Consider the following 144,179-nt stretch of genomic DNA (forward strand, 5'->3'; position numbering starts at 1 on the left):
AATATACAGTTCAATATGTATCCTTTCCCTATTAATATGCTATTCACTGGAAGCCAGTGAATGCAATGACACAGGCTTAACGATCAAGTTTGGTTTGCTTGTTGTAGTGAACCACCCAGAGGCCATCCGAGCTCCCATAGCAGCTTCCATGGGTGCCATACCGGCTCCAACGCCAGCACAATCATTCCTAAAAGAAGACGAAAGCCAGGAAGATTCTATGTTTGCACTACCATACGTGAAGGAAGACGAGAGAAGTGCGAAGGGTGGCTGCTGTCCCTGTTTGAAAACTGCATTTCGTAGGCTTCGTCGTCTTTTCAGACGTAAGTATATCTAAGAGCCAGTTTCAGATAGATTGACCTCGCGTGTTTCCTTCCCCACTTGTTCATAGTTAAGCAATTCTGTTACAATACTAGTGCATTATGTGCAGTCCTTAATGGTACCAACTCTAAAAACTTTCGTTTTGTTTGGTGGCCTTTTTCTTTATGTGCTAAAAATATGTCTGAATCTCACGCTCCGTGCCTTGGCTCCACTGAATGAGGCGATAATTAAGTGCGTGTGGTCGCATTTTCCATTTAATTCTTTTGTATCCCGATAGACACATCACGCTTAGAAATGTTTGGAGATGTACGAGTACATTATGAATTAATCATTTTTATGGCCATGCAACAGGAAAGGAGTGTATGTTTTTTTTGGGGGGGGGGGGTTCGTATTTCTTTCACACTTCCGTCCCGAGAAATCTCTTTCCATCCAACTGGCACTAGAGTGTACTGAAATTAAAGTGTGAACGGAAAAGGACTTACTGCAAGATAAGCTCATGCATTTGCTTTGTTTTCTTCAATGTAGTTAGTAAATACAAGTGTTCTAGAATGTTTAAAAATTATGTGGCACTTTGTCTGAAACTAGATTAACAACTCCAAATGGTGCTTCTATATATTCATAAGCTTGCAGAACGGTGAAATAAATTCGTCCTAGCTTGCCGTTTAATTAGGAAACATGATAAAAAGTTCGAAATATTTTTTTCTCAACTCAATGTTCGGCTGTAAAATCATTACCAGTTAACCAAGCCGAAGTAAAATGAAAATGGAAAAGATTTTGAATGATCACTCTGCTCTGTTAGCTTCGTGATGACTTGTTTGTTATTCGGGAACCTAAAATGTCCGGAATAATATTATTTTATATTGTACTGAGTTGAAGGCTAGAAGTGCGTTAGAAATAACTTTACTACGCGCTTAACTTTTGATTCCTTTTCAAACTTCACATTTATGATTTAGTTATTGTTAATAGTTTGATGACGTACATATTGTCTACTTACTTAATATAGGCCTACTCCTATTTATCATGTTCATTACATTAGCTAACAATCAGTTTATTAGGACGATTTAACTCAGAATTATATTGCATTTTAGGTGGACACGAAGACAGCCAGACGCCAAGCTGTGACGACAAGGACAAGAGAAAACGAAGGATAATCTCAGTTTGGAGCGAGACCACTCGCTATGCAGGTACAGTAAATGTTTACATCCTGAAGTGGTGGCGCTATATTCTACGAACAAGTTCGATTTTTACTGTAAATAAAAGAATAAGGATAAATAACTTTCATTTTTTAAATGAAATAAAAATAAAAATATTCGTACCTTTATTTCACTTCATTTAATTTGTTTTCTTTAAGGCTATAATTATGTGCGTTAGAAGTAACTTTACTACCCGCTTCAACTTTTGATTCCTTTTCAAGTTTCACTTTTATGATTTACTTAATGATAATAATTAGATGACTTACAAATTGTCTACTTAATATGCTACCTATTTTTCCTGTTTATTACGTTAGCTAACAATCATTTCATTACGACGATTTAAAATCAGAATTATGTTGCATTTCAGATATGTCCAAACAGATACACCAGGTGATGATGTATGAAGTCAACCCGACGTCGAGCGGTCACCATTTGGGCAGAAAAGCACGCACGATCAATTTCGGCAGTGAAGAAGGTAGGCTACAGTAATTATAAAGTTTACATCCTGAAGTGGTGGCGCTTTCAGCTGCGCACAAGATCCATTGCTGGTAGCGAAGAGCAGATTTATGGAGTAGTGCTATTTAGCCAGTTGGCCCAAACCGCTTGTTAAATTTTGTCGCAATTCGTAGAACCTGCTGTTAAATATTTGAATCAAGTTCCTTACAGTAAGGAAGAACATTAATTTAACACGCAATTCTCTACCTTTTAATATGATAATAAATAGAATGCTAAAATAAACGACAAAATGCAACAAGAAACGAATGATATTTATTATTACATTTCCTATTCAAGTGTGCAGGCAGTCAGGACGGAAATATGATAGCCAATTATGCCTGTAGCCTTGAAACGTACTTGCGCTTATCTTGGCTGTCGGTTAACCCTATACTTTCAATGATAATACCGCATAAACAACAATGAAACGTAGTAAGACATTAAAAAAAATAAAATAAAATAAAATAAAAGGACTTCCAACTACAAAATGTACTATTAAGCACATTATAGGAGCCGGATTTGTAGATTTTTACCTTTTTATTTTCCTTGCTTCTGAACTAATTTCTCCAATACTTTTCCGAATCGTGATCGTAGGAGTCGTATATGTGAATTCTGTTGAATCTAAAAAAAAAAACCCAATCGGACCTTAGTACCTAAGAAAACCTAAATCATTTTTGATAAGCATTATCTTGCATTTACTGCGTTATATGTTGTTTTTTTTTTCAATTTTGAGACAAATATTAATACATTGAGAGCGAGAGAGAGAGCAGACCCTGGACTTGGAGGAGGCTGCGTCAATCCCTAAGGCAAAATCAGTACTTAGCAGCGACAACATGTATGGCTCCCTTGCTTTCCTCAAGGCACATTTCAGTGACCTTTCAAAATATACTGAGTACTTGGAATCTTCGTCGCCACAACTGAAAGACGTGATTGGTGTCACTGACTTGTTTCTACAGAAACTAGTACCGTGGGTGAAGCCATGACTTTAACACTGAAGAAACTATTGCATAGGAATCCAGTTTATATAGAAGAGCGCCTGAAATGTTTAAACATATGTACGAGTAACTTTAAGTATTCGTCACTGTAGACTTTCAGACATGTACAGCAGTCAAAAAAAAAAAGTGGCCGCACTCGTGAACAGCGAATATTTTCAAAGTCCACTTCGGGTCGCGGCGATGTTACACGATGCATGTGCTTGTACAAGCAGTTCCGGAACTATGGAAGTGGTCCATATCTGCTCCTCGTAGACCAGCGGTAGAGTGCTTGTTTAATGATTCAAAGGTTGTGGGTTCGCGCCTTCTTCAAGTTTTCATTTTATTTTTTAATCGTTCTTTAGCGATGTAAATGATATTCAAATTATCATTTATATCCAGTTATCGTTCTTGATGGATATCACGTTATTTATATTTTGTTATCGTTCTTTAGGGATATGAATAAAATTCAAGTCATCATTTGTATTCTGTTATCGTTTTATAACGATATGAATAATAATAATAATAATAATAATTATTATTATTATTATTGTATCTCCAGTGGGGGTTAGCCCTATTTTACATATGTATGTTAGGGCTATAGTTTTATACACAAAACAGATACTGTAAGCATAAAGAGAAATGGAAAAGAAAATTAAATTAGCTTACGCGATGTAAACAAAACATAAACAATCCGTAAATTAGGCATTACGATTGCAAAACAAATATCAGTTATCAATTTGAAACATACAAAAACATTAACAACACACATACGTAACACTTCTATAACACAAATATGCAGCTTTCCATACCATACATCATAAATTAATACACAATAGTCACACAAACACAATCAAACTATAATTACGACATTGCGACGACATCAAGCATCCCATAACTGACTCACATACATAACAAATCAAGCATCCGTTGCAACACATACACTTCAACATAGTAACCATACATTTAAAAGTTACAAATTTGGCTCCAAGAAGAATAAATAGGACACTGTTACTAATTACTATTCTTCTACAATTTCTTAAATACATCTGTAATAAATCTGTGAAATTCCGATATGAATAATATTCACGTTTTTTATATTGTTATCGTTCTTTAGCGATATAAATAATATTCAAGTTATCATTTACCCTATATTATGTTTTCCTTCATTAGCATTATAAAATAATATTCAAGATATTTATATTGTAATTGTTCTTTCGCAATATAAATAATCTGTATTTTTTGTAGGTAATTATTATAACACAAATAAACATCTTTCTTTGTAAAATAGGTTACTTTATTTAGATAATTAAACGCGTATTATATAATATCTTATTTTAATTAAACAAACCGATATTTATCATTTATATTGTGTTATCGTTCTTTAGTGATACTGTATAAATAATATTCAAGTTATTTATATTGTAATCGTTCTTTAGCGATATAAATAACATAAATTTAATTTTAGGTTTGGAAAAATCCAGTTGCATAATACTGCTATTAGTTTTTCTTTTTGTATTATTACATTATACTATCTTGAACCACAATAAAATGAAAAGGAGTAACGAGGAATTGAACCTGAGACGTTGACATCTAAATTCCGACGTTCGTCCGCTGAGCTACGAGGCAAAAGTGTGCAAACATTTTCGGAAAAATTGGCCCAATCACACTCTAAGATTTTCTGATGATTCGTAGAAGCTAGTCCAGGATGCGGGGGGCAAAGGCTAATTGAGATTTTCCGATCTCTGATAGGGTCAAACATCCTGATAGAATTAATATTTAACCCTTGCCGTGACTTTCGGTGAAGTCCGGAGGGCCCAATTAGTCAAATCCACTCTCCTCATCTCCACGCTTGGGCCCCCTGGAATTTAATAAGATGCGAAAGAGATAGTGGTGTGCGGAAAGCAACGGGATGTTACCGCATTTAGACCTATCCTTCCCAAGAAAAACTGCAAACATGAACAAAGGAAGCTTTAAATAGAAGAAGCATCTTCTGCGGACCTCTGGAAAAAGAACTAAGGAAGAGACTAGTGAAGTGCTTTGTGTGGAGTGTGGCATTGTATGGGGAAGGAACATGGGCATTACGACGAAATGAAGAGAAACGAATTGAAGCATTTGAAATGTGGATGTGGAGAAGAACGGTGCGTGTGAAGTGGACAGATAGAATAAGAAATAAAATTGTGTTTGAAAAAGTGAGTGAAGAAAGAATGATGCTGAAACTGATTAGAAAGATAAAAAGTAACTGGTTGGGTCTCTGGTTGAAAAGAATAATAGACGACATTAGGATATGTGGATCATATGCGGAGACTAAGAGGAAGGCAGAAAATAGGAAATATTGGAGATTGCTGGGTTTGCAATGAAAGACCTGCCCATGGACAGAACACTTATGTATGTATGTTCAGAATGCCTGGAATATCGTGTTTAAAAACAGTCGCTATTTGCATAGACTAGTCAATTCCATGCCCACTCGACTGCAAGATGATCGAGATAATAGGAAGATAGACTAAATATTGAATTATGGCTTTTTGTTTTGTTTTTTGAACGCTTAATTGTTTGAATGTTTTAAGGTCGACGCCAGTAAATTTGTTTTGTTTATGCCACGAAAGATATTTTTATTGAGAATAAAATCTTTTTTCTTTCCATTTGCAGCCACAATATCATAATGATAAAGTCATGGCATAATATATTAATGAACCTGATGTTAATTACTAAAATAATCGTAAAAGAAAAAGGAGCCATTATGTATAGTTTGTCTCTCTCAAAAACAGAACATAAAAAGCACGTGGTTGTAGTCGAACGCAGGACCTCATGAATAAGAGGCGTGAACGCTACCATTATGCTATCGATAACACACAGAATACTTCAATTATAACTGTAGATATCAGGCAACGTGGTCCAACAACATGTAACATCGCCTGTCTCCGAATTGTAGCGAAGATACCCGAAAGGAACTTTGTTCCAGGAGAGCGGCCACTTTTTCTTTTGACAGCTGTACAAAATGTTATTGCATGACTAGGTGACGAATCCTCTGCCTATTAATACGACATTCAATGCAAGCTAATGAATGCATGCTTCACGATCAAGTTCATCTTACTCTTTGCAGAAATACAGATTGTGGACTACGAAGCAGAAGAGGAACTCAGAGCAGAGAAGAAGGAGGAGAAGAAGACTAATAAGAAGAAAAAGTGTGGTATTTTCTTTAACCTATTTAGTAGTTGTTTGTGTTTGAGGCGTAGAAGTAGTGATTTTCAAGTATAAGAGGTGTAGCAATGATAAATAACGATATTCGCATCTGCTATCGCGCAACCATATGGCAGGTGGTTGGTACTGGGATGTACAGTCCATGAGGATTTACTTGTCTAGTCCCTTTTAGAAAGAGAAAGAATACTCACCATCTCTCTCTACCCTCATTTATGGTGACGGCGGTATGGTCGACACTCCTTCCAGCGACCAGGAGTTAGCAGCGGCGGCACTCTCTTCCTCTTCAAATTCTGATTCCTCTCCGCCAGAAAGTTCCTCGTCCGTGTCCGTGTCGTCCAAATTTATTACGAATCGATCGCTAATTTCGTCTACTAGTCCGTCCTTCTCCCAATAAAATTGTTCGACTTTTTCCACGTGTTCACAGGCCTTTCTCCAATTATCTTCCGTCACTTTTGCAAGAGCGCTCTCAAACAACAATTTGACATCTTTACTTTTGAACGAAATATTACGCTTCGCAACGTCATTTTTAACCTGCCCCCATATTAATTCGATCGCGTTTAAATCGCAATGGTATGGTGGCTGTCTCACTACAGTATGGGAGTGCATTGTCGCAATTTGGTCGATTTCGTATGTTTTGAAATTATCTTTTTTAGTTTTTACAAGTTCATATAATACAGGTTTCGTGGATCGTAAATCAAATTCAATGTTATTGTTACGAAGCCAGGACTGCATTTCAGATTTCGGTGTTGATGAAATTGGTGCCTTATTGAGTTCTGTTGAATGATAGGGGGCATTGTCCATTACAATGATGCTATTGAGAGGAATGTTTGGTAATAATTGATTAATGAACCAGTTCTTAAATACAGTGCTGTCCATCTCCTCGTGGTAGTCTTTAGTTGATTTAGATTTGAAAGTTAGAAGCGCGTTTGGAATGAAACCTGTCGAACATCCGGCGTGTAAAATAATAAACCGTTGACCTTTTCCTATTGGGGTTTGAAGTGGGAAGTCAATTTCTTGATCATCGCTTTTCCAAACTTTGCTTTTCGTATGGTTCACATTAACTCAAGTTTCGTCTAGATAAACAACGGCGCGTCCAGTGGCGCGTAATTCTTTAATTTTTCTTAAGAATTTAAATCTCTTTAAAATAACATCTGACCTTTCCATTAAAAATTTTCTGCCTTGAGTATTTTTAACATATCTAAATTCATTTTTTTAAGAATTTCTCTCAAACTCCATATGCTTCCAGTGAATAAGCTTTCCTTAATTAATGCGTCATTTATATCCTTCAAACTAGGCAAAAAATCAGTCCGATACAAAGAATAAATTACTCGTCTTATAGCGGCGGCAGAAAATGAGTCAATTGCAGTTTTCTGAGGGGTCCTGTTTGGGCGTTTCTTTCCTGGAGTTCGCAGAACACTTCCACTTTCTAGTGCCTCCCTTTGTTTTTTTAAAATCCTGCTAACACTACGAGACGATATACCTGTCGCTGCAGCAGTTCTTTCGATAACACTCGGACACAGATATTGTTTGCTTTCCGCATTTCAGTGCCTCATATTCTTCAGTAAAGAATTTGTGTACATTAACAACCATGTTCATACTGTCCGACTTCAAGGCTTTCCCGCGTTTTCCCATATTGCCTACCATGATTATTAAAAACAAGAGCACAACACTCATTACAATGTTTAAGATAACAGGGAAACCATGCAATTCCGAAAACATTTTGTTTAAATTGTGAATTACTGTATATTATATTATATTATATTATATTATATTATATTAAATTGACACAACGAGACACACACTTACTTCACTATTCACAAAATACTACTGAATAAATGAACTCGAACAACGCCAAGACGCCACTGAGAGACCCACTAATTGGGTTTGCAAAAGTGTGTTCTAGAAGGACCAAGGGAGAAGGAGGGAAGGGAATTCCAAGAATTCTACAAAAGAAAACCTTTCCCCCCTTACATCTGTTGACAGTCGATAGACAAGGACCGCAGACCAGGATAGTAGAAATCACGCCAACTTAACCCTCATGCACTGTAGTTGACCACGATCCTTTCGGAGCCACCATCTTTCGTTTCGTTGTTCTGTGTGTTGCCAATTCAGCAGTTTTCCCGCTAGATGTAGCGTTTGTGTTAGCGTAGCCGGTAACATATGAAATTTGTATTGTTCATATAGGGATTTAGCGTTTTTTAACACTCACAGCCGTAAAATAATCTTATTTTTACACTGATAGTATAGCAATTTAACGGTCTGTGTACTGTATCTCAGCGGGTTTGTAAGAATCGAGTTGGCAACATTGGTTCTACCTCCATTAGTTTGCTTTGAGCTTTGATTGAAGAGCACGCTGTTTCATCGTAGTGCCGCGATCATGGTTAGCGTTAAATTCGAGCAGCGAATTCCCCAAATTCTCCTTGCATTTCCCCTTTTGTCCTTGTATTAGTCTTGTTCTCCTTGCATCCTCCTATTCTCCTTATATCTCCCCTGTTCTCCTTGTATTTTAACTATTCCCCTCGCATCCCACTATTCTTCTTTTGAAATTCCCCATGTTCTCCTAGTATTTCCCTTGTTCTCCTTGTATCTCCCGTGTTCTCCTCATATTCCCCGTATTCTCTCGTTTTTACCATATTCTTCCCCAATTCGCCCTATTCTTCCCGTCATCTCCTTCTTCGCCTCGTAATCCACTTTTTCTCTTCGAATTCCTCATACTCTCCTTATATTTCCTACATCCTCCTTTTATTTTCCTTGTTCCACTTCTGTTCCCTTCTTTACTTGCTTTCCACATGTTGTTCTTGTATTTCTTTTGTTCTCCTAGTTCCCATGTTCTCCTTGTATTTCCATTGTTCTCCTTGTATTTCTCTTCCTCTTGTATTACCCTGGTTCTACTTGCATTATCCATGTTTTTCTTTTATTTCACTTGTTCTCCTTGTATTCCCAATGTTATCCTTGTATTTTCCTTGTTCTCCTTGTTTTCACCTATCTTTCCTTACACCTCCCATGTTCTCCTTGCATTGCCTTTGATCTCATTCTAATCCCCTTATTCTTCACATATTCCGTTTTACTCATTTTATTCCCTTTCTTCCATCCTATTTCTTGTCTTGGAATGTCGGATGCCTTCTTGAATTCCACTTGTTGTCTTTGTATACATTCTTTTCTCAATGTATTGCCCTGTTTCTGAATTTCTCCTTGCATTCTCTTTGTTTCCTTTTCATTCCCGTTTCTCTACCTCGAATTTCCCTTGTTTTACCTGAATTTTCCTCGTTATTCTCGCATTCTCTTTGTTTCAATTGGATTCTCCTTGTTCTCTATGGATTACCCTTATTTTCGTTGTACTGCCATTGTTTTCCTTTTATTAAAGCTATACCACCTGTATTCAACCTGTTCTCCATGTATTCATTTGGTTCTGCTTACATTTTCCTTGTATTTTCTTTTTTTGTTCTTGCATTTCCTTTCTTATCCAGATATTTCGCCTGTTCCCCAGGTATTCCTTCTTGTTCTGCATGTGTTGGCCTTATTCCCTTGATATTACAATTGTCCAGCAGCTATTACTTTGTTGTTTAGGTATTCCGCTTGTATCTCCGTTGTTTTCCTCTTATCCTCCCCTATTTTCCAAGTATTCCCCTTGTTCTCCTTGTATTATATCCCTGTTCTCTACGTATCCCTCTGTTGTTTTAGTATCCTCCTTGCTATTATTGCTTACTCTCAAACCCCACGCCCGTTTTCTTCCAATTCTCCTTCTTCTCCTCGTTTTCCCCTGTTCTCTACGTTTCTCCATGTTTTCTCCTCATAGGCCTATCTCCCACCTTCTATTCCTAACCCGTCGTTCTTCTCGTATCCCCCTGTTGTAATTATAAGCCCCCTAATCTCCTCGTATCGTCCTGTTCTCCTCTTATCCGAAATTTTACCCTCGTATCCCGTTATTCTCGTCGCTTCCCACTGTTCTTCTTGTGTCTTGCTGATCTCGCATTCCCCTATTCTCCTCGTATATCTTGTGTTCCCTACATATCCCCCACCCCTGTGTTATTGTTATTACCCTGTTGTCTTCGTAGTTTCCTTCTTCTCCTGCTATTCCCTTTTCCTGCTTGTATCTCTCCTTTTCTCCCGCTTGTTCTGCTCCTATTGCTCTCGATATCCTTATACGTCGATTGTCCTCATTCTATTCTCCTTGTTCTGCTTGGTATGCTCGTATTCTCCTTGTGTGCTCTTTTTTAAACCCTTTCTTTTTATATTCCACTTTCCTGCTCGTACTCCTTCCTTGTCTTCCTCTTTCTCTCCTTGTACTTCCAAGGTTATGCCTGTATTCCAACTCTTCTGCTTGAATTTTTGTTCCCCTTCTGCTTCTCACCCTGTTAACTGTGTCAATTTTATTTTATTCACATTTTTTTCTTGTATCTCCTTGTTGTCAATGTTGGCTATGTCCTTTTCCTCTTTCAATTCATCTTTTCCTCTACTTCACCTTTTCTACTCGTCTTCCCCTCGTTCTGCTTTTATTCCTCTTGCTTTTCTTCCCTTCCATTTGTTTTCCTTGCAGTCTCCTTTGTGTCCTTATATTCGCTTTGGTCGCTTTGTATTTATGTTTCTGTTGCAGTCTCTCCCTTTTATCCTTCCCTTTTCCTTTATTCCTTTTCACTTGTCTTGTTCTCCTTCTTGTATTCCTCTTATTCTCTACGTATTCCATTTTTCTCATATTTGCCGTGTTACCCGTCATCTACATTTACATTTTCCTTCTACTGGCTTTCCCTTATTTTCTTTGCATTCTCCTTGTTTTCATTGTCTTCCCTTGTATTGCTAATATTCCCTTTGCTGTCCTTTGAACGAATTCCTCTCCTTCTATTGCTCTTGTTATTCTTGTATTTCCCTTCTTCACCTTTTATTACATATCCCCGTCTTCTCCTGGAATTCCTGCAATTCGCCCGATATTCCAGCAGTTTTCTTGTAGGGTATTCCTATTACATTATTATCCCTGACTATTTGTATTTCCATTGTTTTCCTTCCATTTCCTTCTTATCACTGTAAGCTCTATGTTCTTATATTGCTCGTTTTCTCCATGAATTCCATTTTTCTGTTTGCATTCACTTTCTTCTCCTTCTAGTTCCTTCTTCGCTTAGATTTCAACTTGTTCTCCTTGTACTCCACTTAATCTCCTTCAATTGCCTGTATTCTCTTGCATTCCCTCTGTTCGACCTGTATTCCTATAGTTATCTTTGTATACCGCTTGCTTTCCCTGCATTCCCCTTTTTCTTTTTGCAGTTCCCATGTTATCCTTGTATCCAGGTTGCTCTCCTAGCATTCCGATTATTTCGTTGTTTTCCGTCTATTATTCCTGAATGCGCTTTTTCTCATTGTATGTCCCTTGTTATTCCTATATTCTCCTGGTATTTATCTCGTCGTCCTTGTTTGTACTGCTTGTATTCCCCTTGTTCTCTCTGGACTCTCCTATTTCTCTTTTTCTCCTTGCACTCCCATTGTTCTGTTTGTATTTTACGTGTTCTACATGAATTCATTCCGGTCTGTCTCATTCTATTGCTCTTCTTCACATTCTATTCTTCGTTTACTAGACTCTTTGCATTTCTCTCCCCCTATTCCCATCTTTCTTCTTTTATTCATCTCATTCACCTTGGATCTCCAAGTTATTGCATGTATTTCTCCTCCTTGCATTTTAAATTTTTTCAATAACTTCCCAATTTTTTCATCGTCATCACTTCCTTCTGCTTGTATTACTTTTCTTCTTCTTGTATTGCTCTTGTTTTGCTTTTTCTTTCATTTGCTCTCTTTGAATTCTGTTTGCCGTCATTAGATTCGAGTTGTTCACCATGTATTCTATTTGTTCTTTCCTTATTTTCATTGCTCTCATTACACGGTCTCTACTCTCCTTGTATCTCCCATTTTCTCCTCGTAATTCAGTATTCTTTTCGTATTTTATCTGTTATACTCGTATCCACGTATTCTCCTCGTATTTTTTCTGTACTCTTCGTATACCCCATAATCTCCTCGTATTTCTCTTGTTCTCCTCGTATCCCCGTATTCTCCTTGTATTTTCTCTGTACTCTTCGTATACCCCTATTCTCCTCGTATTTCCCTCGTTCTCCTCGTATCCCCGTATTCATCTCATATTTTCTCTGTACTCTTCGTATACCCCTATTCTCCTCGTGTTTCCCCTGTTCTCCTCGTATCCACGTATTCTCCTCGTATTTTCTCTGTAATCTTCGGATACCATTATTCTCCTCGTATTTCCCTTGTTCTCCTCATAACCCCGTATTCTCCTCACAATTTCTCTGTACTCTTCGTATACCCCTTATTCTCCTCGTATTTCCCCTGTTCTCTTCGTATCCCAGTATTCTCCTCGTATTTTCTCTGTACTCTTCGTATATACCTATTCTTCTCGTATTTCCCTTGTTCTCCTCGTATCTCCGTATTCTCCTCGTATTTTCTCTGTACTCTTCGTATACCTCTATTCTCCTCGTTTTTCCCCTATTCTCCTCGTATCCCCGTATTCTTCTCGTATGTTCTCTGTACTCTTCGTATACCCCTATTCTCCTCGTGTTTCCCCTGCTCTCCTCGTATCTCCGTATTCTCCTCGTATTTTCTCTGTACTCTTCGTATACACCTATTCTCCTCGTATTTCCCTTGTTGTCCTCGTATCCCCATATTCTACTCATATTTTCCCTGTACTCTTCGTATACCCCGTATTCTCCTCGTATTTCCATTGTTCTCCTAGTATCCCCGTATTCTCCTCATGTTTTCTCTATATTCTTCGTATACCCCTATTCTCCTCGTGTTTCCCCTGTTCTCCTCGTATCTCCGTATTTTCCTCGTATTTTCTCTGTACTCTTCGTATACACCTATTCTCCTCGTATTTACCTTGTTGTCCTCGTATCCCCATATTCTACTCATATTTTCTCTGTACTCTTCGTATACCCCGTATTCTGCTCATATTTCCCTTGTTCTCCTAGTATCCCCGTATTCTCCTCATATTTTCTCTGTACTCTTCGTATACCCCTATTCTCCTTGTGTTTCCCCTGTTCTCCTCGTATCACCGTAATCTCCTCGTATTTTCTCTGTACTCTTCGTATACCCCGTATTCTCCTCGTATTTCCCCTGTTTTCTTCGTATCCCAGTATTCTCCTCGTATTTTCTCTGTACTCTTCGTATATACCTACTCTCCTCGTATTTCCCTTGTTATCCTCGTATCCCCGTATTCTCCTCGTATTTTCTCTGTACTCTTCGTATACCTCTATTCTCCTCGTTTTTCCCCTGTTCTCCTCGTATCCCCGTATTCGTCTCGTATTTTCTCTGTACACTTCGTATACCACTATTCTCAACGTGTTTCCCCTGTTCTCCTCGTATCTCCGTATTCTCCTCGTATTTTCTCTGTACTTTTCGTATACACCTATTCTCCTCGTATTTTCTCTGTACTCTTCGTACACCCCTATTCTCATCGTGTTTCCCCTGTTCTCCTCGTATCTCCGTATTCTCCTCGTATTATCTCTGTACTCTTCGTATACACCTATTCTCCTCGTATTTCCCTTCTTGTCCTCGTATCCCCATATTCTACTCACACTTTCTCTGTACTCTTCGTATACCCCGTATTCTCCTCGTATTTCCCTTCTTCTCCTAGTATCCCCGTATTCTCCTCGTATTTTCTCTGTACTCTTCGTATACCCCAATTCTCCTCGTATGCCCGTAATCTCCTCGTATTTTCTCTGTACTCTTCGTATACCCCTATTCTCCTCGTTTTCCTCGTTCTCCTCGTATCCCCTTATTCGTCTCGTATTTTCTCTGTACTCTTCGTATACCCCTATTCTCCTCGTGTTTCTCCTGTTCTGGTATCCCCGTATTCTCCTCGTATTTTCTCTGTACTCCTCGTATACCCCTATTCTCCTCGTTTTTCCCCGTATCCCCGTATTCTTCTCGTATTTTCTCTGTACTCTTCGTATACCCCTATTCTCCTCGTGTTTCCCCTGTTCTTCTCGTTTCCCCGTATTCTCCTCGTATTTTCTCTGTACTTTTCGTATACCCCTATTCTCCTCGTATTTCCATTATTCTTCTCGTATCCCAGTATTCTCCCCGTATTTTCTCTGTACTCTTCGTATAACCCTATTCTTCTCATTTTTTCCCTCTTCTCCTCGTATCCCCGTATTCTTCTCGTATTTTCTCTGTACTCTTCGTATACCCCTATTCCACTCTTGTTTCCCCTGTTCTCCTCGTATCACCGTATTCTCCTCACATTTTCTCTGTACTCTTCGTATACCCCTTATTCTCCTCGTATTTCCCCTGTTCTCTTCGTATCCCAGTATTCTCCTCGTATTTTCTCTGTACTCTTCGTATATACCTATTCTTCTCGTATTTCCCTTGTTCTCCTCGTATCTCCGTATTCTCCTCGTATTTTCTCTGTACTCTTCGTATACCTCTATTCTCCTCGTTTTTCCCCTATTCTCCTCGTATCCCCGTATTCTTCTCGTATGTTCTCTGTACTCTTCGTATACCCCTATTCTCCTTGTGTTTCCCCTGTTCTCCTCGTATCCCCATATTCTCCTCGTATTTTCTCTGTACTCTTCGTATATGCCTATTCTCCTCGTGTTTCCCCTGTTCTCCTCGTATCCCCGTATTCTCCTCGTATTTTCTCTCTACTCTTCGCATACCCCTATTCTCCTCGTATTTCCCTTGTTCTCCTCGTATCCCCGTATTCTCCTCGTATTTTCTCTGTACTCTTCGTATACACCTATTCTTCTTGTATTTCCCTTGTTCTCCTCGTATCCCCGTATTCTCCTCATATTTTCTCTGTACTCTTCGTATACCCCGTATTCTCCTCGTATTTCCCCTGTTCTCCTCGTATCCCAGTATTCTCCTCGTATTTTCTCTGTACTCTTCGTATAGCCAGTATTCTCCTCGTATTTCGCTTGTTCTCCTCGTATATTCCGAATTCTCCTCGTATTTCCTCTGTTCCGTTCGTATCCTCTTGTTCCCTCTCCTCTTCCTGTTCTCATTTTACGCTATGTCCTTTATCTCCTTCAATCCCTCTTTTCATCCACTTATCCTTTTCTCCCCATATTTTGCTTATACTCGCCTTGGCCGGTTTGCATTTCTGTTCCTATTCCAGTCTCTTCTTTTTTTTCCTTCCCTTTCCCTTTATTTCCCTTCACTTGTCTTGTTCTCCTCGCATTCCCTTCGTTCTTCTTCTTGTATAACTCATATTCTCTACGTATTCCATTTTTCTCATATTTGCCCTCTTATCTGTCATCCAACTTATATTTACTTCTACTCGGCTTTCCCTTGTTCTCTTTGCGTTCTCCTTGTTTTCGTTGTCTTCCCTTGTATTCCTAGTATTCCCTTTGCTGTCCTTTGAAAGAATTCTTCTACATGTTTTCCGCATTGTTTCATTGTATTCCTCTTGTTATTCTTTTATTTGCCTTCTTCCCCTTATATTCCATATCCCCATGTTCTCCTAGTATTCCTGCAATTCGCCTGTCATTCCCGCATTTGTTATTGTATACCCATACCTAATTCATTATTATCCCTGACTATTTGTATTTCCATTGTTTTCCTTCCATTTCCCTTCTTATCACTGTGTGTTCTATGTTCTTATATTGTTCGTTTTCTCCATGTATTTCATTGATCTGTTTGCATGCACTTTCTTCTCCTTCTAATTCCTTCTCCGCTAAGGTTTCAACTTTTCTCCTTGTACTCCACTTAATCTCCTTGAAGTGCTCGTATTCTCTTGTATTCCCTCTGTTCGACCTCCATTCCCATAGATATCTCTGCATTTCCCTTGTTGTTCTTGCGGTTTCCAAGTTATCCATGTATCCAGGTTGCTCTCATAGCATTCTGATTGTTTCCTTGTTTTCTCATTATAAATCTTGTATGCTGCTTCTTCTCATTGTATGCCCTTTGTTTTCCCTGTATTCTACTGGTATTTATCTCGTTCTCCTTGTATTCCAGTTGCTCTTTTTGGACTCTATTTTTCGTGTTCCCCTTTTTCTCTTTGTACTCCCATGGTTCTGCTTGTATTGATTCCCGTCGTTCTCCTATTTCTCTTCTTCACCCCCTATTTTGTCTTTTACTCATCTAGTCCCTTTTCTCTCCTCCTATTCACATCTTTCTTCCTTTATTCATCTTAATCGCCTTGCATCCCCGAGTTATCATTGCATGTCTTTCTCCTCCTCGTATTATAATTTCTCTCGATATCTTCCCCATGTTTTCTTCGTCTTCCCCCCTTCTGCTTATATTACTGCTCTTATTCTTGTATCGTTTTGTTTGTTTCTCTTTCAGTTGTTCTCCTTGCATTCCCCTTGCTGTCATCATATTTGCCTTGTTCGCCTGATTTTCCTGGTATTCTCCCGTTCTCCTAATATCCCGCTTCACTCCTTTTATCCCCCCTGTTCTTCCCTTATTCTCCTTGTTCTCATTACATCGTCCCTATGTCCCCTGTATCCCCTATTTTCTAATCGTATCCCCGTGTTATCCTTGTATTTTCTCTGCACTCCTCGCATACCCCGTATTCTTCCCATATTTCCCCAGTTCTCCTCGTATCACAGTATTCTCCTCGTATTCCTCTGTTCTCTTTGTATCCTCTCCTGTTCTCCTCCCGTTCCCCCGTTCTTCTAATAATACATTTATTCACCTCGAATTCCTCAAATTCTCCTTGTATTTCCCTTTTCTTCTTGTATTATTCTTCTTCTCCTTGCATCCTCCGATTCTCCTTATATCTCCCGTATTCTCCTCATATTTTTCCTAATCTCCTCGCATTCCCCCTACTGTTCCGGTAAAGAAGTTCTTCTCTTAAAATTCCACATGTTCTCTTCGAATTCTCCATGTTCTCCTATTTTCCTTGGTCTCCTAGTATCCCCCGTATTTTCTCTTATTTTCCCCATGTTCCTCGCATTTATCCTATGCTTCCCGTTATCTCCTTCTTCGCCTTGTAATCCTTTTGTTCTCTTCGAATTCCTCATGTTCTCCTTGAATTTCCTATGTTCTCCTTTTATTTTCCTTGTCCCCCTTCTATTCCCCTGGTTCTAGTTGCTTTACCCATGTTGTTCTTGCTTTTCCGCTTGTTCTTCTTGTACTCTCCGTGTTCTGCTTGTACTCCCCGTCTTCTCCTTGTATTTCCTTTGTTGTCCTTGTATTTCTCTTCTTCTCCCTGTATTTTTCTTCTTCTCCTTGTATTCCCCTGGTTCTATTTGCATTCCCCATGTTGTCCTTGTATTCCTCATGTTCTCCTTGCACTTCCCTTGTTGTCCTATTATTTCTCTTCTTCTCACTGAATTTCCCCCTTCACCTTGTATTCCCCTGGTTCTAGTTGCTTTCCCCATATTTCTCTTGTATTTCCCTTGTTCTCCTTGTATTCCCCATGTCGTCCTTGTATTTCAGTTGTTGTCGCTGTATTTCTCTTCTTCTCCCTGTATTTACTTTTTCTCCTTGTATTCCCCTGGTTCTATCTGCATTCCCCATGTTCTTGTTTTATTTCCCTTCTCTCCTTCTATTCCCCATATTCTCCTTTTATTTCACATGCTCTCTTTGTATTTCGTATGTTCTCCTTATATTTTGTTTGTTTCCCTTTTATAACCCAGGATCTACTTGCTTTCCCCATGTATTTCGTGTATTTCCTATGTTCTCCTTGTATTCCTTATGTTCTCCTTGTATTCTCCATGTCCTCCTTCTGTTTCCCTTGTTGTCCTTGTATTTCTTTTCTTCTCTCTGTATTTCCCTTCTTCTCCTTGTATTCCCCTGGTTCTACTTGCATTCCCCATATTTCTCTTGTATTTCCCTTGTTCTCCTTGTATTCCCCATGTCATTGTATTTCCGTTGTTATCCCTGTATTTCTTTTCTTCCCCTGTATTTCCCTTCTTCTCCTTGTATTCCCCTGGTTCTACTTGCATTCCTCATGTCGTTCTTATATTTCCCGTTTTATCCTTGTATTCCCCATGTTATCCTTGTATTTCCCGTTTTCCTTGTAATCAGTTTTATCGATTTCAAAATAAATTGGGGTCTTAATTCACAATTACAAGATACCAATAAATGGATCTTTAATCAATATTTTTTATTACACTACATATTTTCTATATTAAAATAGTAATCTTTTCAAGTTATGGCAGCAAAGTTTGCATCTGTTCTACTCGTAAGTTCTTTCAGTTCAAGTTGATTTTATCACAGCGGTCATTGAGTGGACAAACATGGAGACAGATTGCTGGTCGTGCAAGAGCGATAATCAGATAATGCCAAATCATGTTAATACAACGCCATGAAGATACTTCAGAGACATGGAGGAAGATCATGCCGTCCTAATCGCGACACTAGAACGAGGTGGTATGGTCGGCACCACACTCCGATTGCCTTTTGGACCCGGTATTCATCTAGAATGATTACCCATGCAAAACCTGGACCAGTTATTGAAAAGATGAAAAGGAATATGAAGTGTATTCGAGACAAAAATACTAGTTTCTCGATCATATATAGTGTCGATAATGTGCTTGTTAAACAAGCAAAATTCCACTCTAACAGAAGAAATGCAGAAAAATTATCAGTCATATTATTCTTATGATTCTATCATTTTTCGGCACATGGAAAGAATTTTTTTTACAGTAAATTATTGTTTAAGTCACCATTTCACTTCAATTTAGGCTATTTTCAAATGATAAACGCAGGTGACTTCATAAATAGAAGACCATGTGTATTATTTATTATTGCCTTAATATATTAAATTTAAATAAAAGAAGAAGTTATGAATGAATTGAAGACACTAGGAAATCGAACTTATGACAGAAAAGAATAACGAAAAACGAGAGACGGGAAAGTAAGAAATAAAGAGCATAATAATACCATAGTCTGGTATATACAGTCACGAAGATCAACTCGTAGTAAATATGCATCCATAGATAGCTGCTAACCACTAGGATCGCTATTATCGCCTCATTACAGACAATGCAAAATAGTACCGACACAGTCCATAGTTCCTACTACCCTGACAACTCAAGCTTCGTGACTGTATATACTAGACTGTGATAATACTATGAATGCCACAATAAATTCTTACCTCGTGTTATAGAATAATGCAATAATTGCGAGTGAAAGGGAAAAAGTTAATGGCCAACTTATGTTTTGTTATGGTAAGAGACTACCAACGAAATAATAAGAAGAGAAACTGAAGAAAAGAAATGAAGGAAATAAAGAGAGAAAGAATAAACATGCAAAGAGATATTGAAAAAGAAAATTTAAATGGAGAAAAATATAAGAAGAGTCGCAGAAGTACTGAAGGACAGAAATTCAATAGCCTACAATACAAAAGAAATGTACAAAGAAAGGAGCATTATTTTATATCGATGGCTAAGAGGTGATAAGTCGCATCTACAAAAATGGTTATTTAGTTTAACTCTATTATATTATTTAGAATAACTACTTGATCATTATGTTTACAAAACTACACAGTTAACTAACATCTTGCAAAGCGGAAGCATATATAAAACGTTTGTCTATTTTGAGGAAAACTAATTATTGAAGACCTCCGGGGTAAATAATGATAACCTTCAAAATTGTGGTCGAGAGTTTTCTGGTTATTAACACGCTCTAAGTCACAGAATATTTGATTTGGTTGAATAATTTCGTAAATATGTTAAATTATTGGAATATGCTGCTTGAAAACTATTAAAATTCTCTTGTGTTTGCAGTAAAAATTTAAATGTATGCACTTTGTGAATGTGGGTTATCATTATTTATCCCCGAAGCCTTCAATTTTTAAAACAATTTTCTGAATCGTCTCCAAATTCACAGATACCAGGTATTACTTCTTAGCCATCGATGTTATGTGAACTCAATGTTAAGATACTGCCTAATTCTTACTAAAGACAAATGGTCTTTGGAAGCAAAGAACAAATGATATAGAAGCAAACAATTGTAATTAAGAATGTGATATATTTGACTAGTATAATATTATTATTATGTATTGTAGTACAAGAAGATCATGGATCCCTTCAAAGCTTCACGTAGAGAGTTCTAAAATGTAACGTTAATATAAATATAAGACTGACATTCTTTGACTTGAAACATTCTGAAGTTATTTAACTGAAAATCATACATGAGTAAATAACAATGAAGAGGCCTTGTCCAGAAGGTAGGGAGGTTGGGTTGGGCAGGGCGGAACTCGACATGCAGCCACCTCCTCGTGGTGAGTTCTGGGTTGTTTCAGTACATAGTGAAAGAAACAAGCTAAGAGCTGCATTTTTACTAGAAATATATACTTGCCGTCGTGTGGTGTGAGGAAACAATTGCAATCACATTTAATACCAGAACTAAATAAGTTTTTTTGCTGCGTGTGAGCACTGTGAATCGCAAGATCATTGAACAATTCTAGCAAGTGGCGTGTGTAAATACTTTTTGCATACAGTGTTAAAACGTGTGGCATTTGTTCAAACTGAAGCTTTTGGAAGACCAAAATATTTAAACTCAAAACCTCTTGGTCGCAAGGTGTTACGTTTATAGCAGCAGGCCGCGAGGAGGAACAGTCGGTGATCAGCGCCACAGCGGAGAAAGAAGAAACTACGTACTACAACACAGAGAGGTATGTATTGCCAAAGCTTGTAGAGTATAATAATACTGTATGGACAGACAGACTACTGGGTGTTCATTTCAAAGTGTGTCATGACGTCATTGTTGTGAGTCAGCGATTTGAAGCGAGTTTCAGCTTTTATGTCAGAGAAGTTGCCTATTAATCAAGGCGTTCAATCTGAACTTGAGAACGTGTACGGTATAACTTGAATGTCGTAACAACAGATGGCGGTCTGTACGGTCTGTGTGCTACCATAACCTCTTTCGAACTGTGTTTTGCGCGGGCAAGTTGCCGCAGGGTATTTGTTATCATCGATTGCGTACGGCAGCATTCCACAGTACAAATCAAATGCTCCGTGTCATGTTGACCTTCGAAGTTAATGTCAACAAATACTGTACGTAAGTAATCGTCTTAACCCTCTCCCTATATCCCGACAGTAAGAAAAAACTCACCTCAGTACATGTTTCCAAACAATTCACATTCCTGCCACTACCCGGCGTTACCGTACGTATCGGTAAGTACTCTTCAGAATGAACGCCGTACTTGCTAGGCAAATTCTCTGGCATATAGGTAATACACCTCTGCGGAAGTGTAGGAAGATTGAATTCTCTAGGCTCATCGGCTAGCCACATGACGACATACAGCGAGCCAAGACACATTTTGAACTGAACACCCAGTACAGTGTGTTCATAATGCATGTGTTCGATTTATTTGCAACGTCCGCAGATCTGGCCGTATCTCACCTTCAATATATACGCTGTCCTGGGTCCGTCTCAAAGAGCGAAGAACTATCCACTCTCTCACGTTACTCTACAATATTCTTCAGAACTCAACTCTATCTACTTAGTTCCTCGTTTTCGACATTTGTCCTTATATCACAAACTGGTTGGCGAGTTGGTATCGCGGTGGCCTTCTATCCCCTAGGTTGCGGGTTCGATCCCGAGCCAGGTCGATGGCATTTAAGTGTGCTTAAATGCGACAGGCTCATGTCAGTAGATTTACTGTCATGTAAAAGAACTCCTGCGGGACAAAATTCCGGCACATCCGGCGACGCTGATATAACCTCTGCAGGTGCGAGGACCGTTAAATAAAACATAATATTTAATATATCACAAAATAGATACTTGCTCACAACACCATATCATACTGTCCATTCCTAAACACAGAACATTCTCCTACACCTCAGCTTTCACCGTCCCTGCAGCTCCCTCCTGTAAGTATTCGCTCTCTAGTCATAACATCAAAACTCTCCTCCCCATGCAGTAAGTATCTGCAGCTTTCGCCTGTAGAGTATGTCTCAATATACACCCGATGCAGAGAATTTGCCAGCACATCAGGGGTTTAGAATGTAATATTTCTTCGTCCAGATTATGTTAAAATATTGTGTGAAAGAAGACACCTTTGACCATCTCTGTGGTGTATAGTTCAGCATGCTGGTCTCTTACACAGAGCTTCCGGGTTCGATTCTCTGTCCGGTTGAATTTCCTGCTTGAGGTTTTCCAGGGTTTTTCCCTCAACCGTATTGCAAATGCCATGAAATTCAGACCATAACATCCCTGAATATCAGTGGTTTCATTATTCCCCAAAATCATATTCGTAACAAATTAGTAATACATCTACAGACGCCATCTAGTTCACAACAATAGAACCAGACTCAACAAAAATACACAGCCTTCGGATTTTATCCAAAAGATTAACTCGCAGTTTGATCAGAGATGCTAAAGCGAGTATAAAAAAAACTTTAATCCAATTCGCTTTTTTTATTTCTATATATCACATTTACCATAGAGAATTGTAACTAGTGTTTCATTGTTTTACTATAGGCTCTATATAACATTGGCATGGGATCCCACAATTTATGGCTATTTTCCATAATATATGTTATGATCAACTTTATCATCAAACGCCTTGTTACAATTTATAAAAGCGAAATAAATTGGTCAATTAAATCCTCGTCAGTTCAGTCAATTGTGTGATGGTGAAAATACAATCTGAGCTTGATTCCATCTTCCTGGTTACATCATCAGCTTCTATTACTACTACTGGTTGCCAGACTAAGGAAACGTAAGCACCATATCAATTTATGAAAATTGTCGTACTTAAGCATACAATTGAAGGATGCCCTGCAAAAAGGGTGTGGCTTCACTTTTTGGTCAAATTAATGTTTTGCTTGTCTCATACGTTAAAAAAATATGCCCAATTTTTAGTGCAAGAAGGGTGTGATTCCGAGCATTTAGCAGTAAGTTACAATAGAACTGGAGCTGAGTTCCCAATAGTTTCGTTAAAAAAAAGGTGGTAGCTCCTGGAGCTATAGTTTATATACAGAGTGTAAAAATGGCCAACCTGACTTCACAAGGCATGATAGACCATTTAAATACAAATCGTTCTAACATACGAACCATGGGTCAATCTTGAAATTCTAATGGATCAAATGCTAAAATTTGAAGTAAGTCAAACATTTATGCAGCATTTACAACCGTACTCTTAATCCCTATTGTCATAGAACACCTACTGTACAGTACGAACATAACAGCCCTCTAAATATACTCTAATAAGGAGATTTATCATTAACAAGGGCCTGCCTCGAACCATGGGACATGCTTTCATAATCCTAGTAATGCGTGTTGCCTATGGAAACGGCGTAATCATCGAGAACACGTTCTAACCTTAGCGGTTTTTATAAGCTGCAAAATACTTATTACAACTGCGACACTAGCGCTGTGTAGACAAGAACAAACGTGTCTTTAGTGGCTTATTTGACGACGCTGTATCAATTACTAGGTTATATAGGGTCGATGTGTTTGATGATAGTGGGATGGAATTTTTCGAGGTGAGGGCGAGAATTTTCCATAGATTACTTGACATTTGCCTTACGATTGGGGAAAATCTCGGTAAAACCTAACCAGGTAATCAGTCCAAACACAGTCCGAGCGCAACTTCAGATCGAGAAGCAAACTCCGTTTATTATTGCAGATAGTGAAAAATGAAAAGAGGAGAAACTTGTTGGAAATAGTTTTTGAATCTAATATGCTTGAATTTTCAACGTAGAATGCACCATCGAGGTTGTACATTAGTATGACACAGTTGATAGTGCCAATGCTGGATTATTGGTGGTCTTACGGCTAGTTCTACCGGATATTAGGTGATGTATGTATGATTTACAACATCGTGATGCACTTAGGGAGCTACGATATGTAGTGAAATTCGATTGCGAATTCCAGCTATAATAGCTGGGGGGGTCATCGTGCTAATCACAGGATACCTCCATTTTGGTTGTATGATCGTCCACTTCCTCTTCGGCATGTGGGTGTGAGACCAGCGGCCGGCTGGTCGGTCTCGGCCCCTCACGGGCTGTATTATTATTATTATTATTATTATTATTATTATTATTATTATTATGTATCACTTAACGGAGACGAATAGTTGACATGAAGAGTTTAGCTATTAAATAACTACTCACAGTGCAAAGAAGCATTTCTTTACATTGATAGCATAAGAATTCAGACGAACTTCATTCTTGCCTGGCGGTTTTCCCTGAACTTGTATTGGTAACAGTGCTAGTCATCGTCATTTCGTAAATTACCCGATACACCACGTATCCAAAAACCGATGAAACTAGTGGAAAATCCACTAATTTCACAACATATGGACTGGCGGGTGTATTTTACGCTGAAATCCAAGCATATTAGACTAAACTAACAAGATTCACCTATTTCCATTTTTCCCTATCTCCACTAAAACGGAGTTTGTCTATGTTGCGTGATTTTTTAATCACCCTGTATTTCTGAATAAATCCATATATCTACTCTACATTTTCTCCTAACATAATTCACTTGAAAACACCTTGAAGGGGGAGGGTGAACATTTAAATCTACGTCATAGTGAACTATTACGCCAGACCCTGGCGAGAGGCATTTTCAACATCACCAGTTGCCAACGCTAAGGTAAGCTGCATATAGACATATTGGTTTCATGTCCGCAGTCCAGCAGGCCTTCTCTATAGTCAGTGATCAGGGATGTGTGATGAATATGATAACGGAATAGAGGGCGGCCAGAAAAATATTAATGCCTAACACGGAAGAAACGAAATAATATCGAGAAGAACCCTAATTGCGATCTTGTCCGCCTCAAGTGTCACTATGAATTTTTTAATGGAATATCTCGCAATTACCGAGACTCAAACCACTGCCGACTGATGGTCTATATTACGCAGCCATCGCAGCAAGCAAGGGAGATCTAACCTTCTAAAAGACGTGTTGTATATTTTGGTCAGCATTCGAAAATATCCAATCTGTGTTCATTTGTAAATAGCATAATGCACTGTTTAACTTGGCCTGGTATATAAACTGTAGATACTGAGTAACTGTATTCGTTGAATAACATGCACGAATTGCCTATTCGCAAAGACGAACGCAGAATGAAAGAGATACTGTTCGTTCAAACGCCACTGCTTTCTGTCAAGTATGCAAAAATATTATACAGTTTAGTCAAACTGGAAATCTGTATTTCTGTAGTAATGGAGTTTCAGTTGCAGTTATAAACATCCATTCGAATTGTCCAATACCGAATTAACCTATTTGAATTACAATAATAATTGAAAAAGTTCTAACTTCTACAGACGTTTCTAATTTATATTTTCTATCAGTACGGTACGGTAATTACCACATGACTGACAAAATGTAGTAAGTTAAAAAACGGTGAAATTTCAATTGTCTACTTTCACTTATTGCAGAGAAGATGGGGTCAGATGCAAGGAAATGTATCTTTTTGAAAAAGCACATACACCCATGGTCGTGGGAGGATCTAAGTTTCCTTAACTGCACAGTCGCAACATTAAGGTTCATCTCGTAACTATTACGAAAACGCAGCCAACATAGTATAGAATGAAGTTTCAACAAAAAATCAATAAAAGAAGAAGAAGATCTCTAAGCCAAAGAATTTTGTGTATTTAATATTCTCAGAAAAAAGTAGAGATTTTTTAATTTTATACAGATAAAAATGTGCGTAACATCAATTTTTTCAGAAAAGTTAAAAAATACGATTTAAATATAACAAATGAAAACGACAATATTTAAATTCTCTTGCGCCGGTTGACTACATTTGAAATCAGAACGAAAGTTCTCAACTCAAGTAGTATAAATTTTCTTATCTACAGCTTCTACTCATTGAGTCTAGTTCAATTTTTTCATTCTCTATGGAATTCGCGTTCATTTGTCCACGCGTAACAACGCCGTCTTCAACAATGCAAATGTCATATTGGACCGCCATTATGAGTTTCGATTTCAGTTAAAGCAAGCAAAGATAGCGCCTTACGGAGAGTACGTGCATTGAGGAGCTCGGTTCGATTCCCATGGGACAACTAGGATAAACTTCATCCAACTGTGGTAAGGTATCTTACTTATATTACGAATTATGCTTGAAAATTGCAACAATAAGTAGGGAATAAAAACATTTACCTACGTTTTGTGGCGTCAATGGCGATTCTAAGATTAAATGTGTTTATTGGGGGCTGATAATTAAGCCTCGATTGGACAGGCATAGTAGTTCGGAATTCTGTGAATCGTAAATTGTATTTAAATAGTGTTTGAAATTGAGAGAATACTGTAAATGTGTACAAAGTCACGAAAATACGAATCAATGAAAACCTGAAACATCACCTATCTCGACAGAACAATTAAGTACTACATTTTAAATAATTACGTGTATTAGGTATTAAATAATATAAAAGTATATTAACATTCGCATCGTGAGAATTATTTTGTTATGTCTTTATTCTTTTAAAGATCGGAACGACTTCAGCATACCGCATTGGCCTAAGTACATAGCTATGTCGGTTTTGCTTATTGAATTATTTATTTTTGGTCCAGGGACTTATTTTTATGTATTTATTTATTTATCTACACTTGTGCCATCAATAAAAAACATGTGTTTCAACTATTTATAACTTGCACAGTCCTTGTACATAAGTACTTACGCGGTATTCCGAAGTATAGCGTAAAGGTGTTATAAAAGTTCATAGTAGGCCGATAGCGAATGTGCACTTTGAACTAAATTCAAATTGCAAGTTTATGACAATGTATGTGCATTATTAACATATTTTCACTTCTACAGTTACACTCATTGCAATAAATGTGTAATAATAATAATAATAATTATAATAATAATAGTAATTTTGCGAGTATTGTGAAGGATGAGTATTTTCCATGAACCAAAATATAAAATACAAATTAATAAAAAATGAGCATTTTACGGAGGACCAATTAGAGCTGTACATTTTCATTCTCTGGGTCACACAGTGTGCAATTTTCCCAACCTACGGAGTCAGTGGTCGTCAGCACTCGCTGAAATGGATAACGAGTATGCAGTGCATCATAACATGCCTCTTCGTGCATCAGGAAGAGGGAGAGGGCATACTTGCGAGCAGCCACGAATGCACCATGGTGCAGTCTCTTATCCGCGAGTAAGAGACGCTAGCCCGATGTGCACTGTGCTGATGACCGCTGCTATAGATTATCCTAATAGTTAAGAAAAGGAAGTGCCACGAAATGGCGTTTCCGTCAAATGTGATCTCTGCTAGACGTATTTTCACTCAGGGACACCAAGACCCAAGGGGCTTTCATAGCACAATCAAAATTACCCCATGCCTACCTGTGTGTCCCCCACTCAACATGAACATAAAAATTGAAGTTAAAACTTTGTTTTTAATTGTATCAATCATATAATTATTAGTTTAATAATTTATGTTAAGGTCACTATTTTTCCTTTGTATTTTTTCACAAATTTTCTTATCACTGCATATAAATTCAGATATAGAACTGCTAGTTTGGTTAATCTTTACAGAAGTTTAACTTCGTCTTGTTCTTGTTTCGCATCTAGGTATTGCGCAAACTGAATATTAATTAATGGTATACAAGAATTAAAAATGATGTCGTTCTAGCAATCTCATTATTAATGTAAACAGAACGTCATGTTTATTCTCTAGTAATAATGCTAATGTTACATATAGAGTATTTCAATAACATGACTTCAATCTTAAATCATCCTTACATAGGTACTTACTTACAAAAGGCTTTTAAGGAACCCGCACGTTCATTGCCGCGCTCATATAAGCCCGCCATCGGTCCCTATCCTGTGCAAGACTTTCCTGTGATCGTGGCAGAGAATCAGTCCCATTCCGTCGTCCAACCCACAATCTGGAGGACCACTTCTTAACGGTTGTCCACGACTGCTTAGTCAATATATTTGCAGCTACCCTCCATATGTGGAGGCCCTCTCCTCTATTCGCAACCTGAGTACGCGCCATGCCGTGGTAATAGGGACCCACAATACACGTTTTAAATCATCCTGGAAGACTAAATTTCTTGGTGTCATGTTCGATCAGGATCTTAGCTGGTCTTTTCACATTGATGATCTTTATAATGTGTTATACTCATAAAGGGGGGCAAAGGCTAATTGGGATTTCTCGGTCTCTGATCGGGTCAAAAACCCTGATGGAACTGATATTCAACTCATGCGGTGAATTTCGGTGAAGTCTGGAGGGCCCAATTAGTCAAATCCACTCTCCTCACCTCCACGCTGGGGCCCCCTGGGATCTTTTAAGATGCGAAAGAGAGAGTGGTGTGCGGACAGCAATGGGAAGCTGCCGCATTTTTATATCCCAAGAAAATTTTATTTAAAAAATGGCATGATAAGTCTTTCCCTGGTAAAAAATTCCGGACGTAAACTATCCCCCCACTCGGATGTCCGGGAGGGGGATACTGGGGAAGGACATATCATTGCCCAAGCCAACGTACAGGAAGAAAGAAGATGGACGGACGCGGCCACACAAGCTCCCGAAGTGATCCAGAAAATCTACGCAGCCACACAGACAGGAGAATCCTGCATTTCTGAAGGTACTGTAATGGTTTACATCAATGGCTGTAGTAATATTTCAAAGTAGGGAAGCAGTAACTAAATACAATAGATATTTAGAAAATAAATTACCTACTCATCTGTCATTTGAACTGCAGAACAATTCTCCCGTTTTATTTGTCAAACTGGTCTATGATGACATCGTAAAATCGAAATTATTGTTACAGTTCCTTAATAAAAGATTTTTCAGTTTCATAACTGCCGACTCTGATATTCGCTCTTGGCCTATGGAGTTTCTCACAAATGTTTTTACCCTCTTTAGAATTGAGAGGAAGTGGTTGTAGGAATTTAGTGTAAATTCACACACTTTAAAAACTGCAAAGTAGGCCGCCTCTAGTTTATCTTCCTTAATAAATTTCAACAACTCACTCAATCACCCAAAGATAATAGAATATCATGGATCTTGAAACTTTTAACTTGCTGCCCTGTGAAAACAGTAAAACGTGACTTGTCACGTTTTTCACCTTTATTATTCATATGAACCATAACATGAGATGACACGATATACATGATATGATACGATTCATCCAGTTCACTTTTTATCTTTCAATGTCCTATGTTTTTCTTGCATTGCATTTGTTCTCTTTCCAGACCCCGTTTTCTCCACGTATTGCCCTTTTTCTGTTTGTATACACGCTGTTCTCCTTGTATTCAATAAGTATCCTTTGCTTTCAACTTGTTCCGCTTGTACTCATGGATTTTACAATGTTAAATTAGAACATAGTAATGCGAACAAAATAAAATATTTGAGGAGAGTAAACTTCAAGTTTGCAATTTTGTTATATTGTTCAATGTTATGTTGATTTTGCTTTACTTAACAGATTCGATGCAGACCAAGAGCCCGATTGCCATCCGGACGGCTCCAGAGGAAGCGACGACCAACTACAGCAGTACCGGTACCAGCTTAAATGAAGACGATGGAGGCTCTTCAGCTGGACCGAAAGAGAGAATGACAGAAGCAGCCACTCAGACCAGCTGCCAGAACTTGTACGTGGAGCCTGTAGTCATTGTGTTGACACAGGCGTCCACACATACCATGGAATCTAGTATTTCTGGAGGTACAGTAATTGTTTACATCAGTAGTATTTCAAAGTAGGTAAGCAGTAACTAAATACAGCCCATGAAGGACAAAAGCTTGGGTTTGTATCTATATTCGAAGTAATCGTGACTACGTGCTTCATCTTTTGATTTATTTTCAGACTTTACTTTTATGATTCAGTTATTGTTAATAGTTTGGTGACGTACATGTTGTCATGCTACTGTCCATACTTGTTTTTATATTGCAGGGAAATCACATGACAGTTACTTACTTAAGGCGGACCTTCTGTTTCAATTATTTAAAACAGTTGCATAATACTACGCAAATTTCCAATTCCGTACAGCAAATATTTGCAGAGAAGAGCATAACAGCTGATCCACTAGCCCTTACAGAGAGGAGTGGGCAAAGCGGGATGCGACATAACCATTCGGCGGAGCAGTACCTATTTATCCTGTATTAATCCTATGCATTACAAAGATTTCAACTCAGAATTACACTGCCTTTTAGGTGGACATGGAACAACTCATAAGAAGCTGGCTAAGCCGATGATAGTGTACCAGACCTCGAGCAGCGACCACTTGGCGGAGTCCGACAGCCGGCACGCCGAGTGGGAGGAGCCCATCAGTGACGCGGAGCAGCGGAAGCTGAAGGAGCTGCAGGGTTATCTTAATTACTTATAAATCGGCCGTCAGGAAGGTATAGTAACTGTTTACTTCCTGGGGACTGTTTCTAAAAAATATTTGTTTAGTAATTCACCAGTTACTAGTGACCGGAGTATATTTCACCAGCTCTAGTAGAATCTGTTTCTCAAACTATTTTACCAGTGTAGCAGCTTGTGATAATTTTTCATTAGTCACATGATCTCTTTCACTGGTCAGCTGATTGAGTTCATTTGTTTATAGTCATTGGTAGGTATTGCTATTTGGGGTTAGAAGGCTAAGTTGTTTGTATTTTCGTTCTGAGTTCTCTTTTTGGCTGAAATGCCATCAATTGAAGGCAAATTAACCATACTAAATATGATTAATGAATCAAAGGATATATTACTCTGTGATTTTCTAAGTATATCAACAAAGTAAACGAATAGACTAAAATTCGTAATATGTGGGGTTGTGGAACTGATACCTCAGAACTAAGATTATGCATGCGTTAGGAACACTTACTGGCCCAACTTTGAGAAAGCAACTTTAATAAGTACCAATTCAAGTTCACAGTTAGTATCATAATATGGACATATTATGTAGCTAATGGGTGTACCGCCGACATGAATGCCACTTATGACTTGATAAAGAATTCACTACATTTTTTTTTTTCATATTTACATTTGATCTATTCATACGTTAGTGTAGTTTTATATTTAATTTGTAGGCTGAAGTTGAGAATGTCAGAAGGACTGGCAGTGGCGGAGTAAAGCCAGCAAAAATTATTGCAGTTGATGAATTGGTATTAGGTTATTAGATAAAAATTCTGCAAGTGTTGCTGGTGTAGGACAGAAAGACCTGATGGCTTTGGAAAATAATCAATGTCCCAATTTGTAAGTTATTTGTAGCCTTTCTGATAATGCATGACTCTATTCGTTTGTCTTCTTATGGGAGGTCCCACTACGTGTAACAACACTTCCAGCTTGTTAGCACTTTATCTAAACCTTTCTTTAAAATACTTATTCAGTGCTCCAATAAAGGAATACTTGTTCCTTCTGGATATAGTTTTAGCTCTTCTCATAACAACTTCTTCATTCCTTCAATCGGAATCACTAAATCACATATTAAAAACGAACTAAATTTTTTGTTTTGATTATCTGAGAAATGTTGTCACTAGTAGGCCTAACGAATAGGGTGTTTATTCAGTGACGTCATTCAGCCAGTTCTCACCAGTCGCGAGTCTCACTTCTATTTGTCACAGATCGTAGAACCTGTTCTTAAATGCTTGAAGTTAAAACAAATTAGGTTCTTGACAGAAAGGAAGAACACTAATTTAATATTTTAACACGAAATTTTCTAGCATTTTAATATGACAGTAAACATAATAACATCATATCATTAAATAGTTGTTTCTTATCCAAGTGTGCAGACAATCAGAACAGGAATGCAATATCGACGGCCCAGTTCGAAAGAAAAAAAAATAACAATTTAAATTTCGGTGTAACCTGCATTTTGAAGCTTTATGTAGCAGTGAAAATTCAAACGATCGTTGAACTTAATCCAAATTTAAATTATATTTTATATACGTCGTAAGTTTCAAATTGGAGTATGTTAATTGGAATTTTCACACCAACATGAAGGTTTAATTTCAGATGTACATAGTATTCTTACTGATTATTGTCATTTTCAGTGGTTCAAATAGATACGTTACGTATAATAATAATATTAATAATAATAATAATAATAATAGTAATAATAATAATAATAGTAATAATAATAATAATAATAATTTTATGTCTCTCCTGAAATTTTTGGAAATATCAAATAAGTGATACTAAATCTAAGGCCATCGAAAAGCTAATTGCGGCTTTATGACACAAACACAGAACATATGCTACATTAGATGGTCAATAGTCTATTATATACAGGAACGGTTGAAATATGCATAAATAAATACTATTAATTTTGACTATTCCTTGTTACAGTCGTTCAAATCGTTAAAAAAAAAGTATGACTTTGCAAATGGAAAGCAAAAATATACAGTTGTATACGAATCCTTCCCCTATTAATATGCCATTCACTAAAAGCCAGTGAATGAAATGGCACACGCTTAACGATCAAGTTTGTTTTGCTTCTTGCAGCCTACACCCCAGCGGCCTTTCGACCTTCCATGACAACGTCCATGGGTCCCATAGCAGCTCCAACGCCAGTACAATCATTCGCAAAATAAAAAGAAGATAACGAGGAAGATTCAATGTTTGGACTGTCATTCGTCAAAGAAGAAGATAAGGAAAGTGCGAATGGTGGCTGCTGTCCCCGTTTAAAAAATGTATTTCTTAGGCTTCGTCGTCGTTTTAAACGTAAGCATTTACAAATTGTGTGTCTAAGAGCCAGGTTCAGATAGATCGCCCTCGCGTGTTTCTGTGTTTCCTTCCCCACTTAAGCAATTCTGTTACAGCAATAGTAAATTATGTGCTCTCCTTAATGTTACCAACCCTTAAAACTTTCGTTTTGTTTGGCGGCCTTTTTCGTTATGTTAATAACCTATACAGTAAAAATAAACTGTAATTAAAAAAATTAATCAACAACATATACAAAAACAATTAATCAAGTTTAACATAAAAAATAAAATAAATTTATGTACACTGTTCAAAAAAGTTAAGCATATTTCCAGTTTACCCAATAATTCCTGATATTTATGTTTCTTTTGGTTTTATGTGGCACGTATTATGTTTACCAATTCAAACTCTTTCATTTGTTTTATTCTGCATCACTAGGTAACCAGCGAATAGGGATTATAAAGAATGGACACTGAGCGAATTTTCCTGTGTTTTGTTTTTCTGTGCGCCAGCGTATAGTTCCACTTTCAAGCGCTAGAGGTTAGTGTAATCGAGCATACGCTAAGATCAACTCCGGGCTATAAGCTTGAAACCGTGGAACCGAAAAGGTGTACTAGTATGGCCGCCAAATTACCCATAGTTCACATCTTTTTCCGGTGTGTTAAACAGCTGTTATGTTCGTAGTATTATGATTACCAGACCCCGGAGAAAGTATTGCTTACAGGTAAACGCGCGATGTACTATAGATAAGGTTTATGAACCGAGGACTCTTGCACGCATCACTGTGCAGGTAGGAGTAGTGCCGGCGTAGCTTAGTACAACACAGTCAAAAGCTATCGACACGTGTCTTCAGAATGCCGAGACCAAAAGTACGCAAAATAGAAGCACTAAGGAAATATGTTCGTCAATAAAGTGTGTTTTCCATCCATGGTAATGAACTGTTTTGTGAATTGTGTCACGTGAAATTGGCAGCCTACATGGCATGCAACGTTAAGAAGCTTATAAATACGAATAAGCATAAACGCGCATGTAAAAGACAACAGAATTTAAGGGAGGTACAGCAGGAATCTCCTTCACAACTACACTTGGACGAAAATTTTACGAAGATATGTGTGACGCATTTATTGCTTCAAATATTCCGTTAAACAAATTAGAAAACGCGAAACTCCGTGGCTTTTCAGAAAAGTACACTGGAAGACAAATTCCTATAGAAGCAACACTGCGGAAGAAGTATGTGCAACATGCATATGAGAAATGTCTGCGTGAAGTGAAGTGTAAATTACAAAATGAGAAGATATGGGTTTCTTTCTATAGATGAAAGCATGGACTCCGTTGGGCATCATGTTGCAAAAGTTGTTGTTGGTGCCCTTAGTGCGGAATGTTGCTGTAGACCCTATCTCTTAATGAGTGAAGTGTTAGAGAGTGTTAATTATTCCACCATATGTGAACTTTTTGATAGTGCTATAGAGTTGCTATGGCCATCATGTGTACAATTCGAAAATGTGTTACTATATGTTACAAATGCTGCAAGCTATATGAAGAAATCTGCTAAGTTTCTTTAAACACGTTATCCGAATATGATACACGTTACATGTCTTGCACATGCATATCATAGTTCATTGCAACGCATCAATACGTAAATAATATTATTACTAGCATGTCAAGTACAATGAAATATTTAGGTCTCTTAATGAGAATACAGAATTGCACTTTGTAAGATTCATAGCTAATCACTGGAAACTAGTCAAAAGGACGCACAAATAGACTTTCATGTATTACTTCATTTCTCATGAACCAAACTCCACTACTGCCAACGTCACGCTGTCTATCGTTATTTACCCCATCCCTCTCAAAGCAGGTATGCTATGTTGCATACTAAGCTGATAGCAATACTTTTCCCGGGGCCTAATGATTACGACTTCTATTTTGTGTTGTGATTATTTTGAAAGTCTAGTAAAATTAAGCGGGTGTTATTTTTATAAAAGCTAATATTCTTTTCTGTTGGTGAATATAGTGAACAGCTGTAAAAGAAAGTAGAAATGAAGTGTTCAGTCCATGTAACAACCATAATACGTTTAATAAAGCTACAGTGAAATGTAATTGATATAATAATCTACTAATTTACTCCTGTTCTCTCCACATCCATTCTAAGTTATTTACGTGAGACAAAATATAATTTTTGAAGCTTCATATGTTAGAGCATAGGTGGACATATTGTGCTGTTAAGTCTAATTTTTTAAATACTTGGCTTTATAAAATACCACAAGTTACTATGCAGAAAAGTACATTTTTTATAGTACAAGGTGAAGGTCAACCATGTCAAATATAATTACGTAAGGCTGTTCGACAATAAAATATCATTATAGGCTGCAGTATTTTCAAAGAGTGTAGGCTTTTATTTTTATTATATAGTTGCCACATGGCCTAATACTGGTAAATTACATTATTTTTTAAATATAGGCTATAAAATATTTTACATTTTTATATACAGTACATAGAATATATACAGTCCTATTATAATGCTAAATTACATCTTTAATGATCAATTGTTTTATTAATAAATGTTCAGAAAAGTGTAGGCCACATTTTTATATAGGTTATGTAGTAGGCCTATCTTGTATATAGATGGACCATTATACGGCCTAACACAATACTAAGTTATATAGCTATACTTTATCATATCTAAATTTACAGAAAAATGAGAAAAGTGTGCATTTGTTGCATAGGCTATAGCCAGTGCTTTTCTTCTGCAGAAAAGTGCTGGAATTCTGTGTAGAATTATAACAGACTGGGAGGTGATTACTATCCAGTGTCGTTTTTATCCTCCTTTTCGCCCAACTTTCTTGGTGTGTCAGAGTTTGATGGCAGTTCTGATGATGTTGAAATTATGTAAGAAACTTCTTTTAGAGTCTCTGGATTATGATGCGGAACCTCAAAGGGAAGAGAAAAAAACTAGGCTAATTTGTATATGAAATCTTATAGACTATAATTAAATGCACTGTACTTCATCATTGTTAAATTCTAAATATATATAGGTGGATGATATGCTTACATATTTAAGTCTTTCCACATGCAAAGTTGGAACTGCATATGATTTCAGTCTAACACTAGAGCAGGAGGAGGACCTGTCAAAACATTCTTCCAGGAAATGTTGCGAACAAATAACGCTTCTTGCCGTTGGCTGCCAATTTGGCTTATTGATAAATTTTAGCCAATCATTTTTACGACTTAAATCTTTCGGAAATCTGTAAAGAACGTAAGCCATAATGGTTAGGCCTACATACTATTATATCAATTCCATTCATTATACATAAATATGTTGTTGTTGTTGTTTTCTAATGCCAGGCGTTTGACAATAAAGTCATTTGACCTCTTGCACTCCAATATTTTTCAAAGATATTATCATGACCAGCCACTGAAGCACAGATTTTGAGGTGTTCCGAATCCATTTCTTGGTTTGAGTTGCACAATGGGCAGTTAGGGGACTGATATATTCCAATTCTATGCAGGTGTTTGGCCAAACAATCATGGCCTGTTGCCAATCTAAATGCAGCTACAGACGATTTTCGTGGTAAATCGGGAATTAACTGTGGATTTTGATGCAGAGAGTTCCATAAATATAACAATATAGGTAATGCTTAGATATGAAAGGTCACGGCATTTCCTGAAGATTTTGGTTTAGCTGTTACACCACAAACGCAACAACTAACCATTATTAAAATGTGAGTTAGGCATTTAAATTTCACCATGTGACATAACAGCCTGTAGCAAAATTAAATACTTGGCGGTATTTCGCGGAGAATTATGGGACAAAAGGTGTAGTGTGACGTCACATCCGTCCCATCGCTTGCAAGCATTTTCCCTTGGGTAGCTCTCTCCTTTCTTTTTATCCTCTCAGGCTAAGATAATAATTGAGAACATAGTTAAGACACAGGATCCAAACATCGCCTACCTTATTGCATAACCCAGTAACGCTTTGCTTCAAATAAATTCAAGTTAACGGTTTTTCCTTATTTCTCAGTGACAAACTAGTTGTAATTATAATTGTTTATATTTCAGACTAGCCGTACCCGTGCGCTCCGCTGCACCCGTTAGAAATAAATATAAAGTAATTACATAATTAAAATAGGACATTTGATCCTGGGAACTTTCGTGTTTGATAGAAGGATAAATCGTTTAATATGTTACTTAATTTAAATTGCATCCAAATAATTAAAATACAATCATTTTGGTCCAGAGACACTCATTTGTTGCAATGACAATTCCTTTAACACGTTTCTTAATTTTTATTACATGCAACCATAGTTTAATGAAGATTGACATCATTTAGATTTAATGTATATATTTTATTTTACTTGTTATAGGTTTCCATTGAATTATGGTAATGACTTAATTTTAACCCTTGTTTTCTACGTATTCAGTAAATAGCGCTTGGCCCACTATGGTTCTGAACCCTTCAAATAACTTAAATTATATTATATTGTATTATACTATATTATATTATATTATACTATACTATACTATATTATGTTGTTGTTGTTTTCTAATGCTAGGCGTTTGACAATAAAGTCATTTTACCTCTTGCACTCCAATATTTTTCAAAGATATTATCATGACTAACCACTGAAGCACAGATTTTGAGGTGTTCCGAATCCATTTCTTGGTTTGAGTTGCACAATGGGCAGTTAGGGGACTGATATATTCCAATTCTATGCAGGTGTTTGGCCAAACAATCATGGCCTGTTGCCAATCTAAATGCAGCCACAGACGATTTTCGTGGTAAATCGGGAATTAACTGTGGATTTTGATGCAGAGAGTTCCATTTTTTCCCTTGGGATTGAGTTATCAAATTTTGTTTGTTGAAGTCTAAGTATGTAGATTTAATAAATCTCTTCACAGAGTAATACGTAGATTTAGTAACAGGTCTGTAAGTAGCAGTGCTGCCCTTCTTTGCTAAAGCATCTGCATTCTCGTTTCCCAGGATTCCATAATGGGATGGTATCCATTGGAATACAGTTCTTTTATTGAGTGATAATAATTGAGAGAGCATTTTAGTTATTTATGCTGTTTGAGATGAAGGTGTGTGTTTAGAGACGATTGATAGAATAGCTGCTTTGGAGTCTGACAATATAGCTGCATTCCTAAATTTATTGATGTGGCATAGAAGATTCTTGAGACTTTCACTTATTGCAATGATTTCACCATCAAAACTTGTTGTTCCATATCCAAGAGATCTATAAAGTGAGTAGAGACAGCACGTAACACCTGCACCGGCACCTTGTTCTCTGGAGATCAAGGATCCGTCGGTGTATAAATGAAGCCAGTTTTGTGGAGGGTACCTAATATTAATTGTCTCTAAAGACAATTGTTTCAGTATTTCATTGTTTACTTCTGATTTCAGTATTTCTTCTGTTAGATTTAGATTATATTCTATATTTAATAGAGTTAAAGGGTTTGGTTTAATTTGTAAGTTTTCTTTTAAATTCGGGATATTGATTTTCTGTTTTAATTCTTGAAGAATGGATATGAAACTTTTTTGAGTTTTCAATCTACAAAGAGGACTGTACGAATGCCAATTGTTACCTGGTAATCTGATAAGTTTTTCATATTGAATCAGTGCTTTTTCTTCTATTGTCATTTTGATGCTGTTAATATTAGTGAGGAATCTCATAGAATCATAGAATAATGAGTCTGAGAGCTTGGTTTTGACCATATTCTATGTCGTTTATGAAAGGTGAAGTAATTAAAATTTCTCCGCAGTATGTCTGCACTGGCTGCATAAACATTTTGTATGTAGTGTTCAAAGTATTCCTAGGGCATCCCCATTTCTTTCCTGCTAGTCTTTTTAGAAGGGAAAACCTTTTACGAGCTTTTTCAGAAATGTATTTCAAATGGTTGCTCCATGTTAATTTACTATCGAAAATAACTCCAAGATATTTGGATTCATAAGTCCTAGGAAGGTGTTTGCCATTGTATTGGATATTGAATTCTCTTTCTTTTTTACCGAGTGAAAATATTTGGTAGTTACTTTTGCTTAAATTGAGTGTCATCAAATTTGATGTATTCCATTCATGTAGTTGATTTAGAGCTTTAAGAGCAGAATTTTGAATTTTGTCTCTATGTCTGTAAGCTCCGGAAGTCCACAAAACTATATCATCTGCAAATAGTGCTGTTTTCATGTTTGATTCCTCTAATAGGGAAGGTAAGTCATTTATATAAATATTGAATAAAGTTGTGCTGAGGACAGCGCCCTGAGGTAGACGTCGATATGTTTGTCTGTAACTAGAAAGTGAGTTATTGAATTTAGTGGCAATGAATCTTTGACTATGGAATTCTGATATCCATCTGAAATATTGCTGGAGATACCTAATTTCTGGAGTTTTAGTAATGATATATGTCTCCAAACAGAGTAATATGCTAACTGAAAGTCAATAAATATTGCCAAGGTATCTTCTTTCTTGTTAAAACTGTCTTTTATTTCCTGGCCGAGGCGTATGACTTGTTCATTGGTAGAGTGTAGTTGTCGAAAACCGGCTTGTCTTGGTGATAAAAGATTTTGGGATTCTAAATACCAAGTTAATCTGTTGGAGATCATGGACTCCATGGTTTTTGCTATCATGCTTAATAGTGCTATTGGTCGATAAGTATTAACATCATGAGCAGGTTTCCCTTTTTTTGTGAATTGGTACAATGATTGCTTTTTGCCAAGCTGCAGGAATTGAGGTGTTCCATGATAAATTGAAAATGGATAAAAGTACAGACTTGGCTTTTTCCCCCAGATGTTAAAAAAATTCCGTAATGAATGTTGTCGGTGCCAGGAGATTTCCTGGTTTTTAAATTTTGTATAGCTAGAGTTAATTCTTTGGAAGTAAAATTTTGATGAAATATTTCAGGTTTTCTACTAGTAATATTGTTTTAATTATTTTTATGTAATTCTCTTTTGATAAATTTGTCAGTTTTTTTGATATTGGGATATAATCTGTGAGAGTTTGAGAATTGTTTATTAAATGCGTTTGCTTTATCTCTACTATCTGTTAGATAAATATAATATAGTATCTGTTAGATACTATATTATATTATATCAGAAGTTACTGTAATAACATTATAGCATTATGTCCATCTAGAGAAACTACACTTTCCTATGGTGAAATAATAATTAATTATACAAATCGGTTAATTTAGCTTCCGATATTACTTCATACAAACACAGAAACATTCTCTGTAGGCTATCTTTCATAGCTTTCGATTGTTTCTGTCCAAGGCCCCTTATAGACGAAGTCATTTGTTTTTTTAATTCATTACACGGCCTTAGATGGCAGTTATTTTAATTTTAAAACACATTTATCTCATTAAATATCAGTCGTATCAAAATTTTTCAAGGAATAAAACTTATCGAAAATTATTTTTAAAGAAACGTTTGTTATGTAAAATGTTTCACAAAAATCAATAATAAGCGAGATATTTCGATTTATTTAATTCAGGCCCCCTTATTACCCCCCTTTTAAATAATGTATTTTGAATGCCATATAGTCTAATATCTAAGTTACAACGAACTTAATTTATGTTCCAATTTTCATCGAAATCCGTTCAGGTATTATCGCGTGAAAAGGTAACAAACATACAGATAGACAGACAGACAGACAGACATACAAACAAAAATTTCAAAAAAGCGATTTTCGGTTTCAGGGTGGTTAATTATATATGTTAGGACCAATTATTTTTGGAAAATCGAAAATTACCAGAAAAATTTCGGCTACAGATTTATTATTAGTATAGATATAATAAATTATAAGATATTATAAAATTAAGCATCGAATTCGTTTAATATTTTTATAAAATATAATATAGGTATATGGTTCTACTTCTCGAAAGAGTTTTGTTTTTCCATTTTGAGCGCTATCACATCATTACATATTTTAATTGTTGTTGGGGTCAACGTCTCAACTCTCATTATAAAGGAACTCTAGAGTCTGCATAGACATTACAGTTAATGACGGATTTATTATTTTATGGATCCAATTTATTTTATTTGAGTACATAATGTACCTAGATGTATTAATTGTATGTTATATTTCCGCTGTGTCGACTGCTAGCTGGTGTGATGTCAGCGCCAACTCTAGGGAGAAAGCAGAATCTCACGTTTTAGCTGGCTTGAAGGTCATTGAAATCAGTCCGGCTACATCAAAGGTACCGACGCGAAGTGTCCATTCTCTATAATCACTATTCGCTGAGGTAACGTCCAAATCACGGCTAGTAAACAAAGCAAAGTTCAATCAGTGTCGTTTTGCTTCATAGTGCTTCATAGTGTAGTACAATAGCTCGGAACACTCTTACAATGGCAGACCGCATCAAAATCATCACTTTGATGGAACAAAACATGAGACAAGTTGATGTTGCTAACATCCTTCATGTGAATCAGAGTATTGTCTCCAGACTGTGGAGAAAGTTCCAGGAAACCCAGTCAATAGCAGATCGACCTCGCGAAGGCCGTTCACGCAAAACAACACCAGGTCTGGACCAGTATGTATGGTTATCTGCACGTAGGAATCCTATAGCCTCAGCTACAACTCTGCGCCATGACCTGCGCGAAGCTACTGGTGTTGTTGTAAGTAGCTAAACTGTACGCAATAGACTTCATGACATAGGGTTGTATGCACGAAGACCACTCAAGACTCCAGCACTCCGTCCACATCACAGGGGTGCTCGTGCAAGATGGGCTAGAGCACATGAGAATTGGACACGAAATCAATGGACCAGAACTTTATTCTCAGACGAAGTGAGAATGGGCCTACACCCTGACAACAACTCTATTCGCGTATGGAGACGAACAGGGGAACGAAATCATCCCTCAATGACCGTGGAACGTCACCAACAGTTTGGTGGTTCAATCTTGTTTTGGGCATGTGTCATGTTTGGCCGCCGCACATCACTGGTTTCAATAGAGGGAAACATGACTGCTGCCGTGTATGAGAACATCCTCCAACCCTGGTAAGTGGTTTTGCAGAGACTGAAGGAGAAGGGTTCACTCTACAGGACGATAATGCTCGGCCTCATCGTGCTCATAGTGTGCAGCGGTATCTGGTAGAACATGGGATCCGAAGATGGATTGGCCAGCATGCTCACCGGATATGAACTGCATAGAGCATGCATGGAGCTTTCTCAGGAGAGCCATTTCCAATCGTCCACATCACCCATTAACGATTCAAGAACTCAGGAATGCTGCCTTGGAAGAATGGGACAATTTGCCTCAGGGGAGCTTAGATGCGTTGGTACTGAGTATGCACCGTCGCATACAAGAGTGCCTCAGGGTTCGTGGAGGACCAACACGTTATTAAACAGGGTACTGAAAGCACCATTTCCTTTTCTTTGATGATGTACGAATTTCAACTTTCCTTATCTTTCCCGTTGTTTCCAAACAATGCAACTTTTTCATTTCATATTTAGTCCATTGTTAACAAATAGTGTATTTCTACTTTTAAGTTTATTCTGTGGAACCAAGAAACCCAATTATAATTTATCTATTTTATTTTAATTAATAAAAACCGTTATATGCCTAATTATGCTTAACTTTTTTTGACCGGTGTAATATATCCGATTATACCGAATTGCACGATAAAATTATTCAGTGTAAATGACATTCTTAACTTAAAGACTTAATATGTCTGAATCGCACGCTCCGTCCCTTGGCTCCACTCAATGTGGCGATAATTAAGCGCGTGTGGTTGCATTTTCCACTTAATTCTTTTGTATCCCGGTAGGCACATCACGCTTAGAAATGTTTCGAGCTGTATATTATGATTTAAACATTTTTGTGGCCATGCAACAGGAAATGAATGTACGTTTTTTTTCTTGCTACTTATTTTTTTCACACTTCCGACCCAAGAAATCATTTTCCCTCTAGAGTGCACTGAAATTAATGTGTGAACGGCAAAAGATTTTCTGCACGCTAAGCTCATGCATTTACTTTGTTTTCTTCAATGTAGTTAGTTAGTAATTACGGGTGTTCTAGACTTTTTAAAGATTATGCGGCACTTTGTCTGAAACTAGATTAACAACTCCAACCTAGCTTGCCGTTTAATAAGGAAACATGATAAAACGTTCGAAATATTTTTTTCTCAACTCAATGTTTGGCGGTAAAATCATTACCATTTAACCAAGCCGAACAATCGAGTGCTCAGGCTAACAAAGTTCTATATACCGTTTTGTAAATTTTAGCGCAGAGCATTTTTTAAAGTTTGATTAGAATTAAAATGAAAATGGAAAACATTTTTAATCATCACTCTAGTTTGTTAGCTTCGTAAATCACTTGTTTATTATTTCGAGAACTTAAATTGTTCGGAATAATATTATTTTATATTGTACTGAATGGAAGAAGTGCGTTAGAAATAACTTTACTACGCGATTAACTTTGGATCCCTTTTCATAATTCACTATTATGATTTAGTTATTGTTAATAGTTTGATGACGTACATATTGTCTACTTACTTAATACACTCCTGTTTACCCAATTCATCACATTAGCTATCAATCAGTTTATTACGACGATTTAATCTCAGAATTATATTGCATTTTAGGTGGACACGAAGGCACATCCTGGAGCAAGACCAATCACTATGAAGGTACAGTAATTGTTTACATCCTGAAGATTTGGCGCTATCATGTACGAACAAGTTCGGTTTTTATTGTAATTAAAAGAATAAGGATAAATTAATATCATTCTTTAAACGAAATTAAAAAATTACCCGTACTTTTAGCTCATTTCATTCAATTTCTTTTCTTTAAGGCTATATGTGCGTTAGAAGTAACTTTACTACGCGCTTCAACTTTTGATTCCTTTTCAAGCTTCACTTTTATGATTTACTTACTGTTAATAGTTAGATAACGTACATATTGTCTAATTAATATGCTACCTATTTATCATGTTCATTACATTATCTAACAATCAATTTATTACGACGATTTAAAATCAGAATTATGTTGCATTTCAGATATGTCCAAACAGATTCACAAGATGATGATGAATGAAGTCAACGCGACGTCCAGCGGTCACCATCTGGGCAGAAAAGCAAGCACGATGACTTTGAGTAGTGAAGAAGGTAGGCTACAGTAATTTTATTGTTTACTTCCTGAAGTGGTGGCGCTTTCAGCTACGCACAAGTTCGATTGCTGGTTGCGAAGAGCAGATTTATGGAGTAGTGCCATTTAGCCAGGTGGCTCAAACCGGTTGTTAAATTTGTCGTAGTTCGTAGAAGCTGCTGTTAAATATTTGAATTGAGTTCTTTACAGAAAGGAAGAACATTAATTTAACACGAATTCTCTAACTTTTAATATGGTAGTAAATATAATGTAAAAATAAACGACATAACAACTCGAAACGAATGATATTTATTATTACATTTCGTATTCAAGTGTGCATGCAGTCAAGACTTGAATATGATAGCCTGTTACGCCTGTAGCCTTGAAACACACTTGTGCCTATTTTGGCTGTCGTTTACCCCTATAGTTTCAATGATAATACCGCATCCACAACAATGAAACGTAGTAAGTCAATCAAAAACATAATTAAAAATAACACCGTTCTGCATTTCAAAACTTATTTTCTGTTGTTTTCAATCTGATAGGTGATTCTAAGCGGATTTTTTTGTGCTGAATTCGAAAATAATCTCCATTTTTCCCCATCACGTCAGGGTTTCAGACAATGCATGAATAACTAGAAATGAAATTATTGCTTTGTGAAAAGTCATAAAAATTATTTTCAACAAGAATTTTGTGAGAAAAACTAGGCCACAATTTGCTATTTGCCACTAATTAATCATTAATTAATATTAATTAATAATTATAAACACTTTCATAACACTACCTCAATATTGCACTTCAAATTTTCTCCTCTTTGACCTCCTCGCATTTTGTTCAGAGCAGTCCAGCAATAGTCCGCAATGTTTCCATTATGAAGCAAAACACCTTTAAGACTTTTCTGAGAAGAATCTATGAAGAACCTCCACTCTTTGGAATTATAGTTTATGTTATAAAATTTAAGACGGCAATGATGTCTTGGTAATACAGTAAATTTTCTTCTTCAGAAAGAAAAAAAAGGGGGGGGGGACAAGTTCCTTCTCACGATGCCTGTACCATGAAAAATATGTACCTTGAGCTAATACTTTCTTTTCTTTTAACCTAGAACCTAATAGTTCTGCTGATTCTCCAGGCAAATTTAAATCCCTCGCTAAATCATTAAGCTCACTTTGATTAAAACATCTATCATCACCAGTATTCTCTGGTTCATAAGTATGATCCACTGGAGATTCAGTTTCAGTGATACTGGATAAAGATGGCAATGTATCTGATTCCGGGGGTAGCGGAACGGGAATATCAGGACCATGAGGTATGGCCCGAGGGAATGTTAGGATATAGAATCTCTTTCTTGTTTTTAGCAGTATATCCAGCTACCTTAACTGTACAAAAATAACAATCGTCTCCATGATTTGTAGATTCCCTCCAAATCATAGGGATACCAAAGGGCAATGACTTCCTTTTTCCATTTTTCCAACTCCTCAACTCTTCAACACAACTACGACATACTTTGTGGGGACACTAGGATTTGTCCTGGTCTCCTAACTTAATGCCAAAATATTGAAAGTAAGTATTCTTCACAAAAGCTGTTGTATTCTGTATCTGTTTTACTAACGTATATGATCCACATATATAGCAAAACAAATTTGAATCATTTACACAACCACGTTTCGACATTTCTATAAAACAACGTTATTATGCTATACTCTCAAGAAAAATGAGAACTCACACACTTCCCTTTTACACGACAACCAACAACACAAAATTGAACCTCTAATTTTAAAACAACTTTTAAAGGGGATAGGTTTATTATCTCAGTAAGGAAATCTGTAGCCTTATAAAGTTGATTGCACGTCCATAAATAAATAAATAAATATATATATATATATATACAGAGACCCTATGTCATTTCTCCAATTGATTTGTTAGTTTTAATAGCATTCTCTAAGAGTAAATATTTTCATCATAATTTTTTATGACCTGAGACACTAAACATTTCAACTTCGTGTTTATAGATAACGTTGGATGCAGACAGATAAAATTCTCCATGAATAAACAACGGATGTCTTAACCTCGGTTCATTTTAAGGAGGAGGATACAATTTTGTAAACCCCCCAAGGGAGAGATTTTAATAAATATCAAATACAAACATAATAAAATATATTATGTTACATTTTAAGTAATAAATTTTAAATTATAAGCTGTCGTGCCTTTTTAACAAACAACAAGCACACTGTAATATTACTATATTACGAAAAATATTGAAAACATAAAATTTTGAATTGTAAAAAATTCTGACGTGGTACGCGAAAACGGATTTCGTTTTTGCAATCAGTGTGAAATTGTGATTCAGAAACGCTCATTTATTTCAAAACAACAAAATCCATGGAGAACGGTGTAATAAATGGACTTCCAACCACAAAAATGTACTACTGAGCACTTTATAGGTTTTTACTTTTTTTTTTTTTTCCTTACTTCTGAAGTCCTAATTTCTTCAATACTTTTCCGAAACATGATCGTAGGAGTCGTATATGTAAAATCTGTTGAACCTAAAATACCCCAATCGGACCTTAGTACCTAAAATAACCTAAATCATTGTTGATAAGCATTATCTTGCATTTACTGCGTTATATATTGATTTTTTTGAGAGAGAGAAATATCAATACATTGAGAGAGAGAGAGAGAGAGAGAGAGAGAGAGAGAGAGAGAGAGAGAACATCCTCGACATGGAGGAGGCTGCCTCAATCCCTAAGGCAAAATCTGTACTTAGCAGCGACAACGTTTATGGCTCCCTTGCTTTCCTCAAGGCACATTTCATTGACCTTCCAAAATATACTGAGTACTTGGAATCTTCGTCGCTACAAGTGAAAGATGCAATTGGTGTCATTGACTCGCTTCTACATGAACAAATACAGTGGAAAGGTTATGTTTTATTTAACGAAGCTTGCAACTGCAGAGGTCAGTAAATCTACTGACATGAGCCTGTCGCATTTAAGCATATTTAAATGCCATCGACCTGGCTCGGGAATAGTACCGTGGATGAAGCCGTGATTTTAAAACTGAAGAAACTATTGCATAGGAATCCAGTTTATATAGAAAAACGCTTGAAATGTGCAAACATATGTACGAGTAACTTTTATTCGTGACTGCAGTCATTCAAACATGTATAAAATGTTATTGATTCCGAATCCTCTGCCTATTAATATGACATTCAATGAAAGCCAGTGAATGCATGCTTAACGATCAAGTTCATCTTGCTCTTTGCAGAAATACAGTCTGTGGACTATGAAGCAGAAGAGGAAACCAGAGTTGAGAAGGAAGAGAAGAAGGAGAAGGAGAAGAAGAAGAAAAATGTGGTATTTTCTTTAAACTATTTTGTTGTTGTTCGTGTTTGAGACGTAGAAGTAGTGATTTTTAAGTTTACGAGGTGTGGCAATTAAGGGGAGGCAGAGGTGAATATTTCGAAATGCACAAAATTTATCCGATTTGTTTGAAATTGATCATGGATACTAAGTATGTTATTAGTAATGGACATACCACGTTTCAGCTTTCTAAGTACAATAGTTTTGTAAATATTAATAATTTTATAAAACTTTATATCGTTTGATATACAGGCTCTTCGCTCAGCGAGTTCCCCGGCGCTAGCACGGGAGCGGGATGCGGGAGATAACCAACACTCTCTGGGAAATTTCATGTGTGTTTGATGCTATAAGCACCTACCTTAGTTTTCGAAGTGTTGTCCCTCGGCGCGAATACAAGCCTGACGCCGATTTTACTGTCATGTAGAGGAAGTTCATGAAAATCGTGTGGATTTTCTTGACTCTAATGCCTATTGTTTTGACTGTTTTCACGTCCTCGTAACGTGAACCAAGCTTCATCTGTAAAAATGTAAGTCCTGGATCGAGAGAACCGTCATGAAATGGCTGTTGAAACCACCTGCAAAATTCTGTTCTTGCTTGACTGTCTGGAGGTTCTAAATTGTGCACATTCCTAATTTTATAAGGCTTTAATTTTAACAGTTTGGTTGCAGTATGAGCTGCTATTTTAGATATTCCACACTGTGCAGCAAGACGTCTTAAAGATTTTCTAGGGCTAGCCTCTAATCGAGCACCGATTTCGTCTAATTTCTCCTCCATTAGAATGCGGCTTTTTTTTTTCAGGTTTCTTATTTAGTACAGACCCCGTTTCGCGAAATTTCTTAGCAATTTTATAAATTGTACGTTTACTTGGAGGATGAACTCCTGGAAACTGTCTTACAAATTTGTGACTACACCTTCTCCAAGATGAATATTTCACAAATGCATTATTTATAAATACCCTTTGTGGGACTGTAAACGCCATGTAACATTACATTCCTACCGGGAATCGAACCTGAATCCGCAGAAAAGATATCAATTGAGCCACAGCAGAAGACAGTGTCGAATTATAAAGCACGCACAGACGATATTTCACGTTACCCGAACTGTATTGAAGACACCAATTATAAATTTACATTGCACCAGGGTTGCCAGATTGGTATAGCTAAAAGTAGCGAAAGCTGGCTGGAAAAGTAGCCAAAATTCAGGAAAAGTAGCCCAATATAAATGGCAAATTTATATTTCGCGAATTATATACGTGTATATTTAACTGAATCGGAATGTTTTTTTTTCAAGTCTCCTTTATGAGCCCTAATTTGAACTTTATAAACTTTACAATCCGCTTTATTGCTGTCGTCTTTCACAGCCTGAAGCCAGTTTGAGAATGAAGTACCATTTAACCACTGCCTATTAAACGTTTTGGTATACTTCTCCCACTTTCCCATTTTCAGCAATTACAGAACAAAATAATGAATAGTTCCATTTTCAGTATAATCACAAAACAAAATGAATGTATAAAAAAGTTATTCACTATCACAATTTAAAAATGTTACTGTATATCACTTCTATAACAAACACAGTTCTCTTAAAATTATTTCACTATAGGACTCAGAATTGAATAATTAGCCTACATTATAATTAGGATACAAAAAATTAAAAAAAAAAATTCTCTAATATAACTTAAAAACTGTATATCACTTTTACAAAAGATCCTAGTTCCTAATTTAAGATTATTGTAATAAACTACATCGGCATTCACAAAAATACTAACGCTTGAATTGGAGGAAAAACAGCAACTGATTATTATGTGCCTGCAGGCTGCACTTCGCCACTGCATTTCTGCTGGCACTGGTCATGGTAAAACGAGAAAATCCCCTTACACTGGCTTGGTCATGTGACATGTACAATAAATAGCCTATACATTTCGCATAGATACATCGTTTCTCTGGTTAAGGTGGTGGTGGAATAAAGCGAGACGTACACTGTAACAGGTTTCTTCACGGAGAGGAAGACTGTTACTACACCTATTATTATTAATTTTCCACAAATTCAAATCAGAAAAAATAGCCCAAAAATAGCCCCGAAAATTTTTGAGTAGCCCAAAAAGTCGCAAGTAGTCCAATGGTAAAAATCAATAGCCAATTAAAATTTAAAGTAGCCCAATTGGCTACTTGTAGCCCAATCTGGCAACCCTGCATTGCACTGAAAAAGCACGCACACACGATATTTCACGTTAAGGGAACCAGGTAGTGATTAGGGGTCAAAAATCGGATTTTTTATTTTGTCTTTTAAAATAAATTACAAAACTGGTCATTAAAACAATATAAATATTGTGGAGGGCATTTCTGCAGATAAGCCTTTCAAATGACCTCTTTAAATTTGGCGGTAAATGTAATTCATACATTCTTTTTTTTATACAGTTTTCCATAAGTTGACATTTTCAAACTTAAGTGGATTTTTCTCTGAAATTACTGAATCAATTTACATGAAATTTTTACAGTGTTTTCTGCAGCCTGTGATCTACATTGTAGACCTACGGTTTTAAGAATGTCACACACATAACACGAGAAAAAAATGTATATGCATTGAAAAAATTGTAAAAATTTTAAACAAAATTCAATATTTTTTTCTGTTTCACTAGGGGTGAAATATTTAACTAAATTTTGCTTTGAAATTTACAATACACAATACTGGATAACTTAAAAAAATACAAGGTATATGAGTGAAGATAGTAGCAAGTAATGTGCACCTGAAGAATGAGGTACACCTAGCAAAGTTGGAAAACAGGTTATCAGTTAGGGCCTTTCTTTTGCACTTGGATACGACACTAATTAGTTGTCTTTTATACCACTGAATTCAGAATGATTGATTGCATAAGCCTGGAAATTTTTATTCCTTTCTGAGCACTAGAAGCTTAGAAATATTCAACTAAACTTTTGTATTGAAATTTTTTAATCGCACAGAATCACTACCCAGTTCCCTTAAGCAATCTGTAATGAAGAGACGGACTGACGCATATCGAAGTGAGTGAGTCACCGCCTCAAGATGACCAATACTGGCCGTAAGGTACAGCGAGGTCACGCAGATAAGGCACGTTGTCTTTGCGGTATAACATTTTAAGCGTACACTCGGTAAAATGCTCCATGCACCATATTGTAAGAAATTTTCAATATATCTTTTTATTTATATGTTCAGAGAAGGTATATAAATAATGATAAGTATTTGTTTATTATGAGAATAATATAGTAATACAGTTATCTTGGTTTTAATTTCATACTTTTAAGGGCACAAAATCAAAAACTAACATCGGAATATGAAAATAAAGATAATAAAAACGGAAAAAACCAAATTTTCATTTTCTCTTCAGTTTTGTTGAAAATTTCACCTCTGTCTCCCCTTAAATGACGATACTCGCATCTCCTATCGCGCAGCCATATGGGAGGAGGTTTGTACTGGAACGTAGTTGACCTCAATCCTTTCGGAGCAACCATTTTCGTTTCGTTCTTTTGTGTGTTGTCAATTCAGCAGTTTTTCCGCTCGATATAGTGTTTTTAAGTGTTAGCGTAGCGGTTAAAATTTATAAAATTTGTATTGTTCATATAGGGATTTAGCGTTTTTTTTTAACACTCACAGCTTAAAATAATATCGTCACTTAAGAACCAATACCGCGTAACTGACAAAATGTAAATTTTACCGTCTCGAAATATTATTCGTGCTCTTATATATGTCAATGTGTTATCTGAATTGTTGTCCTACCATCTGACTTGAGGTCAAGGTCGGTAGGCTGTAGCTTGAATCAGCATTAGATTACGTTCCAGACAATGATTGCTGCATTCTTCGTCAATCAAATGCTGAAACTATGGGAAAGGAAAAAGAAGATACAGTTCAATGTTTATTGTTTAATAATAATAATAATAATAATAATAATAATAATAATAATAATAATAATAGTAATGACAATCTGATTGTTACTAAAACGTTGCTGACAAATATAATTTTATAATAAAATAATGAATAATAATAATAATAATAATAGTAATATTATTATTATTATTATTATTATTATTATTATTATTATTATTATTATTGACAATGGACTTGACTGACTTGCGAATAATGAAAAGAAAATCATATAAAATATAATAATGATGATAATTTTTCAGGCACAACATTCGTTAAACACAATAAAGAAATAATTATAGGCCTATGCTGAAATCACAAAAAGTAATCCTTCAGTAACTCTAGTGTGGAATACTATCTATAAAAACTATGGCTCAATCGGTTCTATATACAATAATGTGACGGTAATTTAGGCAAGCTACTAATGCTTTTCTTTTTCTGTGCTTTTGCACGAGAACATGACTTTTTTTACTGAAGGGACGCCATCAGTACTACAGCTAACCAATATCGCACAGTTCATTCTGTAATTCCCAATGTACACAGAAACATCTTTTTGTAAACCTAAATTTTTTTCTCATTAACTTTTAGGTTGTAGACAAATGTTCTCTTTCTTCTCGATTCAGAATTTGTACTGCCAGGTCTTTTCATAGGAGTGAAATTCCACAAGATTTGATATGTAAACAGTCCTCTGTTCCAGAATGCCTGAAAGATGTGTCTTCTCTCATTAGAAATTAAATTACAGCCCCTTACTTTCGAATTTTGGCACATTTTATAACTACACTCTGGCCCCAAATTCCTTGCATCTCTTTCCGTATCATGTGTCACTTTGCCATCTTTCGATCTCTTGTAGCTAAGATAAGCTTCCTCTAAGTTTTCTATTTTTAATTTTCTTCCACTTACCATTTTGTGGCTTTGAACTTCTTTTTCTTTTCTGCCAAATTTCCATGAAACGCTTGCAGATTCTTTTCTTTACCTTTTTCTGGCAAATGTAAAGATGCAGAATAAGTAGCACTCACGAATTCTCCGGGGTCGTCTACATCTGAAGACGCATCCGAAATTTGGTGTAGATCCATCATTGACAGGGTATTGTCTTCAGTTTCTGTCCTATCCTATTTCTAGGTGTATTATTTTAATAGTGTTGCTTTAAATCATACCAGACTGCATAATACGATCATAACCTTACCGGCAACACTAGACGGATAATCCCTGAACTGCAGCAGCCCATTTTCAGAAGGGCGGTTTTCTGTTGCATTTGAATTATCAGGCAGTACACCTATGAATAAGATGAGATTACTAGTGTTTATAAATGTGATATAAATGGATTAAAAAACATGTAAATATTATCATCAATTTAGATCTTCCTCCTGCCGGAGGAAATGGAAGGAACCAAGCTCAGGACCAGTGAATGTAGCGCAAATTATTTTAGCGGCCCATTCATGATTATTTATATTAAGTACTTAAATTAAGTTTGCTGTTATGATACCGTAACTGAAGAAAAATAAACGTTTAATAACTGTGATACTTCTTATGCCATACCTTCGTTAATGTTCACAGAAGTTTCTTCCGTCTTGTATGCAGAACATAGCACAGATAGGATTTCATTCTCGCTAAACTGACTGTCGTCTGATTCATTATCCATTTCTTTTCTTGTACTTGTAGGCCTATATAATAATAAAATAATAAATGTACTATATTTCAGTGAATGAACTTGCAGTAAGATTCTGCGGGAATTCAGCTGAACTAACATTCAATTGACATTAGTGAAATAGTTCTATTATATTTACCTCTTAAATAATTGAAACTGAACACTTCTTTAATCTTCTCAGAATATTACACATTGTTGATACAATTTCACAAGGCAGTAACGAGAACCAGCTTCCGTACTGATGGCGCGCAGGGAGTAGACATAACAGCCTATCTGTTGTCAGATACGCGGTATTTCCTACAGACTTCTCATGACTTCAGATACGCGGTATTGTACCCCCCTCCTTCACACGCAGGCCATTCATGCAATCAAATTCCCGCGCTTGTCAATGCATGCAGATGACAGTGGAGGTACCATCTGTGCAAAAAAACAGTTTTGACCAAAAATGTCAGTTAACGCGGTATTGTTTCTTAAGCGACGATATTATTTTTACACTGATAGTAAAGCAATTTATCGGTTTCTGTACTGTATCTTAGCGGGTTTTTAAGAATCGAGTTGGCAACACTGGTTCTGTCTGCTTTAGTTTGCTTTTGAGCCTTGGTTGAAGAGCACGCAGTTTCATCGTAGTGCCGCGATCATGGATAACGTTACAATAAATTCGAGCAACGAATTCCCCAAATTCTCCTTGTGTTTCCCCTTTCTCCTGGTATTAGTCTTGTTCTCCTTGCTTCCTCCTATTCTCCTTATATCTCCCCTGTTCTCCTTGTATTTTTCCAATTTTCCTCGCATTCCCCCTATTCTTCCCTAATCACCTTTTTCTCTTGAAATTCCACATGTTCTCCTAGTATTTCTCTTGTTCTCCTTGTATCTCCCGTGTTATCCTCGTATCCCCCGTATTCTCTCGTATTTACCATATTCTTCTCGAATTCGCCCTATGCTTCCCGTTATCTCCTTCTTCGCCTCGTAATCCTCTTGTTCTCTTCGAATTCCCCATGCTCTCCTTGTATTTCCTATGTCCTCCTTTTAATTTCCTTGTTCCACTTCTATTCCCCTGGTTCTACTTGCTTTCCCCTTGTTGCCCTTGTATTTCTCTTCTTCTTGTATTACCCTGGTTCTACTTGCATTGCCCATGTTGTTCTTTTATTTTCCTTGTTCTCCTTGTAATCCCCATATTATCCTTATAGTTCCCTTGTTCTCCTTTTTTCCTTACAACTCTCATGTTCTCCTTGCATTCCCTTTGATCTCATTCTAATCCCCTTATTCTTCACATATTCCGTTTTTCTCATTTTATTTCCCTTCTTCCATCCCATTTTTTCTCTTTGAATGTCGGAAGCCTTCTTTGAATTCCCCTTGTTCTCTTTGTATAGCCCGTTTTCTCAATATATTGCCCTTTTTCTGCATTCCTCCTTGCATTCTCATTGTTTCCATTTCATTCCCGTTGTCTACCTTGCATTTTCCTTGTTTTCACTGAATTTCTCTTGTTCTTGTCCCATTCTCTTTCTTTTAATTGCATACTCCTTGTTCTCCTTGCATTACCCTTATTTTCCTTGCACTCCCTCTGGTTTACCTTTATTAAAATTATTGCCCTTGTATTCCAATTCTTCTCCATGTATTCCTTTTGTTCTCCTTGCATTTTCCCTTATATTTGCTTTGGTTGTTCTCGCATTTCCTTTGTTATCCAGATATTTCGCCTGTTCTCCAGGTATTCGAGTTATTTTCCAGGTATTCCTCCTCATTCTCCAGGTGGTACCCTTATTCTCTAGACATTGCCCTTGTTCTTCTGGTATTACACTTGTAGAGCAGCTATTACCTTGTTCTTTAGGTATTCTCCTTGTTCTCCTTGTATCTCCGTTGTTCTCCCCTTATAATCCCCTATTCTCCAAGTATTCCCCTTGTTCTCCTTTTATTATATCCCTGTTCTCTACGTATCCCTTTTTTCTCCTAGTATAATAATAATAATAAAAACCATAAATCCCAAGTGGGGCAAGGCTTCCTGCTTGGGCAGGGGTGGTTCGAGTCTTGACCATGAGAAGAGCCGACCGCATGGTCTGTTTAACTAGTTCTTTGTCCACAATTTCACTAGCACTGGTTGTTGCTCCCGCTCGAAGTTGGTTGACTGCGTCCTTCCACTGTGTTCTTTGGCGTCCTATTCTGGTCCACAGTCCTCCTACCTGCAACTTGAACTCGTCCCCCATCTGGTTCTCGGTCGTCCACGGTTTCTCCAGCCAATCTTGGATCCCACAGTGTCGCCGTGTGTGCCCATCTGGCAGGATGCATTCGTACCACCATGTCCTCCCTAGCGCCATTTCATCCTATTAGCGAGTGTGACCACGTCCTCTACGCCGCTTCGTCGCCGTACTTATTCGTTTCTGATTCTGTCCTTCAGGCTTATTCCGAGTATTTTCCTTTCCATTCTTCTTTGGCATCTTCCTAATTGTAATGCCTGTTTCTTTGTGAGGGACCAGGATTGCGCCCCATACAGAAGTACAGGTGCAATGCAGCTCTTGTTCTGCAATTTCTGGCTCTTGTCCATTAGGATGAAGGACAGACTCCAAAACTTTCTCCATGCCGATGCTATTCGTCTATCAATTTCTTTATCCATGCTGTTCTGAAATTATATGGTCTGGCCAAGGTAAATGTATTGCATGACAAATTCGATGTTCGCATTGTTGACGATTATCTGCCCTTCTGCGTCATTTGTCAGTACTTCGGTTTTGCTGGTGTTGATTTTTAGGCCTACCTCCATGCTTTCTTCGCACAATTCGTTCAGCATCTCTTCCAATCGTTTCCTGGATCTGGCAAACAGAACCACATCATCAGCGAAGCGTAGATTGGTCAGTTTTCTTCCGTCGATAGATATGCCGTGCTTGCGAGCTCAAGGTAACTTGCGAAAGACTTCCTCCAATACACAATTGAAGATCTTCGGTGACAAGGGATCTCCTTGTCTTACTCCTCGCTGTATGTTGAATGGTGTTGCTTCTGTATCCAGTTTCCCTTTTGTTGTGTTTCTTTGGTATAGCACGCCAAGCATTCTAATATATTTGATTGGAACACCCTGATTCTTGAGTGCTTTTAAAACACTAATATGTTCTATCGGATCGAAAGCTTTTGCATAATCCACAAAGGCTATATACAATTTTAAATTGTGTTCCTCGACTTTTTCCATTATCTGCGTCAATGTCTGAATGTGGTCCGCCATTGAAAATCCAGAACGAAATCCAGCTTGCTCGTGAGGTTGATTCTCTTCCAGCGTTCTAGTGATCCTGCGCAATATTATTTTCGAAAACATTTTATACATGTTGGACATGAGACTGATGGGCCTGTAGTTATCTATATTGTCTCTTTTGTCTTTCTTATGTTAAAGAATTATTGTATTCTTAGTCCATTCTTCAGGTATAACTTCACTTTGCAGAATCTTGTTAAATATCTCTGTCATTGGTGGTATGAGTTCGTCGGCGCCGAGTTTCAACAGTTCATTAAGGATGCCATCCTTTCCTGGGCTCTTGCCTGACTTTAACTCTGTTATAGATGTTCTCACTTCGCTGGCGAGAATCGAAGGTACTTCTTCATCTTTGGGAAGCGCCTGTATGAACTTTTCTGTTGAGTCCGCTGTAACAATTCTTGTACTCGTGTACAGTTGTCTATAGAAGGAAGTTGCCGATGCAACAATCTTATCTCTTTGTGTGATTTTATTTCCATTTTGACTTTTTAAACTAAGGATCAAGTGTTTCCCTTCACTCGGCTCCCTCTTGACTCTTCTTACGGATTTGGAAGACTGCATGATTTCCTCCACCAGTCTCGTTATCTCTCCATTCTAGCACTTTCCTCTGTAGTTCTGATTTGTATACTGGATAGTTTATGTTCTCAGCTTGTATGTTTCGGTCCCAGATATGCTTTCTACCCCTCTTCCTGATGTTAATTATTCCTCTGACCATTCTGTGATCTGAATCGAATTTGAGATTGTTATTAACTCGTACGTCTTTTACATAACTTCCCTTGTGGGTGAGAATAAAATCTATTTCCTTTCCTGTTTTTCCATCTGGAGATCTCCATGTCCATTTACTATCCTTCGTCTTTTTAAAGAACGTGTTCATTATTTTCAATCTCTGTCCTGCGGCAAAGCTGATTAATCCATTCCCTCTCGAATTTCTAATTCCATAGCCGTATGGACCGATTGGGTCTTCTAACTTGTGTTGTTTCGTTCCCACCTTGCTGTTAAAATCTCCTATGACAAAGTTTATATCTCCCCTAAAATTGTTGAGCGTATCATCTAGGTCGGTGTAAAAATTTTCTACTTCTTCTTCTGTGCTTGAGTCTGTTGGAGCATATGCTTGAATTATAGTAATTTTTTTCTTCCTTAACTCCAAAGACAGCACTGTTACTCTTTCAGAGATACCTACTATCTCCCTAATATTGGATTTTGTTTCTTGACGATGAATCCAACTCCTCTATGACCTTTCGTCTCGCCAACATAGGAAAATATATCACTATTTGGTTTGTCGATAATTTATTCTCCCATTCGTCTTACCTCGCTTAAGCCTAGCACATCCACCTGGAATTCCTGTAATGCTGTTTAAGTTCCTGTTGCTGTTCTTCTGTTCTAAGAGATCTTACGTTGTATGTTGCTATGGCTAATGCGAATTGATCTTCTTTCCGTGCATTTTCTATTATTGGTTTCCGGTGTTTTGGCTCGGGATCACCTGTGAACTCCGCGTAACGTCTTTTGGAGGGCTGGTTTCCCAATTCTCCCAATTCCCATTCAGCATGATCTTATGGAAGCCTATCTTGACTTCTCTACCTTCCTCCCTTTCTTCTCATTCTTATTGCGGCTTCGATTTCCCTCTATTTCTTTGACATATCGTCCTGTATGTAGCATTCCTCGTCTCCAAGTTTGCGTTTATTTCTAATGATATTCATTTTGTCTTCCAGTTTATTCAGGCGTACCAATGCCACACCTCTCTTCCAGTCTTCGCCTATGTAGTGCATATGTTCGTAGCTAACATCCACTTCGAGTTTTTTTTTAAGATTTCCTTCACTTCGTGCTCTAGTTTCTCCTTCTTATCTGCTATGGTTCTGGTTTTGATTATGATATTATTCCTACGTTCTCTTCTTCGCCTCATTTCTTCACTTCTCTCAATTTCTCTGAGCCTGTTGTCGAACTTTGTTATTTTTTCTTCTAGGCAGCTCTCCACCTTATCCAATTCGTTTTCTATATTTTCTCTGTCGTTTTTCCACGTTTCGTCTCTCTTCTGTATTTCCGTTTTCAGATCTGCTATTTCTTTCTTTGTTTCTTCTTTGAAGTGTTCGTTTTGCTCCTTTATTAGGTTTATCGCAGAGAGAATTTCTTGTAACATCGCCTTAGTTGTCAACTCAGGGGGATTCGTCGGTACGTCTGCCGTTTCATGCAGATTCTCTTTACATTGCTGCTCTCCTTTCGTGGAATTTCTCTTGCTGTTCTTCCTGTTAATTTTCTTTGTGTGCATTATGACTAGCACTATTTGCAATTTTGCTTATATTTCCTAATTCACTTGGTTTGTATGTTTCAGTTTTCCTACTCGCACTTCCAATCTTGCTATTATTGCTTACCTCCCAATCCCACGCCTGTCTTTCTGGAATTCTGCTTCCTCTTCTCGACTTCCCCTGTTCTCTAAGTGTCCCCCATGTTTTCTTCTCCTAGGCCTATCTCCAATCTTCTATTCGTTACTCCCTGATCTACTCGATCCCCCTGTTCTCCTTATAAACCCTCTAACATCCTCGTATCGTCCTGTTCTCCTCTTATCCGAAATGTTCTCGTATCCTGCTATTCTCCTCGTCTCTTCCTGTTCTCGTATTCTCCTGTTCTCCTCGTATATCTTGTGTTCTCTTCATGTACCCCTGTGTTCCTGTTATTACCCTGTTGTCCTCCTAGTCTCCTTCTTCTCATGATATTCCCTTATCCTCCTTGTATCTCGACTTTTCTCCTTGTTCTCCCGCTTGTTCCTCTTCCATACCTTTAGTTATCCTTATACGCCGATTGTCCTCACTGTATTCTACTTGTTCTCCCTGTATTCTGCTTGGTATGCACGTATTCTCCATGTGTGCTCTATTTTATATCCATTCTTCTTGTATTCCACTTTTCTGCTTGTGTTCCCCTCTCTCTCCTTGTACTCCCATCGTTCTTCTTATATTCAACGCGTTCTGCTTTTATTCATCTTCTCCTGCTTCTATTCCACTTTCTCTCCTTGTACTTCCATAGTTCTCCCTGTATTCCAAGTGTTCTCTTTGTACTTCTGTCCCTCTGTCCCTTCCCTTCTCTCTTTTCAACCCCTATTCTCGCTGTCATTTTCCTTTTATTCACATTATTTTTCTTATATCTTCTTGTTCTCATTGTAGATTATGTCCTTTTTCTCCTTCAATTCTTCTTTTCATCCACTTCTCCTTTTCTCCTACCATTCCCCTCGCTCTGCTTGTATTAACCTTTTCTTCTTGTATTCCTTTCCTTCCATTTGTTTTTCTTCCAGTCCCCTTATTGTCCTTATATTCGCCTTGGCCGCTTTGTATTTCTGTTCCTGTTTCAGTCTCTTTTCTAGTTTTCCTGCCCCTTCCATTTATTTCCTTTCACTTGTCTTGTTCTCTATGTATTCCCTTCGTTCCTCTTCTTGTATTCCTCTTATTCTCTACGTATACCATTTTCTCATATTTGTCTTATTACCCGTCATCTACACTTCTTATGTTTTCCTTCTACTCGGCTTTCCCTTGTTCTCTTTGCGTTCTCCTTGTTATCGTTGTCATCCCTTGTACTCCTAGTATTCCCTTTGCTATCCTTTGAATGAATTCTTATCCTTTTATTCCGCTTTGTTTTATTGTATTCCTCTTGTCATACTTCTATTTGTCTTCTTCATCTTATATTCCATATCCCCATGTTCTCCTAGTATTCCTACAATTCGCCTGTTATTCCCGCAATTGTTATTGTATACCAATTTCTATCCCTGACTGTATGTGTGTTCCCATTGTTTTCCTTCCATTTCCATTTTTATCACTGTATGCTCTATGTTCTTATACTGCTCGTTTTCTCCATGTGTTTTATTTTTCCGCTTGCAATCACCTTCTTCTCCTTGTATTTCCTTCTTCGCTTAGATTTCAAGTATTCTCCTTGTATTCCACTTAATTTCCTTTAATTGCGCGTATTCTCTTTTATTCACTCTGTTCGACCTGTATTCCCATAGTTATCTTTGTATTCCGCTTGGTTTTCTTGCATTCCCCTTGTTCTTTTTGCAGTTTCCATGTTATCCATGTACCTAGGTTGCTCTCCTAGCATTCCGATTGTTTCTTTGTTTTCCCCTTATTATTCTCGTATGACCCTTGTTCTCCCTGTATTCTCCTGCTATTTACCTCATTCTCCTTGCTTGTTCTCCTTGTATTCCCCTTGTTCTCTTTGGACTCTACTATTTCTCATGTTGCTCTTTTTCTCCTCGCATTCCCTTGGTTCTGCTTGTATTCACAGCTTCGTACTCATTCTATTCCTCTTCTTCACCTTCTATTCTTCGTTTACTCCTCTATTCTTTTTTCTCTCCCTCTATTCCCATCTTTATTCTTTTATTAATCTTATTCCCATTGCATGTCTTTTTCCTCCTAGTATTATGATTTTTCTGCATATCTTCCCCATGATTTCTTCGTCTTCCCCTCCTTCTGCTTGTATTACTCTTCATATTCTTGTATTGTTCTTGTTTTGCTTCTTTTCATTTGTTCTCCTTGCAGTCATTATAATCGCCTTGTTCGCCTGATTTTCCTTACATCCTACGGTTCTCTTATTATACTGCTTTATTTCTCGTATCTCCCCCCCTGTTCTTCCTGTATTCTCCTTGTTCTCATTACATCGTCCCTATTCTACTTGTATCTCTCATTTTCTCCTCGTATCGGTACACACCTGTGGAGCAACGATTAGCGCGTCTGGGCTCGAAACCAGGTGGCCCGGGTTCGATTCCCGGTCGGGGCAAGTTACCAGATTGAGGTTTTTCCGGGGTTTTCCCTCAACTCAATATGAGCAAAGTTGGGTAAGTTTCGGTGCTGGACTCCGGTCTCATTTCATCGGAATTATCACCTTCATCTCATTCAGACGCTAAATAACCTGCGATGTTGATAAAGCATCGTAAAATAGCATACTAAAATAAAAAAAAATCTCCTCGTATCCAGTATTCTCCTCGTAACCTCGAATTCCCCAAATTCTCCTAGTATTTCCCCTTTCTTTCATCCTCCAATTCTTCGTATATCTTCCTGTTCTCCTGGTATTTTCCCTATTCTCCCTGCATTCCCCCTATTCTTCCCGTAACCACCTACTTCTCTTCAAATTCCCCATATTCTCTTCGAATTCTCCATGTTACCCTTGTATTTTCCTTGATCTCCTTTTATCTCCCGTGTTCTCTAGTATTTTTCCCATTCTCCTCGCATTTGCCATATTCTTCCAGTTATCTCTTCCTTCGGCTCTTAATCCTCTTGTTCTCATCGAATTCCAGATGCTGTCCTTGTATTTCCTATGTTCTCCTTTTATTTAACTTGTTCCTCTTCTATTCCCCTGGTCCTAGTTGCTTTCCCCATGTTATCCCTGTATTTCCCTTTGTTCTGCTTGTTTTACCCATCTTTCCTTACACCTCTCATGTTCTCCTTTCATTCCCTTTGATCTCATTCTAATCCCCTTATTCTTCACATTTCCGTTTTTCTCATTTTATTTCCCTTCTTCCATCCCATTTTTTATCTTTGAAGTCGGATGCCTTCTTTGAATTCCCCTTGTTCTCTTTGTATACCCCGTTTTCTCAATGCATTGCCCTTTTTCTGCATTTCTCCTGGCAATTCTCGTCATTTCTCCTTCATTCCCATTGTCTACCTTACATTTTCCTTGTTTTTTCCTCTTTCCATTTTTTTCTCGCATTCTCTTTGTCTTAATTGCATGCTCCTTGTTCTTCTTGCATTACTTTTCTTTTCCTTGTACTCCCTTTTTTCCTCTTTATTAAAACAATTCCTCTCCTATTCCACTTCTTCTCCGCGTATTCCTTTTTTTCTCCTTACATTTTCCCTTATATTTGCTTTGGTTGTTCTCGCATTTCCTTTGTTATCCAGATATTTCGCCTGTTCTCCAGATATTCGAGTTGTTTTCCAGGTATACCTCTTCGTTCTCCAGGTGGTACCCTAATTCTCCAGATATTGCCCTTGTTCTTCTGGCATTACACTTGTAAAGCAGCTATTACCTTGTCCTTTAGGTATTCCCCTTGTTCTCCTTGTACCTCCGTTCTTATCCTCTTATCCTCCCCTATTTTCCAAGTATTCCCCTTGTTCTCTTCGAATTCTCGATGCTTTCCTTGTATTTCCTATGTTATCCTTCTATTTTCCTTGTTCCTCTTCTATTTCCTTGGTCATAGTTGCTTTCCCCATGTTCTTCTTGAATTTCCCTTGTTCTCCTTGTATTTCCCACGTTCTCCTTGTATTTCCCTTGTTCCTTGTATTTCTCTTCTCCCTATATTTCCCTTCTTCTCTTTGTATTCCCCTGGTTCTACTTGTATTCCCCATGTTATCCTTGTATTTCCCTTGTTATCCTTGTAATCAGTTTTATCGATTTCAAAATAAATTTGTTTCTTAATTCAAAATTACAAGATACCAATAAATGGATGTTTAATCAATATTTTTTATTACACTAGATATTTTCTATATTAAAATAGTAATCATTTCAAGTTGTGGCAGCAAAGGTACTGGGTGGCATTTGTTCTAAGTTCTTTCAGTTCAAGTTGACTTTATCACAGCGGTCACTGAGTGGACAAACATGGATACAGCTTTTGCTGGCCGTGCAACAGCGATAATCAGATAATGCCAAATCAAATTAATATTACGTCATGAAGATACTTCAGAGATATGGAGGAAGATCATGCCGTCCTAATCGCGACACTAGAACGGGGTGATATGGTCGGCACCACACTCCGATTGCCTTTTGAACCCGGTATTCATCTAGAATGATTAGCCATGCAAAACCTGGAACAGGTTCTGAAAAGATGAAAAGGAAGCTAACGTGTATTCAAGAAAAAAATTATACTAGATTCTCGAACATAAGTCGTGTGCGTGATGTGTTAGTGAAAAAAGGAAAGTCACACTATGATAGAAGAAATGCATAAAAATTATCAGTGATATTATTCTTATGTTTTTATCATTTTTTGCGACATCGAAAGGAGTTTTTTTACAGTAAATTATTGTTTAAGTGACCACTTCACTTCAATTTCGGCTATTTTCATATGATAAACGCAGGCGCCTTTATAAATAGAAGATCATGTGTATTATTCATTATTGCTATAATATATTAAATTTAAATAAGAGAAGAAGTTATGAATGAATTGAAGAGAATAGGAAATCGAACTTATGACAGAAAAGAATAAGGAAAAGCGAGAGACGGGAAGGTAAGAAATAATGAGCATAATAATACAGCAGTCTAATATATACAGTCATGAAGCTCAGTATGTACTAAATATGCATCACTATATAGTTAATAACCATAAAGATCGCTAATATCGCCGCATTACAGACAATGCAAAATAGTACCGTCACAGTCTATAGTTCCTAGCACCCTCACAACTCAAGCTTCGTGACTGTATATACTAGACTGTGATAATACTATGAATGCCACAATAAATTCTTACCTAGAGTAATAGAATACTGCAATAATTACGAGTGAACTGGAAAAAGTTAATAATTTACTTAAACTTTCATTGGCCAATTTATTTTTTTATGGTAAGATACTACCAACGAAATAATAGGAAGAGAAACTGATGAAAAAATAAAGGAAATAAGAAGAGGAAGAATAAACACGCAAAGAGATACTGAAAAAAAAATAAATGGAGAAAAATATAAAAAAACATACAGAATTACTGAACGACAGAAATTCAATACCCTACGATACGAAAAAATGTACAAAGAAAAGAGGATTATTATTTATGTCGATGGTTAAGAGGTGATACGTCGTATCTACAAAAATGGTTATTTAGTTGATCTGCATTATATTATTTAGAATAACTACATCATTAAATTTACAAAACTGGACAATTTGTGATCGACAGTTTTCTGGTTATTAACACGCTCTAAGTCACATAATATTTCACTTGGTAAATATTTACGTAAATACGTTAAGTTATTGGAATAGCCTATGCTACTTGAAAAGTATGAAAATCCTATTGTGTTAGCAGTAAAAATTAAAATGTATATGTAATTTGTGTATGTGGATTATCATTACTTACCCCCGATGTCTTCAATTTTAAATATAATTTTCTGATTCACCTGCAAATTCACAGATACCAGGTATTACTTCTTAGCCATCGATGTTATGTGAACTCAATGTTAAGATACTACCTAATTCTTACTAATGACAAATACTCTTAGGAAGCAAAGAACAAATGATATAGAAACAAAGAAATGTAATTAAGAATGTGATATATTTGACTAGTATAATATCATTAATTATTATTGATTGTACTACAAGAATTTCATCATGGGGCCTTTCAAAGCCTCACATAAAGAGTTCAAAAATGGAACGCTAATATAAATACAAGACTGACATGGTTTCACTTGAAACATTCTGAAGACATTTGACTGATAATTATACATGAGTAAATAACAACGAAGAGCCCTTGTCCAGAAGGTAGGGAGTTGGGTTGGGCAGGGCGGAACTCGACATGCAGCCACCTCCTCGTGGTGAGTTCTGGGTTGTTTCAGTCCATAGGGAAAGAAACAAGCTAAGAACTGCATTTTTACTATAAATATATTCTTGCCTTCGTGTGGTGTGAGGAAACAATTACAATCGTGTTTAATACCAAAACTAAATAAGTTTTTTACTGCTACGTGGGATTACTGTGAATCGCAAAATAATTCAACAATTCTAGCAAGTGGCGTGTGTAAATACTTTTTGCATACAGTGTTAAAACGTGTGACAATTGTTCAAACTGAAGCTTTTGAAAGACCAAAATTTTTAAACTCAAAACCTCTTGGTCGCAAGGTGTTACGATTATAGCAGCATGCTGTGAGGATGAACAATCGTTGATCAGCGCCTCAGCGGAGACAGAAGGAACTACGTACTACAACACAGAGAGGTATGTATTGTCAAAGCTGTTAGAGTACAGTAATACTGTATAGGAGCGGGCTATGGACAGACAGACTAAGATCTGACCGTATCTCACCTTCTCTAATTATGCTGTCGTCGATCCGTCTCAAAGAGCGAAGAACTATTCACTCTCTCACGTTACAATATTCTTCATACTCTCCATTCCTAAACAGACAACATCCTCCTTCTCTTCACCTTTCACCGTCTCTGCAGCTCACATCTGGAACTCTCCTCTACGGCTTAACGAACGTAGAAATTTTCATTCTCTTGTTTTCCTTTTCCAAGTCCTTCACACTTCTACACCTACCTACCTTGTCTCCCGTTTCAGTTACCTGTCATATCATAATCTCTTCACACGCCCGCAAAATAGCAGCATACTAGCCATACCAACACATAAGACATCATCGTATTCATCATCATACACAATCTCGCTCTCGCGCTTGTGGAATACCCTACCTAGTGGTATCAGAGACTGTCGGAATATAGTAGCATTCAAAAGCAAGCTTATTAAGCATTTTCTTACTGCTTACAGTAGGTTTAATTTTTACTTAATCAATAAAAGAAATGCTTCTCTCTTCTTAACTTTTACAATAGCTTTTATTAATCAGTTAATCTTTTAGTACTTTGATTTTTATTGTATTTGTAAATTTAATATTATTTGTAAATATAATTGCAATTTTATTCTTAAGATTGTAGTTGTAATCCCCTGGCAGAGGGGAAGAGAAGGCCTGTTGGCCTTATCTCTACCAGGTTAAATAAATAAATAAACATAAAAAATCCCCTCCCGATGCAGTAAGAATCTGCAGATTTCGCCTGTAGAGTATATCGTCTTGCTACACACCAGATGCAGAGAATTTGCCGGCACATCAGGGGTTTAGACTGTAATAGTTCTTCGACCAGACTATGTTAAAATATTGTGTGAAAGAAGACATATTTGACCATCTCTGTGGTGTATCGTTCAGCATGCTTGTCTCTTATGCAGAGGATCCGGGTTCGATTCCCGGTCGGGTTGAATTTCGTGGTTGAGGTTTTTCAGGGTTTTACCTAAACCGTAAAGCAAATGCCATGAAATTGAGGCAAAATCATCCCTGAATAACACCGGTTTCATTATTCATCAAAATCATATTCATAACAAATCAGTGATACATCTAAAGACGCCATCTAGTTCAAAACAATTGAACCAGTCTCAACAATAGTGCACAGGCCTTCGCATTTCACCCAAAAGATTAACTCGCGATTTGATCAGAGATGGTAAAGCGAGTAGAAATAATTTACTTACTGGCTTTTAAGGAACCCGGAGGTTCATTGCCGCCCTCACATAAGCCCGCCATTGGTCCCTATCCTAAGCAAGATTAATCCAGTCTCTATCATCATATCTCACCTCCCTCAAATCCATTTTAATATTATCTTCCCATCTACGTCTCGGCCTCCCTAAAGGGGTCTTTTTCCCTCAGGCCTCCCAACTAACACTCTATATGCATTCCTGGATTCGCCCATACGTACTACATGCCCTGCCCATCTCAAACGTCTGGATTTAATGTTCCTGCAGTTCTTTGTTATGTAACTGTCTCCATTATCCTGTAACTTCATCCCTCTTAGCCCCAAATATTTTCCTAAGCACCTTATTCTCAAACACCTTTAACCTATGTTCCTCTCTCAAAGTGAGAGTCCAAGTTTCACAACCATAAAGAACAACCGGTAATATAACTGTTTTATAAATTCTAACTTTCAGATATTTTGACAACAGACTAGATGATTAAAGCTTCTCAACCGAATAATAACAGGCATTTCCCATATTCATTCTTGTGTTTAATTTCCTCCCGAGTATCATTTATATTTGTTACTGTTGCTCCCAGGTATTTGAATTTTTCCAAGTCTTCAAAGGATAAATTTCCAAATTTTATATTTGCATTTTGAACAATAATCTCGTCACGAGACATAATCATGTACTTTGTCTTTTCTGGAGTTATTTCCAAACCTATTTCTTTACTTGCTTCAAGTAAAATTCCCATATTTTCTCTAATCGTTTGTGGATTTTCTCCTAACATATTCACGTCATCCGCATAGACAACAAGCTGATGTAACCCGTTCAATTCCAAACCCTCTCTGTTATCCTGAACTTTCCTAATTACATATTCTAGAGCGAAGTTAAAAAGTAAAGGTGATAGTGCAACTCCTTGCTTTAGTCCACAGTGAATTGGAAACGCATCTGACAGAATTGGACCTATAGTGACACTGTTATACGTTTCACTGAGACACATTTTAATTAATCGAACTAGTTTCTTGGGAATAACAAATTCAATAAGAATATCATATAATACGTTTCTCTTAACTCAGTCATATGCCTTTTTTAAATATATGAATAACTGATGCACTGTACCTTATACTCCCAATTTTTCTCCTTTATCGTAGAAATAACAGCAAAAACACCACTTTTAATCCAATTCACAGTTTTATTTCTATTATCTCACTTCTACCATTGAGAATTTGAACCACAGTTACAGTGTTTTTGTAAATGCTCTATAAAACATTGACATGGGATCCCACGATTTATGGCTACCTTCGATAATGTATTATGATCAGGGAAAGGATTTATATGTAAATACATATTTACTTATAAAGCTAATATAATTTATATTTTGCATTATCTTTATGTTTCACAATGTGTAGGGTTGAAAAATCCTACTTTTATTTTCCATATTTTTCCATATTTTAGAGTTTAGTACATATTTTCGTTAATTTCCATATATTTTCCATATTTCATATAAAACAGTCCATATTATATTAGGTTTAACAATAAAACAAAACAAAATTCCATTAACTTTTAAAAATACATTTCAACAATAGAGATTTAAACACATGTTCAGTAATCCCTTTAACATCAGAGTTATTTGAAAATTAGCAGTCCTATCAACAATGGGAAAGTAAGTTACAAAAGTGTATTAATTTAATTTAAAATTTTTAACAGACTTCAGTTGTGCAGCTCAACAGTTAAATGCCAGTCAGAGTACACATAGGTTCAGTTTTGTAAATCATACTATAAAGACGGTAAATATGCCAAAAGTACGTCATTCAGTCAATTTAAAATCAAAACTAACAAGTTACATTTCAGAATTTAAAGAAGATGGTTTATCAACTGACAATAAAATATTATTTTGTAATTTGTGTCAGTGTGCAGTATCATCTACACAAAAGTTCCTGGTGCAACAACACATTACAACTAGTAAACATCAGGCCAACAAACAACTAAATTCCAAGCAGAGACAATTGTTTTTAACACAACCAACAACATCGAATGTAAGATCTGAGTTTAACATCGACCTGTGCCGTTCTCTCATCTCTGCTGATATTCCTCTCTACAAACTAAAGAATAAGGTCTTCAGGGAATTCCTTGAAAAATATACTCAACATACAATCCCGGATGAGTCAACACTTAGGAAGACGTATGCTCCATCCATCTACGATGAGACAATACAGAAGATAAGAGATGAAATTAAAGATAGTTCAATTTGGGTTTCCATTGATGAGACTCCCGACAAAGAAGGTAGACTTGTTGGTAATGTAGTTATCGGTTTGTTAAGTGAACAATATTCTGAACGAATTCTTTTACATTGTGATGTTCTAGAAAAGTGCAATAACAAAACTATAGTTAAACTGTTCAACGAAGCTATGGGTATCCTGTGGCCAAAGGGTATTATGTACGATAATGTGTTATTCTTTATTAGCGATGCTGCCCCTTATATGGTCAAAGCTGGACAAGCATTATCTGTTGTATATCCTAAATTGACTCATTTTACTTGTGTGGCGCATGCATTTCATCGTGTGGCAGAAGTGGTCAGAGACAATTTCCCTAAAGTAGATTTGTTGATTTCATCAGTGAAAAAAGTATTTCTCAAAGCTCCCAGTAGAGTTAACGTGTTGAAAGAAATGTACCCTGAAATTCCATTGCCACCAAAGCCAATTTTAACTAGATGGGGTACATGGCTAGAAGCAGTTGAATATTATGCCGAACATATAGACTCTATTAACAATGTTCTCCTTGCATTGGACTCTGAAGATGCAGTCTCAATTGATACTGCGAAAACAGTTACCTGTGACATAAGTGTGAAGAATGACTTAGCTCACATTCAGCATACATTTTCATGCATCATAAAAACGCTCAAAAGTCTCCAAAATAGGCACCTTTCACTATCTGAAAGTTTTGAAATTATAAATAGTACTGTGGAACAACTGAATCGTGGTAGAGGTAAAGTTGCAGATGCAGTAAGAGCTAAGGTGGACACTGTACTTTCAAAAAACCCTGGATATGAAGAACTACAAAAGGTTGTTGCTGTGATGAGTGGTGAATCAACAGTGAAGATTAACTTGGACTTATCCCCAGCAGACATTGTGAAATTGAATTATGTACCAGTTACTTCTTGTGACGTCGAACGCTCTTTTAGTCAGTATAAATCTATCCTCAGAGACAATAGAAGAAGATTCACTTTTCAGCACTTGAAAGAAATGTTTGTAACCTATTGTTATGGTAACAGACAATAAAAATTGTGTTTTGTTGAAACTACATTGGAAGATAAGGTACGTCCATTATATTTTTTGTTTAGTTTGATTAAAATGTACCAATATTTAACGTACATAGTCATTTTTTTATAATTTTAAGTCCATATTTAATTCCATATTTTGGTAAAAATCCATATTTAATTCCATATTTTGGTAAAAATAACTACATATATATTTACATATTTCATATATTTTTAGTCCATATAAATCCGTTCCCTGATTATGATCAACTTTAAGCAAAAGCCTTGTTATAATTTATAAAAGCGAAATAAATTTGCTAATTAAATCCTCGTCTGTTCAGGCAATTGTGTGATGGTGAAAATACAATCTGAGCAGGATTCGATCTTCCTGGTTACACCATCAGATTCTAATATTACTAAGATTGCGAGATTAAAGAAACGTGACCATCATACCAACTTATGAAAATTGTCGTTCTTCAGCATACAATTGAAGGACTCCCTGCAAAAAGGATGTGGTTTCACTTTTTGGTCAAATTAATGTTTTGCTTGTTTCATATGTTAAAAATTATGCCCGATATTTCAGTGCAAGAACTGGATGATTGCGAGCATTTGATAGTAAGTTACAGTGGAACTGCAGCTGGGCTCCCAATCGTTTCGTTGAAAAACAGATGGTAGCTCCTGGAGCTATAGATTATATACAGGGTGTAAAAAATGGCGAACGTGACATCACAAGGCATGATAGATCATTTAAATACAAATCGTTCTAATATACGAACTATGGGTCTATCTTCAAATTCGAATGGGCCAAATGCAAAAATTTGAAGTAAATCATCCATTTATGCACCATTTACAACCTTACTTTTAATCATTATTTCATAAAACACATACAGTGCAGTATGATCATAACAGCCCTCTAAATATACTCTAATAACGAGATCATTAACAAGTGGAACATGCTTTGATAATCCTTGTAATGTGTGTTGCCTATAGAAACGATGTCATCATCGAGAACACGTTATAACCTTAGGGACACTAGCGCTTTGTAAACATGAACAAACGTGTTTTTAGTGACTCATTTAACGCTGTCGTATCAATTACCAGGTTATATAGCGTCGATGGGTTTGATGATAGTGGGATTGAATTTGACGACTTGAGGGCGAGGATTCTCCGTAGATTACCTGACATTTGTATTGCGGTTGTGGAAAATCTCGGTAAAAACCTAACGAGGTAATCAACCCAAACGTGAATCGAAACTGCGACCGAGCGAAAATCCGGATAGGCTACGTTTATTAGTGCAAGTAGTGAAAAATGGAAAGAGGAGAAACTTGTTGGAAATAGTTTTTGAATCTAATATGCTTGAATATTCAAAGTAGAATGCACCATTGAAGCTGTACAATAGTGTGACACAGCCACTAGTCTCAATGCTGCATTATTAGAGGCTTTTCGGCTAGATCTAGATACTGTATATATTATTTAACGGAGAAGAATAGCTGACATGCAGAGTTTAGCTGTTATTTAACTTCTCACAGTGCAAAGAAGCATTTCTTTACATTGATAGCGTAACAATTCAGACGGAATTCATTTTTGCCTGGCGGGTTTCCCTGAACGTGTATTGGTAACACTGCTAAACATCTAAAATCCGGTAAAACTGGCGAAAAATCCACTAATTTCGAAACATTTGCACCGCCGGGTGTGTCGTACTAGTGTACACTCTGAACAGTGTATTCTACGTTGAAAATTCAAGCACATTAGACTGGACTAAAAAGTTTCCCTTCTTTCCATTTTTCACTATCTGCACTAAAAACGGAATAGTGATCAGAGAAGTGTGATGAATATGATAACGGAATAGAGAGCGACCAGAAAATTATTAATGCCTAAAACGGGGAAACGGAAGAATATCGAGAAAAACCCTAATTGCGATCTTGTCCGCCTCAAGTGTCACTATGAATTTTTGAATGGAAAATCTCAGAATTACCGAGACTCAAACCAAGACCGCCTGCACGACAGACTGATGGTCTATATTACGCAGGAAGCAAGGCAGATCTAACCTTCGATAAGACGTGTTGTATATTTTGTTCAGCTTGGAAAAATCCAATCTGTGTTCACCTGTAATTAGTATAATGCACTGTTCAAGATGACCTGGTATGTAAACTGTAGATTACCGAGTAAACTGTATTCGTTTAATAACATGCACGAATTGCCTGTTCACAAAGAGGAACACAGAAAGAAAGACAGAGATACTGTTCGTTCAAAAACCACTACTTTGTGTCAAGTATGCAAAAATATACAGTTTAGTCAAACTGGATATCTATATTTTTGTAGTAATGCAGTTGCAGTTGTAGTAATAAACATCCATTCCAATTGAGGGGCTTAGAACAAAAAGCAAGTAAGTGACATTATTAAAAAAAAGTGAGGCAAGCGCGTGTTGTGATAGCCCAAAAGAATGTTTCTTAGGGATAAAAGCAGGTAAGTGATTACACTGTGCAGTGCTGCTATAGGACATCATTTCACCAAACAAGTGTATAATTTCATTGCATGTAGAACTGTAATTTCCTCAAAACTAGGTGTCCGTCACTTACCTGCTTTTTGTTCTAAGCCCCTCAATTATCCAATACCGAATTAACGTATGTTTATTGCATTAATATGTGAAAAAGATCTGACTTCTAGCAGAAGTTTCTAATTTATATTTTCTATCAGTACAGTCAGCCAATTACCATATGACTGACAAAATGTAGTAAGTAAAAAAAACGGTGAAATTTCAATTGTCTACCTTCACTTATTGCAGAGAAAATTAGGACACATGCAAATAAATGTAATTTTTTTAAAACCAAATACACATTTGAACACGAGGGAAGAATTAGGTTTCCTTAACTGCACAGCCGCAACATTAAGGTTCATCTCGTAACTACTGGGTGTTCATTTCAATGTGTGTCATGACGTCACTGTTGTTGGGTCACCGATTTGAAGCAAGTTTCAGCTTATATGTTAGAGAAGTTGCCTATTATTTAAGGCGTTCTTCAATCTGAACTTGATAACGTGTACGGTATAACTTGAATGTCGTAACAACAGATGGCGGTCTGTACGGTCTGTGTGCTACCATAACCTCTTTCGAACTGTGTTTTGCGCCGGCAAGTCGTACGCAGGGTATTTGTTATCATCGGTTGCGTAAGGTAACATTCCACAACACAAATCAAATGCTCCGTGTCCATGTTGACCGTCGAAGTTAATGTCAACAAATACGTAACTAATCGTCTTAACCCTCTCCCCATATCCTGACAGTACGTATTTCCAAACAGTTCACATTCCTGCCACTACCGGCGTTACCGTACTTATCGGTACGTACTCTTCAGAATGAACGCCGTACTTGCTAGGCAACTTCTCTGCCTCATAGGTTATACACCTCTGCGGAAGTGTAGGAAGATTGAATTCTCTAGGCTCATCGACTAGCCACATGACGGCATACAGCGAGCCATGACACATTTTGAACTGAACACCCAGTATTACAAAAACGCAGCCAACATAGTATTGAATGAAGTTTCAGAAAAAGAAAAAAAGATCTCTAAGCCAAAGAGTTTTGAAATTCATATTCTCAGAAAAAGTAGAGATTTGTGATTTTTATACAGATAAAAATGTACGTTACATCAAATTCTTCAGAAAACTTAAAAAATACTATTTAAATATAACAAATGAAAACGAGAATATTTAAATTCTCTTATGCCGGTTTACTACATTTAAAATCAGATCGAAAGTTCCCAACCCAAATACTATAAATTTTCTTATCTGTACAGCTTCTACTCATTGACGCTAGTTTCATTTTTTCATTCTCTATGGAATTCGCGTTCATTTTTCAACGCGTAACAACGCCGTCTTCAACAATGCAAATAACATATTGGACCGCCATGATGAGTGTCGATTTCAGTTAAAACAAGTAAAGATAGCGCCTTAAGGAGAGTACGTGCATTGAGGAGCTCGGTTCGAATCCCATGGAACAACTAGGATAAACCTCTTCACACTGAGGTAAGCTTTCTAAGTTATATTAAGAATTATGCTTGCAAATTTCAACAATATTTAGGGAATAAGAACATTTACGTTTTGTGGCGTCAATGACGATTCTAAGGTTAAATGTCTATATCGAGGGCTGATAATTTAGCTACGATAGGATTGGCATAATAGCGTGCAATTCCGTTGATCGTAAATTGTATTTAAATAGTATTTTAAATTTAGAGAATAATGTAAATGTGTACAATGTCACGAAAATACGAATCAATGAAAACATGAAACATCACCTATCTCAACAGAACTGTCAAGTCCTAGTTTTACAGGTTATAATTACGTGTATTAGTTATTAAATAATATAAAAGTATAATAACATTCGCACCGTAAGGGTTATTTTGTTTTTTCTTTATTCTTTTAGAGATGGGAACGACTTCAGAATACCGCGTAGGCCTAATTACATAGCTATGTCGGTTTTGCTTATTGAATTATTTATTTTTGGTCCAGGGGACATATATTTTTATGTATTTATTTATTTGTTTATTTATTTATCTACACTTGTGGCATCAATAAAAACATGCGTTTTAATTATTTTTAATTTGCACATTCCTTGTGCGTAAGTACTTACGGTATTCCGAACTACAGCGTGAAAATCTTATAAAAGTTCATAGTAGGCCGATAGCGAATGTGCACTTTGAATTAAATTCAAAATGCAAGTTTTAGACAATGTATGTGCTTTATTAACATAGATTCAATTCTATAGTTACACCCACTTCAATAAATGCTTAATACTACTACTACTACTACTACTACTACTACTACTACTACTAATAATAATAATAATAATAATAATAATAATAATAATCGTAATTTTGCGAGTGTTGTGAAGGATGAGAATTTACCCTGAACCAAAATATAAAATACAAATTAATTAAAAATTAGCATTTTACCGTGGACATATTATAGAGCTGTACATTACATTCTATACATGACACAGTGCGAAATTTTCTCAACCTACGCGGTCAGTGGTCGTCAACACTCGCTGAAATGGATAACGGGTATGCAGTGCATCATAATATGCCTCTTCGTGCATCAGGAAGAGGGAGAGAGCATACCTGCGAGCAGCCACGGATGTACCATGGTGCAGTCTCTTATCCGCGAGTAAGAGACGCTAGCCCGAGGTGCACTGTGCTGATGACCGATGCTCTAGGTTATCCTAATAGTTCAGAAAACGGAGTGCCACGAAATGGCGTTTCCGTCAAATGTGAGCTCTGCTAGACGTATTTTCACTCAGGGACACCAAGACTCAAGGGGCTTTCATAGCACAATGAAAATTACCCATGCCTACCTGTGTGCCCCTCACTCCACATGAACATAAAAATTGAAGTTAAAACTTTTTTTTAATTCTATGAATCATATAATTATTACTTTAATAAATTATGTTAAGGTCACCATTTTTCCTTTGTGTTGTTTCACAAATTTTCTTATCACTGCATAAATTAATAATATTGAAGTGTTAGTTTGGTTAATCTTTACAGAAGTTTAACTTCGTCTTGTTCTTGTTTCGCATCTAGGTATTGCGCAAACTGAATATTAATTAATGATATTCATGAATTAAAAATGATGTCGTTCTAGCAATCTTATTATTAATGTAGACAGAACATTATGTTTATTCTTTAGTAATAATGTTAATTTTGCATATCAAGTATTTCAATGACATGACTTCAATCTTAAATCATCCTTACTTCCTTACTTACTTACTTACTCACACTGGAATGCTTTATTTGCAGACTTCCTAAAGGCTTTACCAATTATCAAAAATTGTATTTAAAAATAGGCTTAAGGACTTTAATAATAGACGATAGTATATTATATACACTATTTCAAGGGTGTAATTGATATCTTGTTATATGAGTTGTTCTATCAGTGAGGAAGTGTCTTGTGTCAGTGAAGTGTGTAGTGTCAGTGAAGTCTATTGTGTAAGGAAAGTGTGTTTGTGTCAGTGAAGTGGCTGTGCAAAGTATTTGAACAGTGAAATAATTAGGAGTGTTAGTGAAATCAGGATAGAATCAGTGCTGTGAGTGAGTTGAAAGCGAAATAAGTGTAGTGCCGAAAGGTACTTATCCAGGTATGGACCTGTCACACTCGTGGGTCTTAGTTCGAACTTAGGGTTAAGATATAAATTAGATTTAATTGAAATGTTATTTTAAGTGATCATGCTTCATTTAACTTAGGATGGTCCTTATTATTATTATTATTATTATTATTATTATTATTATTATTATTATTATTATTATTATTATTATTATTATTATTATTATTATTTTTATTATTATTATTATTATTATTATTATTAATTATTGTTTTTATTAGTATTGTTTACCATTAATTGCCAATTTTAAGTGTAATTAATTACCACTGCCACCGGGTGTACACCCATTTGCAGTGTGAATAAATACATACATACAAATGTCTTTTAAGCAACGCCGTCCTCACATAAGCCCGCCAACGGTCCCTATCCTGTGCAAGACTTTGCAATGATCGTGCCAGGGAATCAGATCCATTCCGAGGCTTATTGTATTGATTCGTAAGAAGCTGGTTTTTACGGTGATGGGTTGCTAGCCCTTCGTCCAACCCACAATCTGGAGGACCACCCCTTATCGGCTGTCCACGACTGCTTATTCAATATATTCGTAGCTACCCTCCATATCTGGAGGCCGTCTCCTCTACACGCAACCTGAGGATGCGCCATGCCGTGGTAATAGGGACCCACAATACACGGCTAAATCATCCTGGAAGACAGTTTATTGGTGTCATGTTCGATTTAAGCATCTTAGTTGGTCTTTTCACATTGATGATCTTTATAATGCTTCAGACTCAAAAAGGGGGGCAAAGGCTAATTGGGATTTTCCGGTCTCTGATCGGGTCAAAAACCCTGATGGAACTGATATTTAATCCTTGAGGTGAATTTCGGTGAAGTCCGGAGGGCCCAATTAGTCAAATCCACTCTCCTCACCTCCACGCTGGGGCCCCCTGGGATCTTTTAAGATGCGAAAGAGAGAGTGGTGTGCGGACAGCAATGGGAAGCTGCCGCATTTTTATATCCCAAGAAAATTTTATTAAAAAAATGGCATGATGAGTCTTTCCCTGGTAAAAAATTCCGGACGTAAACTATCCCCCCACTCGGATGTCCGGGAGGGGGATACTGGGGAAGGAAACATCATTGCCCAAACCAACGTACAGGAAGAAAGAAGATGGACGGACGCGGCCACACAAGCTCCCGAAGTGATCCAGAAGACCGACGCAGTCACACAGACAGGAGAATCCAGCATTTCTGAAGGTACAGTAATGGTTTACATCAATGGCTGTAGTAATATTTCAAAGTAGGGAAGCAGTAACTAAATGCACTAGATATTTAGAAAATAAATTACCTACTCATCTGTTATTTAAACTGCAGAACGATTCTCCCGTTTTATTTCTCAAACTCGTCTATGACGATATCGTAAAATCGAAATTGTTGTTACAGTTCCTTAATAAGAGAATTTTCAGTTTCAAAACAGCCGACTCTGACATTCGCTCTTGGCCTATAGAGTTTCTCACAAATGCCTTTACTCTCTTTAGAGTAGAGAGGAAATGGTGTAGGAATTCTTAGTGTAAGTTCACAAACTTTGACAACTGGAGAGTGGGCCGCCTCTAGTTTATCTTCCTTAATAAATTTAAAAAACTCACTCACTCACGCACCCAAAGATAATAGAATATAATGGATCTTGAAACTTTTAACTTGCTGTCCTGTGACTGTAAAACGTGACTTATCAGGTTTTGCCCCTACAATATTCATATGAACCATGACATGACATGACATGACACGATATATATGATACGATTCTTCCATTCCACTTTTTTTCTTTGGAAGTCCTATGTCTTTCTTGAATTGCCCTTGTTTTCTTTGTATACTCCGTTTTCTCCACGTATTGCTCTTTTTCTGTTTGTATTCACGTTGTTATCCTTGTATTCAACAAGTTTCCTTTGCTTTCAACTTGTTCTCCTTGTACTCCTGGATTTTACAATGTTAAATTAGAACATGGTAATGGGAACAAAGTAAAATATTTGAGGAGAGTAAACTTCAAATTCTGCAATTTAGTTATGTTGTTCAATGTTAAGTTGATTTTGCTTTACTTAACAGATTCGATGCAGACCGAGAGCCCGATTGCCAACCGGACGGCTCTAGAGAAGGCGACGACCAACTTACCGCCAGTAAGTACCGGTACCGGTACCAACTTAGATGAAGACGATGGAGGCTCTTCATCTGGACCGACAGAGAAAATAATGTCAGAAGCAGAAACTCAGACCAGCTGTCAGAACTTGTACGTGGAGCCTGTAGTCATTGTGTTGACACAGGTGTCCACACAAACTTTGGAATCTAGTATTTCTGAAGGTACAGTAATTGATTACATCAGAAGTATATCAAAGTAGGTAAGAAGTAACTAAATACAACTCATAGAGAACAAATGCTTGGGGTTGTATGTATGTACGAAGTAACATTTACTACGTGCTTCATCTTTTGATTGATTTTCAGACTTTACTTTTATGATTCAGTTATTGTTAAGTTAGTGGTTTGGTGACGTACATGTTGTCATGCTACTTTCCGTCCGAGTGGTTACGTTGCAGGGAAATCACATGTCAGTTAACTTATTAACCCTAATCTGCCTGGTTTTCTGACATGTGGCGATTTTTGTAATTTCTTCAACAGTTGTTCAAACTTACGTGCTTATTATGGAATTAAACTCGGTTTTGTTTAAAATCATCTACTTTCAAAGATAAGGGGTGGTATCATACGGTACCGCTAGGCAGATACGGGTGCAAGATATCTTTTGTTTTCAGATTTCATCAATTTAAGTCGTTAGTTATTGGAATGACAGAAATCTTCACTATATCATTCACTATCTTTTATTATTTTATTTCATGTATGATAATAACAGGGCAGTGGAGCTAGCTTTTACAAATAGCAAGGGTTCGCACCTCAATGCTCCTTGATTTAGTTGCACTTCCTAAGATTTTACATATCATTTTTCAAAACATTTTACACAGAGTCCCACTTCACTCTTAATGCATTGTGTGAGTATACGAGGACACCAGCCAGCCAGTCGTCGCAGGTTATCAAAGAACGTACAGTCGGAAGGGTAAGCTCTTCATATCACATGGTAAGTTGTCGAGCATTTCAACGAGAGGTGCTGCACATTTACCATAATTCAATTCAAAGTGATCATTCGCACTTACCCTCTTCCCTTGGCATATTTCAAAATATATGAGATATGCCCATAAACAATGTTTAGGCACCATAATTGAAGCCGAACCTTTCCCGTGATGAAATGTTTGCAGGATGACGTCTATAGGGAATCATACATTTATCAAAATTCATACATTATGCCAGAATGTAATTTTTCGTAAATCTCTCCTTCATCAGATTTACCAGAGGTCGGAGCTTTCACATTTTGTCTTGCCGATCTAAAATTTGGTATGATCGGCACAATGGACAAATCGCACGATTTTTCAAATCGATCACACTACATGGAATTGTAAACTAATTCATTGCGTGTACAGAGCATTTTCCTAATAGCATCTTCTGCTAGGTACAAAACTGTAGCCATTAAAGAGAAGAATTCTGATTAAGGACTTCATTTCTTCAGCTGTTATTTGTAAACCTTGTACATTTAGAAATAAAGGATAACGTTGGGTTTCTGTTACAAAATAAAATCAATAACATTACATTCAAAGAATACTTCAAATAAATCTGTGGGCTATTTTCCTCTATGAAATGTGTAGTCAACTACAGGATAAATGCAACTGTTAGAAGGGGGATGTTCACGTATCGATGAAGTTGGTTTTAGTGTGAGTTTGATTGTTTCCTTCTTGGTTACGCTTTCCTTCTGTATTTTATGAGCACGAAATTGAACTACTTGTCCTCGTCTCATCTTCATTCTTATACTCAAACGTCTTTCGATTCTTCAAAGTAAAAGTTTTCTTTATGTTTTCTTATTTCTTCTAACTTTTTTCATTTGTCACATCACTATCTTCATCACAGTTAGATCATTCATATGCCTTTCACAGTAATAAAATTGATTTACTAAGAGATTATCAAGTAAACCGCCTGTATCTTCCTCTCTATAATCTTCATCAGAATTCACTGTGACGTCTGGTAGTTCAATATAGATAGTACTTAGACTATTATACTGTCATCCTCTATGATTCTTACAGCTTCAGTAAGTGTTATGTCCCAGGAACCATAATAAATTATCAATATGAACGCTATAATGAGAAAAAATCGATTCCTTACAAAATGCTACGGCATCTGCCTAGTGGTACCATACGGTACCAGACTTACTCTACGTCACATATATTTGGCAGTTCGCATATTTATAGTGAAAACATTAATTGAATGCTTTACTATAAATATTTTCCAATATATGAAAACAGAATTTATTCAAAATTATAATCATAATTGAATGTATTCTAATATTTACTTCAAACAGATACCAAAATTGAGTGATTCAAGAAAATGTATATAATTACCGAACGCCACTACGCATACCAAGCCAAATAACTTCAAAATACTCTTTTCCTAACAAGGACTGGAATGTCAGTGAGTAAATTAAACAATGAGAAATTGTGAAAATAATCATTGTTGATAACACAGCGACCGGAAACTACTATATATACCTGTGGTGCCATATGGTACCGCTAGGCAGATTCGGGTTGGCGGCCCTTCTCTTTAAATTATTTTAAACAGTTGTATAATACTACGCAAACTTCCAATTCCGTACAGAAAATATTTGCAAAGAAGAACCTAACAGCTCATCCACTAGCCCTTACAGAGAGGAGTGGGCAAAGCGGGTTGCGAAATAGCCTTTCGGCGGAGCAGTACCTATTTATCCTATGCGTTACAAAGATTTCAACTCAGAATTACACTGCCTTTTAGGTGGACTTGAAACAACTGACAAGAAGCTGGCTAAGCCGATGATTGTGTACCAGACCTCGAGCAGCGACCACTTGGCGGAGTCCGACAGCCGGCACGCCGAGTGGGAGGAGCCCATCAGTGACGAGGAGCAGCGGAAGCTGAAGGAGCTGCAGGGTTACCTCCATTATTTCCAAATCGGCCGTCGAGAAGGTATAGTGACTGTTTACACCCTGGGGACTGTTTCTCAAAAATACTTGTTTAGTAGTTCACCAGTTACTAGTGACCGGAGTATATTTCACCAGCTCTAGTAGATCCTGTTTCTCAAACTATTTTACCAGTCTAGTAGCTTGTGACAATTCTGCAGTAGTAACATGATCTCTTTCACTAGTCTATACAAAACTATAGAGGATTCCACTTTAAGAAAATAACATCGAACATATGGAGGCTGTTCCAACAACTGTTTATAAGAATTTTTCTTGAGTACTGGGAATTAATTAGTTTCACTTACAGTAATTCATAGAACATAATTTAATTGAGAATTAGATCGATTTCGTGTGCTAAACTGTGTTACACTTCTAAAATTACCATATTTTTAATTTATGAATAACGGAATAACAGCTAAATTGATAGAATAGACTTCCTCTCTCTTGCCGAAGATCTCCGCTGGAAAACTCAACAGACAAGTAAGATTTCATACTGTTCGAACACGTACCACAACATTGTCTACGCTTCATTTAAGAAGTACACAACATTTAATTGCCAGCAAAACAACAAAGGCATTAAATATGTAACTTACGTTATTGTTTGATAATAGTCAAGTGTGAAGTCAATAACGGAAAAAGTGTGGTGTATATAACACTAAATTTGTATTATAAGAACTTCTTAACATTTTTAATAGCGGAAAAGTGTGCTGTACATAATACTAAATTTGTATTATAAGTACTTCTTAACATTTTTAATAACGGAAATGTGTGCTGTACATAATCATAAATTTGTATTATAAGAACTTCTTAACATTTTTAATAACGGAAATGTGTGCTGTACATATTCTTAAATTTGTATTATAAGCGCTTCTTAACATTGAAATAACGGTAACCGTGTGTTGCACATAATCTGAAGTCTCTATTATGAACACTTCTTAACCCAATAAAATATCAGTTTTTATTATTATTATTATTATTATTATTATTATTAGTCTATTATTATTATTAATATTATTATTATTATTATTATTATTATTATTATTCTCCAAACACTTGGTGTGTACTATAAGCAATATCATCAGCTGCTCTCAAGAAGTCAAAATGAGAATAGGAATGGCAAAGGAAGCTTTTAACAGAAAAAGGACCTCTGAAGAAGGAACTAAGGAAGAGATTAGTGAAGTGCTCTGTGTGGAGCAGAAACATGGACATTATGACGAATTGAAAAGAAGCGAATAGAAGCGTTTGAAATGTGGATATAGAGAAGGGTGGAGCATGTGAAATGGATAAAGTAAGAAAGGAAGCTGTATTGGAAAAAATGGATGAAGAAAGAATGATGCTGAAAGTGATCAGAAAGAAGAAAAGAAATTGGCTGGGTCACTGGTTGAGAAGAAAGTGCCTTCTGAAGGATGCTCTGGAAGGAATGGTGAACGGGAGACGGTGCAGAAGATATCAGATGGTAGACGACATTAACATATAGGGTCATTCCACGAAAATGCGACATTTTCACGAAAAATAAAAATCTCACGAATCTCTGCTTGTCATATGTCATTTTTTTCGTTATGATCCGAATTTTTTGAATCTGATAACACTCATTGTGTAACAACACGTATGTGGGAGAAAAAGCGCCAAGAAGTCTGTGGTTTAAGAGCGCGAAATTATCTACTAGAAATCACATATTTGAATGCACATTTAAGGCAAATAAATCATTACTTCTGTATGTTAAATGCAATTAATAATGAAGTGCGGACCTTTGTTGATAATTACAATGCATAGAAACCGAAATACAATAATTACATCGTGCTTGATTGCAATTATTACAAGGGAAGGTTGAGAGTTCGTGTGTCACGTTCAAATGGACATTTGTTTATATTTCTTCAAAACCATTTAATTTTTTTCATGTTTCATAAATGTAAACGCGAGAAACAACACATTACAATCAACTTCTTATATGGACAACATTTTGATTTATGTACGTATTCTACAAGAAAAACACGTGACACTCGTAACACAAGACTGTGACACACGAACAAAAAGTTATGTTCGTGTGTCACTAAAGTTTTACAAGTTTTGTTGTTATTGGAAGTCTTTACGTCTAAACATAATTACTAGTGGAATTACAAATACTTATTGTTGATTAAGATAATTGTGTGTGCGTGCACACGCACCAGTGCGTTTTTTTTTTCAAAGTACGTAAACTGTAAGTTAAACACTCTTGAAAATAGGCCTATGTGTTCCATAACTGTTGTAAGGGGGAAAAGAACTGGCCACGCTATCCCATTATCTCCTGGCCTAGTTTCCTCATGAGTGGTGCCTTCTTGGTATCACTTGTGAGGTTCACACCTGTCTTTGGATAGACTAAACAACAACTGTTGTAAAAATATAGTGTGTAGGCGTAAAATTAGCATAAGACAATTTATGCCTAAAGTTCATATAAAATATTTATTATTTTTTTAATTCCTTGAATTAAAAACTTAAAAAATTGGTTTATGTTTATTTCATATTAAAAACAAGCTTATGCAGTACATTTATATCGTAAATAGATAGCCACCATACTAGACCTGTGTATAAATAAATTGGTGTAATTATTTGCACATTAGGTAAATGGTACTAAATTTCTGATATTAATTTAAAATCGTTTTATTTAATAACATTAATTAATTTACCCTAGGTATCATTTAGCAATTCTAAAAGTTAGGCCTTTTTAAATCTATATTAGTTTTTCTATTGATATAAATATTAATACATTTTGAACATTTTTTGATAGTATTTTCAAGAATTTGAGTTGGGCTGATTACTTGGTTGGGTTTTTTCCGAGGTTTTCTCCAACCATAAGGCGAATGTCAGGTAATCTATGGCGAATTCTCGGCCTCATCTCGCCAAATACCATTTTGCTATCACCAATCCCATTGACACTAAATAACCTAGTGGTTGATACAGTGTCGTTAAATGACCAAGTAAAAAAAAAGACGTCAAATATAGGCTACATATGAAGTTACAAAATCTTGTGGTGGCGAAGAATTTAAAGTGTCTGTGATGTCCAAGGAAGGGAAGTACTACAAATGGTTGACATATTGGTATATTCGTCACAAGACATTACACAGGAAATATCACAACATATGGTTGTAAACAACCGTGGATATTTTAAATTTAAAAGTGTATTTTAGTGTAATCTAGTGTTGTTTTGTATAATAAGAACGGTAGGCATAGTCTTCCACAAGAAGTGATGTATTTATAGTGCATTTAAAACAATTAGTAACCAACATGACAGAAATGTTCGTGTGTCACGTTCGTGTGCCACAACACATTTGCAATATTTTGTTTCTTAATGGCACTGTTATTTTTTTTTTTAAACTTCGTGATTTAGCAGTTACTTGTACTACACAAGTGTCTTAATTGTTTGGAAAACAACTGAATTCATTCATATGTCATTTGGCACAATAATATGAACATTTTCCATTTTGGTTATAAATGTAGTGGCAAGAAAATATTCGTGTGTTACAACATACAATATTTAATATTTTTTGCATTATTAATTATTTCTTTTCATTAAGAATTTTTCTTTATATTTAGGAATACTTATGTTAAAAGACAGTAATGTCTTTTTCATGAATTACTAAGTATTTAATTAAAAGTCCTGTGAAGATCATAGTTAGGTACTTAAAAAATGTTACGTGTGTCACTATGGAATGACCCTATATGGATCATATGCGGAGGCAAAGAGTAAGGCCGAAAATAGGAAAGACTCGAGATAGCTGGCTTTGCAGTGAAATACTTTTCCTTAGGAGGAATAATATGAATTATTATTATTATTATTATTATTATTATTATTATTATTTGTAATTAGACAGATAGATGGATTTATTGAGTAATAATATACATAGAGATGTTATATTATCGTAATTTTCTCTAAAATCCAGTGCACGTGTCTTCTGACCGTACGTGCTTTGTATCTAAAACAAGTCCTACTTTGTAGGTTTCATTCCCCTCAATTAATTAATTTTGAATATTCGTCATTACAGTTGTTGAAAACAGAATAAAATGGTATAATTTGCAAATGTACAGTAAAAATATACAGTTCCATATGTATCCTTTCCCTATTTATATGCTGTTCACTGGAAGCCAGTGAATGCAATGACACAGGCTTAACGATCAAGTTTGGTTTGCTTGTTGTAGTCACCCACCCAGAGGCCATTCGAGCTCCCATAGCAGCTTCCATGGGTGCCATACCGGCTCCAACGCCAGCACAATCATTCCTAAAAGAAGGCGAAAGCCAGGAAGATTCTATGTTTGCACTACCATACGTGAAAGAAGAGGAGAGAAGTGCGAAGGGTGGCTGCTGTTCCTGTTTGAAAACTGCATTTCGTAGGCTTCGTCGTCTTTTTAGACGTAAGTATGTCTAAGAGCCAGTTTCAGATAGATCGACCTCGCGTGTTTCCTTCCCCACTTGGTCATAGTTAAGCAATTCTGTTACAATACTAGTGCATTATGTGCAGTCCTCAATGTCACCAACCATTAAAACTTTCGATTTGTTTGGCGGACTTTTTCTTCATGTGCTAAAAATATGTCTGAATCTCACGCTCCGTGCCTTGGCTCCACTGAATGAGGCGATAATTAAGTGCGTGTGGTCGCATTTTCCATTTAATTCATTTCTATCCCAATAGATACGTCGCGCTTATAAATGTTTGAAGATATACGAGTACATTATGAATTAATCATTTTTATGGCCATGCAACAGGAAAGGAGTGTATGTTTTTTTTGGGGGGGTTCGTATTTCTTTCACACTTCCGTCCCGAGAAATCTCTTTCCATCCAGCTGGCACCAGAGTGCACTGAAATTAATGTGTGAACGGAAAAAGACTTACTGCAAGATAAGCTCATGCATTTGCTTTCTTTTCTTCAATGTAGTTAGTAAATACAAGTGTTCTAGAATTTTTAAAAATTATGTGGCACTTTGTCTGAAACTAGATTAACAACTCCAAATGGTGCTTCTATATATTCATAAGCTTGCAGAACGGTGAAATAAATTCGTCCTAGCTTGCCGTTTAATTAGGAAACATGATAAAAAGTTCGAAATATTTTTTTCTCAACTCAATTTTCGGCGGTAAAATCATTACCACTTAACCAAGCCGAAGTAAAATGAAAATGGAAAACATTTTGAATGATCACTCTGCTCTGTTAGCTTCGTGATGACTTGTTTGTTATTCGGGAACCTAAAATGTCCGGAATAAATATTATTTTATATTGTACTGAGTTGAAGGCTAGAAGTGCGTTAGAAATAACTTTACTACGCGCTTAACTTTTGATTCCTTTTCAAACTTCACATTTATGATTTAGTTATTGTTAATGGTTTGATGACGTACATATTGTCTACTTACTTAATATACTCCTATTTATCATGTTCATTACATTAGCTAACAATCAGTTTATTAGGACGATTTAACTCAGAATTATATTGCATTTTAGGTGGACACGAAGACAGCCAGACGCCAAGCTGTGACGACAAGGACAAGAGAAAAAGAAGGATAATCTCAGTTTGGAGCGAGACCACTCGCTATGCAGGTACAGTAAATGTTTACATCCTGAAGTGGTGGCGCTATATTCTACGAACAAGTTCGATTTTTACTGTAAATAAACGAATAAGAATAAATAACTTTCATTTTTTAAATGAAATTAAAATAAAAATATTCGTACCTTTATTTCACTTCATTTAATTTGTTTTCTTTAAGGCTATAATTATGTGCGTTAGAAGTAACTTTACCACCCGCTTCAACTTTTGATTCCTTTTCAAGTTTCACTTTTATGATTCACTTAATGATAATAATTAGATGACTTACAAATTGTCTACTTAATATGCTACCTATTTTTCCTGTTTATTACGTTAGCTAACAATCATTTTATTACGACGATTTAAAATCAGAATTACGTTGTATTTCAGATATGTCCAAACAGATACACGAGGTGATGATGTATGAAGTCAACCCGACGTCGAGCGGTCACCATCTGGGGAGAAAAGCACGCATGATCAATTTCGGCAGTGAAGAAGGTAGGCTACAGTAATTTTAAAGTTTACATCCTGAAGTGGTGGCGCTTTCAGCTGCGCACAAGATCCATTGCTGGTAGCGAAGAGCAGATTTATGGAGTAGTGCTATTTAGCCAGTTGGCCCAAACCGCTTGTTAAATTTTGTCGCAATTCGTAGAACCTGCTGTTAAATATTTGAATCAAGTTCTTTACAGTAAGGAAGAACATTAATTTAACACGCAATTCTCTACCTTTTAATATGATAATAAATAGAATGCTAAAATAAACGACAAAATGCAACAAGAAACGAATGATATTTATTATTACATTTCCTATTCAAGTGTGCAGGCAATCAGGACGGAAATATGATAGCCTATTATGCCTGTAGCCTTGAAACGTACTTGCGCTTATCTTGGCTGTCGGTTAACCCTATACTTTCAATGATAATACCGCATAAACAACAATGAAACGTAGTAAGACATTCAAAAAAAAAAAAAATAATAATAAAATAAAAGGACTTCCAACTACAAAATGTACTATTAAGCACATTATAGGAGCCGGATTTGTAGATTTTTACCTTTTTATTTTCCTTGCTTTTGAACTAATTTCTCCAATACTTTTCCGAATCGTGATCGTAGGAGTCGTATAATGTGAATTCTGTTGAATCTAAAAAAAAAAAAAACCAATCGGACCTTGGTACCTAAGAAAACCTAAATCATTTTTGATAAGCATTATCTTGCATTTACTGCGTTATATGTTGTTTTCTTTTTTTTCAATTTTGAGACAAATATTAATACATTGAGAGCGAGAGAGAGAGCAGACCCTGGACTTGGAGGAGGCTGCGTCAATCCCTAAGACAAAATCAGTACTTAACAGCGACAACATGTATGGCTCCCTTGCTTCCTCAAGGTACATTTCAGTCACCTTTCAAAATATACTGAGTACTTGGAATCTTCGTCGCCACAACTGAAAGACGTGATTGGTGTCACTGACTTGTTTCTACAGAAACTAGTACCGTGGGTGAAGCCATGACTTTAACACTGAAGAAACTATTGCATAGGAATCCAGTTTATATAGAAGAGCGCCAGAATGTTTAAACATATGTACGAGTAACTTTAAGTATTCGTCACTGTAGACGTTCAAACATGTACAGCTGTCAAAAAAAAAAAAGTGGCCGCACTCGTGAACAGCGAATATTTTCAAAGTCTACTTCGGGTCGCGGCGATGTTACACGAAGCATGTGCTTGTACAAGCAGTTCCGGAACTATGGAAGTGTTCCATATCTGCTCCTCGCAGACCAGCGGTAGAGTGCTTGTTTAATGATTCAAAGGTTGTGGGTTCGCGCCTTCTTCAAATTTTCATTTTATTTTTTAATCGTTCTTTAGCGATGTAAATGATATTCAAATTATCATTTATATCCAGTTATCGTTCTTGATGGATATCACGTTATTTATATTTTGTTATTGTTCTTTAGGGATATGAATAAAATTCAAGTCATCATTTGTATTCTGTTATCGTTTTATAACGATATGAATAATAATAATAATAATAATAATAATAATAATAATAATAATAATAATAATAATAATAATAATAATTATTATTATTATTATTATTGTATCTCCAGTGGGGGTTAGCCCTATTTTACATATGTATGTTAGGGCTATAGTTTTATACACAAAACAGATAAGTATAAAGAGAAATGGAAAAGAAAATTAAATTAGCTTACGCGATGTAAACAAAACATAAACAATCCGTAAATTAGGCATTACGATTGCAAAACAAATATCAGTTATCAATTTGAAACATACAAAAACATTAACAACACACATACGTAACACTTCTATAACACAAATATGCAGCTTTCCATACCATACATCATAAATTAATACACAATAGTCACACAAACACAATCAAACTATAATTACGACATTGCGACGACATCAAGCATCCCATAACTGACTCACATACATAACAAATCAAGCATCCGTTGCAACACATACACTTCAACATAGTAACCACACTTTTAAAAGTTACAAATTTGGCTCCAAGAAGAATAAATAGGACACTGTTACTAATTACTATTCTTCTACAATTTCTTAAATACATCTGTAATAAATCTGTGAAATTTCGATATGAATAATATTCACGTTTTTTATATTGATATCGTTCTTTAGCGATATAAATAATATTCAAGTTATCATTTACCCTATATTCTGTTTTCCTTCATTAGCATTATAAAATAATATTCAAGTTATTTATATTGTTATTGTTCTTTCGCAATATAAATAATCTGTATTTTATGTAGGTAATTATTATAACACAAATAAACATCTTTCTTTGTAAAATAGGTTACTTTATTTAGATAATTAAACACGTATTATATAATATCTTATATTAATTAAACAAACCGATATTTATCATTTATATTGTGTTATCGTTCTTTAGTGATACTGTATAAATAATATTCAAGTTATTTATATTGTAATCGTTCTTTAGCGATATAAATAACATAAATTTAATATTAGGTTTGGAAAAATCCAGTTGCATAATACTGCTATTAGTTTTTCTTTTTGTATTATTACATTATACTATCTTGAACCACAATAAAATGAAAAGGAGTAACGAGGAATTGAACCTGAGACGTTGACATCTAAATTCCGACGTTCGTCCGCTGAGCTACGAGGCAAAAGTGTGCAAACATTTTCGGAAAAATTGGCCCAATCACACTCTAAGATTTTCTGATGATTCGTAGAAGCTAGTCCAGGATGCGGGGGGCAAAGGCTAATTGAGATTTCCCGATCTCTGATAGGATCAAACATCCTGATAGAATTAATATTTAACCCTTGCCGTGACTTTCGGTGAAGTCCGGAGGGCCCAATTAGTCAAATCCACTCTCCTCATCTCTACGCTTGGGCCCCCTGGAATTTAATAAGATGCGAAAGAGGTAGTGGTGTGCGGAAAGCAACGGGATGTTACCGCATTTAGGCCTATCCTTCCCAAGAAAAACTGCAAACATGAACAAAGGAAGCTTTAAATAGAAGAAGAAGGTTCTTCTGCGGACCTCTGGAAAAAGAACTAAGGAAGAGACTAGTGAAGTGCTTTGTGTGGAGTGTGGCATTGTATGGGCAAGGAACATGGGCATTACGACGAAATGAAGAGAAACGAATTGAAGCATTTGAAATGTGGATGTGGAGAAGAACGGTGCGTGTGAAGTGGACAGATAGAATAAGAAATAAAATTGTGTTTGAAAAAGTGAGTGAAGAAAGAATGATGCTGAAACTGATTAGAAAGATAAAAAGTAACTGGTTGGGTCTCTGGTTGAAAAGAATAATAGACGACATTAGGATATGTGGATCATATGCGGAGACTAAGAGGAAGGCAGAAAATAGAAAAGATTGGAGATTGCTGGGTTTGCAATGAAAGACCTGCCCATGGACAGAACACTTATGTATTATGTTCAGAATGCCTGGAATATCGTGTCTAAAAACAGTCGCTATTTGCATAGACTAGTCAATTCCATGCCCACTCGACTGCTAGTTGATCGAGATAATAGGAAGATAGACTAAATATTGAATTGTGGCTTTTTGTTTTGTTTTTTGAACGCTTAATTGTTTGAATGTTTTAAGGCCGACGCCAGTAAATTTGTTTTGTTTATGCCACGAAAGATATTTTTATTGAGAATAAAATCTTTTTTCTTTCCATTTGCAGCCACAATATCATAATGATAAAGTCATGGCATAATATATTAATGAACCTGATGTTAATTACTAAAATAATCGTAAAAGAAAAAGGAGCCATTATGTATAGTTTGTCTCTCTCAAAAAAGAACATAAAAAGCACGTGGTTGTAGTCGAACGCAGGACCTCATGATTAAGAGGCCTGAACGCTACCATTATGCTATCGATAAAACACAGAATACTTCAATTATAACTGTAGATATCAGGCAACGTGGTCCAACAACATGTAACATCGCCTGTCTCCGAATTGTAGCGAAGATACCCGAAGGGAACTTTGTTCCAGGAGAGCGGCCACTTTTTCTTTTGACAGCTGTACAAAATGTTATTGCATGAGTAGGTGACGAATCCTCTGCCTATTAATACGACATTCAATGCAAGCTAATGAATGCATGCTTCACGATCAAGTTCATCTTGCTCTTTGCAGAAATACAGATTGTGGACTACGAAGCAGAAGAGGAACTCAGAGCAGAGAAGAAGGAGGAGAAGAAGGCTAAGAAGAAGAAAAAGTGTGGTATTTTCTTTAACCTATTTAGTAGTTGTTTGTGTTTGAGGCGTAGAAGTAGTGATTTTCAAGTATAAGAGGTGTAGCAATGATAAATAACGATATTCGCATCTGCTATCGCGCAGCCATATGGCAGGTGGTTGGAACTGGGATGTAGTTGACCTCGATCCTTTCGGAGCCACCATCTTTCGTTTCGTTGTTCTGTGTGTTGCCAATTCAGCAGTTTTCCCGCTAGATGTAGCGTTTGTGTTAACGTAGTCGGTAACATATGAAATTTGTATTGTTCATATAGGGATTTAGCGTTTTTTAACACTCACAGCCGTAAAATAATCTTATTTTTACACTGATAGTATAGCAATTTAACGGTCTGTGTACTGTATCTCAGCGGGTTTGTAAGAATCGAGTTGGCAACATTGGTTCTACCTCCATTAGTTTGCTTTGAGCTTTGGTTGAAGAGCACGCTGTTTCATCGTAGTGCCGCGATCATGGTTAGCGTTAAATTCGAGCAGCGAATTCCCCAAATTCTCCTTGCATTTCCCCTTTTGTCCTTGTATTAGTCTTGTTCTCCTTGCATCCTCCTATTCTCCTTATATCTCCCCTGTTCTCCTTGTATTTTAACTATTCCCCTCGCATCCCACTATTCTTCTTTTGAAATTCCCCATGTTCTCCTAGTATTTCCCTTGTTCTCCTTGTATCTCCCGTGTTCTCCTCATATTCCCCGTATTCTCTCGTTTTTACCATATTTTTCCCCAATTCGCCCTATTCTTCCCGTCATCTCCTTCTACGCCTCGTAATCCACTTTTTCTCTTCGAATTCCTCATGCTCTCCTTGTATTTCCTATGTCCTTGTTCCACTTCTGTTCCCTTCTTTACTTGCTTTCCACATGTTGTTCTTGTATTTCTTTTGTTCTCCTTCTACTTCCCATGTTCTCCTTGTATTTCCCTTGTTCTCCTTGTATTTATCTTCCTCTTGTATTACCCTGGTTCTACTTGCATTGTCCATGTTTTTCTTTTATTTCACTTGTTCTCCTTGTATTCCCAATGTTATCCTTGTATTTTCCTTGTTCTCCTTGTTTTCACCTATCTTTCCTTATACCTCCCATGTTCTCCTTGCATTGCCTTTGATCTCATTCTAATCCCCTTATTCTTCACATATTCCGTTTTACTCATTTTATTCCCTTTCTTCCATCCTATTTTTTGTCTTTGAATGTCGGATGCCTTCTTGAATTCCACTTGTTGTCTTTGTATACACTCTTTTCTCAATGTATTGCCCTGTTTCTGAATTTCTCCTTGCATTCTCTTTGTTTCCTTTTCATTCCCGTTTCTCTACCTCGAATTTCCCTTGTTTTACCTGAATTTTCCTCGTTATTCTCGCATTCTCTTTGTTTCAATTGCATTCTCCTTGTTCTCTATGGATTACCCTTATTTTCGTTGTACTGCCATTGTTTTCCTTTTATTAAAGCTATACCACCTGTATTCAACCTGTTCTCCATGTATTCATTTGGTTCTGTTTACATTTTCCTTGTATTTTCTTTTTTTGTTCTTGCATTTCCTTTCTTATCCAGATATTTCGCCTGTTCCCCAGGTATTCCTCCTTGTTCTGCATGTGTTGGCCTTATTCCCTTGATATTACAATTGTCCAGCAGCTATTACTTTGTTGTTTAGGTATTCCGCTTGTATCTCCGTTGTTTTCCTCTTATCCTCCCCTATTTTCCAAGTATTCCCCTTGTTCTCCTTGTATTATATCCCTGTTCTCTACGTATCCCTCTGTTCTTTTAGTATCCTCCTTGCTATTATTGCTTACTCTCAAACCGCACGCCCGTTTTCTTCCAATTCTCCTTCTTCTCCTCGTTTTCCCCTGTTCTCCACGTGTTATCCATGTTTTCTCCTCGTAGGCCTATCTCCCACCTTCTATTCGTAACCCGTCGTTCTTCTCGTATCCCCCTGTTGTAATTATAAGCCCCCTAATCTCCTCGTATCGTCCTGTTCTCCTCTTATCCGAAATTTTACCCTCGTATCCCGTTATTCTCGTCGCTTCCCACTGTTCTTCTTGTGTCTTGCTGATCTCGCATTCCCCTATTCTCCTCGTATATCTTGTGTTCCCTACATATCCCCCACCCCTGTGTTATTGTTATTACCCTGTTGTCTTCGTAGTTTCCTTCTTCTCCTGCTATTCCCTTTTCCTGCTTGTATCTCTCCTTTTCTCCCGCTTGTTCTGCTCCTATTGCTCTCGATATCCTTATACGTCGATTGTCCTCATTCTATTCTCCTTGTTCTGCTTGGTATGCTCGTATTCTCCTTGTGTGCTCTTTTTTAAACCCTTTCTTTTTATATTCCACTTTCCTGCTCGTACTCCCTCCTTGTCTTCCTCTTTCTCTCCTTGTACTTCCAAGGTTATGCCTGTATTCCAACTCTTCTGCTTGAATTTTTGTTCCCCTTCTGCTTCTCACCCTGTTAACTCTGTCAATTTCATTTTATTCACATTTGTTTCTTGTATCTCCTTGTTGTCGATGTTGGCTATGTTCTTTTCCTGTTTCAATTCATCTTTTCCTCTACTTCACCTTTTCTACTCGTCTTCCCCTCGTTCTGCTTGTATTAATCGTTTCTTCTTTTATTCCTCTTGCTTTTCTTCCCTTCCATTTGTTTTCCTTGCAGTCTCCTTTGTGTCCTTATATTCGCTTTGGTCGCTTTGTATTTATGTTTCTGTTGCAGTCTCTCCCTTTTATCCTTCCCTTTTCCTTTATTCCTTTTCACTTGTCTTGTTCTCCTTCTTGTATTCCTCTTATTCTCTACGTATTCCATTTTTCTCATATTTGCCGTGTTAACCGTCATCTACATTTACATTTTCCTTCTACTGGCTTTCCCTTATTTTCTTTGCATTCTCCTTGTTTTCATTGCCTTCCCTTGTATTCCTAATATTCCCTTTGCTGTCCTTTGAACGAATTCCTCTCCTTCTATTGCTCTTGTTATTCTTGTATTTCCCTTCTTCACCTTTTATTACATATCCCCGTGTTCTCCTGGAATTCCTGCAATTCGCCCGATATTCCAGCAGTTTTCTTGTAGGGTATACCTGTTACATTATTATCCCTGACTATTTGTATTTCCATTGTTTTCCTTTCCATTTCCTTCTTATCACTGTAAGCTCTATGTTCTTATAATGCTCGTTTTCTCCATGTATTCCATTTTTCTGTTTGCATTCACTTTCTTCTCCTTCTAGTTCCTTCTTCGCTTAGATTTCAACTTGTTCTCCTTGTACTCCACTTAATCTCCTTCAATTGCCTGTATTCTCTTGCATTCCCTCTGTTCGACCTGTATTCCTATAGTTATCGTTGTATACCGCTTGCTTTCCCTGCATTCCCCTTTTTCTTTTTGCAGTTCCCATGTTATCCTTGTATCCAGGTTGCTCTCCTAGCATTCCGATTATTTCGTTGTTTTCCGTCTATTATTCCTGAATGCGCTTTTTCTCATTGTATGTCCCTTGTTATTCCTATATTCTCCTGGTATTTATCTCGTCGTCCTTGTTTGTACTGCTTGTATTCCCCTTGTTCTCTCTGGACTCTCCTATTTCTCTTTTTCTCCTTGCACTCCCATTGTTCTGTTTGTATTTTACGTGTTCTACATGAATTCATTCCGGTATGTCTCATTCTATTGCTCTTCTTCACATTCTATTCCTCGTTTACTAGACTCTTTCCATTTCTCTCCCCCTATTCCCATATTTCTTCTTTTATTCATCTCATTCATCTTGGATCTCCAAGTTATTGCATGTATTTCTCCTCCTTGCATTTTAAATTTTTTTAATAACTTCCCAATTTTTTCATCGTCATCACTTCCTTCTGCTTGTATTACCTTTCTTCTTCTTGTATTGCTCTTGTTTTGCTTTTTCTTTCATTTGCTCTCTTTGAATTCTGTTTGCCGTCATTAGATTCGAGTTGTTCACCATGTACTCTATTTGTTCTTTCCTTATTTTCCTTGCTCTCATTACACGGTCTCTACTCTCCTTGTATCTCCCATTTTCTCCTCGTAATTCAGTATTCTTTTCGTATTTTATCTGTTATACTCGTATCCACGTATTCTCCTAGCATTTTTTCTGTACTCTTCGTATACCCCATAATCTCCTCGTATTTCTCTTGTTCTCCTCGTATCCCCGTATTCTCCTCGTATTTTCTCTGTACTCTTCTTATACCCCTATTCTCCTCGTATTTCCCTTGTTCTCCTCGTATCCACGTATTCTTCTCATATTTTCTCTGTACTCTTCGTATACCCCTATTCTCCTCGTGTTTCCCTGTTCTCCTCGTATCCACGTATTCTCCTCGTATTTTCTCTGTAATCTTCGTATACCATTATTCTCCTCGTATTTCCCTTGTTCTCCTCGTATCCCCGTATTCTTCTCGTATTTTCTCTGTACTCTTCGTATACCCCTATTCTCCTCGTATTTCCCTTGTTCTCCTCGTATCCCCGTATTCTCCTCGTATTTTCTCTGTACTCTTCGTATACGCCTATTCTCCTCGTATTTCCCTTGTTCTCCTCGTATCCCCGTATTCTTCTCATATTTTCTCTGTACTCTTCGTATACCCCTATTCTCCTCGTGTTTCCCCTGTTCTCCTCGTATCCACGTATTCTCCTCGTATTTTCTCTGTAATCTTCGTATACCATTATTCTCCTCGTATTTCCCTTGTTCTCCTCATAACCCCGTATTCTCCTCACATTTTCTCTGTACTCTTCGTATACCCCTTATTCTCCTCGTATTTCCCCTGTTCTCTTCGTATTCCAGTATTCTCCTCGTATTTTCTCTGTGCTCTTCGTATATACGCATTCTTCTCGTATTTCCCTTGTTCTCCTCGTATCTCCGTATTCTCCTCGTATTTTCTCTGAACTCTTCGTATACCTCTATTCTCCTCGTTTTTCCCCTATTCTCCTCGTATCCCCGTATTCTTCTCGTATGTTCTCTGTACTCTTCGTATACCCCTATTCTCCTCGTGTTTCCCCTGTTCTCCTCGTATCTCCGTATTTTCCTCGTATTTTCTCTGTACTCTTCGTATACACCTATTCTCCTCGTATTTACCTTGTTGTCCTCGTATCCCCATATTCTACTCATATTTTCTCTGTACTCTTCGTATACCCCGTATTCTGCTTGTATTTCCCTTGTTCTCCTAGTATCCCCGTATTCTCCTCATATTTTCTCTGTACTCTTCATATACCCCTATTCTCCTTGTGTTTCCCCTGTTCTCCTCGTATCCCCGTAATCTCCTCGTATTTTCTCTGTACTCTTCGTATACCCCGTATTCTCCTCGTATTTCCCCTGTTCTCTTCGTATCCCAGTATTCTCCTCGTATTTTCTCTGTACTCTTCGTATACCTCTATTCTCCTCGTTTTTCCCCTGTTCTCCTCGTATCCCCGTATTCTTCTCGTATTTTCTCTGTACACTTCGTATACCCCTATTCTCAACGTGTTTCCCCTGTTCTCCTCGTATCTCCGTATTCTCCTCGTATTTTCTCTGTACCCTTCGTATACACCTATTCTCCTCGTATTTTCTCTGTACTCTTCGTATACCCCTATTCTCATCGTGTTTCCCCTGTTCTCCTCGTATCTCCGTATTCTCCTCGTATTATCTCTGTACTTTCGTATACACCTATTCTCCTCGTATTTCCCTTGTTGTCCTCGTATCCCCATATTCTACTCACATTTTCTCTGTACTCTTCGTAAACCCCGTATTCTCCTCGTATTTCCCTTCTTCTCCTAGTATCCCCGTATTCTCCTCGTATTTTCTCTGTACCCTTCGTATACCCCTATTCTCCTTGTGTTTCCCCTGTTCTCCTCGTATCCCCGTAATCTCCTCGTATTTTCTCTGTACTCTTCGTATACCCCTATTCTCCTCGTTTTCCCCGTTCTCCTCGTATCCCCGTATTCGTCTCGTATTTTCTCTGTACTCTTCGTATACCCCTATTCTCCTCGTGTTTCTCCTGTTCTGGTATCCCCGTATTCTCCTCGTATTTTCTCTGTACTCTTCGTATACCCCTATTCTCCTCGTTTTTCCCCGTTCTCCCCATATCCCCGTATTCTTCTCGTATTTTCTCTGTACTCTTCGTATACCCCTATTCTCCTCGTGTTTCCCCTGTTCTTCTCGTATCCCCGTATTCTCCTCGTATTTTCTCTGTACTCTTCGTATACCCCTATTCTCCTCGTATTTCCATTATTCTTCTCGTATCCCAGTATTCTCCCCGTATTTTCTCTGTACTCTTCGGATAACCCTATTCTTCTCATTTTTTCCCTGTTCTCCTCGTATCCCCGTATTCTTCTCGTATTTTCTCTGTACTCTTCGTATACCCCTATTCCACTCTTGTTTCCCCTGTTCTCCTCGTATCACCGTATTCTCCTCGTATTTTCTCTGTACTTTTCGTATAACCCTATTTTCCTCGTATTTCACTTGTTCTTCTCGTATCCCCGTATTTTCCTCGTATTTTCTCTGTACTCTTCGTATACCCCTATTCTCCTCGTTCTTCCCCGCTCTCCTCGTATCCCCATATTTTTCTCGTATTTTCTCTGTACTCTTCCTATACTCCTATTCTCCTAGTGTTTCCCCTATTCTCCTCGTATCCCCATATTCTTCTCGTATTTTATCTGTACTCTTCCTATACTCCTATTCTCCTCGTGTTTCCCCTATTCTCCTCGTATCCCCGTATTCTCCTTGTATTTTCTCTGTACTCTTCGTATACCCCTATTCTCCTCGTTCTTCCCCGTTCTCCCCGTATCCCCGTATTCTACTCATATTTTCTCTGTACTCTTCCTATACCCCTATTCTCCTCATGTTTCCCCTGTTCTTCTCGTATCCCCGTATTCTCCTCGCATTTTCTCTGTACTCTTCGTATACCCCTATTCTCCTCGTATTTCCCTTATTCTTCTCGTATCCCCGTATTCTCCTCATATTTTCTCCGTACTCTTCGTATAACCCTATTCTCCTAATTTTTTCCCTGTTCTCCTCGTATCCCCGTATTCTTCTCGTATTTTCTCTGTACAATTCGTATACCCCTATTCCACTCTTGTTTCCCCTGTTCTCCTCGTATCACCATATTCTCCTCGTATTTTCTCTGTACTCTTCGTATACCCCTATTCTCCTCGTTTTTCCCCGCTCTCCTCGTATCCCCATATTTTTCTCGTATGTTCTCTGTACTCTTCTTATACCCCTATTCTCCTCGTGTTTCCCCTGTTCTCCTCGTATCCCCGTATTCTGCTCGTATTTTCTCTGTACTCTTCGTATACCCCTATTCTCCTCGTGTTTCCCCTGTTCTCCTCGTATCCCCGTATTCTCCTCGTATTATCTCTGTACTCTTCGGATACACCTATTCTCCTCGTTTTTCGCCGTTCTCCCCGTATCCCCGTATTCTTCTCGTATTTTCTCTGTACTCTTTATATTCCCCCTATTCTTCTCGTGTTTCCCTTGTTCTTCTCGTATCCCCGTATTTTCCTCGTATTTTCTCTGTACTCTTTGTATGCCCCTATTCTTCTCGTGTTTCCCTTGTTCTTCTCGTATCCCCGTATTCTCCTCGTATTTTCTCTCTACTCTTCGTATACCCCTATTCTCCTCGTTTTTCCCTGATCTCCTCGTATCCCCGTATTCTTCTCGTATTTTCTCTGTACTCTTCGTATACCCCTATTCTCCTCGTATTTCCCTTGTTCTTCTCGTATCCCCGTATTTTCCTCGTATTTTCTCTGTACTCTTCGTATACCCCTATTCCACTCTTGTTTCCCCTGTTCTCCTCGTATCCCCGTAATCTTCTCGTATTTTCTCTGTACTCTTCGTATACTCCTATTCTCCTCGTTTTTCCCTGTTCTCCTCGTATCCCCGTATTCTTCTCGTATTTTCTCTGTACTCCTCGTATACCCCTATTCTCCTCGTGTCTCCCATGTTCTCCTCGTATTTTCTCTTTACTCTTCGCATACCCCTATTCTCCTCGTATTTCCCTTGTTCTCCTCGTATCCCCGTATTCTCCTCGTATTTTCTCTGTACTCTTCGTATACCCCTATTCTCCTTGTATTTCCCTTGTTCTCCTCGTATCCCCGTATTCTCCTCATATTTTCTCTGTACTCTTCGTATACCCCTATACTCCTCGTATTTCCCCTGTTCTCCTCGTATCCCAGTATTCTCCTCGTATTTTCTCTGTACTCTTCGTATAGCCAGTATTCTCCTCGTATTTCGCTTGTTCTCCTCGTATATTCCGAACTCTCCTCGTATTTCCTCTGTTCCGTTCGTATCCTCTTGTTCCCTCTCCTCTTCCTGTTCTTATTTTACTCGATGTCCTTTATCTTCTTCAATCCCTCTTTTCATCCACTTATCCTTTTCTCCCCATATTTTGCTTATACTTGCCTTGGCCGGTTTGCATTTCTGTTCCTATTCCAGTCTCTTCTTTTTTTTCCTTCCCTTTCCCTTTATTTTCCTTCACTTGTCTTGTTCTCCTCTCATTCCCTTCGTTCTTCTTCTTGTATAACTCATATTCTCTACGTATTCCATTTTTCTTATATTTGCCCTGTTACCCGTCATCTACACTTATATTTACTTCTACTCGGCTTTCCCTTGTTCTCTTTGCGTTCTCCTTGTTTTCGTTGTCTTCCCTTGTATTCCTAGTATTCCCTTTGCTGTCCTTTGAAAGAATTCTTCTCCATGTTTTCCGCATTGTTTCATTGTATTCCTCTTGTTATTCTTTTATTTGCCTTCTTCCCCTTATATTCCATATCCCCATGTTCTCCTAGTATTCCTGCAATTCGCCTGTCATTCCCGCATTTGTTATTGTATACCCATACCTAATTCATTATTATCCCTGACTATTTGTATTTCCATTGTTTTCCTTCCATTTCCCTTCTTATCACTGTATGTTCTATGTTCTTATATTGTTCGTTTTCTCCATGTATTTCATTTATCTGTTTGCATGCACTTTCTTCTCCTTCTAATTCCTTCTCCGCTAAGGTTTCAACTTTTCTCCTTGTACTCCACTTAATCTCCTTGAAGTGCTCGTATTCTCTTGTATTCCCTCTGTTCGACCTCCATTCCCATAGATATCTCTGCATTTCCCTAGTTGTTCTTGCGGTTTCCAAGTTATCCATGTATCCAGGTTGCTCTCATAGCATTCTGATTGTTTCCTTGTTTTCTCATTATAAATCTTGTATGCCGCTTCTTCTCATTGTATGCCCTTTGTTTTCCCTGTATTCTACTGGTATTTATCTCGTTCTCCTTGTATTCCAGTTGCTCTTTTTGGACTCTATTTTTCGTGTTCCCCTTTTTCTCTTTGTACTCCCATGGTTCTGCTTGTATTGATTCACGTCGTTCTCCTATTTCTCTTCTTCACCCCCTATTTTCTCTTTTACTCATCTAGTCCCTTTTCTCTCCTCCTATTCCCATCTTTCTTCCTTTATTCATCTTAATCGCCTTGCATCCCCGAGTTATCATTGCATGTCTTTCTCCTCCTTGTATTATAATTTCTCTCGATATCTTCCCCATGTTTTCTTCGTCTTCCCCCCTTCTGCTTATATTACTGCTCTTATTCTTGTATCGTTTTGTTTGTTTCTCTTTCAGTTGTTCTCCTTGCATTCCCCTTGCTGTCATCATATTTGCCTTGTTCGCCTGATTTTCCTGGTATTCTCCCGTTCTCCTAATATCCCGCTTCACTCCTTTTATCCTCCCTGTTCTTCCTCTATTCTCCTTGTTCTCATTACATCGTCCCTATGTCCCCTGTATCCCCTATTTTCTAATCGTATCCCCGTGTTCTCCTTGTATTTTCTCTGCACTCCTCGCATACCCCGTATTCTTCCCATATTTCCCCAGTTCTCGTATTCCTCTGTTCTCTTCGTATCCTCTCCTGTTCTCCTCCCGTTCCCCCGTTCTTCTAATAATACATTTATTCACCTCGAATTCCTCAAATTCTCCTTGTATTTCCCTTTTCTTCTTGTATTATTCTTCTTCTCCTTGCATCCTCCGATTCTCCTTATATCTCCCGTATTCTCCTCATATTTTTCCTAATCTCCTCGCATTCCCCCTATTGTTCCGGTAAAGAAGTTCTTCTCTTAAAATTCCACATGTTCTCTTCGAATTCTCCATGTTCTCCTATTTTCCTTGGTCTCCTCGTATCCCCAGTATTTACTCTTATTTTCCCCATGTTCCTCGCATTTATCCTATGCTTCCCGTTATCTCCTTCTTCGCCTTGTAATCCTTTTGTTCTCTTCGAATTCCTCATGTTCTCCTTGAATTTCCTATGTTCTCCTTTTATTTTCCTTGTCCCCCTTCTATTCCCCTGGTTCTAGTTGCTTTACCCATGTTGTTCTTGCAATTCCGCTTGTTCTTCTTGTACTCCCCGTGTTCTGCTTGTACTCCCCGTCTTCTCCTTGTATTTCCTTTGTTGTCCTTGTATTTCTCTTCTTCTCCCTGTATTTTTCTTCTTCTCCTTGTATTCCCCTGGTTCTATTTGCATTCCCCATGTTGTCCTTGTATTCCTCATGTTCTCCTTGCACTTCCCTTGTTGTCCTATTATTTCTCTTCTTCTCACTGAATTTCCCCCTTCACCTTGTATTCCCCTGGTTCTAGTTGCTTTCCCCATATTTCTCTTGTATTTCCCTTGTTCTCCTTGTATTCCCCATGTCGTCCTTGTATTTCCGTTGTTGTCGCTGTATTTCTCTTCTTCTCCCTGTATTTCCTTCTTCTCCTTGTATTCCCCTGGTTCTATCTGCATTCCCCATGTTCTTGTTTTATTTCCCTTCTCTCCTTCTATTCCCCATATTCTCCTTTTATTTCACATGCTCTCTTTGTATTTCGTATGTTCTCCTTACATTTTGTTTGTTTCCCTTTTATAACACAGGATCTACTTGCTTTCCCCATGTATTTCTTGTATTTCCTATGTTCTCCTTGTATTCCTTATGTTCTCCTTGTATTCTCCATGTCCTCCTTCTGTTTCCCTTGTTGTCCTTGTATTTCTTTTCTTCTCTCTGTATTTCCCTTCTTCTCCTTGTATTCCCCTGGTTTACTTGCATTCCCCATATTTCTCTTGTATTTCCCTTGTTCTCTTTGTATTCCCCATGTCGTCCTTGTATTTCCGTTGTTGTCCCTGTATTTCTCTTATTCTCCCTGTATTTTCCTTCTTCTCCTTGTATTCCCCTGGTTCTACTTGCATTCCCCATATTTCTCTTGTATTTCCCTTGTTCTCCTTGTATTCCCCATGTCGTCATTGTATTTCCGTTGTTGTCCCTGTATTTCTCTTCTTCCCCTGTATTTCCCTTCTTCTCCTTGTATTCCCCTGGTTCTACTTGTATTCCTTATGTTGTTCTTATATTTCCCGTTTTATCCTTGTATTCCCCATGTTATCCTTGTATTTCCCGTTTTCCTTGTAATCAGTTTTATCGATTTCAAAATAAATTGGGGTCTTAATTCACAATTACAAGATACCAATAAATGGATCTTTAATCAATATTTTTATTACACTACATATTTTCTATATTAAAATAGTAATCTTTTCAAGTTATGGCAGCAAAGTTTGCATCTGTTCTACTCGTAAGTTCTTTCAGTTCAAGTTGATTTTATCACAGCGGTCATTGAGTGGACAAACATGGAGACAGATTGCTGGTCGTGCAAGAGCGATAATCAGATAATGCCAAATCATGTTAATACAACGCCATGAAGATACTTCAGAGACATGGAGGAAGATCATGCCGTCCTAATCGCGACACTAGAACGAGGTGATATGGTCGGCACCACACTCCGATTGCCTTTTGGACCCGGTATTCATCTAGAATGATTACCCATGCAAAACCTGGACCAGTTATTGAAAAGATGAAAAGGAATATGAAGTGTATTCGAGACAAAAATACTAGTTTCTCGATCATATATAGTGTCGATAATGTGTTTGTTAAACAAGCAAAATTCCACTCTAACAGAAGAAATGCAGAAAAATTATCAGTCATATTATTCTTATGATTCTATCATTTTTCGGCACATGGAAAGAATTTTTTTTACAGTAAATTATTGTTTAAGTCACCATTTCACTTCAATTTAGGCTATTTTCAAATGATAAACGCAGGTGACTTCATAAATAGAAGACCATGCGTATTATTTATTACTGCCTTAATATATTCAATTTAAATAAAAGAAGAAGTTATGAATGAATTGAAGACACTAGGAAATCGAACTTATGACAGAAAAGAATAACGAAAAACGAGAAAGTAAGAAATAAAGAGCATAATAATACCATAGTCTAGTATATACAGTCACGAAGATCAACTCGTAGTAAATATGCAGCCATAGATAGCTGCTAACCACTAGGATCGCTATTATCGCCTAATTACAGACAATGCAAAATAGTACCGACACAGTCTATAGTTCCTACTACCCTCACAACTCAAGCTTCGTGACTGTATATACTAGACTGTGATAATACTATGAATGCCACAATAAATTCTTACCTCGTGTTATAGAATAATGCAATAATTGCGAGTGAAAGGGAAAAAGTTAATAATGTAATTAAACTTTCAATGGCCAACTTATGTTTTGTTATGGTAAGATACCACCAACGAAATAATAAGAAGAGAAACTGAAGAAAAGAAATGAAGGAAATAAAGAGAGAAAGAATAAACATACAAAGAGATATTGAAAAAGAAAATTTAAATGGAGAAAACTATAAGAAGAGTCGCAGAAGTACTGAACGACAGAAATTCAATACAATACAAAAGAAATGTACAAAGAAAAGAGGATTATTTTATATCGATGGCTAAGAGGTGATAAGTCGCATCTACAAAAATGGTTATTTAATTTAACTGTATTATATTATTTAGAATAACTACTTGATCATTATGTTTACAAAACTACACAGTTAACTAACATCTTGCAAAGCAGAAGCATATATAAAACGTTTGTCTATTTTGAGAAAAACTAATTATTGAAGACCTCCGGGGTAAATAATGATAACCCTCAAAATTGTGGTCGAGAGTTTTCTGGTTATTAACACGTTCTAAGTCACAGAATATTTGATTTGGTTAAATAATTACGTAAATATGTTAAATTATTGGAATATGCTGCTTGAAAACTATTAAAATCCTCTTGTGTTTGCAGTAAAAATTTAAATGTATGCACTTTGTGAATGTGGGTTATCATTATTTACCCCCGAAGACTTCAATTTTTAAAACAATTTTCTGATTCGTCTGCAAATTCACAGATACCAGGTATTACTTCTTAGCCATCGATGTTATGTGGACTCAATGTTAAGATACTACCTAATTCTTACTAATGACAAATGGTCTTTGGAAGCAAAGAACAAATGATATAGAAACAAAGAAATGTAACTAAGAATGTGATATATTTGACTAGTATAATATCATTAATTATTATTGATTGTACTACAAGAAGATCATGGATCCCTTTAAAGGTTCACGTAAAGAGTTCTAAAATGTAACGTTAATATAAATGTAAGACTGACATTGTTTGACTTGAAACATTCTGAAGTTATTTAACTGAAAATCATACATGAGTAAATAACAATGAAGAGCCCTTGTCCAGAAGGTAGGGAGGTTGGGTTGGGCAGGGCGGAACTCGACATGCAGCCACCTCCTCGTGGTGAGTTCTGGGTTGTTTCAGTCCATAGTGAAGGAAACAAGCTAAGAGCTGCATCATTTTTACTGTATATATATATATATATATATATATATATATATATATATATATATATATATATATATATATTTGCCGTTGTGTGTTGTCAGGAAACAATTGCAATCATATTTAATACCAGAACTAAGTCTTTTACTGCTGCGTGTGAACACTGTGAATCGTAAGATCATTCAACAATTCTAGCAAGTGGTGTGTGTAAGTACTTTTTGATACAGTGTTAAAACGTGTGGCATTTGTTCAAACTGAAGCTTTTGGAAGACCAAAATATTTAAACTCAAAACCTCTTGGTCGCAAGGTGTTACGTTTATAGCAGCAGGCCGCGAGGAGGAACAGTCGGTGATTAGCGCCACAGCGGAGAAAGAAGAAACTACAGAGGTATGTATTGCCAAAGCTTGTAGAGTATAATAACACTGTATGGACAGACAGACTACTGGGTGTTCATTTCAAAGTGTGTCATGACGTCATTGTTGTGAGTCAGCGATTTGAAGCGAGTTTCAGCTTTTATGTCAGAGAATTTGCCTATTAATCGAGGCGTTCATTCTGAACTTGAGAACATGTACGGTATAACTTGAATGTCGTAACAACAGATGGCGGTCTGTACGGTCTGTATGCTACCATAACCTCTTTCGAACTGTGTTTTGCGCGGGCAAGTCGTCGCAGGGTATTTGTTATCATCGATTGCGTACGGCAGCATTCCACAGTACAAATCAAATGCTCCGTGTCATGTTGACCGTCGAAGTTAATGTCAACAAATACTGTACGTAAGTAATCGTCTTAACCCTCTCCCTATATCCCGACAGTAAGAAAAAACTCACCTCAGTACATGTTTCCAAACAATTCACATTCCTGCCACTACCCGGCGTTACCGGTACGTATCGGTAAGTACTCTTCAGAATGAACGCCGTACTTGCTAGGCAAATTCTCTGGCATATAGGTAATACACCTCTGCGGAAGTGTAGGAAGATTGAATTCTCTAGGCTCATCGGCTAGCCACATGACGACATACAGCGAGCCAAGACACATTTTGAACTGAACACCCAGTACAGTGTGTTCATAATGCATGTGTTCGATTTATTTGCAACGTCCGCAGATCTGGCCGTATCTCACCTTCAATATATACGCTGTCCTGGGTCCGTCTCAAAGAGCGAAGAACTATCCACTCTCTCACGTTACTCTACAATATTCTTCAGAACTCAACTCTATCTACTTAGTTTCTCGTTTTCGACATTTGTCCTTATATCACAAACTGGTTGGCGAGTTGTTATCGCGGTGGCCTTCTATCCCCAAGGTTGCGGGTTCGATCCCGAGCCAGGTCGATGGCATTTAAGTGTGCTTAAATGCGACAGGCTCATGTCAGTAGATTTACTGTCATGTAAAAGAACTCCTGCAGGACAAAATTCCGGCACATCCGGCGACGCTGATATAACCTCTGCAGGTGCGAGGACCGTTAAATAAAACATAATATTTAATATATCACAAAATAGATACTCGCTCACAACACCATATCATACTGTCCATTCCTAAACACAGAACATCCTCCTACACCTCAACTTTCACCGTCCCTGCAGCTCCCTCCTGGAAGTATTCGCTCTCTAGTCATAACATCAAAACTCTCCTCCCCATGCAGTAAGTATCTGCAGCTTTCGCCTGTAGAGTATGTCTCAATACACACCCGATGCAGAGAATTTGCCAGCACGTCAGGGGTTTAGAATGTAATATTTCTTCGTCCAGATTGTGTTAAAATATTGTGTGAAAGAAGACACCTTTGACCATCTCTGTGGTGTATAGTTCAGCATGCTGGTCTCTTACACAGAGCATCCGGGTTCGATTCTCTGTCCGGTTGAATTTCCTGCTTGAGGTTTTCCAGGATTTTTCCCTCAACCGAATTGCAAATGCCATGAAATTCAGACCATAACATCCCTGAATATCACTGGTTTCATTATTCCCCAAAATCATATTCGTAACAAATTAGTAATACATCTACAGACGCCATCTAGTTCACAACAATAGAACCAGACTCAACAAAAATACACAGGCCTTCGGATTTTATCCAAAAGATTAACTCGCGGTTTGATCAGAGATGCTAGAGCGAGTATAAAAAAACTTTAATCCAATTCGCTTTTTTATTTCTATATATCACATTTACCATAGAGAATTGTAACTAGTGTTTCATTGTTTTACTATAGGCTCTATATAACATTGACATGGGATCCCACAATTTATGGCTATTTTCCATAATATATGTTATGATCAACTCTATCATCAAAAGCCTTGTTACAATTTATAAAAGCGAAATAAATTGGTCAATTAAATCCTCGTCAGTTCAGTCAATTGTGTGATGGTGAAAATACAATCTGAGCTTGATTCCATCTTCCTGGTTACATCATCAGCTTCTATTACTACTACTGGTTGCCAGACTAAGGAAACGTAAGCACCATATCGATTTATGAAAATTGTCGTACTTAAGCATAGAATTGAAGGATGCCCTGCAAAAAGGGTGTGGCTTCACTTTTTGGTCAAATTAATGTTTTGCTTGTCTCATACGTTAAAAAAATATGCCCAATTTTTAGTGCAAGAACGATGTGATTCCGAGCATTTAGCAGTAAGTTACAATAGAACTGGAGCTGAGTTCCCAATAGTTTCGTTAAAAAAAAGGTGGTAGCTCCTGGAGCTATAGATTATATACAGGGTGCAAAAATGGCGAACCTGACTTCACAAGGCATGATAGACCATTTAAATACAAATCGTTCTAACATACGAACCATGGGTCAATCTTGAAATTCTAATGGATCAAATGCTAAAATTTGAAGTAAGTCAAACAATTATGCAGCATTTACAACCGTACTCTTAATCCCTATTGTCATAGAACACCTACTGTGCAGTACGATCATAACAGCCCTCTAAATATACTCTAATATGGAGATTTATCATTAACAAGGGCCTGCCTCGAACCATGAGACATGCTTTCATAATCCTAGTAATGCGTGTTGCCTATGGAAACGGCGTAATCATCGAGAACACGTTCTAACCTTAGCGGTTGTTATGAGCTGCAAAATATTTATTATTACAACTGCGACACTAGCGCTGTGTAGACAAGAACAAACGTGTCTTTAGTGGCTTATTTGACGACGCTGTATCAATTACTAGGTTATATAGGGTCGATGTGTTTGATGATAGTGGGATGGAATTTGTCTAGGTGAGGGCGAGAATTTTCCATAGATTACTTGACATTTGCCTTACGATTGGGGAAAATCTCGGTAAAACCTAACCAGGTAATCAGTCCAAACACAGTCCGAGCGCAACTTCAGATCGAGAAGAAAACTCCGTTTATTATTGCAGATAGTGAAAAATGAAAAGAGGAGAAACTCGTTGGAAATAGTTTTTGAATCTAATATGCTTGAATTTTCAACGTAGAATGCACCATCGAGGTTGTACATTAGTATGACACAGCTGATAGTGCCAATGCTGGATTATTGGTGGTCTTACGGCTAGTTCTACCGGATATTAGGTGATGTAAGTATGATTTACAACATCGTGATGCACTTAGGGAGCTACGATAAGTAGTGAAATTCGATTGCGAATTCCAGCTATAATAGCTGGGGGGGATCATCGTGCTAATCACAGGATACCTCCATTTTGGTTGTATGATCGTCCACTTCCTCTTCGGCATGTGGGTGTGAGACCAGCGGCCGGCTGGTCGGTCTCGGCCCCTCACGGGCTGTATTATTATTATTATTATTATTATTATTATTATTATTATTATTATTATTATTATTATTATTATTATGTATTACTTAACGGAGACGAATAGTTGACATGAAGAGTTTAGCTATTAAATAACTACTCACAGTGCAAAGAAGCATTTCTTTACATTGATAGCATAAGAATTCAGACGAACTTCATTCTTGCCTGGCGGTTTTCCCTGAACTTGTATTGGTAACAGTGCTAGTCATCGTCATTTCGTAAATTACCCGATACACTACGTATCCAAAAACCGATGAAACTAGTGGAAAATCCACTAATTTCACAACATATGGACTGGCGGGTGTATTTTACGCTGAAATCAAAGCATATTAGACTAAACTAACAAGATTCACCTATTTCCATTTTTCCCTATCTCCACTAAAACGGAGTTTGTCTATGTTGCGTGATTTTTGAATCACCCTGTATTTCTGAATAAATCCATATATCTACTCTACATTTTCTCCTAACATAATTCACTTGAAAACACCTTGAAGGGGGAGGGTGAACATTTAAATCTACGTCATAGTGAACTATTACGCCAGACCCTGGCGAGACGCATTTTCAACAACACCAGTTGACTACGCTAAGGTAAGCTGCATATAGACATACTGGTTTCATGTCCGCAGTCCAGCAGGCCTTCTCTATAGTCAGTGATCAGGGATGTGTGATGAATATGATAACGGAATAGAGGGCGGCCAGAAAAATATTAATGCCTAACACGGAGGAAACGAAATAATATCGAGAAGAACCCTAATAGCGATCTTGTCCGCCTCAAGTGTCACTATGAATTTTTTAATGGAATATCTCGCAATTACCGAGACTCAAACCACTGCCGACTGATGGTCTATATTACGAAGCCATCGCAGCAAGCAAGGGAGATCTAACCTTCTAAAAGACGTGTTGTATATTTTGGTCAGCATTCGAAAATATACAATCTGTGTTCATTTGTAAATAGCATAATGCACTGTTTAACTTGGCCTGGTATATAAACTGTAGATTACTGAGTAACTGTATTCGTTGAATAACATGCACGAATTGCCTATTCGCAAAGACGAACGCAGAATGAAAGAGATACTGTTCGTTCAAACGCCACTGCTTTCTGTCAAGTATGCAAAAATATTATACAGTTTAGTCAAACTGGAAATCTGTATTTCTGTAGTAATGGAGTTTCAGTTGCAGTTATAAACATCCATTCGAATTGTCCAATACCGAATTAACCTCTTTGAATTACATTAATATTTGAAAAAGTTCTGATTGCTACGGACGTTTCTAATTTATATTTTCTATCAGTACGGTACGGTAATTACCACATGACTGACAAAATGTAGTAAGTTAAAAAACGGTGAAATTTCAATTGTCTACTTTCACTTATTGCAGAGAAGATGGGGTCAGATGCAAGGAAATGTATCTTTTTGAAAAAGCACATACACCCATGGTCGTGGGAGGATCTAAGTTTCCTTAACTGCACAGTCGCAACACGAAGGTTCATCTCGTAACTATTACGAAAACGCAGCCAACATAGTATAGAATGAAGTTTCAACAAAAAAGTAATAAAAGAAGAAGAAGATCTCTAAGCCAAAGAATTTTGTGTATTTAATATTCTCAGAAAAAAGTAGAGATTTTTAAATTTTATACAGATAAAAATGTGCGTAACATCAATTTCTTCAAAAAAGTTAAAAAATAGATTCAAATATAACAAATGAAAACGACAATATTTAAATTCTCTTGCGCCGGTTGACTACATTTGAAATCAGAACGAAAGTTCTCAACCCAAGTAGTATGAATTTTCTTATCTACAGCTTCTACTCATTGAGTCTAGTTCAATTTTTTCATTCTCTATGGAATTCGCGTTCATTTGTCCACGCGTAACAACGCCGTCTTCAACAATGCAAATGACATATTGGACCGCCATTATGAGTTTCGATTTCAGTTAAAGCAAGCAAAGATAGCGCCTTACGGAGAGTACGTGCATTGAGGAGCTCGGTTCGATTCCCATGGGACAACTAGGATAAACTTCTTCCAACTGAGGTAAGGTATCTAAGTTATATTACGAATTTTGCTTGAAAATTGCAACAATAAGTAGGGAATAAAAACATTTACCTACATTTTGTGGCGTCAATGGCGATTCTAAGATTAAATGTGTTTATTGGGGGCTGATAATTAAGCCTCGATTGGACAGGCATATTAGTTCGGAATTCTGTGAATCGTAAATTGTCTTTAAATAGTATTTTAAATTTAGAGAATACTGTAAATGTGTACAAAGTCACGAAAATACGAATCAATGAAAACCTGAAACATCACCTAGCTCAACAGAACAATTAAGTACTATATTTTATATAATTACGTGTATTAGGTATTAAATAATATAAACGTATATTAACATACCAATCGTAAGAATTATTTTGTTATGTCTTTATTCTTTTAAAGATCGGAACGACTTCAGCATACCGCATTGGTCTAAGTACATAGCTATGTCGGTTTTGCTTATTGAATTATTTACTTTTGGGCCAGTGGACATATTTTTATGTATTTATTTATTTATTTATCTACACTTGTGCCATCAATAAGAACATGTGTTTTAACTATTTATAACTTACACAGTCCTTGTACATACGTACTTACGCGGTATTCCGAAGTATTGCGTAAAGGTGTTATAAAAGTTCATAGTAGGCCGATAGCGAATGTGCACTTTGAACTAAATTCAAATTGCAAGTTTATGACAATGTATGTGCATTATTAACATATTTTCACTTCTACAGTTACACTCATTGCAATAAATGTGTAATAATAATAATAATAATAATAATAATAATAATAATAATAATAATAATAATAATAATAATAGCAGTAATAATAATCGTAATTTTGCGAGTATTGTGAAGGATGAGTATTTTCTATGAACCAAAATATAAAATACAAATTAATAAAAAATGAGCATTTTGCAGAGGACCAATTAGAGCTGTACAATTTCATTCTCTGGGTCACACAGTGTGCAATTTTCCCAACCTACGGAGTCAGTGATTGTCAGCACTCGCTGAAATGGATAACGGGTATGCAGTGCATCATAAAATGCCTCTTCGTGCATCAGAAAGATGGAGAGAGCATACCTGCGAGCAGCCACGGATGTACCATGGTGCAGTCTCTTATTCGCGAGTAAGGGACGCTGGACCGAGGGTGCACTGTGCTGATGACTTATAGTTTATCCTAATAGTTAAGAAAACGGAGTGCCACGAAATGGCGTTTCCGTCAAATGTGAGCTCTGCTGGACATATTTTCACCCAGGGACACTAAGACCCAAGGGGCTTTCATAGCACAATCAAAATTACCCCCTCCCTACCTGTATGCCCCCCACTCCACTTGAACATAAAAATTGAAGTTAAAACTTTTTTTTAATTCTATCAGTCATATAAATATTACGTTAATAATTTATGTTAAGAACACGATTTTTCCTTTGTATTCTTTCACAAATTTTTTTATCACTGCATATAAATTGAGATATAGAACTGCTAGTTTGGTTAATCTTTACAGAAGTTTAACTTCGTCTTGTTCTTGTTTCGCATATAGGTATTGCGCAAACTGATTATTAATTAATGGTATTCATGAATTAAAAATGATGTCGTTCTAGCAATCTCATCATTAAAGTAGACAGATCATCATATTTATTCTTTAGTAATAATGTTAATTTTACAATAACATGACTTCAATCTTAAATCATCCTTACTTACATACTTACAAATGGCTATTAAGAAACCGCAGGTTCATTCCCGCCCTCACGTAAGCCCGCCAACGGTCCCTATCCTGTGCAAGACTTTCCTGTGATCGTGCCAGAGAATCAGTCCCATTCCGAGGCTTATTGTATGGATTAGTAAGAAGCTGTTTTTTTACTGTGATGGGCTACTAGCCCTTCCCCAAAACCCCAATCTGGAGGACCACGCATTATCGGTTGTCCACGACTGCTTAGTCAATATATTCGCAGCTACTCTATCCGCAACCTGAGGACGCGCCATGCCGTGGTGATAGGGACCCACAATACACGGCTAAATCATCATTCAAGACTAAGTTTCTTGGTGTCATGTTCGGTAAGGATCTTAGTTGGTCTTATCACAATGATGACCTTTATAATGCTTTAGACTAAGAAAAGGGGGGCAAAGGCTAATTGGGATTTCTCGGTCTCTGATCGGGTCAAAAACACTGATGGAACTGATATTTAACCCTTGCGGTGAATTTCGGTGAAGTTCGGAGGGTCCAATTAGTCAAATCCACTCTCCTCACCTCCACGCTGGGGCCCCCTGGGATCTTTTAAGATGCGAAAGAGAGAGTGGTGTGCGGACAGAAATGGGAAGCTGCCGCATTTTTATATCCCAAGAAGATATGATTCTAAATGGCATGATGAGTCTTTCCCTGGTAAAAAATTCCGGACGTAAACTATCCCCCCAATCGGATGTCCGGGAGGGGGATATTGGGGAAGGACACATCATGGCCCAAGCCAACGTACAGGAAGAAAGAAGATGGACGGACGCGGCCACACAAGCTCCCGAAGTGATCCAGAAGATCCACGCAGCCACACAGACGGAAGAATCCAGCATTTCTGAAGGTACGGTAATGGTTTACATCAATGGCTGTAGTAATATTTCAGAGTAGGGAAGCAGTAACTAAATACAATAAATATTTAGAAAATAAATTACCTACCCATCTGTCATATGAACTGCAGAACAATTCTCCCGTTTTGTTTGTCAAACTGGTCTATGATGACATTGCAAAATCGAAATTATTGTTACAGTTCCTTAATAAAAGATTTTTCAGTTTCAAAACTGCCGACTCTGACATTCGCTCTTGGCCTATGGAGTTTCTCACAAATGCCTTTATCCTCTTTAGAATAGAGAAGAAGTGGTTGTAGGAATTTAGTGGAAGTTCACGCACTTTGAAAACTGCAAAGTAGGCCGCCTCTAGTTTATCTTCCTTAATAAATTTCAACAACTCACTCAATGACCCAAGGATAATAGAATATCATGGATCTTGTAACTTTTAACTTGCTGCCCTGTGAAAACAGTAAAACGTGACTTATCAGGTTTTCCCTCTATACTATTCATATGAACCATAACATGAGATGACACGATATATATGATATGATACGATTCTTCGAGTCCACGTTTTAACTTTGAATGTCCTATGTCTTTCTTGAATTGCCCTTGTTCTCTTTGTATACCCCGTTTTCTCCATGTATTGCCCTTTTTGTCTTTGTATACACGCAGTTCTCCTTGTATTCAACAAGTTTCCTTTGCTTTCAACTTGTTCCCCTTGTACTCCTGGATATTACATTGTTAAATTAGAACATGTTAATGAGAACAAAGTAAAATATTTGAGGAGAATAAACTTCAAAATTTTGGAATTTAGTTATGTTGTTCAATGTTATGTTGATTTTCCTTTACTTAACAGATTCGGTGCAGACCGAGAGCCCGATTGCCATCCGGATGGCTCTAGAGAAGGTGACCACCAACTTACCGCCGGTAAGTACCGGTGCCGGTACCAACTTAGATGAAGAGGAAGGAGGCTCTTCAGCTGGACCGGCAGAGAAAATAATATCAGAAGCATCAACTCAGACCAGCTGCCACAACTTGTACGTGGAGCCTGTAGTTATTGTGTTGACGCAGGCGTCCACACAAACATTGGAATCTAGTATTTCTGAAGGTACAGTAATTGTTTACATCAGTAGTATTTCAAAGTAGGTAAGAAGTAACTAACTACAACCCATAGAGGACAAATGCTTGCGGTTTATGTGAGTACGAAGTAACAGTTACTACGTGCTTCATCTTTTGATTGATTTTCACACTTTACTTTTATGATTTAGTTATTGTTAAGTTAATACTTTGGTGACATACATGTTGTCATGCTACTGTCCGTCCGAATGGTTACGTTGCAGGAAAATCGCATGACAGTTACTTACTTAAGGAGGCCCTTCTCTTTAAATTATTTCAAACAGTTGTATAATACTACGCTAACTTCCAATTCAATACAAAAAATTTTTGCAAAGAAGAACCTAACAGCTCATCCACTAGCCCTTACAGAGAGGACTGGGGCAAAGCGGGATGCAAAATAGCCTTTCGGCGGAGCAGTACCTATTTACCCTCTATTTATCCTATGCGTTACAAAGATTTCAACTCAGAATTACACTGCCTTTTAGATGGACTTGGAACAACTGACAAGAAGCTGGCTAAGCCGATGATGGTGTACCAGACCTCGAGCAGCGACCACTTGGCGGAGTCCGACAGCCGGCACGCCGAATGGGAGGAGCCTTTCAGTGACGAGGAGCAGCGGAAGCTGAAGGAGCTGCAGGGTTATCTCCATTACTTTCAAATCGGCCGTCGAGAAGGTATAGTAACTGTTTACATCCTGGGGCCTGTTTCTCAAAAATACTTGTTTAGTAGTTCACCAGTTACTAGTGACCGGAATATATTTCACCAGCTCTAGTAGATCCTGTTTCTCAAACTATTTTACCAGTATAGTAAATTGTGACAATTCTGCATCTCTACAAAACTATACAGGATTCCACTTTAAGAAAATAACATCGAACATATGGAGGCTATTCCAACAACTGTTTACAAGTATTTTTCGTGAGAACTGGGAATTAATTAGTTTCATGAATTGAAATACTATTATAGTCACAATCATGCCATAGTATGAAAGAAAAATTTCACAACCTCGAGCGGGGTTCGAACCTGCGACTTCCTGTACTCCGGTCAGGCGCTCTACAACTCAGCTATCGAGTTCGTCTTACACCAAAGGCTTGGAATTATCCTTTCATACTGGCGACATCGTAAGATGAAGGCTGCATTTAATTAGTTTCATTTACAGTAATTCATAGAACATAATTTAATTGAGAACTACATCGATTTCGTGTGCTAAACTGTGTTACACTTCTAAAATTATCATATATTTAATTTATGAATAACGGAGCAACAGCTAAATTGATAGAATAGACTTCCTCTCTCTTGCCGAAGATCTCCGCTGGAAAACTCAACAGAGAAGTAAGATTTCATACTGTTAAAACACGTACCACAACATTGTCTGCGCTTCATTTAAGAAGTACACAAAATTTAATTGTCAGCAAAACAACAAAGGCATTAAATATGTAACTTAGGTTATTGTTTGATAATAGTCAAATGTGAAGTCAATAACGGAAAAAGTGTGGTGTACATAACACTAAATTTGTATTATAAGTACTTCTTAACATTTTTAATAACAGAAAAGTGTGCTGTACATAATCTTAAATTTGTATTATAAGCGCTTCATAACATTGAAATAACGGCAACCGTGTTGAACATAATCTTAAACACTTCTTAACCCAATAAAATAGCAGTTTTATTATTATTATTCAAACACTTGGGGTGTACTACGTGGTACAGTCATTAAGTTCTGACACTGACGCCTGAAGGGTAGGCACCCACAAGAATCTGGATGTCTCAGAAGATGCCGCGTGATACGGCTTACACTTAAACAGATCGACATCCTCCCTCAATATAGTCGCCGTTGGCCGCTATGCACGTCTGCCAACGTTGGTGTAGCTGCTGGAAGCACCGCTGAAAGATGTTGGCAGGAAGATGCCGTACGGCTTCTCTTGTGGCAGTCATGACCTTTTCGGCCGCATAAAAATTACGCCCTCCTAGGATTGATTTCATGAGGGGAAAGAGAAAAAAAAATCGCATGGTGCGAGATCAGGTGAGTACGGAGGGTGTGGCAAAACAGCGACCTGTTGCCTTGCAAATTCCTCTTGGACAAGGATGGAGCGATGTGCAGGGGCGTTGTCGTGTAGCAACAGCCAATTCTTTCTATGCCAAATCTCAGGACGCTTACGACGAATTGAATTGCTTAAACGGCCAAGAATCTCTTTGTAGAGGATCTTGTCTACAGTTGCACCTTGTGGGATGAATTATATGTGAACAATTCCATTTGAATAAAAAAAAACTGTTAAAGCATCACCTTGCCTTTTGACCTGTCTTGTTGCGGATTTTTCTGTCGTGGAAATAATGGCGTTTTCCAGGTGGCGGATTGTCGCTTCAGTTGCGGATCGTAAAGGAAACACCATGTTTCGTCTCCAGTTATGATCGGTTATAGCAGTTTCGCCTAATTTCTGACAGAACGTGACGTTTGCCCGTTGCTCAAACTGCAACATACTCGAGTTCCGACGCGCGCATTCAAATCACCGTCACAACAAAGATCGTAGTTCTGCTTACAGTGCATGCACTCAACTGTCTCTTGTTGGGTCGAGAGACTAACTGACAAGGTATCATACCATGGCGCCACCTATGCGCTATAGTGCACCACAACGCCGCGCTCAGTATTAGAACTTAATGACTGCACCACGTATATGCAGTAACATGAGCTGCTGTCAAGAAGTAAAAATGAGAATAGCAATGGCAAAGGAAGCTTTTAATAGAAAAAAGACCTCTGAAGAAGGAACTAAGGAAGAGATTAGTGAAGTGCTCTGTGTGGAGCAGAAACATGGACATTATGACGAATTGAAAAGAAGCGAATAGAAGCATTGGAAATGTGGATATAGAGAAGGGTGGAGCATGTGAAAAGGATAAAGTAAGAAACGAAGCTGTATTGGAAAAAATGGATGAAGAAAGAATGATGCTGAAAGTGATCAGAAAGAAGAAAAGAAATTGGCTGGGTCACTGGTTGAGAAGAAAGTGCCTTCTGAAGGATGCTCTGGAAGGAATGGTGAACGGGAGACGGTGTAGAAGATATCAGATGATAGACGATATTAACATATATGGATCATATGCGGAGACAAAGAGGAAGGCAGAAAATAGGAAAGACTGGAGAAAGCTAGGTTTGCAGTGAAATACTTGTCCTTAGGCAGAACAATATGAATGAATTATTATTATTATTATTTGTGATTAGATAGATAGATGGATTTATTGAGTAATAATATACATAGAGATGTTATATTATCGTAATTTTCTCTAAAATCCAGTGCACGTGTCTTCTGACCATACGTGCTTTGTACCTAAAACAAGTCCTATTTTGTAGGTTTCATTCCTCTCAATTAATTAATTTTGAATATTCGTCATTACAATTGTTGAAAAGAGAAAAAAAATGTATAATTTGCAAATGTACAGTAAAAATATACAGTTCCATATTTATCCTTTCCCTATTAATATGGCATTCACTGAAAGCTAGTGAATGCAATGACACAGGCTTAACGATCAAGTTTGGTTTGCTTGTTGTAGTCAACCACCCAGAGGCTATTCGAGCTCCCATAGCAGCTTCCATGGGTGCCATACCGGCTCCAACGCCAGCACAATCATTCCTAAAAGAAGACGAAAGCCTGCAAGATTCTATGTTTGCACTACCATTCGTGAAAGAAGATGAGAGAAGTGCGAAGGGTGGCTGCTGTCCCTGTTTGAAAACTGCATTTCGTAGGCGTCGTCGTCTTTTTAAACGTAAATATGTCAGTTTCAGATAGAACGATCTCGCGCGTTTCCTTCTCCACTTGTTCATAGTTAAGCAATTCTGTTACAGTACTAGTACATTAAGTGCAGTCCTTAATGTCACCAACCATTAAAACTTTCGTTTTGTCTGGCGGACTTTTTCTTTATGTGCTAAAAATATGTCTGAATCTCACGCTCCGTCCCTTGGCTCCACTGAATGAGGCGATAATTAAGTGCGTGTGGTCGCATTCTCCATTTAATTCTTTTGTATCCCGATAGGCACATCACGCTTAGAAATGTTTGGAGATGTAATATGATGAATTAATCATTTTTATGGCCATGCAACAAGAAAGGAGTGTACTGGTACGTTTTTTCTTGGTTCGTATTTTTTTCACACTTCTGTCCCGAGAAATCTCTTTCCCTCTGGCTGGCACTAGAGTGCACTGAAATTAATGTGTGAACGGAAACTCAGTTACTGCAAGCTAAGCTCATGCATTTGCTTTGTTTTCTTCAATGTAGTTAGTAATTACGAGTGTTCTAGAATTTTTAAAATGTTGTGGCACTTTGTCTGAAACTAGATAAACAACTCCGTCCTATCTTGCCGTTTAATAAGGAAACATAATAAAAAGTTCGAAATATTTTTTTCTCAACTCAATGTTTGGCGGTAAAATCATTACCACTCAACCAAGCCGATGAATCGAGTGCTCAGACTAACAAGGTTCTATCTACCGTTTTGTAAATTTTAGCGGAGAGCATTTTTAAAGTTTGTTTAGAAGTAAAATGAAAATGGAAAACATTTTTAATGATCACTCTGCTCTGTTAGCTTCTTGATGACTTGTTTGTTATTCGGGAACCTAAAATGTTCGGAATAATATTACGTTATATTGTACTGAGTTTAAGGCTAGAAGTGCGTTAGAAATAACTTTACTACGCGCTTAACTTTTGATTCCTTTTCAAACTTCTCTTTTATGATTTAGTTATTGTTAATAGTTTGATGACGTACATATTGTCTACTTACTTAAAGGAGCAGTCCGCGATAAAATTCCATATTTCGATTATATTATAGGATGTTTACCAAAGTAATCCTTGGATTAACGGCGTTTGTCGCATCGCTCTACGCCTTTTAGTTTGCGAAATATTAAAGGTCTTACTGCAAGCTCTGACGTCATAACCACTGATCGCTTCATAAGACTGCGTTGTAGTTCCGTTTGACATACAGCGTAGAACGAGGAAATATATATTCATACGTTACAGTCAGTTATTATTAACACACTTAGGACCTATCATACGCATATACTGTAATAATGATAATAATAATAATAATAATAATAATAATAATAATAATAATAATAATAATAATAACTTACCCATTTTGAATTTCGTACTCAAAGTGATTACAACAACTTGGGTATGGTAAGTGTTCAAACTGAAAAGGTTTAACACAATATGTCGATCCATTATAACCTAAGTCAACTCCTTCATTGAGTGAGTGAATGTATGTGAGACGTGAAATATTCCTTATGAATGGACTGCAAATACGTGTTTATCTCACGTCAACAATAAATTAGTACATGGTTTATATTATTCTATTACGTCATAGTTGTTGAGTCACATGGTTTAGGCACGAAACTATGTTTGGGGGAACCTCTAAAACATGTGGATCATCGAATTGCGGCAGTTGATAACCAGAACCACTTCCAAGACATTTTTCTGTATAGTATCTTCTCTCCACGCATTTTTCTTCCAGCTGTATGTTTTGTCTTCCACCCATCGTTTAGAGGCTTTAGAGTACTGGAGTCTGGAGACAGTTACATCTCTTTTCACGTTGTAATTATGGTCCATTATCGCAATCATAGTTCTTGTTACCATTCCACCATATGGGAAGTGTTTTCTCGTAGGAGTGTAAAGCAATCTCTCGTTATGGTATGATTCAAATTTGCTGGTGTGACAAAATTGATTAGTCTGATTTAGGTCTTTCAAAAGGGCAGGGTTACATACAATTTTTTTCAGAGCATTGTAATAGCTGGATCCATGTTCGATCCATTCCCTCTCACTATTGTATGGGTGAATGTGTGCACATTTTTTTATTATGTTTCTGTTTCTCCCCATTCGTATATATTACAAACATGATTTAATACAGAAATTAATCTGTCTTCTAAGTCGTCAGAATCCCCTTCACATGTAGCACAAGACCAGATAGGTGATTTATGATGCTCTCTTTCCACATTTGTGCGGCTTTAAGCTTTTTGCCATGTGCCAAATATCAAATTGATAGCCCATCTATTCATAATTCCTCTAAGAATATTGCTGGAGAAACTTTTTAGTGTAGTGTAAATATTTGTAATTTAAATATGTATTGTATTGATTAAGGCTAGTTGAGTGGAAGAGAAGGCCTTATGGCCTTAACTCTGTCAGCGAAAATAAAACATTATTATTATTATTATTATTATTATTATTATTATTATTATTATTATTATTATTATTATGACGGTCCAATAGAAAGAGGGTAATTTTCATTTTTTCTTTTAGGCGATCTAGAACTTTTTCGCATGCTGCTTCGCCTACAATTAGACCTTTTTGCAGAACTACGCAGTCTATAATATCTGAATCGAGGTCCATTACATTGTAAGTCACATATTTTGCACTGTAACTAGGTGAGTCAAATTGGCCATCACAGCGATTCGCACGTTTTTGTCTTTTATGGAATTGATAAGTTGTTCGTTAATCTGAAAATAAATACATCTAACTGTTGGTTCTACGAACTTTGAAATTATTTTATAAAATGTTGTCTTGCCGATGAGACATAGTTGTAAAGTTTTTGAAAAATTTTCAAACAATTTGTATATTATATCGCACAAGTATAACGCAGACCTCATTGCTATGCTTCACCTCTGTTCGGACTTCCACTTCCAATTTCAGGCATTCTGGCACACTGCATTAACTTTCAGCAATGGTCCTATTGTTTCTACCAAATATTTGTAAAAGAGGAATGACTAATATTACAGAAGGAAAACAAAATTTGTAACGCTGACCAGAATTAAAAAAAAACACTTTTTGACTCCCTACTTACTTTCTGATTCATGTGCAGCGTCCTCGGAACCTGATGAATTAGAATTTGAAGTTTCTTCTTCTATTTGAAAATATGTCTCTAATTCAGTTTCTGCTCCCCCACATCTGATTCACCACACACATTTCTTAGCGTCTCGCACCCTATCTCACACTGCACAACTTTGTTTATATTAGGTTCCAGTGAATTTTCAGCCTCATCGATAACTACACACACGTCAATATTTTCAGCTATAGGTGCATCACTGCAACTTCCTATTGCTTCTTCGACGACCTTCTTTCATTCATAAGCAGAGGAGCGCGTAGATAAGAACTGTCTTGGGGAGAGTCTCCTTTCAAAAATATGGAAGGGACAGAAGTTTTCTTAATTTTCATAGGAGTTCTATTGTCTTTCATTAAACGTCTTTTTAGTAGAGACGATTCTTCAAAATCAGTTTCACGGAAATGACTGGAACACACAACAGTAGTTTTCGATAGTGTAAAACCTTTTCTGTTGATTTTCTTCACCCATGTTTTAAATCTTTGCAGTAACTTTTCTCTGTTCGGAAATACATGAAATGATACCCCTTCTTCATGTTCTGTTTTTGTTGTTCCCTCTGAACACGAAAAATCACAACACCACTGCATTTTAAACTATATTACCATACAATTTCTTCTGTTTAGTCTACTGTAGTTTAAAATCGTTCATATAAAAGAAAATACGTCTACATAAAACCACAACATTGGTATGTGCTGGTTTTATGATTAAATGAAAAGCAAAACATGACTTCACACAATCATAACTAAGTCCGAAATTCTGTTCACGTTTACTACGGCGAGAGAAGATTATTTATTTTAATACAAAGCGCTGCGCTGCACTCGCCGATGTTCTCGGTATACTACGCAATCACACCAGTTCAGTGGCTGTGACGTCATAAGTATTTGTGCGGAGTGAGTAACTCAAGAACCAAGCCTCGCATTGACATGCGGCAAGTTACATTCTACTTAGATTGAAAAACGTGTTTGATTAAAGCCAACTTAATTTTATCGCGGACTGCTCCTTTAATATACTCCTATTTATCATGTTCATTACATTAGCTAACAATCAGTTTATTACGACGATTTAAACTCAGAATTATATTGCATTTTAGGTGGACACGAAGACAGCCAGACGCCAAGCTGTGACGACAAGGACAAGAGAAAACGAAGGATAATCTCAGTGTGGAGCGAGACCACTCGCTATGAAGGTACAGTAAATGTTTACATCCTGAAGTGGTGGCGCTATATTCTACGAACAAGTTGGATTTTTACTGTAAATAAAACAATAAGGATAAATAACTTTCATTTTTTAAATGAGATTAAAATAAAAATACTCGTACCTTTAATTCACTTCATTTCATTTGTTTTCTTTAAGGCTATAATTAAGTGCGTTAGAAATAACTTTACTACCCGCTTCAACTTTTGATTCCTTTTGAAGCATCACTTTTATGATTTACTTAATGTTAATAATGAGATGACGTACATATTGTCTACTTAATATGCTACCTATTTTCTGTTTATTACATCAGCTAACAATAATTTTATTACGACGATTTAAAATCAGAATTACGTTGTATTTCAGATATGTCCAAACAGATACACGAGGTGATGATGTATGAAGTCAACCCAACGTCGAGCGGTCACCATTTGGGCAGAAAAGCACGCACGATCAATTTCGGCAGTGAAGAAGGTAGTCTACAGTAATTTTATAGTTTACTTCCTGGAGTGGTGGCGCTTTCAGCTACGCACAAGTTCGATTGCTGGTAGCGAAGAGCAGATTTATCGATTAGTGCCATTCAGCCAGTCGCACAGTGGTTCATTTTCCTAATTTCTTGGCCAAGACCTCTAGAGACGTTTGAATTAATTTGAACGTAACAAAGTTGAAACAAATCGTAAAAGTAACATAATTAAGAATTAAATATCGTGTAAATACACATAAAAAGCTATAATATACGGTTTTTTTTGGCGTGGATGATCATTTCATTGCTTCTTAGGGTATTCAAAGTTATAGTCTATTTTATCTATATACATAAATCTATATATAATGTGTATAGTACAGTAATTCTTTCACTCGCTAACATCAAAGTCTCCGGAGATATGGGAGACATCTTTATCAGGGGCTTGAGTGGACACACCTAAATGTGTAGATGCATCTGGATTTGACAGAAGTGACATTACATCTGCAGACAAATGCTTCAGTTTTTTTCTCGGGACTTTCAATATTCTTTATGAAGTATGGTCAAAAAATGCCTGCAGATCAGTTTCAGCAAACGTTTCTGTTATTTGAATGGCATTGGTATCGGGATAGCATGTCTTTTGTGCTTCTAGCACCGTTCTGTATTGCTGGAAAATGTAGGCGATGGATTTTTAGTCTCGGACCTAATCAGGTTATAATAGAATTTTGTTAATTATCTTCAACTAGAATGGACAATGCTTTTACTCCAGATAAGGATATACAACGCTCTGAACTTAATTTATAAGCTTTTCTGCATGTTGACATACTGATTGGTGTCGAAAATTGTACGTCTTTTATTGCAGCAGCAGTAGTAACAATGTCTCCTGCTTCACGAAGACTCATTTGTGTGGTATATGCGAGTTCTGAAGGACCTATGTTTAGTCTTAATTTCTGTGCTTTCGTCTTTTATAACGTTCACCACTTTGCTAATTTCTAGTAATGGACGTTCGATCTCAATAGCGTTTCAGTAACGCATGTTGAAAAACTCGTAGATTTTCAAGCCTTTTCTTATTCTGTGGTAGGAATCTTTCAACTGTCCTATTTGACCGTTGTCATCTGATTCTAAAATTATATATTAAATGTTTTAACACATTCTTTAGTTCAGTGGATGATGTTGCAGGGGAATCGGTTATAATTGTAATGCGTTCTCTTAAATAATCATACTTTTCTTCAAAATTAGATGATGAACGTTGCTGTAGTATAGTAAACAATTCACGCCTAGTGAGGTTTATGTGATGACGTTCATATCCTGAAAGGAATTACAGAAATAATTCAAATTTTAATAAACTGATGAAGGATTAATACACGTCACAACAATTTTTTGTGGCAACGTATTTCATAGGTATGCAAAATGAAATAATGGACAAGAAAGCTAGAGGTTTCACCTATTACTCGACATTGGAACCACGTCTCTCGATATATTTCTCCTATCTGGCACTTTTCTGTACACCTCGTTCATAAAACTCTGTTTTTTTTGGGCGTATAGCCACCTGCGCACGACCGACTTCACTTCTTCATCCGAACCGAAGCGTTGTCCTCCTGGAAATTTCTTCATTGGTCCGAAGAGGTGAAAGTCAGACGGTGCAATGTCTGGACTGTAGGGTGAGTGATTGCCGCCTTAATGATGCCTCTGACATTGGGTGGTGTTGCAGCGGTCACTGGTCGGCCGGAACGTACTTCGTCGGCGGACTTCTTCGAAGAACCTGCACCACCTGGAGATGTTACTATGGTCCAGACAATCAAGAGCCATACACCTCCAATATTTCCCTCGAATGTTTTGTTTTTCGCAAAAAAATGGACTACACCTCGCTGCCCTACACAAGTGAATGATGGTAGAAAACGCGTCATATTTACTCAGTAGTTACAGTTTGTTTAGCCAGGGTGACATCCAATCGAATCATTGCTGTATGTAGTGCAAGATTCAAACTAACTACCTCCCAAATTTGAACGTCCTAACCAAAATAATATTCCGTTAAATAATTGTCGTGTGTTACTTTCCGATCCTTCCTTGTATTAAAACGCAAAGACGCTGTGCGCACTTCAAAACTAAATTCGAATTAGTGGGCCCAGTGGCAGTTGGGGACAGACTTTCTTTATTGGTACATGAAAAGCATCCACATAAGTATGATTTTTAATCAGAAACTTGACAGGACCTCACAGGACCGATAACTTTTAACCTCCGTGAATCTGCCACTTTCACATTTTCAATCACAATCAACTTGACTATATTATTTAATATCTAAATGCCGTTAGTTTATTAAGTATAACTATTTTCAAATATTCTACATACCTCCAGGAATCGAATCCATGCTTCATCTTTTAGTTTCACACTTATACCACTTATTTATGACACTTCAAAAACGACCTTTCTTTCACCACACAAACTCAGCAACTGCATTGTCCAAGAGAGACGCATCTTCAGCCACGTATTTACAAGCACAGGACTGGAGATGGGAGATAAGATATACGATGTCTACATGCCCGTCCTTCCTCTTCAACTTAAGACGACAAACAACCCTCCCCTGTACGTTTCAGTTTTGGAGTTTTGGCCTGGAATTCGGGAAAATGAACCACTGAGTCGGCCCAAACCGCTTGTTAAATTTTGTCGCAATTCGTAGAACCTGCTGTTAATTATTTGAATTAAGTTCTTTACAGAAAGGAAGAGCATTAATTTAACACGCAATTCTCTACCTTTTAATATGATAATAAATATAATGCTAAAATAAACTACAAAATACAACTCGAAACGAATGATATTTACTAGTACATTTCCTATCCTACTGTCCAGGCAGTCAGGACAGAAATATGATAGCCTATTATGCCTGTAGCCTTGAGACACACTTGCGCTTATCTTGGCTGTCGTTTAACCCTATACTTTCAACGATAATACCGCATAAACAACAATGAAACGCAGTAAGTCATTAAAAATAAAAATAAAAATAATAATAATAATAATAATAATAATAATAATAATAATAATAATAATAACAATAACAATAAAATAAACGGACTTCCAATTACAAAATATACTATTAAGAACATTATAAGAGCCGGATTTGTAGATTTTTACCTTTTTATTTTCCTTGCTTCTGAACTCCTAATTTCTCCAATACTTTTCCGAATCATGATCGTAGGAGTCTTATACTCGTATGTGAATTCTGTTGAATCTAAAGAAACCCCAATCGGACCTTAGTACCTAATAAAACCTAAATCATTTTTGATAAGCATTATCTTGCATTTACTTAGTTATATATTGTTTTTTTTTTTTTTTTTTTCAATTTTGAGAGAAATATTAATACATTGAGAGCGAGAGAGGGAGAGAGAGAGCAGACCCTGGACTTGGAGGAGGCTGCCTCATTCCCTACTGTACTTAGCAGCGACAACATGTATGGCTCCCTTGCTTTCCTCAAGGCACATTTCAGTGACCTTCCAAAATATACTGAGTACTTGGAATCTTCTTCGCCACAACTGAAAGACGTAATTGGTGTCACTGACTCGCTTCTACAGAAACAAGTACCGTGGGTGAAGCCATGACTTTAACACTGAAGAAACTATTGCATAGGAATCCAGTTTATATAGAAGAGCGCCTGAAATGTGCAAACATATGTACGAGTAACTTCAACTATTTGTCACTGCAGACGTTCAAACATGTATAAAATTATTTTGCATGGCTAGCTTACGAACCCTCTCCGTATTAATACGACATTCAATGCAAGCCAGTGAATGCATGCTTCACGATCAAGTTCATCTTGCTCTTTGCAGAAATACAGATTGTGGACTACGAAGCAGAAGAGGAACTCAGAGCAGAGAAGAAGGAGGAGAAGAACATTAAGAAGAATAAGAAGAAAAAGTATGGTATTTTCTCTAACCTATTTTGTTGTTGTTTGTGTTTGAGGCGTAGAAGTAGTGATTTTCAAGTGTAAAAGGTGTAGCAATGATAAATAACGATACCCGCATCTGCTATCGCGCAGCCATATGGCAGGCGGTTTGTACTGGGATGTAGTTGACCTCGATCCTTTCGGAGACACCATCTTTCGTTTCGTTGTTCTGTGTGTTGCCAATTCAGCAGTTTTCCCGCTAGACGTAGCGGTTTTAAGTGTTAGCGTAGCCGGTAACATTTCTGAAATTTGTATTGTTCATATTGGGATTTAGCGTTTTTCTAACACCCACAGAAGTAAAATAATCTTACTTTTACACTGATAGTATATCAATTTAGCAGTTTCAATATTTTATCTTATCGGGTTTTTAAGAATCGAGTTGGGAACACTGGATTTCTGTCTGCTTTAGTTTGCTTTGAGCTTTGGTTGAAGAGCACGTTGTTTCATCGTAATGCCACGATCATGGTAGCATTAAATTCGAGCAACGTATTCCCCAAATTCTCCTTGCATTTCCCCTTTTGTCCTTGTATTAATCTTGTTCTCCTTGCATCCTCCTATTCTCCTTATATCTCCCCTGTTCTTCTTGTATTTTCCCTATTCTCCTCGCATTCCCCCTATTCTTCACGTAATCAGATTCTTCTCTCGAAATTCCCCATGTTTTCCTAGTATTTTCCTTGTTCTCCTTGTATTTCCCTTGGTCTATTTGCATTTCCCTTGTTCTCCTTGTATTTCCCTTGTTCTCCTTGTATTTCCCTTGCTCTCCTTGTATTTCCCGTGTTCTCCCCGTATTCTCTCGTATTTACCATATTCTTCTCGAATTCGCCCTATGCATCACGTTATCTCCTTCTTCGCCTTGTAATCCTCTTGTTCTCTTCGAATTCCCCATGTTCTTCTTGTATTTCCTATTCCTCCTTTTGTTTTCCTTGTTCCACTTCTATTCCCCTGGTTCTACTTGCTTTCTCCATGTTGTTCTTATATTTCCCTTGTTCTCCTCGTATTTTCTTTGTTGTCCTTGTATTACCCTGGTTCTAATTGCATTCCCCATGTTGTTCTTGTATTGCCCTTTCTCCTTTTATTCTCCATGTTATCCTTGTATTTCCCTTGTTCTTCTTGTTTTCTCCTTTCTTTCCGTGGACCTTTCTTGTTCTCCTTGAATTCTCTTTGTTCTCATTGTAATCCCCTTATTCTCAACGTATTCCGTTTTTCTCACTTTATTTCGCTTCTATGCCATTTTTTCTCTTTGAATGTCGGATGCCTTCTTTGAATTTCCCTTGTTCTCTTTGTATACATCCTTTTCTCAAAGTATTGCCCTGTTTCTGAATTTCTCCTTGCATTCTCATTGTTTCCTTTTCATTTCGTTGTCTACCTTGCATTTCCCTTGTTTTACCTCAATTTCCCTTGTTCTTCTCGCATTCTCTGTGTTTCAATTGCATGCTCCTTGTTATCCATGCATTACCTTTATTTTCGTTGTACTCCCATTGTGTTCCTTTAATTAAAACTATTCCCCTTTGTTCTCCATGTATTCCTTTTGTTCTCCTTACATTTTCCTTGTATTTTATTCTTTTGTTCTTGCATTTCCTTTGATATCCACATATTTTGCCTGTTCTTCAAGTATTCCTCCTTGTTCTCCAAGTGTTACCCTTATTTCCAGATATTACCCTGGTTCCTCTGATATTCCACTTGTCTAGCTGCTATTACCTTGTTCTTTAGGTATTCCCCTTGTTCTCCTCTTATCCTTCCCTATTTTCCTAGTATTCCCCTTGTTCTCCTTATATTATATTCCTGTTCTCTACGTATTCCTCTGTCCTCCCAGTACACTCCTTGCTATTATTGCTTACTCCCAAATCCCACGCCCGTTTTCTTCCAATTCTCCTTCCTCTCCTCGTCTTCCCCTGTTCTCCACGTATCCTCCATGTTTTCTCCTTGTAGGTCTATCTCACATCTTCTATTCGTAAACCCCCGTTCTACTCCTATCCCCCTGTTCTCCTTATAAGCCCCCTAATGCCCTCGTATCCTCCTGTTCTCCTCTTATCCGAAATTTTACCCTCGTATCCCGTTATTCTCCTCGCTTCCCACTGTTCTTCTTCTATCTTGCTGTTCTCGCAGTCGCCTGTTCTCTTCGTATATCTTGTGTTCTCTTCATATCCCGCACCCCTGTGTTATTGTTATTACTCTATTGTCCTCGTAGTCTCCTTCTCCGGACATTCCCTTTTCCTGCTTGTATCTCTCCTTTTCTCCTCCTATTCCTCTAGTTATCCTTATACGCCGATTGTCCTCATTCTATTCTCCTTTTTCTGCCTGTATGCTGCTTAGCCTGCACGTATTGTCCTTGTGTTCTCTTTTTATACCCCTTCTTTTTGTATTCCACTTTTCTGCTTGTACTTCCTCTTTTGTCTCCGCGTACTTCCAAGGTTATGCCTGCATTCCAAGTCTTCTGCTTTTATTTCTGTGCCCCTTCTCCATCTCGCCCTGTTCACTCTGTCATTTTCCTTTCATTCACCTTTTTTCCTTGCATATCCTTGTTCTCATTGTAGGCTACGTCCTTTTCCTCCTTCAATTCATCTTTTCCTATCTTCACCATTTCTCCTCGTCTTCCCCTCGTTCTCCTTGTATTAACTTTTTCATCTTTTATTCTTGCTTTTCTTCCCTTCCATTTGTTTTTCTTACAGTCCCCTTTTTGTCCTTATATTCGCCTTGGCCGATTAGCATTTCTGTTCCTATTCCAGTCTCTTCTTTGTTTTCCTTCCCTTTCCTTTTTATTTCTCCTCACTTGTCTTGTTCTCCTCGCATTCCCTTCGTTCTTCTTCTTGTATTCCTCTTATTCTCTACGTATTCCATTTTCTCATATTTGCCTTGTTACCCGTCATCTACTCTTATATTTTCCTTCTACTCGGCTTTCCCTTGTTCTCTTTGCGTTCTCCTTTTTTGGTTGTCTTCCCTTTTACTCCTAGTATTGCCTCTGCTGTCCTTTGAATGAAATCTCCTCCTTTTATTCCGCTTTGTTTTATTGTATTCCTCTTGTTATTCGTGTATTTGCCTTCTTCACCTTATATTCCATATCACCATTTTCTCCCAGTATTCCTGCAATTCGCCTGTTATTCCCGCATTTGTTATTGTATACCAATTTCTATCTCATTAATATCCCTGACTGTATGCGTATCCCCACTGTCTTCCTTCCATTTCCATTTTTATCACTGTATGCTCTATGTTCTTATGTTGCTCGTTTTCTTAATGTATTTCATTTTTCTCCTTGCATTCACCTTCTTCTCCTTGTATTTCCTTCTTCACTTAGATTTCAACTTGTTCACCTTGTATTCCACTTAATCTCCTTGAATGTCCCGTATTCTCTTGCATTCCCTCTGTTCGACCTGTATTCCCATAGTTATCTTTGTATTCCGCTTGGTTTCCCTGCATTCCCCGTGTTCGTTTTGCAGTTTCCATGTCACAATTGTATCCAGGTTGCTCTCATATCATTCCAATTGTTTCCTTCTTTTCCCATTATTATTCTTGTATGCCGCTTCTTCTCATTGTATGCCCCTTGTTCTCCCTGTATTCTATGGTATTTATCTCGTTCTCCTTGTATTCCCCTTGTCCTCTTTGGAATCTTCCATTTCTCGTGTTCCCCTCCTTCTCCTTGTACTCCCATGTTTCAATTTGTGTTTTACGTGTTATGCTTGTATCGACTCCCGTCGTTCTCCTACTATTTCCTTTCTTCACCTCCTATTCTTCTTTTACTCCTCTATTGCCTTTTCTCTCCCCCTATTCCCATCTTTCTTCTTTAATTAATATTATTCGTCTTGCATCTCCAACTTATCATTCCATGTCTTTTTACTCCTTGTATTATAATTTCTCTCGATATCTTCCCATGTTTTCTTCGTCTTCAACTCCTTCTGCTTGTATTACTGTTCTTATTCTTGTATTGTTGTTGTTTGTTTCTCTTTCATTTGTTTTCCTTGCAATTTCCTTGCTGTCATCATACTCGCCTTGTTCGCGTGATTTTCTTTGTATTCTCCCGTTCTCCTAATATCCCGCTTAACTCCTTGTATCCTCCCTGTTCTTCCCGTATTCTCCTTGTTCACATTACATCGTCCCAGTTTCCCTTGTATCTCCCACTTTCTCCTAGTATCCCAGTATTCTCCTCGTATTTTCTCTGTACTTCTCGTATACCCAACATACTCAACGTATTTCCTCTGTTCTCATCGTATCCACTCCTGTTCTCCTCCCATTCCCCCGCTCTTCTCCTAATACCTTTGTTGACCTCGAATTAACCAAATTCACCTTGTATTTCCCCTTTCTTCTTCTATTATTAATCTTCTTCTCCTTCCATCCTACTACTCTCCTGATATCTCCCGTGTCCTCCTCGTATTTTTCCTTATTCTCCCCTCATTCTCCCTATTGTTTCCGCAAACAACTTCTTCTCTTAAAATTCCAACATGTTCTCTTCGAATTCTCTATGTTCTCCTATTTTCCTTGTATCAATTTTATTCTTCCCGTTATCTCCTTCTTCGCCTTGTAATCCTCTTGTCCTTTTCAAGTTCCCCATGCTCTTCTTGTATTTCCTATGTTCTCCTTTTATTTTCCTTGTTTCCCTTTTATTCCCCTTGATCTACTTGCTTTCCCCATGTTGTTCTTGTATTTCCCATGGTGTCCTTGAATTCCCCATGTTCTCCTTGCATTTCCCTTGTTGTCCGTGTATTTCTCTTCTTCTCCTCGTATTCCCCTGGTTCCAGTTGCTTTCCCCATATTGTTCTATTATTTCCCTTGTTGTCCTTGTATTCCCCATGTCCTCCTTCTATTTCCCTTGTTGTCATTGTATTTTTCTTCTTCTCCTTGTATTCCCCAGGTTCTTTGTGCATTCCCCATATTGTTCCTGTATTTCCCTTCTTCTCCTTGTAATCTCCATGTTCTCCTTGTATTCCCATTGTTGTCATTGTATTTTTCTTCTTCTTCCTGTATTTTTCTTCTTCTTCTTCTCCTTCTATTACCCTGGTTCTATTTGCATTACCTATTTCTTTTTTCACGTATTTCCCTTGCTCTCCTTGTATTGCCCCTTGCATTACCCTTGTTGTCCTTGTATTTTTCTTCTTATCCTACATTTCCCTTCTTCTCCATGTATTCCCCTGGTTCTTTTTGCATTCCCCGCAATGTCTTGTCTTTCCCTTATTCTCCTTGTAATCCAGATGTCCTCCTTCTATTTCCCATGTTGTCCTTGTATTTCTCTTCCTTTCTCTGTATTTCCCTTCTTCTCCTTGTATTCCCCTGGTTCTATTTGCATTCCTCATGTTCTTCTTTTATTTTCCTTATTTCCTTGTATTCTCCATATTCTCTTTGTATTTCACATGCTCTTCTTGTATTTCCTATGTTCTCCTTTTATTTTCCTTCTTTCCCTTTTATTCCCCTGGATCTACTTGCTTTCCCCATCTTGTTCTTGTATTTCCCGTGGTCTCCTTGTATTCCCCATGTTCTCCATGTATTCCCTTTGTTGTCATTGTATTTCTCTTCTTCTCCCTGTATTTCCCATCTTCTCCTTGTATTCCCCTGGTTCTATTTGCATTCCCCGTTTTTTTGTATTTCCCTTGTTCAGCTTGTATTCCCCATGTTCTCCTTGTATTTCCCTTGTTGTCTCTGTATTTCTCTTCTTCTCCCTGCATTTCCCTCCTTCTTCTCGTATTCCCCTGGTTATAGTTGCTTTCCCCATGTTGTTCTTTTATTTCCTTTGTTCTCCTTGTATTTCCCAAGTCCTCCTTCTATTTCCCTTGATGTCCTTGTATTTCTCTACTTCTCCCTGTATTTCCCTTCTTCTCCTATTATTCCCCTGGTTCTATTTGCTTTCCCCATGTTATTCTTGTATTTCCCTTCTTCTCCTTGTATTTCCCATGTCCTCCTTCTATTTCCCTTGTTGTCCTTTTATTTATCTTCTTCCTCCTTTATTTCCCCTGGTTCTATTTGCATTCCCCATATTGTTCTTGTATTTCCCTTGTTCTCCTTGTATTCCCCATGTTCTCCTTGTATTTCCCTTGTTGTCTGTGTATTTCTCTTCATCTCCCTGTATTTCCCCCCTTCTTGTCGTATTCCCCTGTTTGTAGTTGCTTTCCCCATGTTGTTCTTTTATTTCCATTGTACTCCTTGCATTCCCATTGTCCTCCTATTTCCCATGTTGTCCTTTTATTTCTCTTCTTCTCCCTCCATTTCCCTTCTTCTTCTTGTATTCCCCTGGTTGTAGTTCCCTTTCCTATGTTGTTCTTTTATTTCTCTTGTTCTCATTGTATTCCCCATGTTCTCCTATTTGCCTTGTTGTCTTTGTATTTCTCTTCTTCTCCCTGTATTTCACTTCTTCTCCTTGTAAGCCCCATGTTCTACTTGTATTTCCTTTGTTATCATTGTATTTCTCTTCATCTCCCTATATTTCTCTTCTTCTTCTTCTTCTTCTTCTTGTATTACTCTAGGTCTATTTCCATTACCTATTATTTTTCTTGTATTTCCACTATTCTCCTTGTATTCCCCTTTTGCATTACCCTTGTTTTCCTTGTATTTTTCTTCTCCCTACATCTTCCTTCTTCTTCTTGTATTCACCTTGTTGTCCTTTTATTTTTCTTGTTCTCCCTGTATTTCCCCATTCTCCTTGTATTCCTCTGGTTCTAGTTGTTTTCCACATGTTGTTCCTGGATTTCCCTAGTTTTCCTTGTACTCCCCATGTCGTCCTTGTATTTCTCTTAGTGTCCCTGTATTTCTCTTCTTCTCCATGTATTTTCCTTCTTCTCCTTTTATTCCACATATCCTCCTTCTATATCCCTTGTTGTCCTTGTATTTCTGTTCTTCTCCCTGTATTTCCCTTCTTGTCATCGTATTCCCTGGTTCTATTTGCATTCCCCATATTGTTCTTGTATTTCCCTTGTTCTTCTTGTATTCCCCATGTTCTCCTTCCATTTACCTTGTTGTCCTTGTATTTCTCTTATTCTCCCTGTATTTTCCTTCTTCTCCTTGTATCCCCATGGTTGTAGTTGCTTTCCCCATGTTGTTCTTGTATTTCCCTTATTCTCCTTGTAAGCCCCATGTCCTTCTATTTCCCTTGATGTTCTTGCATTTCTCTTTTCCTCCCTGCATTTCCCTTCTTCTTCTTGTATTCCCCTGGTTCTATTTGCATTCCCAATATTGTTCTTGTATTTCCCTTGTTCTCCGTGTAAGCCCCATATTCTCCTTGTATATCCTTTGTTGTCCTTGTATTTCTCTTCTTCTCCTTGTATTTTTCTTCTTCTTCTTGTATTACCCTGGTTCTATTTGCATTACCTATTTTTTTCTTGTATTTCCCTTTTTCTCGTTGTATTCCCCATGTTCTCTTTGTATTTCCGTTGTTGTCGTTGTATTCCTCTTCTTCTCCCTGTATTTCCCTTCTTCTCCTGGTATTCCCCTGGTTGTAGTTGCTTTCCCCATGTTGTTCTTTTTTTCCCTTGTTCTCCTTGCATTCCCCATATCTTCCTTCTATTTCCCTTGTTGCCCCTGTATTTCTCTTCTTCTCCCTGTATTTCCCTTCTTCTCCTTGTGTACCTCTGGTTCTATTTGCATTCCCCATATGGTTCTTTTATTTCCATTGTTCTCCTTGTATTCCCCACGTTCTCCTTGTATTTCCCTTGTTGTCCATGTATTTCTCTTCTTCTTGTATTCCTCAAGTTCTCCTTTTATTTCCCTTTTCGTCCTTGTATTTCTCTTCTTCTATCTGTATTTCCCATCTTCTCCTTGTATTCCCCTGGTTCTATTTGCATTACCGATATTGTTCTTGTATTTCCCTTCATCTCCTTGTATTCCCCATGTCCTCCTTCTATTTCCCTTGGTGCCCTTGTATTTCTCTTCATCTCCCTGAATTTTCCTCATTCTCCTTTCATTCCCCTGGTTCTATTTGCTTTCCCCATGTTGTTCTTGTATTTCCCTTCTTCTCCTTGTATTTCCCATGGCCTCCTTCTATGTCCCTTGTTGTCCCTTTTTATTTCTCTTCTTCCTCCCTTATTTCCCTTCTTCTCCTTGTTTTCCCCTGGTTCTATTTGCATTCCCTATATTGTTCTTGTATTTCCCTTGTTCTCCTTGTATTCCCCATGTTCTCCTTGTATTTTACCTTGTTGTCCTTGTATTTCTCTTCTTCTCCCTGTATTTCCCTTCTCCTTGTATTCCTCTGGTTCTACTTGCATTCCTCATGTTGTTCTTTTATTTCCCTTTTTCTCCTTTTATTCCCTATGTTATCCTAGTATTTCTCTTGTTTTCCTTGTAATCAATTTTATCTAGTTCAAAATAAATAGTGTCTTAATTCACAATTACAAGATGCCAATAAACGGATATTTAATCAATAATTTTTTATTACACTACATCTTTTCTGTATTAAAATAATTATAAGAGTTTCAAGTTGTGGCAGCAAAGGTACTGGGTTGCATCTGTTCTACTCGTAAGTTCTTTCAGTTCAAGTTGATTTTGCCATAGCGGTCACTGAGTGGACAAACATGGAGATAGATTTGCTGGTCATGCAACAGTGATGATCAGATAATGCCAAATCATTTTAATACCACGCCATGAAGATACCTCAGAGACATGGATGAAGATCATACCATCCTAATCTCGACACTAGAACGAGGTGGTATGGTCGGCACCACACTCCGAATGCCTTTTGCCTCCGGGAAAGACCCGGTATTCATCTACAATTATTAATCGTGCAAAACCTGGAGCAATTACTGAAAAGATGAAAAGGAATCTAAAGTGTTTACGAGACAAAAGTATTAGTTTCTCGATCATATGCGATGTCGATGATGTGTTTGTGGAAGAAGGAAAATTACACTCTGACAGAAGAAATGCAGAAAAATTATCAGTGATATTATTCTTATGTTTCTATCATTTTTCGCCACATGGAAAGGTTTTTTTACAGTAAATTAGTGTTTAAGTCACGACTTCACTCCATTTCGGCTATTTTCATATGATAAACGCAGGTGACTTCATAAATAGAAGACCATGTATATTATTCATTATTGCCTTAAAATATTAAATTTAATTAAAAGGAAAAGTTATGAATGAATTGAAGACACGAGGAAATCGAACTTATGACAGAAAAGAATAACGAAAAAGAGAGACGGGAAAGTAAGAAATAAAGATCATAATAATACCATAGTCTAATATATACAGTCACGAAGCTCAATATGTATTAAATAATAATAATAATAATAATAATAATAATAATAATAATAATAATAATAATAATAATAATAATAATGATTTATTTTAGCTGGCAGAGTTAAGGCCGTAAGGCCTTCTCTTCCACTCAACCAGCAAAAAGTGTATATACATATGCATGAACTTACAAAGAATTCAACAATTTGATTTAGATGAAAGTTACATGTATACAAGAGTTATTTACGAATTAAACAATAAAATACTATGAACTATTAATTAAGCACTGAAATAAACTGTGTAGCAGAATTAAACTAAAATACATAGAATGTTAATATATTTCAAATGATTTTAGATAATAGAAAGAGATTATTATGAGACAATTTTGAAAATATAGCACAGACAATTTTGAAAATATAGCACAATCAGGATGATGTCTAAAGAAAAAAGTAACAGTGTAGTCAGTGATAGTTTAAATCAGTATGATTGGAGTGAAATGCTAATAAGGTTATCTTTCAAGCTGTTCTTAAAGGTGTTTGTTGTCTTGCAGCCCCTAATACTTTGTGACAAGGAATTCCATTGACGCGAGATGAGGAATAACAAGATGTTCTATGAAGAGGTATATTTAGCGTGCCACAGATAAGTGATCTGGTATTTACGTCGTGGTTAGAGAATAGATAAGAGAAACGAGACGAAAGGTAATTTGGTGTTGGGGTGTGCAGAATTCGAAAGAATAAAGACAAAGAGTGTAAAGTTCTGCGTTCTTTAAGTCGGAGCCACGAGAGACTTGCGAAGGACGGTGATATGTGATCATATCGTCGGATGTTGCACACGTATCTGACGCACATATTCTGAGCTCGCTGTAACTTGACTGACAGTTCAGAACTTAGGTCACTTAACAAAACGTCACAATAATCGAAGTGCGGCATTACTAGGGTTTGTACTAGGGTAAGTTTTAGTTGCTGGGGCAAGAAGTTTCTCAAGCGACTCAAACAGTGAATGGAGGAACAGATTTTATTTATCGTTTCTTTAACTTGAAAATTCCAACTTACATTATTATCAAAAAATTAGCCAAGATTTTTTACGACAGGTGAATAAGGGATTAGCGTGTTGTTAAGGGTAACAACTGAAAGATTACTGTTATTAAGGGAGTTAACTAAACGCTTATGTCCAATAATTATGGCTTGAGTCTTACTTGAATTAAGTGCGAGTCCGAAATTGGCCGCCCAAGTGGAGACAGTGACTAGGTCATAATTTAACTTATCAATCGATTCATTGATCGTATTGGGTCTGGAATGTATGTAAAGTTGTAGGTCGTCGGCATAGAGGTGATATCGGCAATATTGTAAGTTCTTTGATACGTCATTAATGTAGATAGAGAAAAGTAGTGGTCCTAATACGGAGCCCTGCGGCACTCCCGCCTTTGTGCATCGCCATTGGGAGAATTGATTATCAAGTGAAACACACTGTTGGCGGTCCCGTAGGTAGGAGTCCATCCAGTTCAAGGTATTGTGTGACAGGTTCAAAGCCTTCATCTTTGCAAGAAGCAAGTCGATATCAACAGAACCAAAGGCATTGCTGAAACCGAGAAGAGTTAGTGCCGTTACTTCACCCCTATCCATAGCTTCACGGATGTCCTCAGTCACTTTAAGTAGGGCTGTAGTAGTGCTGTGTCCATGCCTAAAACCCGATTGATAGTCATCGACTATAGATAGATAGACTATAGATAGTTCCTAACCACTAGGATCGATAATATCGCCTCATTACAGACAATGCGATATAATACCGAGACAGTCTATAGTTCGTAGCATCCTCACAACTCAAGCTTCGTGACTGTATACACGAGACTGTGATAATACTATGAATGCCACAATACGTTCTTACTAGTGTAATACAATAATGCAATAATTACGAGCGATGGGAAAAAGTTATAATTAAATTAAACTTTCAATGGCCAACTTACTTTTTGTTATGGTAAGATACTACCAACGAATAATAGGAAGAGAAACTGAAGAAAGGAAATGAAGGAAATAAAGAGAGAAAGAATAAACACGCAAAGAGGTATTGAAAAAGAAAACTTAAATGGAGAAAAATATAAGAAGAGTAAAAGAATTACTTAACGACAGAAATTCAATAGCCTACGATACAAACGAAATGTACAAAGAAAATAAGATTGTTTTAAATCGATGGCTAAGAGGTGATAAGTCGTATCTACCAAAATGGTTATTTAGTTTAACTGCATTATATTATTTAGAATAACTGCTTTATCATTATATTTACAAAACTAGACAGTTAATTAATATTTTGTTGTTGAATACAAGATCTTGCAAAGCAGAAGCGTGTATAAATATCTAGTTTCAAAAATAAATCAAAATTATACTTTTTCATTTTAGATTGCCTTCAATTATAAGCCCTTTTCACTGCTATATTTTTATAAAAAATATATATATATATTTTTTTTTGATCACTAAATGACATTGTCTTTATTGGGTTTCATTTGCTGTATTCTTACTTACTTTTTCCTGTTAACTATTTGTACTGACTGTGTTGTTTTTATTATATTCGAATCTTTAGATCTATATTTTACTTTCTTTTTTTCTATTATTGTATTATTTTCATATTGTGTAGTGTCGATTTTGTTATGCTATTATTTTTGTAATATGTTAGTATTCTGTTCTTTAGCCGTTGTTAAATTTTACTTCTTGTTATTATTATTATTATTATTATTATTATTATTATTATTATTATTATTATTATTATTATTATAAACAAACCAGCGTCACTTTAATTCGAAACACACATTCTCACCGAATGTTTCAATGCTTTACAAAAATTCATATGCCTATTATTTGTCACATGTGTAATGAAAATGATATTACCATGTATACTTTATTTTTTGCACTAGCATTCGAGAAATATATGCAAACAAAATAATTTTACTAAGTACCCAAATCGTAGAATGAAAGTTCATATTCTGAATTATAACCACAAAATTAAGAATTTATTTTGAATAATTCATAGCAAGATTTGAGTAGGTGAATGTAAATAAATTAACGTGCATTTGTATTATTGTTGTTGTTGTTTAGTCAACTGTCCGAAGACAGGTCTGAACCTCACAAGTGGTACCAAGAACGCATCAATTATGAGACAACTACGCCAGGAGATAATGGGGTAGGGTGGCCAGTACCTTTCCCCCTCCATTGCATACATCACCGACTAGCTACATATTACACTACTCAGACTTCAGATGCATACAAACAATTGTTCTTTGTCTCATACATTAATGCCCAGTATTTTTTTATTTAGAAAAATCATCATTTCAAGTTATGTACTGTAAATGTTAACATAAATTTACATTAGCAGTCCTCGGTGGTGTAGCTGTTACCAAGATTTGTGGCCGAGTCTGTTGATTTTAAAAGGTGACAAAATCGTAATAGTGACTTCTTCGAGAAGGAAAGCAAACGCGAAGGATGTATAACAGTAGCTCGTAAACGAATCCTGTCCCTGTGAATAGGGCTCCAGACAAAATTAGTGGGCTATTTTTCACTCTCACAGAAATTTGAAAGCTGCATTATGACCGATACCAGAAGCCTCAGTTCACATGACTTCCTCCCACTCTTCACCTCTCAACGTATCCATTTATAATACAAATTCCTTGAGCGGTTGCCTCAGACAACAGTATTGTGTTTATGCGTGGCTCTCTTTAGGAAGGCTGCGGCCAGGCAGCACACAAGGCCTTCTCTTCCGTCCTCTCAGTTCGATGGTCCCTTTAAACTCCTTGTTTCAGTTACATCATTCGGAAACAATAGGAGTTCTAGCAGTGTCAAGATATGAGTTAGCAGCCGATCTCAAAGTTTATACTTTAATTTAATTGTGTATTATGCCTGAAAACTGTGTCGTTACGGGCTGTAATAGTAATTACACTAGCAAACAGTGAAAATGTATCTGCGATAAAATAAATGTTTGTGAACTATATCGACCACGCTGATAACGAATTGACAATCAAAAACTCGAATTAGCTCTCGTTTCCGAGTTAAGGGGGGTGCATTTAATTATAACTCTGGCCAAAAAAAAAAAAAAATTAATGTTTCCTGCACTTCATGAGTCAAATCTTACTAATTTTTGGTTGAGAAAAACGAATATGACAATGAAAAAATTTTCTTAGCTCTAGTTTCTGTGATACACAATAGGTGGAAGTATTTCAGTCTAACGGATTAAGATAAAACGATACATTTTAATTACATTTACCAACAACATTGAAAATGCATTTGAATTTTTTAAAATGGCAGTTACATTCTAAGAGTACTAAATTGATGGATAGGTCTGAAGAGAATCATGTGATGGCTTCATGAGATCGTCGTCTTTTAGCTTGCCTCTTGTGAGTTCCGAAGCATCCCTACACAAAGGCCAGCAGTAATCCGTAAGCATTGTTTCATTCCAACAGCTCTGATATCTTTGTTCCATATCAGAAATATCCTGATGGAATCTTTATCCGTGTTCATCACTGACAGCTCTACAACTGGGAGGGAGAAAGTCTAGGTGGGAATGGAGAAAATGGATTTTAAGGGACGTGTTGCATACGAGTTGATGATATTTTTTCAGAAGCACTGTCACCAACTGAGTGTAGTGATCATTTCTTTTATTGCCTAAAAATCCATGAATAACTCCCTTGAATGGTTCCCAAGCTTCCTTTTCTTTATCCTCCAAAACGCGGTCAAATGCAGGATCCTTTACAAGTTCTCGAAATTGTGGCCCGACAAAAATACCTTCCTTAGCTTTGGTATCACTTAATTTCGGAAATTCCTCTCTTACGTAATTTTGGTCCATACTTTTGAAAAAAAAAATTTCATCAAGTCCAGCTTAATATGCAGGGGTGGAAGAAGAACATCTTTTGAGTCCACGAGTGCCTCGGCACCGACATTTTTGTCGCTAGGGTTAAGATTTCTTGCAGGCCAGTCTGCTTGAATATAATGTGATTTCCTATCCCTGCTGTCCTACATACATAATAGCATCACTATTTTGTGTACCCCAGTTGCATTCCTAAGACTACAGCAATGACTTTTATATCACCAAAGAATTTCCACTTGTATTCATGATTGAGTCGAAGAGGGCTGTCATATTTGCATAAGTGTCCTTCATGTGAACTGCATGACCAACAGGAATAGAAGAAAGACCGTTGCCATTGTGAAGTAATAAAGCTTTCAAACTAAGCTTGGAGGAGTCTACGAATAGCCTCCATTCAGTTGGATCATGGTTCAAATTCAAACATTTCATCAAGCCATTAATGTCGCAGCAAACAACAATATTGTTTTTCTTCTCAAAAAAGGGAAGGAGATCCTTATGACGTTGTCTGTCCTGTAAGACCCTGACATCACGTTCGAGAAGATTCCATTGCTGTAGTCTAGACCCTAGAATTTCTACCTTCTCCTTTGACAGGTCAAGGTCTCTAATGAGATCATTCAATTCCGCTTGACTCAGTCTGTGCGGTTTATCATATTTTTCCTCAAAATCCATATATTAGGAAGGCGTACAGATTGTACTTTGGCTGTGAAATCGGGGACCAGGACAAACCCTGGGCTCTTCATGTATGTTGCATATCTTTTGTCTCGAGCCTGCATTCGTGGTTGAATCGTAAAAGATCTTCCATGGGCTTTGCTATACCCATGATCTGAGGTGAACCATCATATCATGTGAACGATTGTTACTTTTGTATGACAACTCCATTAACACGTGGTATTTCCAAGAAGAAAAAGTCTTCCTTGACATATCCTAACATACCGTCAGCCATGCGACCGGTGCCTCACGGAGACGGACTGCCTGTTCCTGTTCCAGCTGATTGTGATAGTGATAGAGTTGAGGGCGGGAGTGAAACTAGTGCTGCACCATCACCTTCAAAACCCAGTTCATCGAAAGATGCTGATTTTGTGTGTAACGATGAGCGTACAGAGATTCACAAAATAACACAGTGTGAACTTAATGGTCCAGTGGGAGATCTTGAATTGCCGAAAGGTAAAGCTGAACTGTTGGCGTCAAGACTACAACAATGGAATTGTCTTGATAAGACGGTAAATGTGACTGCGTTCCGTAACCGCCATATGCCATTCATTTTTCGAACGTGAAAAGAAGTTTGTATTTTGTAGTGATGTACAGGGACTAATGGCAGCTTTGCCCATTGACTATAAAAGTGATGATTGGAGGTTGTTCATCGACTCCTCCAAAGTAAGTCTCAAGTGTGTGCTGCTGCATAATGGTAACGTGTTACCATCAATTCCGATTGGATATGCACCTTACATAAAAGAAACATATGATAACATGAAACAATTGTTATTGAGATTGAACTATGACAAGTTTAAATGGCAAATTTCCGGGGATCTGAAAGTCATAGCCATATTACTTGGGCTACAACACGGCTACACCAAATTCTGTTGCTTGCTGTGCCTCTGGGATAGCCGCGCCAAAGCACTTCATTATAAAAAGAAAGATTGGCCTAAGCGTCAATCACTTGAACCAGGATCTCACACGAGCAACTTCTCGAATCCAAGAACATAAGTCTCCCTGCTCTTCATATAAAATTGGGCCTAATGAAAAACTTCGTTAAGGCCATGGGCAAAACTGGGGGAGCATTTCTCTATTTGCACGAGAAATTTCCACGTCTTAGTGAGGCGAAAATAAAAAAGGTGATTTTCGTGGGTCCCCAGATACGCAAATTGTACAAAGATGAGCATTTCAACACCATCCTGACAGGTGATGAAAAGTTAGCTTGGGATGCCTTTGTTCAAGTGTCAACAAACTTTCTAGGAAATAAGAGGGCAGAAAACCATAAGGATCTTGTGGCAAATCTTCTGCACTGCACTGCTACAATAGATTGGGGTGCAACATGTCTTTAAAGATACAGTTCTTACATTCCACTTGGACTACTTCCCTGACAACTGTGGTGCTGTAAGCGACGAGCACGGGGAACGCTGCCACCAGCAAATTTCGGATATGGAAATGAGAGACCAGGGAAAGTGGAATGCATCAATGTTACCCATTACTGCTGGGCACTAATCAGGGAATCACCAGCAGAAAACTACAAACGCCAGGCAAAGCGGTTGCGCCTTGAGTGATCTTCCCCCGAGGGTTAACACCAAGGTAAATACATGCAATAAGCATAGGCAATAATGTATAGTTATCATAACTTCAAAACGAGAGCTAATCTTGCATTTTCACTATCATTTTCGTTATCAACACACCCAAAAACATAAAGATTAGTTGTTTTCATTCCGGTTACACAAAAAAAGTAAAATTTTTGTTGGCTAGTGCTATAGTAGTTCTATCAAGACAGAGGGTACATCAGCAGTTTTCGCATAACCAAAGGATCCAACTCGGAGAAATGAATGGATTCGTGCTATTCCTCGATCTGATGGGACACCATCTGACTACTCGGTTGTTTGTATAAAACATTTTCATATAAAAGATCTTAGCTTTGTGGAAAAGTATAATGGCAAGGATGGTAATATGTGTGAATACCCCCTAAGTGCTCCAGTTTTACACGAAGATACTCTCGCAAAAATGTTCCCTAATTTACCACAATGCTTGAGCGAATCCAGCACCAAAATGCGTAAAAATCCCGACGAAAGTAGAGACGAAACAGAAAAAAAGAAGAAAAGAAAAGGAAAAAGCAGAAATATTGCATTTGCAAGTGGAAAATAGGATAGAAAATTTCAAATCATTCTGTGAAAACGTGAGTCACAAATTCTAACTTTTTGATTGGAATATTTTCAAAAATAATAATTGTTTTATCTTGTACAAATTAGATTAGTTTCTATGTCCAGAATTAATTGTAGTATACGTGTACATAATGATTTAGTTGTTGAAGTCCATATAAAGGGTGGTATAATTCCCCATACATTTCACCCTGTATTAATAATAGGAATACATAAAGAGTGGTTACAAATTAAAGCATTGATGGAATATTGTGAAGAACACAGTTTGCAAAATAGGGAGAAACATTTACTAATATTTCAAATAACAGACTCTTTACAGAAGCTAAAAACCGAAATTGATTACAATGACAATGACAACAGTATCCTGACTAAATTAAATATCGTGCAGGACAGTTTTCTTTGCTGTTTAAGACTGTTCCACATTACAGTATTTAATGTATTTTAAATGCATTTTTAATTTACATGCAGTCAGTAAAATGCTACAATGCTCTAACGGTATGTGACATAATGACACTTCCACATCCTAGACTTCTACAAAAATTATCCCCATCATTCTCCATTTCCCCAAAAACAGATCTAGAAAATTATAATTTCCTTGCACATACGTGCGAAAAGCTTTCAGATACAGACAAAATTGTAAGATTGTAAATTGTTGAAATTCACGTAAAAGAAAGTTTGGATTTAAAAAATGGCAACTTATTTGGCATTGCAGAGAACAAGGTACATGATATGGCAGAAATAATAGTAGCATTTTTAATTAGTTCAGCGTTTGGTAATTTAAAAGTAATTGTGGAACTTGTACCTGTAAAACAACTTAAAGGTGACGAATTGACAGACTTGACAAAGAATATAATGACACAGGTAATTAATGCTGGTTTGAAAATTCTTTGCATTATAACTGACAATAACAGAGTTAATAGAGTAATGTTCGACGAATTGACTAAAAATTCAGAATCTAAGTACTATTTTACCTTCGGTAACAATCCTTGGAAAATTTATGTTCTTTACGACAGTGTACATATTTCTAAAAACATAAGAAACAATTGCCTAAATTTAAAAGATTCAGACAAAACATTCCATCTTCCATTCTGGACGGCATTGCCGAATATATGTCAATCTGATGTTGAAATTTCGGAAGATGTTTCTGCATACGAAGCAAAA

The sequence above is a fragment of the Periplaneta americana genome, chromosome 2, assembly GCF_040183065.1.
Source record: "Periplaneta americana isolate PAMFEO1 chromosome 2, P.americana_PAMFEO1_priV1, whole genome shotgun sequence".
Taxonomy (NCBI): domain Eukaryota; kingdom Metazoa; phylum Arthropoda; class Insecta; order Blattodea; family Blattidae; genus Periplaneta; species Periplaneta americana.